Source organism: Dermacentor albipictus, unplaced genomic scaffold (genome assembly GCF_038994185.2).
Source record: "Dermacentor albipictus isolate Rhodes 1998 colony unplaced genomic scaffold, USDA_Dalb.pri_finalv2 scaffold_23, whole genome shotgun sequence".
Classification (NCBI taxonomy): Eukaryota; Metazoa; Arthropoda; class Arachnida; order Ixodida; family Ixodidae; genus Dermacentor; species Dermacentor albipictus.
This window is the reverse complement of record NW_027225577.1, coordinates 3455416-3599594: the sequence shown is the minus strand read 5'-3', so window position 1 is coordinate 3599594 and position 144179 is coordinate 3455416. Positions and strand designations below refer to the sequence as shown.

The 144179-nt window shown below is 47.1% G+C and overlaps 1 protein-coding gene across 1 annotated transcript; it reads left to right on the top strand.

Annotated features, from left to right (window-relative positions):
- Positions 1 to 35460: 35460 nt before the first annotated feature.
- On the top strand, positions 35461 to 123176 carry LOC139052437 (uncharacterized). Its single transcript, XM_070529536.1, has 5 exons — positions 35461 to 36080; positions 69378 to 69518; positions 77649 to 77792; positions 91747 to 92066; positions 120855 to 123176. Exons 1-5 carry the CDS (start codon positions 35594 to 35596, stop codon positions 121161 to 121163), a joined length of 1401 nt encoding a protein of 466 aa, XP_070385637.1. The 5' UTR covers positions 35461 to 35593; the 3' UTR covers positions 121164 to 123176.
- The last annotated feature ends 21003 nt before the right edge of the window (positions 123177 to 144179 follow it).

Genomic DNA, 144179 nt, shown 5'->3' with positions numbered 1-144179 from the left:
TTGAGCTACCGCGGCGGCGTTTCCCCATCCACTTTCATGGGTATTTATGTGTACTAGTAGAGCCCTGGGAGTGTTAGCCAGCGCCCCTACTCACAGACCTTGGCGGCGGACGTGGAACGTCTTTTTTTGCCGCAGGCGTCACGAGAACGTGATCTTCTCGGGTGAAGGCAACTGGTCAATAAACCCACATATGCTACCTCTAGGCATCAATGTTGCCGGATTCGAGACCCTCGTTATGTGATAAACGAGAAGAAAGGGGGTTAACCGAGGGACCCGATAAATATTAGTCATATAATGAGAAGCCAACAAACACTGACACCAAGTACAACATAGGGGAAATTGCATGTGCTTAATAAATGAAATAAAGTAATGATAAATAAATGGAAATTAAAGTGGATGAAAAAACAACTTGCCGCAGGTGGGAACCGAACCCACAACCTTCGCATGTCGCGTGCGATGCTCTACCAATTGAGCTACCGCGGCGGCGTTTCCCCATCCACTTTCATGGGTATTTATGTGTACTAGTAGAGCCCTGGGAGTGTTAGCCAGCGCCCCTACTCACAGACCTTGGCGGCGGACGTGGAACGTCTTTTTTTGCCGCAGGCGTCACGAGAACGTGATCTTCTCGGGTGAAGGCAACTGGTCAATAAACCCACATATGCTACCTCTAGGCATCAATGTTGCCGGATTCGAGACCCTCGTTATGTGATAAACGAGAAGAAAGGGGGTTAACCGAGGGACCCGATAAATATTAGTCATATAATGAGAAGCCAACAAACACTGACACCAAGTACAACATAGGGGAAATTGCATGTGCTTAATAAATGAAATAAAGTAATGATAAATAAATGGAAATTAAAGTGGATGAAAAAACAACTTGCCGCAGGTGGGAACCGAACCCACAACCTTCGCATGTCGCGTGCGATGCTCTACCAATTGAGCTACCGCGGCGGCGTTTCCCCATCCACTTTCATGGGTATTTATGTGTACTAGTAGAGCCCTGGGAGTGTTAGCCAGCGCCCCTACTCACAGACCTTGGCGGCGGACGTGGAACGTCTTTTTTTGCCGCAGGCGTCACGAGAACGTGATCTTCTCGGGTGAAGGCAACTGGTCAATAAACCCACATATGCTACCTCTAGGCATCAATGTTGCCGGATTCGAGACCCTCGTTATGTGATAAACGAGAAGAAAGGGGGTTAACCGAGGGACCCGATAAATATTAGTCATATAATGAGAAGCCAACAAACACTGACACCAAGTACAACATAGGGGAAATTGCATGTGCTTAATAAATGAAATAAAGTAATGATAAATAAATGGAAATTAAAGTGGATGAAAAAACAACTTGCCGCAGGTGGGAACCGAACCCACAACCTTCGCATGTCGCGTGCGATGCTCTACCAATTGAGCTACCGCGGCGGCGTTTCCCCATCCACTTTCATGGGTATTTATGTGTACTAGTAGAGCCCTGGGAGTGTTAGCCAGCGCCCCTACTCACAGACCTTGGCGGCGGACGTGGAACGTCTTTTTTTGCCGCAGGCGTCACGAGAACGTGATCTTCTCGGGTGAAGGCAACTGGTCAATAAACCCACATATGCTACCTCTAGGCATCAATGTTGCCGGATTCGAGACCCTCGTTATGTGATAAACGAGAAGAAAGGGGGTTAACCGAGGGACCCGATAAATATTAGTCATATAATGAGAAGCCAACAAACACTGACACCAAGTACAACATAGGGGAAATTGCATGTGCTTAATAAATGAAATAAAGTAATGATAAATAAATGGAAATTAAAGTGGATGAAAAAACAACTTGCCGCAGGTGGGAACCGAACCCACAACCTTCGCATGTCGCGTGCGATGCTCTACCAATTGAGCTACCGCGGCGGCGTTTCCCCATCCACTTTCATGGGTATTTATGTGTACTAGTAGAGCCCTGGGAGTGTTAGCCAGCGCCCCTACTCACAGACCTTGGCGGCGGACGTGGAACGTCTTTTTTTGCCGCAGGCGTCACGAGAACGTGATCTTCTCGGGTGAAGGCAACTGGTCAATAAACCCACATATGCTACCTCTAGGCATCAATGTTGCCGGATTCGAGACCCTCGTTATGTGATAAACGAGAAGAAAGGGGGTTAACCGAGGGACCCGATAAATATTAGTCATATAATGAGAAGCCAACAAACACTGACACCAAGTACAACATAGGGGAAATTGCATGTGCTTAATAAATGAAATAAAGTAATGATAAATAAATGGAAATTAAAGTGGATGAAAAAACAACTTGCCGCAGGTGGGAACCGAACCCACAACCTTCGCATGTCGCGTGCGATGCTCTACCAATTGAGCTACCGCGGCGGCGTTTCCCCATCCACTTTCATGGGTATTTATGTGTACTAGTAGAGCCCTGGGAGTGTTAGCCAGCGCCCCTACTCACAGACCTTGGCGGCGGACGTGGAACGTCTTTTTTTGCCGCAGGCGTCACGAGAACGTGATCTTCTCGGGTGAAGGCAACTGGTCAATAAACCCACATATGCTACCTCTAGGCATCAATGTTGCCGGATTCGAGACCCTCGTTATGTGATAAACGAGAAGAAAGGGGGTTAACCGAGGGACCCGATAAATATTAGTCATATAATGAGAAGCCAACAAACACTGACACCAAGTACAACATAGGGGAAATTGCATGTGCTTAATAAATGAAATAAAGTAATGATAAATAAATGGAAATTAAAGTGGATGAAAAAACAACTTGCCGCAGGTGGGAACCGAACCCACAACCTTCGCATGTCGCGTGCGATGCTCTACCAATTGAGCTACCGCGGCGGCGTTTCCCCATCCACTTTCATGGGTATTTATGTGTACTAGTAGAGCCCTGGGAGTGTTAGCCAGCGCCCCTACTCACAGACCTTGGCGGCGGACGTGGAACGTCTTTTTTTGCCGCAGGCGTCACGAGAACGTGATCTTCTCGGGTGAAGGCAACTGGTCAATAAACCCACATATGCTACCTCTAGGCATCAATGTTGCCGGATTCGAGACCCTCGTTATGTGATAAACGAGAAGAAAGGGGGTTAACCGAGGGACCCGATAAATATTAGTCATATAATGAGAAGCCAACAAACACTGACACCAAGTACAACATAGGGGAAATTGCATGTGCTTAATAAATGAAATAAAGTAATGATAAATAAATGGAAATTAAAGTGGATGAAAAAACAACTTGCCGCAGGTGGGAACCGAACCCACAACCTTCGCATGTCGCGTGCGATGCTCTACCAATTGAGCTACCGCGGCGGCGTTTCCCCATCCACTTTCATGGGTATTTATGTGTACTAGTAGAGCCCTGGGAGTGTTAGCCAGCGCCCCTACTCACAGACCTTGGCGGCGGACGTGGAACGTCTTTTTTTGCCGCAGGCGTCACGAGAACGTGATCTTCTCGGGTGAAGGCAACTGGTCAATAAACCCACATATGCTACCTCTAGGCATCAATGTTGCCGGATTCGAGACCCTCGTTATGTGATAAACGAGAAGAAAGGGGGTTAACCGAGGGACCCGATAAATATTAGTCATATAATGAGAAGCCAACAAACACTGACACCAAGTACAACATAGGGGAAATTGCATGTGCTTAATAAATGAAATAAAGTAATGATAAATAAATGGAAATTAAAGTGGATGAAAAAACAACTTGCCGCAGGTGGGAACCGAACCCACAACCTTCGCATGTCGCGTGCGATGCTCTACCAATTGAGCTACCGCGGCGGCGTTTCCCCATCCACTTTCATGGGTATTTATGTGTACTAGTAGAGCCCTGGGAGTGTTAGCCAGCGCCCCTACTCACAGACCTTGGCGGCGGACGTGGAACGTCTTTTTTTGCCGCAGGCGTCACGAGAACGTGATCTTCTCGGGTGAAGGCAACTGGTCAATAAACCCACATATGCTACCTCTAGGCATCAATGTTGCCGGATTCGAGACCCTCGTTATGTGATAAACGAGAAGAAAGGGGGTTAACCGAGGGACCCGATAAATATTAGTCATATAATGAGAAGCCAACAAACACTGACACCAAGTACAACATAGGGGAAATTGCATGTGCTTAATAAATGAAATAAAGTAATGATAAATAAATGGAAATTAAAGTGGATGAAAAAACAACTTGCCGCAGGTGGGAACCGAACCCACAACCTTCGCATGTCGCGTGCGATGCTCTACCAATTGAGCTACCGCGGCGGCGTTTCCCCATCCACTTTCATGGGTATTTATGTGTACTAGTAGAGCCCTGGGAGTGTTAGCCAGCGCCCCTACTCACAGACCTTGGCGGCGGACGTGGAACGTCTTTTTTTGCCGCAGGCGTCACGAGAACGTGATCTTCTCGGGTGAAGGCAACTGGTCAATAAACCCACATATGCTACCTCTAGGCATCAATGTTGCCGGATTCGAGACCCTCGTTATGTGATAAACGAGAAGAAAGGGGGTTAACCGAGGGACCCGATAAATATTAGTCATATAATGAGAAGCCAACAAACACTGACACCAAGTACAACATAGGGGAAATTGCATGTGCTTAATAAATGAAATAAAGTAATGATAAATAAATGGAAATTAAAGTGGATGAAAAAACAACTTGCCGCAGGTGGGAACCGAACCCACAACCTTCGCATGTCGCGTGCGATGCTCTACCAATTGAGCTACCGCGGCGGCGTTTCCCCATCCACTTTCATGGGTATTTATGTGTACTAGTAGAGCCCTGGGAGTGTTAGCCAGCGCCCCTACTCACAGACCTTGGCGGCGGACGTGGAACGTCTTTTTTTGCCGCAGGCGTCACGAGAACGTGATCTTCTCGGGTGAAGGCAACTGGTCAATAAACCCACATATGCTACCTCTAGGCATCAATGTTGCCGGATTCGAGACCCTCGTTATGTGATAAACGAGAAGAAAGGGGGTTAACCGAGGGACCCGATAAATATTAGTCATATAATGAGAAGCCAACAAACACTGACACCAAGTACAACATAGGGGAAATTGCATGTGCTTAATAAATGAAATAAAGTAATGATAAATAAATGGAAATTAAAGTGGATGAAAAAACAACTTGCCGCAGGTGGGAACCGAACCCACAACCTTCGCATGTCGCGTGCGATGCTCTACCAATTGAGCTACCGCGGCGGCGTTTCCCCATCCACTTTCATGGGTATTTATGTGTACTAGTAGAGCCCTGGGAGTGTTAGCCAGCGCCCCTACTCACAGACCTTGGCGGCGGACGTGGAACGTCTTTTTTTGCCGCAGGCGTCACGAGAACGTGATCTTCTCGGGTGAAGGCAACTGGTCAATAAACCCACATATGCTACCTCTAGGCATCAATGTTGCCGGATTCGAGACCCTCGTTATGTGATAAACGAGAAGAAAGGGGGTTAACCGAGGGACCCGATAAATATTAGTCATATAATGAGAAGCCAACAAACACTGACACCAAGTACAACATAGGGGAAATTGCATGTGCTTAATAAATGAAATAAAGTAATGATAAATAAATGGAAATTAAAGTGGATGAAAAAACAACTTGCCGCAGGTGGGAACCGAACCCACAACCTTCGCATGTCGCGTGCGATGCTCTACCAATTGAGCTACCGCGGCGGCGTTTCCCCATCCACTTTCATGGGTATTTATGTGTACTAGTAGAGCCCTGGGAGTGTTAGCCAGCGCCCCTACTCACAGACCTTGGCGGCGGACGTGGAACGTCTTTTTTTGCCGCAGGCGTCACGAGAACGTGATCTTCTCGGGTGAAGGCAACTGGTCAATAAACCCACATATGCTACCTCTAGGCATCAATGTTGCCGGATTCGAGACCCTCGTTATGTGATAAACGAGAAGAAAGGGGGTTAACCGAGGGACCCGATAAATATTAGTCATATAATGAGAAGCCAACAAACACTGACACCAAGTACAACATAGGGGAAATTGCATGTGCTTAATAAATGAAATAAAGTAATGATAAATAAATGGAAATTAAAGTGGATGAAAAAACAACTTGCCGCAGGTGGGAACCGAACCCACAACCTTCGCATGTCGCGTGCGATGCTCTACCAATTGAGCTACCGCGGCGGCGTTTCCCCATCCACTTTCATGGGTATTTATGTGTACTAGTAGAGCCCTGGGAGTGTTAGCCAGCGCCCCTACTCACAGACCTTGGCGGCGGACGTGGAACGTCTTTTTTTGCCGCAGGCGTCACGAGAACGTGATCTTCTCGGGTGAAGGCAACTGGTCAATAAACCCACATATGCTACCTCTAGGCATCAATGTTGCCGGATTCGAGACCCTCGTTATGTGATAAACGAGAAGAAAGGGGGTTAACCGAGGGACCCGATAAATATTAGTCATATAATGAGAAGCCAACAAACACTGACACCAAGTACAACATAGGGGAAATTGCATGTGCTTAATAAATGAAATAAAGTAATGATAAATAAATGGAAATTAAAGTGGATGAAAAAACAACTTGCCGCAGGTGGGAACCGAACCCACAACCTTCGCATGTCGCGTGCGATGCTCTACCAATTGAGCTACCGCGGCGGCGTTTCCCCATCCACTTTCATGGGTATTTATGTGTACTAGTAGAGCCCTGGGAGTGTTAGCCAGCGCCCCTACTCACAGACCTTGGCGGCGGACGTGGAACGTCTTTTTTTGCCGCAGGCGTCACGAGAACGTGATCTTCTCGGGTGAAGGCAACTGGTCAATAAACCCACATATGCTACCTCTAGGCATCAATGTTGCCGGATTCGAGACCCTCGTTATGTGATAAACGAGAAGAAAGGGGGTTAACCGAGGGACCCGATAAATATTAGTCATATAATGAGAAGCCAACAAACACTGACACCAAGTACAACATAGGGGAAATTGCATGTGCTTAATAAATGAAATAAAGTAATGATAAATAAATGGAAATTAAAGTGGATGAAAAAACAACTTGCCGCAGGTGGGAACCGAACCCACAACCTTCGCATGTCGCGTGCGATGCTCTACCAATTGAGCTACCGCGGCGGCGTTTCCCCATCCACTTTCATGGGTATTTATGTGTACTAGTAGAGCCCTGGGAGTGTTAGCCAGCGCCCCTACTCACAGACCTTGGCGGCGGACGTGGAACGTCTTTTTTTGCCGCAGGCGTCACGAGAACGTGATCTTCTCGGGTGAAGGCAACTGGTCAATAAACCCACATATGCTACCTCTAGGCATCAATGTTGCCGGATTCGAGACCCTCGTTATGTGATAAACGAGAAGAAAGGGGGTTAACCGAGGGACCCGATAAATATTAGTCATATAATGAGAAGCCAACAAACACTGACACCAAGTACAACATAGGGGAAATTGCATGTGCTTAATAAATGAAATAAAGTAATGATAAATAAATGGAAATTAAAGTGGATGAAAAAACAACTTGCCGCAGGTGGGAACCGAACCCACAACCTTCGCATGTCGCGTGCGATGCTCTACCAATTGAGCTACCGCGGCGGCGTTTCCCCATCCACTTTCATGGGTATTTATGTGTACTAGTAGAGCCCTGGGAGTGTTAGCCAGCGCCCCTACTCACAGACCTTGGCGGCGGACGTGGAACGTCTTTTTTTGCCGCAGGCGTCACGAGAACGTGATCTTCTCGGGTGAAGGCAACTGGTCAATAAACCCACATATGCTACCTCTAGGCATCAATGTTGCCGGATTCGAGACCCTCGTTATGTGATAAACGAGAAGAAAGGGGGTTAACCGAGGGACCCGATAAATATTAGTCATATAATGAGAAGCCAACAAACACTGACACCAAGTACAACATAGGGGAAATTGCATGTGCTTAATAAATGAAATAAAGTAATGATAAATAAATGGAAATTAAAGTGGATGAAAAAACAACTTGCCGCAGGTGGGAACCGAACCCACAACCTTCGCATGTCGCGTGCGATGCTCTACCAATTGAGCTACCGCGGCGGCGTTTCCCCATCCACTTTCATGGGTATTTATGTGTACTAGTAGAGCCCTGGGAGTGTTAGCCAGCGCCCCTACTCACAGACCTTGGCGGCGGACGTGGAACGTCTTTTTTTGCCGCAGGCGTCACGAGAACGTGATGTTCTCGGGTGAAGGCAACTGGTCAATAAACCCACATATGCTACCTCTAGGCATCAATGTTGCCGGATTCGAGACCCTCGTTATGTGATAAACGAGAAGAAAGGGGGTTAACCGAGGGACCCGATAAATATTAGTCATATAATGAGAAGCCAACAAACACTGACACCAAGTACAACATAGGGGAAATTGCATGTGCTTAATAAATGAAATAAAGTAATGATAAATAAATGGAAATTAAAGTGGATGAAAAAACAACTTGCCGCAGGTGGGAACCGAACCCACAACCTTCGCATGTCGCGTGCGATGCTCTACCAATTGAGCTACCGCGGCGGCGTTTCCCCATCCACTTTCATGGGTATTTATGTGTACTAGTAGAGCCCTGGGAGTGTTAGCCAGCGCCCCTACTCACAGACCTTGGCGGCGGACGTGGAACGTCTTTTTTTGCCGCAGGCGTCACGAGAACGTGATCTTCTCGGGTGAAGGCAACTGGTCAATAAACCCACATATGCTACCTCTAGGCATCAATGTTGCCGGATTCGAGACCCTCGTTATGTGATAAACGAGAAGAAAGGGGGTTAACCGAGGGACCCGATAAATATTAGTCATATAATGAGAAGCCAACAAACACTGACACCAAGTACAACATAGGGGAAATTGCATGTGCTTAATAAATGAAATAAAGTAATGATAAATAAATGGAAATTAAAGTGGATGAAAAAACAACTTGCCGCAGGTGGGAACCGAACCCACAATCTTCGCATGTCGCGCGCGATGCTCTACCAATTGAGCTACCGCGGCGGCGTTTCCCCATCCACTTTCATGGGTATTTATGTGTACTAGTAGAGCCCTGGGAGTGTTAGCCAGCGCCCCTACTCACAGACCTTGGCGGCGGACGTGGAACGTCTTTTTTTGCCGCAGGCGTCACGAGAACGTGATCTTCTCGGGTGAAGGCAACTGGTCAATAAACCCACATATGCTACCTCTAGGCATCAATGTTGCCGGATTCGAGACCCTCGTTATGTGATAAACGAGAAGAAAGGGGGTTAACCGAGGGACCCGATAAATATTAGTCATATAATGAGAAGCCAACAAACACTGACACCAAGTACAACATAGGGGAAATTGCATGTGCTTAATAAATGAAATAAAGTAATGATAAATAAATGGAAATGATAAAAATGGAAGGGTTCGGTTCCCACCTGCGGCAAGTTGTTTTTTCATCCACTTTAATTTCCATTTATTTATCATTACTTTATTTCATTTATTAAGCACATGCAATTTCCCCTATGTTGTACTTGGTGTCAGTGTTTGTTGGCTTCTCATTATATGACTAATATTTATCGGGTCCCTCGGTTAACCCCCTTTCTTCTCGTTTATCACATAACGAGGGTCTCGAATCCGGCAACATTGATGCCTAGAGGTAGCATATGTGGGTTTATTGACCAGTTGCCTTCACCCGAGAAGATCACGTTCTCGTGACGCCTGCGGCAAAAAAAGACGTTCCACGTCCGCCGCCAAGGTCTGTGAGTAGGGGCGCTGGCTAACACTCCCAGGGCTCTACTAGTACACATAAATACCCATGAAAGTGGATGGGGAAACGCCGCCGCGGTAGCTCAATTGGTAGAGCATCGCACGCGACATGCGAAGGTTGTGGGTTCGGTTCCCACCTGCGGCAAGTTGTTTTTTCATCCACTTTAATTTCCATTTATTTATCATTACTTTATTTCATTTATTAAGCACATGCAATTTCCCCTATGTTGTACTTGGTGTCAGTGTTTGTTGGCTTCTCATTATATGACTAATATTTATCGGGTCCCTCGGTTAACCCCCTTTCTTCTCGTTTATCACATAACGAGGGTCTCGAATCCGGCAACATTGATGCCTAGAGGTAGCATATGTGGGTTTATTGACCAGTTGCCTTCACCCGAGAAGATCACGTTCTCGTGACGCCTGCGGCAAAAAAAGACGTTCCACGTCCGCCGCCAAGGTCTGTGAGTAGGGGCGCTGGCTAACACTCCCAGGGCTCTACTAGTACACATAAATACCCATGAAAGTGGATGGGGAAACGCCGCCGCGGTAGCTCAATTGGTAGAGCATCGCACGCGACATGCGAAGGTTGTGGGTTCGGTTCCCACCTGCGGCAAGTTGTTTTTTCATCCACTTTAATTTCCATTTATTTATCATTACTTTATTTCATTTATTAAGCACATGCAATTTCCCCTATGTTGTACTTGGTGTCAGTGTTTGTTGGCTTCTCATTATATGACTAATATTTATCGGGTCCCTCGGTTAACCCCCTTTCTTCTCGTTTATATATATATATATATATATATATATATATATATATATATATATATATATATATATATATATATATACAAACAAGAGGTGCATTTGCCCTGCTTAGGTGGTCGACTTTGCGTGAGTGTCAGCGCCACATTGCCTTTTACATGACCTTTGGCAAAATAATCGACTTTATTTTTTTATTTTTTTCCTGCGAACAGCTGTAAATGCCGCACTCCGTAGAAACTACTTATACTAAGCAATAATTATCATCAAGAACGAAAGAACTGTCTAGCTTAACTGCAATTTTCGAGACATACAAGCAGCCGTTTCTTCTTCGCGGCAAGCACTTGGGATGTGGACGTCATCATGGCGACGGTAAAAATAAATGCAGAAATGCGAACAAAAAAAAAATAGCGGTTTCCCTCTAAAGGCGAATCAAAGTACTAGACAACTGCTTGCAGTAATACTGCAAGTAGTTGCAGTAGTTTTATTAGCCGTAAAAATTGCAGTAAGCATTCGCTTACTGATTAAATTATGAAAAGTGGTTCCACGCACGCGCTGGCAAGTGTAAACATGACTCACTCGATGACCGCATGCACTCGCTGTCACAACGCTGGAGTGATGAAGGTGTCGACAGCGGCGAGCGAACGCTTCGTCCTGCCTCTCGCTTCAACGCGGCTGCGAAACTTGAAGTACATCATGGACCGTTTGTTGAAAATTAGTACTCTTCGCGAAGATCAGAAAATGATCAACATATCGTAGCACTTTGAGCAAAGTTGCTCCGGTACTAACATTTTCCTAGGTAGGGTTGATAGAAATGCGAAATTTGAGATCGCGCCACCTGCAGCACTAGGTGCGCGGAAATACAGGGCACATGAAGCCACCAGCCATCCAGGCTCGTCCCAGCTTTGCACCCGCCGCACATTGCCTGCGAGATAGGGTGCGAGTGCCGCACTACAAGCAGCCACGGCCGGGCTAGAGGAGAAGACGCGAGCTTGCTTGCCACCTCTAGCGCACGCTTGATCGCGATTTTCAACATTGGGCTTAGGGGAAGACGGCACGCATAGAACCAGCGTCCTCCTCGGCTCACCTTCACTTGCTTTCGCCTCGCACCTGCAGCATGCAGCGCAGGGCGGAATAATCTTATCTCGCTTGGACTTTACGCGGGACATCACAGCGATGGCGAAAACTTTGCCCCTAGTGCCCATATAGTTGCTATCCCTATATAGAGACGATATTCCTGGTGGCTTCTCTCAAAATCGGCACCAACTTCTCTATGCAAATACCGACAAAGTGTGATCGTTATGTGCTACCATATCTCCTGGTGCACCCGCTGCGGTTTCTCCCAGCATGCACAATCCCACATTCCACTCCAAGGTACGCATTCGTCCAGATTCTGATTTACATAAAACTTTAAATTATTGATTCAGTCTCTCGCTTGTCCACCGACAGTTTAAAGCAACCTCGTGGTTATACGATAAGCTGTACCACGCGTTCACCTCACCTTTACTTAGTACACCGCTCACATGCAATATTTCCTGTAGTCGGTAGCCCAACATAAGAATACTCTAGCATATGTACCAATGTACATCTCTAAAAGAATTTGTGTGGATGCGTCACGCTAATAGGTTCGCTTATTTCTGTGATGTCAGGGCGGAGTGAACGTCTTTGAACATCGGCACCTCTCGTGATGTGTTTTGCGGTGCGTAGGCACAAATCTCAGTTGCAGTGTGGTTGTGTGCGCAAAGCTACTCCCTATATTTCTTTGATTGTCACTCAAATCAGTATGCCATAGCGTAGGAAGAATGTTGAAAGCCCCATGAGTGACCGCTGCGAAGGATGTTTCTTTGCAAGCATTTTAGTTATGTTAGAAAGCCAGCTTCGCAGTTACAAGCCATAATGAAGCAGCGATTGGTGGAAACGCTGCACAATGCAATGCGCTGATGTACATAACATAGATTTGGAAGCATGTAGCAGCCAAAGATCCCATCAGTGTGACTCAATGCAACACATGCGACCCGCGAATTACGAGGAGGAAATAAGACCACGAACGCCATTTCTTCATTTCTCGAGTCGACAAGGCTCATACTTACCAGGATTGTGCCTTGACTCTTAATATCTGAGCCGATGCCGAGATTATTGGTCATTTACATGTCACTGTTCCAAATAATAGGTCCTGCAGTACAGTAAACGCCCAATAATAGGGGGTTCTGGTCCAGCACTTCCATCAGCTCATTCAGCTACTTCCATAAACATCCTACGGCTTCTATATGAAGAGTCGCGCCTATACGTTGCCGCAATAGGCGAACGGCAGCCGATTTGGCGAGAGGCTTCAAAGGCGGCCCTCTCGAATGAGCTGTCTCAATGGAGATTATATACACCTTCAGTCCCCGCTCTCGACAACGAGTGCGCGACTGCCGGGAGGGCTCCATGTATAGACGGGCGGCCCGGAACGCATAGGCACGCAAGCACCGCGCCTATACAGCCGCTCGGCGTCAAGGCATCATGGTACTCGCATCAGGCGCTCAGATTGCCGGGTAAGGGCGGAAGAGGAGGATGATGAAAGGGAGGATGAGATGGGAGGGTGGGTAGATGGTGAGAAAGGGATGAGCTCCGATCCGTGCGAGCGGTGCTCGCAGGAGAGAAGGAACGAGAGGGCCTGTGCGCACTGTGAAGCCACTCCAGCATCGCCGGGCCCTTTCCTCCGCACGTGCAGCGGACGTGCAGACAGCGGCAATTAGGGAAGCGGCGCGCGCGCTGCTCGGCATCGTCGAGTCAACGACGCGAGATCGTCGGTGGGCAAAGACGAGGGAGAGAGGGTTTCGTTGAAAGAAGATTGCCGGTGCCGAGAGTGCTTAGGGAGTTGGATGCGAAGCCTCTGTACAGCGCAGAAAAAGGAACGGGCGAGAATATTAAAGAAAAGATGAGGCTGGAGAGTGCACGCCAAATACAAATATCGCTTGCAGATGGCGATTTATAAGCGGCGCTAGTGTCGCACGTTCGACGGATTTCACGCGGGCCGCCAAGATGGAAATGAAGAGGGAGATCTGCAAGGGAGAAGGGTGTGGCCCGGGTAGGAGTAAAAGGTCCCTCGTCGAAGGAAGCAGTGGCGCACGCGCTCTTCAGTGATCGTAGCGGTAAATTAGGAATAGGCAACGAATAAAAGTAACGTCATCAGCGGAAAGGATACGAGGGAAGAAAGGGTAGGCAGTGACAACTTCGCGGGAAAAGGGGGAACTTCGCAACGCAGGAAGGCTATATAAGGTAGCGGGTTCGAGAGATGGCGTCCACGGAGGTTCCTTCCAGGCTGAGAAGGAAACAGGGAACGCCGGAGGGGAGGCGCGCACGGGAAAAGGGGAGAGGCCGCGGGAAGGAAGGAAAAGCGAGGGGAGAGGGAAGTAAGGTGGAAAGGGCAGGAGGAAAAGGAGTCGCGAGGGGAGCTGTTCCAGTCGCCTTGTTTCCTGGTAATTAGGCTCCCCTCTCAATCAAGGCTCAAATAAAACGGCGCTGCCTCGTCGCCGCCAGCTGCCGCTGACGCCTGGCCGCTGCAGGGGAAATGAATAAGCTCCTGACGGCCGCTGCGTTATTCGCGCGCCGCCAGGCCTTCGCCTCCCCCCCACCGCCATCCCGGGCCGCCGCGAGCTGCCGCCGTCTCCCCAGGTCTTCCCCCGACGACGACGAGGAAACGCGAGCTGCATGCGCGGGTGCCGGATGGAGCTGCGGCAGCGGAAGGGACCCCGACGGCGCATGCGCGCGCATCGCAGTCGGCGGGGACACGCGGTGGTTATATGCACATAGTCATTCGCCTTAACGAGGGGGCTGCGCCGCATTGATATAATCGCGCGCCGGGAGCCGCCGACGCTTGGAAATGCGGAAGGCGCGACCCGCAGCACTTACCTTAACCGTGTCGGCGACGCACTCTTCAACTACAGTCGCCTTCGTTAGATTAGATTTTTCTGTCCTCGTTGCTTGTCGGGTTCGCGTGATTCGTTGCTCGCGACGAGGATGTGCCACTACACGCGACGCAACTATGGATTGTGAACGGTGATAACCCACGAAAAAACGTTAGCAAGAATTGATGTAATGAAAAGTTTGTCACTTGAACATTCTTGTGTTTCAGATATATAATAATAATAATAATATTATAATAATAATATAATGATATGAAAAGGGAACTACAACTTGGTCATACACCCTGTCTCCAGCCGCTACCAGCTAGAGCTACCAGAAATTATCACCCCGACAAGATAACCCCTATTTTCGCGCGTACAAATTGCTTTAAATATTCTTTCTTTCCTAGAACAATAAATGATTGGAACTCTCTGCCGACCGATGTATTCCTGTCCAATAACATATTACATGCCATTGAAAAACTGCATTTCAAATAAACGTGTGACCGCATGAGTACTTTAATGCGTCTTAGCATGAAAAAAACAACAACCTGTGTAAACTGTGTAAATTGTTATTGTAAATATTTCTTTCCTTTCAATTCAATCCCTTGCATTGTATGCTTGTAGAATGTGTTTTTCTGTATTTATATCATCCTTCAATGTACCTCATATGATTCAATGTATTTCATATTTCATATGCACTTCTTTTCTTTGAACGCATTTAGTTACATTACTGTATGAACATATTCCCTCCTGCTGCCTGGGTCAACAGTTGGCCTGCAGTATTCTGTAAATAAATAAAATAAAAGTAAATAAATAAATAATATATATGTATATGTATGTATATATATATATATATATATATATATATATATATATATATATATATATATATAATATGCATATAATGTCCTAAAACTCAGTTGTTAGTAGCGCCACGTCCCCGTTCGCGCTACACTGCGTACGTCCGAAATGTTCCGACGACCACGTCTGAATGATCAACCCAGCGTACTGTGCATATCCTGGAGCGAGGCGGCACTTGGACTCGATCTCAGCCAATCGTCAGATGCTGACAGCGTGCACGCACCCTGCAATAGAAGTTGGAAGAGTGTGCGACGCAGTCTATGGTGCTAATCACGTGGTGCCCGCTTTCTGTACATCTAGTCTATGTTGACTAACGTGATATTTTGTTGCTACGACGATTTATTTATTTATTTATTTATTTATTTATTTATTTATTTATTTATTTATTTATTTATTTATTTATTTATTTGTTTATAAGACTCTCAAGGGCCGAGAGCATTACAGAGGGGAGGGTTGAAACGGGAAGCATAACAATTAAATACGAAAAATAAACAGTTTAGCATATTAGTAATTCCTAATTATGCAATGTTAAGTACTGTCCTGCCTAATAGTTCGCAAGTACGACAACTAATGTAAACAAAATAGCATCTTGATAATTCCTGTTATTACAATGTTAACTTTTGTTGTCCTTAGTCATTTGCACCCGCCGTGGTTGCTCAGTGGCTATGGTGTTATGAGCGGTATGAGCCGTCGAATAGAAGATGAAGAAGCGAGAGAACCGGGAGACAGGAGAAGAGAAGAAGGAAGTGAGAATAAAAGGTAGACAAGATGGACGCCAGTTCCACAGCAATGCTTTACGTCTACTGTGTCCTTTAAGTAGGAACGCTACATTATTTTGGCGCAGCCGACAGGATACTCCAACATGTGGGTGAGATTTTTCCTTGAGGAGACCTCCGCGGACAAGATCATCTTTTCGAGATACCAAGCTGAAGATGAACCTGCGGTGGAACTACCTCGCGAACTCAACTCGGCAGAACTCATGAACCTGGTTTTAGAGAAGGCTTCCATGGACCCTGATGAACTACGTCGGAAGGGTGCTGTGAACGTGAACTTGCCTCTGGTGATCTTCAACGAATTAGTTCTTCAACCGATGCGTCGAAAGAACTCTGGATCACAGTCGTCGACGGAAGAGGTGAGCCTCGTTTTGAAAGCACTTCGGCTACAACAAGAACAGATTTCGCAACAAAACCAGCTGGTGACATCGCTTATAAGCTCTTTAAACGCTGAGAAGCCAGTGACTAAATTTGTAGAACCCGATACATTCGATGGCATGTCATCAAGTCCAGAAGGTTGGCTTGAATTCTATGAATATGCCGCTGGGAAGAACAACTGGCACTCTAATGAGGACAAGCTTACTAACATGCGTAGTTACTTAAGCGGTGTTGCACGGAAGTGGTATGATTTGCACATTATTGAAGAGGCTGGCAACTCTTGGAATCAGTGGAAAGAAAAATTCTTGACGACATTCCGAAGCAACCCAGTGCAAAGGTGGGACGCCGCGCTTAATTTCAAATTCAAGCAAGGCTCCCTCGTCGAGTATTTCTTTGACAAATGCCGCCTTTTAAAGCTGGCCGAGCCTATGCTTCCTCCGTCTGCCATAGTAGCACTAATATTGCACGGACTGCACGCGCAAGTCCTAAAGCAAGTGCAAATACGGTCACCTAAAACTATGGACGGGCTCCTGGAGTGCCTTCACGACATATCATTTACTTCAGAAGAAAATATAAACGCTAGCTCAAGCGGTCACTTCGCACGGTCCGGCGCGGATTGGTCAAGCCGTAATCAGCGAGAACCGCGCCGCCTTGCAGGCGGCACAGAGAACTTGGGTTGGCGCGCTCCCAGAGGTCGGGTGCATAACGTCGACAGCGACCCTGTTCCCCTACTTTCGGACGCTGAAGAGGCTCCGACGACAAAAAACTGATAAACAAGGGTGATCAGTCCGACCCGATGACCACAACTGAGACTGTTTATTTAACTTGCTCTAGCCTACTTCACATCCCTGTCAAAGTGGGAAACAGACATATGATGGCTTTGGTTGCTGGCTTTGGGCTGCTGAGCACGAGGTCGTGGGATCGAATCCCGGCCATGGCGGCCGCATTTCGATGGAGGCGAAATGCGAAAACACCCGTGTACTTCGATTTAGGCGCACGTTAAAGAACCCCAGGTGGTCGAAATTTCCGGAGTCCTCCGCTACGGCGTGACTCATAATCAGAAAGTGGTTTTGGCACGGACAACCCCATAATTTAATTTAATTTAATTTTTTAATTTAGTCGTTTGCAAGTACGGCAAGTAAACGAACATGTTCATCATCATCGTCGTTGTCGTCGTCGTCATCAGCAGCAGCATCAGCGGCATCAATATCATCATCATCCTATTTTATGTCCACTGCAGGACCAAGGCCTCTCTCTGCGATCTCCAATTACCCCTGTCCTGCGCTAACCGATTCCAACTAGCGCCCGCGAATTTCCTAATTTCATCGCTCCACCTGGTCTTTCGTCGTCCTCGATTGCGTTTTCCGTCTCTTGGTACCCATTCTGTAACCCTAATGGTCCAGCGGTTATCTTACCTGCGCATTACATGACCTGCCCAGCTCCATTTTTTTCTTTTGATGTCGATTAGAATAGCGGCTATAACCGTTTGCTCTCTGATCCAAACCACTCTCTTTCTGTCTCTTAAAGTTATGCCTAGCATTCTTCGTTCCATCGCTCTTTGCGCGGTCCATAACTCGTTCTCAAGCTTCTTTGTCAGTCTCCAAGTCTCTGCCCCCCCATGTCAGCACCGGTAAAATGCAATGATTGTACACCTTCCTTTTCAGTGATAATGGCAAGTTTTCAGTCAGCAGATGACAGCAGCTGCCGTATGGGACCAACCCATTTTTATTCTTCTATGAATTTCCTTCTCATGTTCAGGGTTCCTTGTGATGAATTGACCTAAGTAAACGTACTCCTTCACAGTCTCTCCAAGCTGACTGGCAATCCTGAACTCTTCAATAGTCAGGCAAGCCGGGCAACATGTTAATAATTCCTAATTATACAATGTTAGCCAATGCTTTACGAAAGAGTTTGTGCTCGACGATAGACACAATATCGCGGGGAAGGTGGTTCCACAGCCGTGATGATGTGGGAAAAAAAGATTGACTGAAAGTGTTATTGCTGCTTGTTTGAAGTCCAACCTTATGGCGATGATCGATGCGGCTTATCAGGTAATGAGGCTGAAGAATGAAGTTTCTGTGAAGGAAGGAATGGTAATAAAATTTGTGAAACAGTGTCAAACGTGCTACTGCTCTGCGAGGTGCAAGTGATGGAAGAGATAGATTGTCTTTCATTGATGGGATGCTAACGGTGCGTTTATAATTTGAAGATATGTGTCGGACTGAATTATTTTGAACAAGCTCAAGTGAAGCAATAAGGTTTTCATGGTACGGATTCCACACAGCTGCAGCGTATTCTAATTTAGGACGCACTAATGAATGGTAAAGAAATATGTTTAAGGATGATGGTGCCTTGGAAAACTGGTGACGTAAGTAACCAAGCATGCTATTAGCTTTACTTATTATGTACTCAGTGTGAAGGTTCCAGGTTAGATTTCCAGTTATATGAACTCCTAAGTTCGTTCGAGGAGTCTCCACCCAGTGTCAGGATTGGGGGCTCAATCCCATCGTCCGTGGTCCTTTGCCAAGATTGGAGTACGGCATGAATTCGAAGGTAGCTGGCCCATGCCGTCGTCCAACTTATTTACGCTGAGATCGTTGATGAAGTGAAGAACTGCTTCTCATCGAGAACTAGGAAAAGGGGTTTATTTACAGAAATTAACTCAGTCTAACATGACTGCTTGAGAAAAAGAGTAACAGTCCAACATGACTGCATGAGAGAAGTGACTCAGTCTAACATGACTGCTCAAGAGAAGTGTCCTCAGCATTCGCACAACCACAGTTTTTATACACTCGATCCGCCGGTCCTACGACGCGGCGACTGTTCGTTTACTCATCACCAACTCGCCGCGGCTCTGCAGATCAGTTTACAGACACAAAGGCAACCGCGCTCTGATGCCCGACGACGGCGTTGGCGGGGTGCCGAAGCGTGAGACGCACCAAAATACGTTGTCCCCACGGCAGCTTGTCCATGCGTGTCAAATCAGCTCCGCGTTGGGGAACTCCGGAATCATTGTTCACACACGCCGAACTAGTTCCGTCACAATGTCGATGGGGCGGGTGGAAGGCGGCGGATTCCAGCGCAAAGGCCGCTTCTTTGAACGCCTCCCAGCTGCAGCGACGGAGAGGGAGAGGTGCGCGTCGTGTCGCCCTGTCGTAACTGTGTGGCAATCTTGTTTCGCAGCTCGCCATTCTTGACACCAGGGAACAGCGTAAAGGCTATTGCCAATTGAGGAGCCTACAGGGAACAGAAGACAATTGCCGTGATATCATGTATCCACCAGATTTCGCACAGCCTGAAGAAGATATGGCGCCGAGGAAACTCCAACATTGTTACTTCAACCACAAACACGTTGGGCACGCTTTGTGAAGCTACTAATCCCATTAAGACAATAAGAAGCAGGTCTCCGACAAGACGCATAGGGATAAGTTCGTCGCATGCACTGCCGGGGTCGTTTATCGCCCTCCGCTATCTTGTGGGAAATACTACATAGGTCAGACGGGAAGATTCATTAATGAGCGTTTTGAGAGAGCACAGAAATGAAGTGAAAAGTGTATCGGATGATGGTTTTCTAGCATTTCACTGCAAAACGTATGCTTTTCTACTCCCTTTTAGAAGACACCGTTATCCGTATATACGCAGAGGTAGATGAGAAACTTAAGATTAATTACAGAAACCGAGCGCATCCTCTCTGCCGCTCACCAATGTATCAGACAACTTTCATTGTCATTGTCCGTCAATGAACTTTATCATTCGTGCATGCCTTGAGACGTGATTACATTTGCAGTGCACTACCTGGGTTTCCGTCTTTTTTATAAATTTTTTTCGTGCTTTCTTGTAGTAAAGCATAAGGGCACTGTGCGCGAGGTCTTGTGTGCCTATAAGTACAACCGATTCCGAAATAAAATTACTTTCGACGCTTGTGAAATCACTTGCTTTGTTGGCCTATTTTATCAGGCTATCGTCATTTAATAAGCAATGAATTCAATGAAAGAATTCCGAGTTTTCACTTGGCAAACAACGATTCGATTATGAGGCACGCCGTAGTGGGGGACTGCGGATTAATTTTGGCCTGCAGGGCACCTTTAACGTGCCCCCAAGTGCACAGGACACGGACTTTTTTCTCTCTTTCTCTCTTTTTCTTTCCCCGCCCCCGTCGAAATGCGGCCGCCGCGGCTGGGATTTGATCCCGTGATCTCGTGCTTAGCCGCGCACCGCCATAGCCGCTAAGCCACCGCGGCGGGTGTCTTTTTTTTTCTTTTTTGCATTATTATTATTGTTGTTAAGCAAGAAGAACATCGAACGTATTTGAGGACTGTGGACACCAACCTTTCCTATTATGACCGAAATGCGTGACACTTGATATACAGCTGAAAATATTGCAAATCCTTTTGACCTTCCAATCAATCAATCAATCAATTGATTGATTGATTGATTGATTGATTGATTGATTGATTGATTGATTGATTGATTGATTGATTGATTGATTGATTGATTGATTGATTGATTGATTGATTGATTGATTGATTTGCAGTTGCAAACTTTCGCGCGTTTTCCGGCTTTTGTTGTCGGGTCACTTCACGCGTCATTGGATTCAAAGGTCCCAACATCAGTGAGTCGTTACGCGGCATAAAGGTATGTTTTCTTGGTGTCTAACCTTCGTGCATAGTAGCCATGTATTGTGTGACTCTAGTTTAAATCTTCAGGATTCATATGAACGATACTTCTCTTGGGTAAAGACCATATGCGACTGGCCGTCGCCATGCGGACATTGTCTGGCCGTCGCCATGCTAATCACTGTCATCATTGGCGGGCGCCCAAATGCAGGCCAAATGACTGCATTGTGCGCTTATTTCAAGAAACTAAAGAAGACATATAACACATATCAAGCAGCAAAAACAGTCATACTCGCCGTCAAATGAGAAGGAGGAAATAAACAGAGATGGCAGGGATGTTAACCAGAAATGCGTGTGGTTGGCTATACCCTGCATTGGGGTATGGGAAAGAGTCTTTGTGGGAAGGTGCATGCTCTGGGAAGGGAGTCACTATCACTGGACAAAATTTGGGGGGTAGACGGCCATAAAGAGAGATGGCGGACGGTTAAGCTTCGCCTGTAAAAGTGGAATGCGATAGCATTCGAAGACCGCTGACTGCTTTTCATGCTTCCGTACAACTGCAGCTTATGTAACCGTAAAGTTTTCCGGGAAACGCTGGCGGCGAACGCTATGCACGAAGGCGAGCTTTCTCGTAGACACGCGGCCTTCGTGCATAGTACAGTTTAGTACTATGCACGAAGTACAGTTTCCGCAAGAAACTGCATAGTACAGTTTCTTGCGCGGGTCGATCTCCAGTTATTGTTTCGCACTTTTAATATTTCAGTCTGCGAAGAGCTAACATAAAAGATATGCGCTGTCGATGTTTTTTATTATTATTGCACTTCTTTATCGGCTGTCGTTCTCAAAATTCTGAGGAATAACTTTGTAAAGAATGAAAAACAAGGTATGACCACATTTGGTGGCATAAGAGTGGTTGGGTATGCGTGGTTCGGAATATGGTTCGAAGTTTTTTTTTTGCCAAAGTGGCGTCCGACGCTGCACACCGGATTTTCTGCAACGTAAGGCCCTTAACATTATCGCGTTAAAGACGCAACACACAGCAGCAGGCGCATTAGTACAGTTTCTTGAAGAACCAGTATGCAAAAGCTACAAAATGTCATTATCTTAGCCTTGATCATGATAAGACATACTATTTGTGTCAGTAATTAATTTTTTTCAGCATTTGCACGTATAAATGTTTCTAAAATATGTTTCTTATTGGTTTATTGTGGCCCCTGTGTGCGTGTTCGCGATAGCTGTGCTTGAAACACGCCTCCAACGATGGACTTCATTTAACAGTTTGTAAGATTGTTGTATTTTGTGAAGCGCTCAGTGGCATTTCTTTCGGTGTATTCCCGTTGCATGTGCGTGTGTGACCTTTAGAAATGTTACCACTGCGTTCTTCTTTTTTATTTATTCTTCACTCTATTCTTTGTTTGAAACATCGGTTGGGACACATCTATGAATTAGGAGAAAAGGGGTAGCTGGCGCCATCTACAGGCACGATCATCTCCATCAGCACAGATTATGATGATGATGATGACGATTATGTTTATCATGATGACGACGATTATTGTTGTTGTTGTTGTTGTTGTTGTTGTTGTTGTTGTTGTTGTTTAACCACCCTTACCTCACAAATATTTTGTGGAATCGGAGATCTAGTTTCAAGGCTGCTGAGCCCGAGTTCTCGCTTTCGTAAACGTGTTTACCACAACATTTACAAACAAAATTCACGATAGCAACACGCTACCTAGCTGAAGTCTGTAAATATAGAGCGGTCTTACCCTGACCTTTCCTTCTTTTTCTTCTCCCTCTCTTCCTCTCTCTTTATTGCGCATAATTTTTAGCATTTCCAAAGTGGAAAAACTAAGCCAGTAAATGAGGCTCTTCATGGGCGCGTAGCATTTCTTTTTTCTTTTTTTGTCACTTCGGTCACATTTTCTCATGCAATTACCTTTGTCGAAATATGCAAACTGTGACCTCTGCGGAGGCTAACGGGCTGAGAGACTTTTTTTTTTAATTTTCATCTTACGAAAGACGCTCCGAAATGGACTCCTGAATGACCATGGATCGTACGATGATGAAAGAACATGCAATGACGGCGCCCGGCGACTCCTGTGTACGCCGAGAATGTGTTCCACATGCGATATGCATTTGGTTGCCGTTCTTTTTCTTCATAACTACAAGGAAACGAAACCTCAAGCGGACGATTCCCACGTGCGTACATGCAGCCGACTATACCTTTTGCTAAGGACACAACCAAAGGTGCACAAAACCAAAGATCGCCTCTTACTATGACGAAGGGATGAAAGGCAGAAATATAACTAGGTTTGCAGAACGCAATAACCTTCTATTACCTAAAATCAGATCTAACTATGGTAAATTTACACTTCGTTTCCATGGTATTTCACTTTGGAATCGCATCCCTGTTAATATTAAGTCATCTCTTTCATTGCAGTTTTTTAAACACAATATGAAAAGAATACTGTTAGCAGAAGCATCTTTTCATTTGTCATAAAAACATTTTCATATTTCTTACATTTTCTTTACATTACTTCTTTTATTGTATCGTTGGGCTTCATATTTCTGTAAAACACTTTGTATTTTTCTTTGTTGGTAATATGCAGAAGAGCCAAATTTTTGTTAGATTACTAGATATTGCTGCTTATGATTATTTATTGTGATATTACTGTATAACGCTGTTTTTACTATATATCTAATTGTCTTCTATTTATTTGCACTTGTTCCCGAAGAATTGTATTTTTTAACGCGTTTTTTTTCTTTTGTTTTGTCAGTTTGTTCGCCCTCTACTTGCTGCTCTAATACTCTTATGCACCCACTAATGATAAGAGGTCCCCCTGGCAGTTTGTCACTCTGGGACCTCCTGATGCTGTATATAATATGTAAGCCCGTTTTTTCTACATGTCATAACAATAAACTTGAACTTGAACTTGAACTTGAACTTGAACTTGAATACATCGTGCGTGCGTGCGTACGTCGGTTTTCCTACTTTGCTTGCAGGGGTGGCAATTCACGTGCTACCACCGCAAGTTAACGGCTGATTAATGTTAGCGCGTTGAGACTTTTTATTGGTTTAAACACTCAGTTACCGTGCCACTGCTCCACGCCTTTCTTGCGGTGATTGCTTAGGATGCATGTTCTTCTCAACCAATACCACCACTTAAACGTAATTGCATCCCTGTCTCCACCGCAGGAAACGAGCGCGTCGGCACCTTTCATAACCATTTACTCGGCCTCAGGGTACGAGAAGAACAGAGGTTATTAGCGGTTTAACAACAGACGCCGCTGCGTGCTACATGACGTCATTCACTCATTCTCGAGCGTCGCGTCTCACCGGGACGTTTGTCTTATTTGTGTTTTTTTACAAGTAGTTTGCATCATTTGCATCACTGGACTAACACGTGTGACGAGCACCTCACTCAGGTGCTACAGCAAAATTATGCAAAAGATAAAGAAGGTTTCAGAATACCACATCGTCTCCAACTGTTCGTCGCATGTTTCATTCTCTCTCTCTCTCCCTCCCTTCTTTCTTTCTTTGTCACTTGTGATGTGTTTCTTTTTTTTTCCCCACGCCTTTCCTTTTTCTTTTCTTTTTTTATTTTGCGAGCCTGTCTTGTTTTCATTGCAGGCCTCATTCACCTTGTCACCTCACTTCGAGTGACGTGAGCACCCGATCTCGGCGCCTCGCGGGCATCCGAGTTCAGAGCCGCCTGAACGAACGCGTCGGAGACATGCGTGCAGCAGGCAACCTTTCCCGGTTATGCGCGTTCCCCCTCCCCGCATCCGCTGCCGCGTTCGCTGCTCTTTCTCGCCGTGCCATCGCGCGCGCACAGCCGTGGACCACCACTGGGCCGCCAATTCATTGACGCCTCGGTGGATCGCGGATATCGGGCCGAGTTCTTCCAACATACACTACATGTCTTCTTATGCACCTCACCTTCATCGCGCGTTTTTCTTCTGTTTTTCAATACCCCGACAGGCTTTCCAAGCCAAACTTCCCCTCAGCTATCCACCCTCCATCTACTATATCACGCCGCCCTCACTTCTGCATCTTTCTCTTCGTTTTAATCCACTGTCTATAATTGCAATTTCTTATTTTTACTGTTTAGGGGCTTCTCAACTTCCCAGAGGGCGGCGTTACTTCCAAGTTGATGCGCACCACAAAAAGGTGCTATGACACCAACGCCCCAGAAAGTAAACAACATTAAAAGTGAAGCTTAATATTTAAAGGAGCTCGGCCTCACGGCGGCAGTGCTGACGTGTATTGGCCTCGGGCATGAGAGCCAAGCTTTGGGCAGCGAGCAAGAAAAAGGAAAAGTGCATGAATCGACACGAGTCGGTAGCGCAGCAAAAAGTTTGCTTATGTTTGTTGATCAACGCGTGCAGAGGGCAGAAATCGGACGCCCTTATGAAGGCACTAGAACTTCATACTCTGCAGGTAATTTACTGACCCTTCTAGCAGAGACGAAAGCGGCTGCATTGGAAGCGTTTGCATAACGTTGTGTAACTTGAAACGTTTGTCCAACTTTATGTGCACAGTAAGAAACACAGGTCACATGTAAGCAGACACCATTTAGTTTCTTGTTATACAATATAAAACACCACTTTTCCCAGCTAGCAGAAGTGGACAGGATTCTATCACGAATGAAAGCCTCAGCTCCTAGAAAAATAAAGCGGAGAAGTCACCTATATCAAAGATATTTTACTGAGCTCTCCTAGCTGTTTTTTTACCTTCCTCGACATCCAGAATTATATATAGTGGTAAATCTCTGGGCTTAATTGTGGGCTCTACCGTTGGTATAAACGATCGCCTTGTTCCAGCTTTGCGACTCAGCGTTGAAACACTTCAACGAACGGTGTTGTACGTGAAGGAAGAAAGCCCCAATCGGGGTCATTGTTGCAGTTGGCACAATTGTAATACCATGTTGTACTTCTGAGATATAAAGTTGTAAACTTGATAGTATCATGGCACTTGTTCCGCAAGTTCACGAAAGTGCCTCGTCGATGAATTAATGTTGCCAACTACCAGATAAATTGCAGTAGGGTCGTCTATCTTCATCGCAAATTGTATATCGCCGTATATAGCGTTTTTCTATCTTATATATTCATATTCCTATCCTACCTTCTGGCCCTTTCCTCTCAACGCCGACAGATGTCTGTATGATAATCTATAAGCATTGTCTTCGATACAGCTGAAGGGCATTACATTTTCTATGTTTGCCTGTTTTCTTAGCCAGTTAAGAATGATGCTTCCCACGACGCCGTCACCAAGCAGTCTATCGTCGCCATGATAAAGCTGTCACCTTAAGAGGGAGCTTTAGCTCATAGGTTCTCCCTATTCCCCTCCTCACGTGTAGGGTAGCAAACTGGACTCAGTCTACTTAACCTCCCGGCCTTTCCTTCTTCCCTTCCCTCTCTCTCTCTCCCACATGGTGACGGAGAAATAATTTTCCTCGGCTGCCACTATACCGAATTTTATTAGGTTTGTTGCATGTACAAAAAAAGTTAAAATATTTTAACTGCATGAAGCTGACACATTTTTATATAATTCGTCAATGTTTCTATAAAGATCGTTCAAAATAAAAAAATTTCACGAATCATACTATCAAGTTTACAACTTTATAACTCAGAAGTACAACATGGTATCACAATTGTGCCAACTGCACCTAATAAAAATGCATGTAAACGAGGTAAAATTTATTTATTATAAACCACTCTGAAGTACGCAAGTAATATGTGACTATGACATTTGCAAAACCCTTCTAAGCATCGTAACAAATTCACGTAAGCTGTAATTTATTATACAAAATTTGTCTGCATTCAGCTGCTCTAACGGATGCACATTACAGAACTGCGGTAGTTGTGTATTTGTAAACTTCGGGCTTCGATTTATCTTATTTTCTAACTTGCCGATTTCCGCCAACTCTTGTAAAAAAATTACCGGCAGTACATCTAAATTATGCTTGCTATACATTCACTATAATTCCATTTTCTCTCTCGAATTGAGTAAAGTTAATTATAATCGTTCCATCGGTTGCCTCATAAAAGCATTTCAACGCTTTAGGTGTATTTCAATAGGCATAGGTGTTAGCCTTTTCACTTGCTATAGTATATGGCTCCCCGTAACAGGCAACCGCCTAAGAAAGCAAGCACTGAGAGTAGACGGTATGCGATGCACATATTATAGACACCTTTTGATTGTTTATAGACCACATTAACTTTTGTATTGTTGCTGTATGTTTCGTTATTTATTGTTATTTGATAACTGTGGGCAACACGAGATGCAGGTATCGTTGCCAAAACGGCTACCAAAAATCGCGCTTCCAAAGAAGAGAGAGAGAAGTCATAAGGGAAAGGCAGAGAGGTTAACCAGGCTGAGCCCGGTGGGCTACGTTTCACTCGGGAAGCGGAAAACAATATGTTATACTAGAGAGGTGAATTTTGTCGCGCGTACTTTTTTTTTTTCTTTTCGAACCTCTTCTTTCTTTAATTTTCTTTTTTTTTTCATATAATTACTCTTCACAACAAAGCCGAAAACCACGGAAACGGAGTTTCGCGTACTCCTGTGGAGCTTGCCCGACGTCCTCTGAGCGAGCAGCTCTGCCATCGAAAGGTCGGCACTCTATTTTGCTTTTTTACGTGCGCGCCACACGACTCACACGTTGTCATTCCCTGTTTGTGTACGCGAGTGCAAACCGTCGCAGGCGGTCTTCATCGAAAGACGATGCTGGCGCAGCCGCCGCTGTATAACATCCGCGCCACCGGCCGTATATTGTGAGACGAGCCTTTGCGCGCGAATGCAACAAGGTATCCATTCACGTGGAGACAAAAACACATCCTTTGCCCGCAGGGGGCCTTGGACACCCGGTCTATATGGATGTTTACGTGTAAACGTCTCGCCGCAGCCTCCAGGAAGGTATCGCAATTGCAAGTGCTCGCGCTTTCTCCCCAACAACAGGCGTCGCGATTACGCGCGCGGTTTGTTTTGAAACAAGACGCATGCGTGTCGCCATCGCAAGCCAAGCTCCGGATTCAAACTGCGGCGGTGGCGCGGCGCTGTTTATCGACTGGCACGCCGCGTGCGAAGGCCGTGGGAAAGCTCCTGCGTCCCAGGCCCAACGGGCGGGCGCAAGGGGAAACGTACGCGTTGCGAAAACAGAATCGAAACGCTCACAAAGGTGGTCTAACGCATAGTAACAAAAATAGAGCAAGCCGTTATTTCCACGTCTCAAAGAACTGCGCAGCAGTTCGCGAGATGTATTATAACCTATTCACGGAGTGAAATTAAATTATGGGGTTTTACGTGCCAAAACCACTTTCTGATTATGAGGCACGCCGTAGTGGGGGACTGCGGAAATTTCGATCACCTGGAGTTCTTTAACGTGCACCTAAATCTAAGTACACGGGCGTTTTCGCCCCCATCGAGATGCGGCCGCCGTGGCCGGGATTCGATCCCGCAGCCTCGTGCTCAGCAGCCCAACACCATATATCCACTGAGCAACCACGGCGGGTACGGAGTGAAATCACCAGACTGCACTGTGTTCGTTTGATCGAAAGAAACGTCCTGAAACGATTAAAGCTTTCAGGAGCATTCCCGAACTACCTAGTGGATAACATTAATACCTAACGACCGTTCGCACATTCAGCGATCTTTTTTTTTTAATTTTACAATTAGAGGATGAGCAAATAATGGCTGCATTCTCGTCTTCTCTTTTGGAGGCGCGACACAGAGCGCCTATACTCTGTTCGCTTGGTGTCCCGAGAGAACTAAATGAGGAATCGAGTTTCAGTACACGTGGGAAAGAGGGAGGGGAGGGGGGCATGCGACGAGTGATGTACGATCAGATTTTGAAATCCTTAAATAATTCCGGGGTCTGACGTGCCGTCACCACGATCTGATTCTCAGGCACGCAGTATAGATATAGTGAGTGACTGCGGATCAATTTCGAAATAATCTGAGATTCTTTAGCGTGCATCCGATGCATGGTATGCATTAGCGTCCTTGCATTCCACCCCGAAAGAAATGCGGCCGGCGCAGCAGCCTGGGAGCTCGTTACTCAGCAGCGCGACGTCATAGCCACTGAGCTACCGCTGAAGACATAGTTTAAATAGCGTACGTCGGGCCTTTCTAAAAAATACCCATACAAGAATTCGACATATAGTCGTTATATGCTTTTTTTTTCTCTCCCAGCGTCCTGGTAGACCGGAATGTTGCACCGAGTTCAAGCCCCATAGAAGTATGTGCTAAAAGGTAAACTACAGAGAAAAAATTATACGCGAGTAAGCTACCGCTGTACAATACCACAAAAAGAAAAAGAAAGGTGAACGCCATTTTACAAGGAGGGGAGCCTTGACTATAAAATAATTTGCACCCTTAAAAGTGAAAAAGGTTTTAAATGTCTCTATAACTCACACCCTCAGTTATAGACAAGGGTGTCAATTATATAAATCGCACCCTTAGGGTGTGATTTATATAATTGACACCCTAAGTGTATGAGTTATATACACATTTACACATTTACACACATAACAAACTAGACTCAGTCTGGTTAACCTCCCTGCCTTTCCTTCTTCCCTGCTCTCTCTCTCTCTCTCTACACACATTTACATGCTTTTTAACATTTAAGAGTGTAAATTATGTTACAGTGCTGACGAAAAAGCGAAAAAACAAAAGAGTGGTAGCGCCGCCACCTTGAAGTTCTCGCACCAGCTCGCCATGACGTCGCATATTTTTTTATGGTGTTCGCTAAGGCATATCTAATTATTTCATGCCAAAGATGGACTACATTGTGTTTTAAAGGAGCGAAATATTGAAGTGCGCAAGATTCTAGAACATTTACGGCATCATAATGACCCAAATGGCAACAAAAAGAAAGAAAAGAAAATAAAGGAAACACACCTGCCGCGGTGGCTTAGCGGCTATGGTGTTTCGTTGCTAAGCAAGAGGTCGCGGGAGCAAATCCCGGCCGCGGTGGCTACATTTCGATGGGGGTAAAATGCAAGAACGCCCGTGTCCCATGCTTTGGGAACACGTTAAAGATCCCCTGGTGGTCAAAATTAATCCGGAGTCTCCCATTACGGCGTGCTTCACAATCAAATCGTGGTTTTGGCACGTGATACCCGAGAATTCAATTAATCAAAAAAGGGACAATTTAAAATGTCTGACGTCACACTGGCGTATGTACCGACGCCGAGGTTCCGGCATGAAATTCGAAAAATTGAACGTTGGCCTTCAATCTCTATTATAATAATCAACGTCTTACCACGAAAATCCGCAAAATAGCTTTGAGAGGGTAATTTATTGCTTTAAACTGGTATAGTGTTTCCCTTTGGGGTCGGACGGCATAGACAAAGAGCCATTTCAAATGAAGTTTCATTCATTCATTCATTCATTCATTCATTCATTCATTCATTCATTCATTCATTCATTCATTCGTAGCACTTGTCCCTTTAAGGGCGATAAGCAACCGCAGTTTGAAGGACAAGAAGAAAAAAGAGAGGAAAGGGCAGGGAGGTTAGCCAGTGGAAATACCGGCTGGCTACCCTGTGCTGGGGAAAGGGTTTAAGGGAATAAAAGGTGAAAGAAGGAATAATAAATAAAGAGAGGAGAAATGCACACAACTTTAAATTGATGGCATAACTACGGGATTTGCAGGCGCTGAGCACTCGTTTCTTTCTTCGTTTTTTTTTTCGCTATTCGTCAGGCGTCATACGAAACGGGTCAAACGTTTTGCTGCTGTTTTAGGTGTACTGAACGGGGCACCAAATTTATATTAGATATACGGGCCATGATATGCGTGCCGGCAAAGCTTAGGATATGTGGGTTACCTGTGCAGCGTCTTTGCAGTGAATCAATTATGCATGTGATCCAAAACGTCATGAGTATATTTTACGAAACACCTGAAAGCTTTGTCAGCTATCCTGACAGAATTGCAAATCGCATTGGATTAAACTGTATTGAGAATAAGGGTCATGTTATGAGTGATATGCGTGCCAAGTTTAACGTGTGCTCGTTAAATGTAACCTGTAACACCTATATTAGTATATATCGTGGAATTATGGAACACATGATCGATGATAGTGAGTGGAATAATGACTGCATTTGCAGTAAGTCACCCAAGGATTCAAATTCGTTATCTAGCCGTTGTCCGAAATGCTTCCCCGTTTCCTCAGACAAGCAAACGTGGCCCTTAATTTAATCTTGCCCGGAACAGCAACGCTGTTATGTGTAGGTTTCGTGCTGGTAAAATCTCTGAAGTATGCGCGATAAGTAAGAGCATTTGCGGTGAGTTACGTTTGGAAGCGCTCCAAAGCGTTATGTGTGTTTTTTACGGACTGCGTGTTATGTTAGCCTGGGAGAACAAGATGTGGCCCGATCTAGTTAAGAGGGGGGGTGGGGGCACATTATGGCTTCCATGTGTGCAAAGTATAAAAAGAGTGGGATATTCACGGCCTTTGCAGCAAATTACTTATTGCACCGCTCGAAAGCGTTATGCAGACGGAAGCAAATCCCGGCCGTCATTTGCTTATGTTCTCGCTGTGTCCTGGAGAAACGAAATGTGACGCCCAGTATAAATTTTCGGGCCAAGTTCGAAATGTTGAAAATGTGCGGAATAATAATGGCCATGGAAGATTGTTAACACAGCTGATCGAAAAAGGCTGCTTCACTGGACATTGGCACTCTTCAAGGTCAGAGTCTTCTGTGTGTGCGTGCGCGTGAATATGTGTGCGTGTGCATGCCTGTTTGTGCATGTGTATGTGCGTGCGTACGTGTGCGCGCGCACTGTATGCATGCAAGGCTTCCTAGTGCAGGTAATGAAGGAGAAAGAAAGAAGACACAAGTATTAAGTGCATTTATTTATTACGAAACGCTTATTACCGACTATAGTATGTCTATGTTTCTGTTTCCTTTATTTCTGGCTCTGTGTGCTGTACGCGAAAATGCGCATTGTAAACTGCGAAATGGCATGACTCCAGGGGCGTAGCCCGGGGGGGTCTTATTTCAGCCCCTCCCGAAATTATTTCGTGTTGTCATGCACCGCCGGCCGAACCAACACCCGGCGCCAGAAATCATTCTGGATTTTGTCTAGAATGTCTTTTTCACGCTCTAAAAGATATTTTGGCGTGAACACAGCGAACTCGGGCTAGATTTCGTGACAGCGCCCATGCATCTGCAGCCAACGATGGTGGCTCAGTCTTGTTTGCGCAAGAGAGAACAACGGGGAGGAAGCGCGCTGCCTTCCGTCGCGCGCGATACATCGGAGGGAGTGGAAGGAGGGGGGTCTAGGATTCTGTGATCTGTGAATGTGTGATTGCGCAACATGTTTATTTGCCTTGTCGGACGCATTATATGCAGTGACCTTTTCTTAGATATGTAGATTTATTAGAGGCTTATACGTATATTTAAATATCCTGTTGCGAGGTTTTGTGTGCAAATGCAGTGAACTTTGTTTCCAATAACACTTTTATTGCCATTTATCAAGCTGTATTTTCACATTTGTATATTCCATTGTATCTTCGCATTTCTAATGTACGAGGGTTATTCAAATGAAAGTAAGCCAACGCACCCCTCTCAATAATGGTTCGGTTCATTATCTGCGAGGCATGCGCGTAGCACTTAGAAAAGTGACACGCAGGTGTGAGGATAAATGTTCTATAATGCTCTCATACACTGGGTTGAACATGGTTGCGTGATATAATGGGCGCTGGAAAAGTTGAAGAGCGTGGGGTCGTGAGGTTTTTTGACAGCTGAAGGTGCTTCCCAAAAAGAGTTTAGTCGCCGTATACGCCTGCCGTGTACGTTCAACCTTGCATTTCATTGGCCACTGTGAAGCATTGGAGCCAGCGGTTCAAAGAAGGACTTGAAAGTTGCAAAGACGACCCAGGACCGGGCCAAAGCCACCGTGAAATCGCCCCCAGGACAATTGCAAAGGTTAATGAGCTGATTAGACAAGAACGGAGTATAAGCATCGATGAACTGGCAGAGCGTGTGAACATCAGTCACGGTTTGGTTCACGCCATAATTCATGAAAATCTCGGTTATCGGCTCTTGTGTGCGCAATGGATGCCCAAGATTTTAACCACCGCCAGAAGACGGAGAATTTTGGCACTGCCTTGACTCATTTGATCTGGTATGACAATGAGGGTCTCATTTACAATGACGATGTCTGCAATTGCGACGGGGGACGAATCATGGTGCCACTACTACGAGCCTGAAACACGACGGCAAAGCTTACAGTGTAAACATTCGAATTCACCACCCACAAAGAAAGCAATGGCCGTCATTTCCGCCGGAAAGGTCTTGTTCACTTCTTTTCCATCTTGAGGGGCCATTACTGATCGAATATGCTGAACCCGAAGAGGCTATCAATCGTTTACGATATTGTGATACGCCAGATCGGCTGCGTGTCACGATCAAGAACAAACGACGCTGAAAATTGACGAATGGAGTCATCTTGCTCCGTGACGATGGCGTCCCACGTCGTTGATGTGGTTAACACAAAACTGGCCAAGTTCAAGTGGGAAACGCCGCAACATCCGCCATACAGTCCAGACCTGTCGCCTTGCGACTTCCACATCTTGGGGGAATTGAAAGAAACAGCTCAAGAGAACCAGATTCGTCGTACGATGACGCGAAAGAATCAGTTAAAGACATGTTGAAGCAGAGCAACCCAAGGAGTCTTATCAGAGGTGAATCACGCGACTCTTTAGTCGATGGGGCAAATGTATAAATTCTCATGTAGACTACTTTTAAATAAAGCATTCCGTTTGTCATATATATATATATATATATATATATATATATATATATATATATATATATATATATATATATATATGCTTTCTGTTGCGACTAAAATTTCGCTGCAATTACTCACAATACACGACCGGTGACAGCTGCTCCTGCGCAATACATTGTAATAAAGGACAGCGTCTTTGAGATTTTTCCGTGGCCGTTGCGTATGTGCAAAAATGTATACAAGGCTTTTGAATGACAAAGTTTCAGCACAATATTTGTCCTCAACTTCTTCATTTCATGGCTTTTACATATTTCATATCAGCGGCATGCACTGCTTTCCTAGTTTCGAACTGATATAGTTCTAAAGTCCATGCGATGTTTTCTTTCTTTATTAAATATACAAAAAACATGGAAGCATAGATATCAGTTATTCGGGCACAATTCTTGGGACATGCGAGTATATTATTCTATGAAAAAAAAAAACATATTTTACTTGTCTAGACAGTGCGTAGCTTTCAAGTATTCGTTTGCAGCATCTTTTGCAATTGCAAAGCAGTTATTATTCATGTATTTGATCCCTCGACAAATTCTATAAGGAGGAGGCCGAGCTTCAATGTGAGCCCCCCACGAACGAAATTGCTGGCTACGCCAGTGCATGGCTCATATGTTATTAACTGCACGCCTTCTCTTTTAGGAACAGTTGGGGGTAGACCCAACCCCTGTGGTGCACCTCAGGACTTACCACTTTACTTTTCCATAGAAGGGAAAGAATTAAGCTGAAGTAGTACAAGCAGGAAGCAGGAATTATAAGGCGTCGAAACAATAGCGACCAATATTATACTGCACCGCTGCAGAGATAAGGAAGAAGCACAAGTGACACGCGGAAATGTTCCACTTTATTTTCGGTATCGGCAACCCAGTGAACAAAAAAATGACTAATTTGTTTAGCTAGCCCATTTATGACGCAGCCAGAAAGGTAAGCTACTGGATTTATTGACAGTCGTGTCGCAGGTCTACGATGGTATGCAATGTTCTTTCGAAGTGTTTACCAACCTATAGCAACGATATAGGAGTGTTTATACAATCGCGGTGTTGTTTATGTCACGGGCACTGAAGGAAGTCAATTAGTCTACTGAATAGCACCAATTTCAAACTGGTGACTCTATATATCGTACGAGAGAGACCGCATGTACCGGTCGAGAAAGCATCATTGCCGCCAATGCTAACTCAGGACATGCGTATACGGTACGTTTTACTGTGCCGAGAACTTTCAGCCTCTTCCAAAGACATAGCGCGACGCCCCCGCGACACCGCCAGGAATCTGCATCGCCCGCATAGTTAGTCGCCCACTACTCTTTAATTACCGCGGAGTCTGCCGCGGTGAAAGAGCGTCGGTTTTCCCCGCCACCATTCCGCCAGTGAGCACGAGGCAAACATTGCGAGCGGACTCCGCATCACATCACCCGGCGCCGCTTCCTCTCCGCATAAACCTGCGCTAGCTCGTGAAAGCGCAATCGGCCTCACCTCAGAGACCGCCGCCGCGTACTACCTCACTCGCCCACACCACGCTTCGCGCGCGTATGCTCTCGAGAGAAAATCGGCCGATCGAATGATCTCGGCTGGAGCCTGTAGCGAGCGAAGAGCTGCCACCCTTCTGCGATCCGGCCGGATCAGAGGGAGGAATGGAGGGAGCGGGGGCTCCTGCCGCGGCCGGCTCGGCCGCGGTGCTCGGAGCGGCAGCGGTAGCGCGTAGCGGCGGCGAGGTCCGCTGCGGTGGGCGGCCCCCGCATAATGCGAGCGGGCCGGGCCGGCGGGCCAATGGGAACGGCGGCCCCCGTCGGGCGCCCGGTTCCCCCATGCATTGATCCGGGAACCGCGCGGGGCGAACCGACTCGTGTATAATTCATAGCGGGGAGCGGGGACGCGCACGGCGCTCCGATGTACCCGACGGCCGCCGGGCCGCTCACGCTCACGCACCGGCCGAACAGTTCCTTCCTCGTGGACAACCTGCTGGCGCGGGGCGTCGAGGCGTCGTCCCCTCCGGCCTCCGGTGTCGTGGTCGGCTCGCTAGTGTCGCACCACCAGCAGCAAGTCGCGGCAGCCGCGGCCGTCGCTCACCAACACCAGCAACTGCAGCAGCACCTCCAGCACCAGCTTCAGCAGCAGCTTCAACAGCAGCAGCAACAGCAGCAGGAGCAACACCAGCAGCAACTGGACTGCTGTTCCTCGTCGGGAGGCATGACGCCCCGGGACGACGACGACGAACTGCGCACCCCGCCCCCGCCGCCGCTCAAGTTCGGTGTGACGGCCATCCTGGCCGACCACGGAGCCGCAGCGGTGCACGGCCGGGACAAGGAGCGCTTCTTCGGGGGAGCAGCGAGGAGCGCGGCAGCCGCGTCTCTGCTCGCCGCGGCCGCGGCCACAGGTGGGTTGCTGCCGCTTCTGACGCTGCCTCCCGTTGGGGAATCGGCGCGGGTGGGAAGAACCACGTTGCAGGCTGTCTGCTCCTCGTGGATCTCGTTCGGCACACTGGTGACAGCTGCGCAATAGCGCGTCGCGCACCGGTTTACACTGCGCTCGTGTTGGCACAACGACTGGGAAATCTTTCGGGGGGCGTTTGTGGAATGTCGCTAGCGCTGCTGAATGCTTAGCTGGAGCACCATTCTGGCGGTCGCAAGTGCCTTGGTTGCCATCGACATCGAGCCGGTAGTTCGTTGTTGACGAACTCGTCTGTGGTGCAGTACGCCTTTTGAACCGGTCTGCACGTCGAAGTGAAGTGGAGAGGGAAGTCCTGCGCACGTAATGCAGTTCTGACGCCCCCTCGAGTCACTCTTTACGTGAGGATCACTCTGGCAAGTTTTAAAGAAAAGATGGAGGATTCTGCATCACTGTGTTCAGTGCAGCTGTGAAAAGAAATGGCCGAGGATCGACACACGTGCGCCTCACCAAGAAGCGTCAAAAAAACATGTTCCGTTGTATGGGGTAGAAATGTCACTGCACTGAAATAACTTTTTTTTTTTGCCGTTACCACAATCGACAAATGTACGACGTTGCAATGAAAAGTTGCAGGCTCTTGCGCCTCCTCCCCAGATGGAAAAAGCAAGCAGCAGTCATAGTCATCTACTTCCAGCGACAACTGCAGGCGTCATCCGCGCGCCTTCGCCTCCGTCCGTCACGGCCACGTGACTTTTCATCCCGATATACCGCGTGCCATTTGCCGTGCCACTCAAACGTAATGCTCCAGACAGTTGTTATAGAGTATGCACGGGCATAAATCAATGTGATAAAAGCGTAATATTCATAAGCTTCGTATAAACACATCATCCTTATGATTTCACATCAACGCGGAGTCACGATCCCGTTTATCGTGTGACCGAATTTACCTTCCATGCAAAGTCCTAACAATCACCTGCTCTATTTAACATATTCCCTTAATGTGAAAACATTTCTACATAACTACTGGCTGTAAACATTCAAATAGGACACCACCATACGGCAATGAAAGGCAAAAAATAAATAAAATAAGAAACTTCGTTCCTGAGTTGACGGCTATCATGCAATGTCATGCAAAACAGGGAATCTGAAATTCTTTTCGAATGTCATTTCTTCCTCGTTTTTTCTGAGTTTGTAAGTAGCGTAGCACCCAAATGATCACATGTTTATTTTGCTGGCACTAAAGTTCATGAAAAACAAAAGAAGCAGACATTAAAATGAAACCGGCGTGCATTGAACATAGCCTGATTTGCTCCTTGTTAAAGTTACAAAGGGGAAGGCTAGTGCGTCTTATATTATGCTTGAAACCTACATATTCTTGGTTCTTTCTGACGTTTAATCAATGGTATACAAGATAACACAATCACATACAGCATTCTTTCATGATGTTTCATCAATGGTATACAAGATAACACAATCACGTACAGCATTATACATTCACATAAGTGGATGTATAACAACACTTTACCATTTGGTTATTTTTGTCAATACACTTCAACCATGTACACTTATATTCAACCTCATACAACTATACAACATTTGTATCGCCCTCTATGTAAATGTTTCTTTAAATAGATTTGCATTTGCTATCTTGTAGCTCCTCTCTGATATGACAAGAGCTTCCCGCTTCGTACTGAAGACCTAGCTATACATAAGTGATAGTACGTGCCTCTGTAGTTGCGACAGAAGTTTAACATCGAATAACATTCCCAATTAACAGAGGACAATAGAGTTAATAGACGTTAGGATTTATCCAGTTCATCAACAGCATAGATGATTATCTTTTTTTTTCTTATGAATAAAACAATAGGCGCATTTCACGCAAAGCTAAAATGCGAAGGTTCTCTTGATATACCTGAGCTCTGACCGACTGCGTTGTGTAATTGCGCAGTTGTACGATCCTTGCGATTGTTTTCAGGCATTCATTGCCTGAAATACATGCGATTGTTTTCCAGGCATTTCGTGCACCCGCAACTCTCGTTCAATGGGACGTCTAAAGCATAACACTACCGCTGCGGTACACACACGTATATAATACTGCGACAAATTATGCATGATCTGCATCTGGCAGCCATTTCTGAGGCAAATTAGGGTTCCACACTTTCCATTGATGTTGCTTCCTTGCTGGGCAATGCTCAGTGAATGACAACGCTTGTTTTCTTTCTTTTTTTTCTTTTTTGTACGCCGACACACTTATGATTGTATAATTGAAGGTCACTACGATATTGAGGTATCGAAATGTAATGCAACCGAAGAATGAGAATGAACCCGGTTTGCAAGTGCCACACAGCAGCGGTGGTTGCATGTATCTTATCGGACGAGCCATCTTAGCAACCAAATCACTAATATTGTGCTTCGGAATGCTTTCGATATTCAGCCTCTTTTTTACCTCAATGGCGTAGACCGGCACAAGCGGTCTCTTCTTAAGCAACCGTGAACTTGGCGAGGTGTTTGCTTAACTCCCGTTCAGTGTGATGTGGGCTGCTTCAGCTCATTGCATATACCTGCGACACAAGAACTATATTCTCTCGCACTCTTCATTTTCGTCCTTTTATACCTCCCGTCCCTGTGTAGGGTAGTAAACGAGACGGGCCTCCCCACCTTTCCTTTTGTCTCTAGCTATGACAACAACAACAATCAATCAATCAATTAGTCAATCAATCAATCAATCACTCATTTATTTACCGTGCCCAGGAACAACCTAATGTTTGAGCGCTGGCGCACACGCATAATAATAATAATAATAATAATAATAATAATAATAATAATAATAATAATAATAATAATAATAATAATAATAATAATAATAATAATAATAATAATAATGTTTATTGCCACACAATATACAAAAGAACACAAGCAGGCCGGTCTAAGCCTTAGTTGGCTTGTAGGACCGTGCCAATGAATATGATAGACAAGGCAAAAGATGTACAAAAATGATAATAATAATAATAATAATAATAATAATAATAATAATAATAATAATAATAATAATAATCGGTCTTCTCTAAACGCAGGTAAGCCTGTTTGTTCCTGTTTCATTTCGCTCAATAAAAGTTAATGTCTATTTGAAAAAGACAATATCACGGCATATGCTTCGCAGCTGCCGTAGTCAATAATCCCACGATAGTATATCTCAATATACGTGTACTTATTCTGGAATAAATGACAACTTGTAGTGTTGCTCAATATGTTTGTAGGCCATATTTCTTTGTTATGACGACATATCATCAATATTTCACCTTTATGAACTTTGCCTCCTCTACGTGGATTTATCGTTGTACATTCCATGGCGGTCAAAGCTTCCACACATAAAACTGAATGTTACGTAATATTCATTATGTACTGATAAGATGAGTGTTGCTACGAGCTCAAGAGCAAATACAGTACCATTATGACTCATAATTACGTGGTATATGCCAAAAAAGGGTGACAAGAAATTCTAATGTCAATTTGCAGCTACATGTTCGTTCGTAGGCTTTGTCCTTACACAAGTGAAAATGCTTGCGTGAAGGCTCCTGACACGTATCATTTGATGAGCATGCTGCACCTCTGTTGCGCCCTACCTCTGTGTCAGTATTTCTTATATTTTTTTTCTGTACATTATATGCTCGTAACACTCATTCCAGCCAAATACTTTTTCGATCACCATTTGTCCCCCTACGTACTCCTTCCCTCCGTGCAGGGTAGACAACCGAAACTACCCCTGGGTAACCTCCCTACCTTTCTATGCATCCTTTGTCTCTCTCCAAAAGACGTGTAAGAGGTTATCTGTCGCAATGTTCTTAGACATAAAGGGAGCCTACGACAACGTTCTTCATGACGCCATACTTGAAGCATTGGAATCGGTGGGCCTAGGCGGTCCATTATATCGTTGTACTCGCAGTTATTTACATAGGCGGTCTCTCTTTCTTAACACTGAAGCTGGCCCAACCTCGCAATACTATACGCACCATGGAGTTCCACAAGGCGGTGTCTTGAGTCCCACACTTTTCAACCTTGTACTCATTGGTCTCGTGGAACGACTTCCGAGCACAGTTAAAATATCAATGTATGCCGATGACATCTGCGCCTGGGCATCTGGTGTGACACGGCCGCAAGTACGCGCCAGGCTTCAAAAAGCTGCCACGTCAACATCGGCATACTTAAATGAACAAGGCCTCAAGATCTCGCCAGAAAAATGCGCATTGGTCGCGTTTAGCCGAAAGCCAATGAGATCATACGATGTCTCTATCGACGGCCAAAGCATACCTTATGTCAGGACGCACCGATTCTTAGGCGTAATAATTGATCGTGACCTCTGCTGGAGTCCTCATGTGGCCTACCTAAAGAAGCGCCTGACAGATATCTCTAATGTGTTTAAGTTTCTTGGAGGAAATGTCTGGGGTACTTCAGTACATGCAATGATGCAGCTGTACAGGACGCTCTTTCTTGGGTACTTGCGATACAGCTTGCCTGTGCTGACCAACACCTGCAGAAGTAATATCCGCACACTCGAGAGCGTCCAGGCCCAGGCACTTAGAGTGTGTCTTGGATTGCCGCGGTGTTCGTCAACGGCTGAAACAATTGCCATTGCACACGATTTCCCAGCCAAGACCCATATAGTCATGGAAGCGCTCAGAGCACACGTAAGACACCTTGCTCGAGCCCCTGCCCATCATCTAGCCTCACTGCCAGAGGATCGACCACGTGCTTCCTTTTGCGAAACAGTCCTGCCTTATCGTGCATACCTTCCATCAGGTTATACAGCTCCAGCGAAAGTTCCGTTTCCACCATGGTGTTTGGCTAGAGCAAATGTTCGACTAATGGTACCAGGAATACGATCAAAGGCCCAACTCTCGTCTCCAGCACTCAAGCAGCTTTCACTGCTCTTGCTGTATGAGACTTACAACGAGCATCATCATCTTTATACTGACGCTTCCACCACGGTGAATGGGTCTGCAGGATCGGTGATCTTTCCTGCAAAACCTTCCACAATTAAGATTCGACTATCTCACCAGACTACATCGACTGCCACGGAGCTTGCTGCTATTCGTTGTGCACTTCGTGTAATTTCTGAAGAACTACCCAGGAAATGGAGCGTGTTCACTGACTCCAAGGCTGCTCTTCATTGTTTGGTTTCTGCCCTACGCCGAGGACCCCACGAACAACTAGTTATGGAAATCAGACTGCTGCTTCACCACCTCGTCGAGCAAGGACACGACATCACGTTGCAGTGGATTCCAAGCCACTGTGGCATAATGGGCAATGAACTTGCCGACGCAGCAGCACGATCTGCACACGAGGAGGGCTTACAAGACTCCATTCCACTCTCAAGAACAGACGCTGCAACGAAAATTCGTGTGCTTGCAAATGAAGCCATCAAAACTTTATGGAACACACCCAGCCTAAAGCATACACGTCTACACCGACTGGACCCATCCCTTCGACTTCGACCCCCGCCTAGACTCTCTCGACTCGAAACAGCTGTACTTTACCGACTGTGGCTTGGTGTCGCCTATACAAGATCCTTCGCCTTCCGAGTCGGTATGGATGACAGCGCGGCTTGCAGACACTGCGGCGGCGAAGAGACTATCGAACACGTGCTTTGCCACTGTCCTCGATACAGCGCGCACCGGCTGTCACTAGCGACCGCGTTGGCGCGCCTTGACGACAGGCCACTTTCAGAACAGTCAGTTTTGGAATGCCGACGTGAACTGTCGTCGCAGCAAAAGTCGGTCAAGGCTCTGTTGACTTTTCTACGTGACAGTGGCCTATTAGAAAGACTCTAATGACCCCATTTCGTCCCTTCTCATATTTTTTTTTTCTCATGCTTTCATTTTTGTCACGCTCTTCTTTCCGTCTTTATTTCCCCTTTCCCTTCCCCTAGTGCAGGGTAGCAAACCGGACGTTTTAAGTCTGGTTAACCTCCCTGCCTTCCTTTCATTTGCATCTCTCTCTCTTGTCTCTCTCTGTATCTCACTCTCTCTCTCGGTACGTCGTATAAAAAATGCCACTGTCAGAACCTGCACAGCATCTGCGTGGTATACTCTCCTCACATCATGGACCACTTTCACGTCCTGCAGCATTATTCCACCTTAGCCGCAAAAGTTTGACTCTTTCTCTCTATACGTCCAAGTATCTGGCTGGGATATGCTCAGTACGTGATTATGCTTGACTCTTCATGTACAGGTCAGAGCCTTCGCATATCTCTACGCAGAAACAACTTGTGCATCGGGGGCCATAGTCATCCCCACTCACGTGACTCTCCAGCACCTTATTTTCTCTAAATCTCACGGTGCACTAATCTTTTTTCTCACTGTTCAGGGTTATGTCAGTGCTCCTTGTGGTGATACTGTAGTTTGCCTCCTATGCATGACATCACTGTCATCATCGTTTTCGTATTCATAGTAATTTTCTTCAGTCTAAGCCAGCAAGGAAACAAGGGGGTCTATAAGTGCTTTTAATTTATTTATTTTATCATCTTTTCTTCTTTTTACCAGTGATCCCTGTACTGCGACATTGCCACCGACTCTATTGCCTACAAATTTCCAAGCTCATGGGAAATCTGATTCTACGGGGCTGGTTACTTCTTTTCATCTTCAGCTGTGTCAATAATTATTACTGTTCCGTTATTATTATTACCAGTAGTAGTATTGTTATGTACGCTTGGGCACCACAACGCCCTTCGTTATCACACTCTTTTCCATTTGCTGGCCGCCAGCGCAATAAAATGTCCAGCATCATTATTGACCGAAATTAGCTCTTACGACCAGTTCTAATGTATAAGAGCTGTCTGTGAATACGGGATACGTGTCATCTCTCCTGCATATGTAAGCTCAACAAGTACTCAGGTTTTACATGCCGGACCCAGCATATGATTATGAGGCACGCCGTAGTGGAGGACTCCAGACTAATTTGGACCACCTGGAGGTTCTTTCAACATGCAACCAATCCACGGTACACGGGCGCTCTTGCAATTGGCCCTCACCGAAATACGGCTGACGTGACCGGGATTTGATCCCGCGCTCTCGGGCTTATTGCAGTGCAACGTCAAAGCCACTATACTCATGTCACCACGCGGCTTAGCTGTAACTTCTCTCGCGTCACATATGTGCAGAACCTAATCGCCTCAGCCTCTTCTGTAAACTGTGCTTCTCTTCTATCTCTGAAATTTTCTCCCTTCCTTTAATTTACTGGCTGCGCTGCCCTGTGGCTTCGTTTAAGGTTATTGCCCCTCCGTTTGGGTCGTTATTGGCGATCCGCCCGGCTTTTGCAAATGTTGACTATGCCATACAATGGCTCAGAGGCTAGGACGTTCTGGTGCTGTTCGGGTGTTTACCAGTTTGATCCTACACCGATGCATGATCGCCGCAGAGCATGTTCACTAAAACTTCAACGCGCTTAAGCGATTATACCCTTAGTCAACATTATGCCAGAATGCGTTACTCGGCGCCTCATGTGAGTCACATGCAGTTTTTGGGCTTAAAAATCCACCACTGCGGCCTATATTATCCTCATTAGTTGATAGCTGCAGAAAATGAAGCCACGCCACCTACAGGATCGAGGCTGGTTATATTTGGTTGGCCAAGTATATGTTGATATGATCGAGGGGCTGGCTTGTCTAGAATATGCGACAACGATTGCAATATATATGCGCAGTTGTGACTGTTGGAACTTTGTACATCGTTGCCTTCGTTGTCCGGCTCTGGCCGCTCATACACGGTATACGTAGCACTATACGCAGCCGACTATACACGCATACAATACGTGGTGGGTATATAGCACTGCACGCCGCAGACGAACCCAACTACAACGAACTCAGATAAAGTGTATTATTCTCTATATCGTATAAAGGGTACTTACTGACCGATAATCGGCGTAAAATAAACGCTCGCTGTGACTGGACGTTTGCATGTCGCTGATACAGGCGCTCTATATTTTATAGCAAGCTACGCCTGAGCTACGTAATACTCTATACCTCCGCTATTTCTCCCTTACTGCAATTTTTTTCGCTCATTTTTTTTTGGTCCTAGAAGCTTATTATTGATGCTTTCGACAGCTGGGCCTGTAATTTTCCCACGAGAACATAATTTACGAAGAAAAAGAAATTATAACGAACTGGACAGTGGATATGCCGAACTTTGGGCGTCCGCTGCCAGCGCCAAAAAGACGATTGCATTCCACGAACGCAGCGTTCAGGGAAGTTGTTATAGAGAGTTTTAGAATATGGTGTTCAAGCCACAGCTAAGCTTTAGCAAGAAGGGAGGTGGACTGGACTAGTCTGTTTTTCATACTGATAAGTGGTGCAGCGCGAAACAAGACAGAATGACGAGAAACCGTCAGGGGACATTAGCCTAGGGTGCGATCTTGTACGCGTTCCAAAATAGAACGGAAGCGGTTCGTTCCACCGAGCCAAATACGATTCGTCAATACGAACCGTGCCGAACGCAATGACATCAATTGTGACTGGATATCTGCTGTCAATCATTCCGTGTGGTCTGCTATCGGACGAACGGAACGGAACATACCGCCTATTTCGTGACGTAAAGAACGAACCGCCTCCGTTCTGTTTTGGAACGCGTACAAGATCGCACCCTAGTAAACCCTTCGCGCTCTTTTGGGCTCTTTTCTCGTTCTTTTCTATGTGCACGTGGTGGTTTCCCGACCCCAAATTGGGCGTCCTAATCTAAAACTATCTATTCTTTTTACAGCGGAAGTATTGTTCGCGTAGGATGTGGTGTGCCGGTCAACTGTGCCGGCATTCAGGGAAGCTCTTGCGTATGTCGAGAACGCCTGCCTTATATTGACTCTGAGAAGCAGTACAAGGCACAGAGAAAGTTTAGTGCCCCCTGCGCGCAGTTTCGCTTTCATCAAATGGGTTTCTTGCTTGCGTCTTTTTCCCCTATGTCAGTATAATATATCCGTATATTCAATGAATGCATCACAAAACATCCTTTCAGTTCTTTACAGGCGAGTTTGGGTATATCGAATTACCTTGTATGTGTCGACTATTTTGATCCCGTAAGCTTGTTTGTTATAACAGTGTTTGATCGTACCACATAACACTCTATCAAAAACAGAGCAGCTACATGAATGAAAGTTTAGAGTCCTCCTCCTCTGGCACTTGTGTCGGCGCTAAGGACCGTGCTTGGGGCTGTGCCAAGTGTTAGCGGCTGACGCTGTGGTGTGCAGAGAAACGTGAATCAACGACGCATCCATTCGCGTGGCTATCTTCAGCTGTATACAGCTCCCGCTACAAGGGCGCATCAGTGTAAAGCAGGACATATAGCCGGACGTATACAGAGAAATTCATGCCTTTATATCCGTGCAAGCAACAATCTGGCGTATTCAACTGCAGCTGTATATAACGAAATCTATTTGGCCTATAGGATTCACGTCACAGTATACCTTATTGCGCGCACATTAGGCCGCACGCTGCGTGTGACACTCGTAGTTCCTGTCGATACGACAGCGTGCTATGAAGTTCTAGACTCTGAAGGTAAAGACTATAGAAGTGGTCAGTGTGTTTTCAAACGCATACTCTTGAAATCAATGTTTCGCAGCATAACTGTAATGTGCGACTTGTACATTTGTTTCATCGCGCTCCTTGTGATAAGGAAGGAGTGCAATGCTCTCCAACTGGAAGAGCACGCAGTGAGTTTCACTCCATTTCAAACTGCAAATCGGACTAACAACGAATGGAGTTTAGTAAGCAAGACGTATATATTAAACAACGCATGTTCATTGACATACTTGCTGAATACACCTTATACGGGTAATGGCTGCGGGGTAATCGTTGGTGTGATTTTTATTTTTTTATTTTTTATTTTTCTTGCTTTTCAACATTCAAGGTTTCGTTTGCCCCTGCCTACGGATATCGTAGCCCTCAACAGCATCTCTATTCCGCAGTGACTTGGACTTAACTTCGCACCACACATGTCTCGCATTGAGGCGATGGAGAAACCACTCGCTCATCTTTGAGCTCGGAGTAATTCGGAGGCATTTCAAGTGCGAGTGCATGCCAGTGTTAATCATGCAAGCGTTATCAAAGAAACGCGTGCGCTTTTGTCAACATAATATGCGTTACGTATAAGTTCAAAACAACCCCTGAGAGCCGCCGGAGTGTATCAGCGTCTACATGGCGTCATACAGCTATGCCGCGGTGGGGGTCACCGTTTAAATTCCCTGCCCCAACGGCCGCATTTCAGTGTGATCAGAATGCAGTGCTCAGTATACACTTGTACTCAGCGCTCGCGAAGCGAGTACTGGGTGTATACATTAAAGAAACTTCAGGCCATGAAACATAAGCCCAAAGCCCCCCTTGCGGAGTGTCTCTATAGAGTCCTAGTACTTCGCTGAGCTTTACACACTATCAATCGATTAAATCAAGTAGAAGTGCAGGCAGTAAGGAGCAATCTGTAGCAAGCCACACAAATGAAGTTTCTCCGCTCATCAATTGTGTTGATTATAAGGTTCCAGGCATCACAAATGAGGCGCGCTTATACGTACGTACGCCATGGAGCGCAAATAAGGAGGGAGAAAAAAAAAAGAAACGCAGTCAACTGGCGGTGTCCAGTGTGCTTGTTACATCACATAAACACGCATTCATGGAACTGAATATCTCGGTATATCTATGAAAACGTCAATACTCGACAACGGCGTCATTAATTTCCTCGGTAATTTATACGAGCCCACGCCTCGCCACGACCTCGAGCGACGTCCCGGTTCGGTGCACGCTTCCAAGCGGCGCTCACGCCCATAGCACACCTCAGCCTCGCCACTAGCCACATATTCGGTTCGATACCTCAAGGCATTTTGTCTGCAAGGACGCTTCGGTATTTTTTTTTCTTGCTCCTGATTATTATTTTTTTCAGAGGGTGCGGTTGTCGCAGATATGTGATCTTACATTTATTGTCATTAGCCTAATGAACCGTTTTTCTCGCGCCGACATAATGCGACACTGTAAGAGGTACGCTTGCAGAAGCACCCGGAACTACATGATACATGAAAGGTATATAGTCACGCTTTTTTTTTCCTTTTTCCGAAGGGGCAGTCAGCTTGGTAGAAGTGACAGTCATAATTTATCTGTTGTTATATATAGTAGAGGCTATCTTTCTTAATGCTGCTGAATGTATTAATGAAATCATAGTTTTCTCATCTGGCAGTCCTTGACGCCGCCTGACTACAACAGCTACACGTATATGGTCAAGTCAAGTGGACATGTCACTTTGCGTTTTGTGCTTCACATTGCGTAGTTTGGGGCATAGTTCGAGCTTGTATGGGACCCCATCCAACGATAAGGGAACTGCTGCAGCTGGCAGGTATAGTGAAACGAAGGTAGGACCATATCGTTGCCCTTGCCGTGTTGTCCGCCAACGCTGAGTCGCGGTTGTAACGACGGAGTAAGACAGGCATTGGCCTTGTCGAGCTACTATCAATGCGAGTGAAGCACTGTGAGCAGTGTGGATTTTTTTTTTCGTTACGTATACGGTTGAGCCCGAAAGCGCCGAAAGCGTTCATGCGTTTGAACTTGACAGTTCTCCCTTTTCTATTTACTTGTTCAACTTCGCGCTTTGTTGGATTACGTCGTCCGATATGTGTTTTCGCTTTCTTTTCCTTTTTGTTTCTACTACAATTATTACTTCTATTCGTCATTTCGTCTAATTCACGTCCAGTATAGCACCTTATGTAACAGTGAAATGGAGCTGCAGGAATCAGATGTTTCCATGTCCCCCAGCTAAACCTATCTATGCCTATAGACAAGACTGCCCAATCGGCTGAAACAGGCGTCAAATCAGTGTCTTGCTGGAGCAAGCTTCGTAGCGCAGCACGTAGGTGGTGGTAAGATTGAGTGCTATAGCAGCCGCGCAACCCAGCGCCTGTGACCTTTTGCAACGCCCACAGCACCGCGAGTATTCGACGCGACAATGTGCCCTGTGGCACCTTTTTTTTTTCTTTGTTTTTCTCGAGCTGCAGACGACGAATTGACACACTTTGGCGAAGCGCGTTCAACGCAATCGCCACCGGGTTTCGCGATGCCGGCATGCATGGTCCAACTGGCCGACGGGCACAGTTCGTTCTCGCGCGCGAGTTGTTGTATTCTTTTTTTTTTGTTAATTCCTGCTCTATTCATATGTAACCTTTAGTAGAGAAAGAAAGTGAAGAGAGCACGTTTCAAAGACGCGACGAAAGGAGGAGACGAGCTGTGGAAGTGAGCGCTGTTATAGGCGGGAAGCACCAGGACCTTGTACTATACACAGGTATTCTTTTTTTTTTTACGCAATACATATTTTCTTATAAAGCAGCAATGACTGTGAGACACATATCGTCTTCGCATACGAGCTCTGAGGCGAACAGGAAACACTTTTCCGTGGCTTAAGTTACTTTGAAAATGCTAATTAACAAGAATTTATTATATTTTTCTTATTAGTGCCTTAAAAGCGATTGTTTAAATGGCGAAATGGAAGGTAGTCCCATCTTATTGCACCATAACTTTTTAAACATTTGCAAAAACACACCTAATTCGAGATATTTATCATCGAATTTCAACCGCAAATCCAGGCAATAACGAAACCGAGAGCCGGGGGTGAGCAGAAAACGCGGCCCCGGTATCGCACCAGACTGTAACGCCCCGTGACGACAAGTGCGAAGAAGTTTGAAACCGAACGTCTCAAGCGAGTCGCGGCACTTATACTGATACGGCACGCTTTGCCTGGCAAGCATGCGCTGCTGTGCGTGAAGTCAGGATTTGCCGCGACATGCGATCATTCAAACTTCGCCCCGCACTTCTTTATAGGGCGTTGCAGTCTGACCCGAGGGGGGACGAGCTCGGTCTCGACATTGCCTGCATTTGGCCTTCAATTCGATCACGAACATATCGTACTACGTGAGATTCTCGTGAATTTCTAAAAAAAAAATGGTATGCCATAAATCGTGACGCCGTGCAAGCTTTCCATTTAAGCAACTGCCCGCAACTTAATAATAGATAAGTTAATTAACAATCTCTTTAATTAATATCTTCAGAGTAACTTAAACAGCGTTAAAGTATTCCCCCCTCGTCGTAGAGCTTGTGTGCGAACAGGACAGGTGTCTCACGGTTATAGCTTTTTTTATGAAAAATCTGTATTGTCTAAAGAAAGTCAATCCGCATACAGGGTGATCGTGTTTAAGTTTTACGGCATCTTTAAATATCGCTTGCAACAGATAGCATAATTCTTGTACATGAGCTGGATTCTTCGAAGAGGCGGACATTATTACCATGAGAACTCGAAAGACATATTCAACTAACTAACAAAAATGCGCTAAATAACTTCTCATTTAATTACTTTGTGGCACATATAGCAATTTACGAATTGTAGCCAGTGGGTTTGCAAGGCCTATCCACTTGAATTTCAAGGATTGCGCCAGTTTCGAGATTTAATTTCCGAAACTGTGGAACGAAACACATGAGCGCTCCAGTTACTTTTTTGTTGCGTACTGTGTCTGGCGCCGTCCGTGAAAGGAATGCGCATCGGTTGGTGGCAGAAGACAGTCAGTTAATTTTTTACAAAGGGCGCAGGCGAAAGCCGCATGTGTTTGACGGGGCAAACTCTCGGTCCCCGTCCGGTAGCCGAGATGCTGGTGGCAGCGGAGGATTCTCGGAACTCGAGTTTGGGTGGTGTTTCGTCCAGCCGAGAAGCGGTGGTGCGTCGCTCGTACAATCTTGTGTGCTTCAATGCACAAAAGAGCATTTTTTAAGGACGTAAGTAGAACAACAGTGCATTTTTACGGCATGTTTGATGGCACATATTTGCAAACTGGCGTCATTGCGGAAATTCATTCCAATCAGAATGGCGGCAGCTTAATGTATCGGCGGAGCACTTGCTTGGACTTGACATAGGAGTATTTCAAGGCGCTTTGCTGCGCCTTCCCCCAGTTTAGGGTGGCAAATCGGACGCTCGTCTGGTTGACCTCCCAGTCTTTCCTCTCTCTCTCTCTCTCTCTCTCTCTCTCTCTCTCTCTCTCTCTCTCTCTCTCTCTCTCTCTCTCTCTCTCTCTCTCTCTCTCTCTATCTATCTATCTATCTATCTATCTATCTATCTATCTATCTATCTATCTATCTATCTATCTATCTATCTATCTATCTATCTATCTATCTATCTATCTCTCCCTCTCTCTCTCTCTCGCTAGCTCTCTCATTCTAAGTGGATATGCCTTGCAAACTCACTGCTACAACTCATATGCGCCTTAAAGTAATTAATTGAACATATGTAGTTAGTGGATTTTCGGTGATTCGTTAACGTGTGTTTCGATTTCTCGTGCAAGTAATGTACACCTCCCTGAATCATCCAACTCGAATACTAAAATTATGCTATAGGCAACGAACTATTCTTAAAAAATTCCATAAAACATAAAAGTGATCATCCTGAATATATTTCGACGCGAAAAAATCATTACGAGGTAGGCTACTCGGCGCTCCTGTTTATATCCATCGGTAGTCATCCACACTTTTTATAAATTTAACCTACTTTATTTAGGTGCTTCTTGAATAAATTTGACTCTGCAAACAGATATATTCTTTATCTCACATTCATCCCATCACACACAAATGTCCTGGCAAGCTTGTTTTCTGTCTATTTTTTATTATTATTTCTAATCTTTTAGCGTCATTCCTTATTTAAGTGATTGTTACCTCTGAACAGTACTGTAATCTCTATAAAAAGTAATGTTTTCGGCTCTCGAATTCCTCAGTTTTTCATGCTTGCTTATTTACTTGCTCTTAGCGATGTGGCTGACACTGCAGAATTAGTCTGAATTACCGCATATCATGCGGTGTATATCACTGTGGTACACTAGGAATAGGTGGCCTTCTTTATTTATTAGTCGTTTTCTACATCGTCCGGCACTGACAAGACAATCTTATGCTCAAGTCTAGAGCATATTACTCGTTGTACTGTCCGTCAATACTTATAGAGGGCGCGTTCCAATATGTGTCTTCACACCACCAAATGCACCGAGCACAGGGGTCTCCCGACTTCCTAACCGTCAATCTGGTTAAGCCAGGATATTTTTCACGTTCTGCATTTTAGTGAATTAGTTATGAAGAATACTTTTGAATTATCTGTATAATGTAAACATCTGGCAAATGAAGCAAGAGAAACTAATGACGATAGTATTCGCGCACTGATTATTACCATGTCAGTTGAACGGTTCCACGAAACGCTCTTATTCAAACATTGCATTCGCGCCCGTAATTGACACTTTCTGTGTTGGTAATGTCACGCATGCTCTAAACTACCTTTAACTCATATAGGTGGCAGCTAAGAAAGCAGGCGGCACATTCTCTGACAACATCGTGCGGCGTTTGTGTTAGACTCTTGCACAGAAGTGTTGCTCGAGACGTGTTCGTCAAGCACGTAACAAAAGTTCGTTGTGTTATTTCAAGCAAACCGTCAGTAAGTGTTTGACAGCACACACACACTCGTTCTTCCTATATAACTCTGTAACCGGTGACTGTGCGCTCGTGTAAAGAAAACACATGGAACTCCACACAAAGGCTGAACACAGCCGACGGCGAACGCGACAACAGGTGCTTCGGCACTTTTTCTCGGTTTACGATTTCTCGCGTGCCCTTCCTCTTTAACCTCGGGGTCTTTAAGAACAACAAAACCCTCCCGGAATTCCAAGGCGAGGGAGTAGGAGGATGGGGGGGGGGGGGGGGGGGGGGGGGACACGCAACAACACGACGCGACTGACGACAAGCCGGACAATGGGGCACAAACTGTAGACAAGGAAAAGAAAGCTCTGGACTGGCGAGAAAGTGAAAAGAACGTGAGCGGTATGAAGAAAAAGAAGAGATAGTCGAGTGGATGGCAGGGGACCAAGATTGACGTCCGGACACCGATAAAGAACGACTGGATCGGGACTTAAACAAAGCTTCCCGAGTGACCGGAGCGGAGAAGGCCAGATGGGACACCGGTCACCGCCAGAAGCTTCGAGGGAAAGGAGAGGGGAGCGAAGGCACAGCGAGGCAGGGAATTTCGGGAGGTGCTAAAAGTAAACGATGCGAAAGGAATCAGGGAAGGAAATGTGAAAACTTACGTAAAGGAAACGCCCGCGAAAGAAAGGGAAGAAAAAAAGATCGAATCGTGTATTGTGGGAATGCGAAGGCTGCTGGAAGCTCGGCGACGACCGTTGAAGGAGAAAAGGTGGCGGAGGGAGACGTGGGGAGAGAGGATCTGTTGACTCTCCGTGGGGCTGCGAACAACGGTCCGGCTTGGCTCGACTTCTTGTCCGCGACATGCAGCTCCGGAGTGGTGACTTATAGCTACACGCCGTCGACGTCGAGAGTTCTCGAGAAACTTCTTCCTCGGCCATGCTGCAGACAGAAGGACTCCGGGCAATAGGACTCTATAGTTGGCGACGAACGCTACAGCGGTGTGCCGACTTTTGACAGCTCACTTCGACTTTAGTTTGTTTGGATCCCAACGGGGGTCAAGCTGTGCTTTGTTTTTGTTTGTTTTTTTTTTGTTTTTACGGTTTCGTGGTTCGCGACGCCGATTGTGTGCGAGAGCAATCCAGTTTAATTTTTGTGTCTTATCTAGGCTCAAGCGGACCTGCAGTGGTCTTAGAAAACGAATAAAATAGAATGTCGTTTTTATATAGATTGTGTTTATAGGCAAGAAAATAATAATACCGTTGGAAAAGCATGGCAAATGCTTACTCTCACTGATCAACTGCTGCGTATAAAATACAATGATACGTAGAATGACGCGCAGCGAAAATACACTCTACAAGTGCATGGAATCATGATTGTATCTGGCTGCCCAATGCGCCATATGATATGCTCACATTAAACCAATAACTCATGCCTTTGCGTATGGAGACATCGCGCATCTTACTAAATAGACGGATCTCGCAGTGGTTCTTGCTATGCTTCCGGTGTCGCAAAGGCTGTGAGCAGTTGTACAATTATGAGCAATTGTACGAACGGTTTTTACGAACACTTTGTCGAGCGGCAGATTCGAAAGTGCAGACGTCTCCTCTTATCGAGAACTCGCTTGCCACAACGCAAAGAGCAAAAAAGAACGACTCATAAATTACTCTCTTTAGCATGTGCTCCAAAACACCATCAAAATGATTCAGTTACAGCAACGTCCAGAGTGCTGATAACAAAGAAGCTTTATTCAGGTTAGATTACTGCTAAACTAAGCAGAAAATCGCGAAAATTGCTGCCTTTATAGAATCTGCAGAGAGAGAGAGATAAGATAATGCAGAGAAAGGCAGGGAGGTTAACCAGAGGTAGTTCCGGTTGGCTACCCTGCGCAGGGGGACGGGTTAAAGGGGATAAAAAGAGAAACATAGCGGAAGAGGAAGATAGAAAGAAAGAGAGACAAGCACGAACAAAGCGCGTACAGTAAAGAGCGGTAGGGGGCGGCATTCTTAGAGTCTGTCGTGAAGCCCCGTAGACCGCAGGAACCTTAATAACGCGAGTAAGGCCTTCAACGCGGATGTTTTTTCGGAGCATTGACCTAAAGCTTTTAGTTCTGATAGTGGACGATTGTCCAACTGGTCCAGTACTCTGCACATCACTGAAAGTGGTCAACGAGTCGTCATTCCGCTTTCGCGAACAGACGCCGCGGCTGGGCTGCGATTGATGTCCCGTGACTGTACTTTGCCCCTGTGGGACTCAAATGTTTTCACCATGTGTCGGTTGCGTTCGTTGTCTCCGGACATACGGATGCACCTCCCGCCTGGGTTACCACGACGTGAACAGACCATGCTCTACCGTCTGTGGCTCGGCGTTGCCTTTACTAACTCATATGCTTTCCTCATTGGAATGGCCAACAGCCCCACGTGTGACACATGCAACATCGACGAGACGCTCGCACATATTATCTGTGTCTGCCCGCGTTATAGTGCTCAGAGACAAGTGATGTGCAGAATCTGCAGAAAGCATGCGCATGCGTATTGAGGTCAGCCTATTCGCAAGAATATTTTTTTCCGGTGTTACCAGAGGGCCATCTATTCACAAGTATTCTTGGTTCTCGTAACGTACACTAACCGTGTTTAGTGACTGCTGCCGAACAAACTGCCGTCTCGATCAGGCCAGTTGCTGTAACGTCACACTAATTTAAGTTCCGTGACCACGCGCAACCAACTCCTCTGCTTTCATTAATGCTCTGTGACAACAAGATGATCGAGAAAATAAAAATAAGATACCACTCTGTACTGTATGAGATCTGTGTAAGCCTGAAACTCTCATTTTCCTTTAACATTGAATACCGTAAAAGCAGGCCCACAGCGTACGAGTTCGAGCTAATTGGTGTTGCATGAGTGCTCTTTTCGCTTGGGTCGTGTCTTTGTCTCTTATAGCAAAAAACTTGCCATGGGTAAAGATGAACATTTTACTTATCCGTATCATTACAGGGGGTACTTCATTTCTTTATTAAATAAAACGAAGGATACATGAGCACTCGCTAGCAAAAGACCTTTCGCAAAAAGAAATATGCAAATTTGAGGTACCCGATGTCCACTTTTCTTTTTTTTTTCGTGTTTTCTTTTGGTGTAGGCTTCGGTAACAAAACCACTCGATGACAAATGGCAAGCGGAGAAAGAATGGTTAGAAAAGTGAAGACCAACCAGGCACTTGTACAATTTGCTACCTTAAGCGAGGTGACTGGGGAACGATTGTAGATGGCATATCTATACTCAGTGAGCTTTAAAAATAAACTGGAATAAAGATGATGCTTTGTTTATTTCCTACTCTCACGCAAGCATGTAGCACGACTTTTATCTGATGCCATTAAATCTCTTCAATGTCGGTCTCATCTTGTGCGCCATCGAGTTGGTGTGACGCCTGCGAACGCCGCTGACGGCGCTCATCGCGCAAGTGTTCTGAGACGCCTTCTGATTTTCCAGGGTGCTGTTTCTTCTGCCCAGCGGGAGTTGCCTTGCGCGCTGCATGCGTCGCGCCAACATGTCGCAGCCGCGTATATATCAATCACCGCCCGAGCAGTTCAACCCGAGCGCTAAACCTTGCTATGGTTGTCGATGCTGCAAACTTAAGGCAATACTGTCAATGTTTTCTTTTAAATAAAGCTTCAAATGCGTAATCCTACGTTTACATTGTAACCGGCATACCACGACAAGCAGCCGACACTATGTCATTCCATTACTACTCTTCCTGGTGGTAATGGGATGTGTCAAGGTTCATCCAATTAGAGGGCCTTCTGGAGTCACAGGGTGCCACAGCACGTACGTGGAGATCTACTTTCCCGTCGTATCCTGTGTCCTGAGCGCGTATAGTTTTCGTTTCGTTCGTGCAGCTTAGTCGTCAAACCAGTGAAGGAAGTTGATGCTCTGTTCCTGCGTCCCCTGTTTCTTGTCGTTCTACTTGTTCATCGCATGCGTCTGTCGGTATACGGCGCACAAAAATGCTCTCAAAGCTGCGAACGTCTATGTACTCTTATCACTATTCCCATCGAGATAGATACTCGAGCGCACGTGGCAAATCTCTTACGCTCCGTCAACATCGGCATAAGCAGCCACGGTATGTGTTCATTGTGTCTTGCGTGTATTGACAGGAAATAATGAAACATAAAAAAATAAAACACTTGGCATTAGGTGACTGTTAAAAGACAAACGCGTTTCAAGCTACTTATTTCAAACTATTTCATGTCGTGGCCTTGGTTTGAAACGGGTAACTGCGGGTGAGCGAAGCTCTCTGCACTTTCATGGGCTCTTGACAAAATACCTGCGTACGCTTCAGTTAGATTCCTCTGGAGCTGCATCGACATTCGCTAATTTTGAAGTCCGTGTAAAAGCGATCGCAACAGAGTGAATCTAAGGTTTAGAAGCACTTGCAACTTGCGCGTTGTAAATTTATTGATGCAAGATTCTCAAGTCAGAGGATGCCCTCAAGTGTGGTACGAAAACCGAGCCACTCTGGTATACATAGGCTTAAGTGCGGTTGCTGGCACATGCAACGACATACTACTCGACATTACATTTAACGCGAAAGCCCGCAAGAAATTATGAACCATTACTGTGAAATACGACCCGTAAGGTATTAACCTCGATCACCGACCACTATTTAGGCATATTTCCTATCGTCGATGCCATTAGCGAACACGACATGTAGCTTAATCGGAGCACTTCTTCTCGTGTAAATAACCTGGTCCTTACGCATTTTGATATTAGGTACATTTGACCTTATGAAAAGAAGAAAGAAAAAAATTGTGGAAAAGAGGTACCACGTAATTTTGGAAATACGCTAATCATTGGATCGGCACGCGGCCCTATTCGTGTCCCGTTTTATGCAGTAAGCATTTAGTGCATAAATCCACGCTAAACTGCTGCCGCTATATGTACCACGGCTGACGTTATTCGTTTCAGCAATGTCGCATAATTTCGACGGCAATAACCGTCGACTCTGATGGTTCATCGTCACAGGCCATTAACCACGCATATCAATACGTTCGAGCACGTAATAGCAAGTGATAACATGCTATATATACTTAACGACTGGTGACGTTATGAGCGAAGTTTGGCAGGCCGGTTATTGCTGGGGGCTAATGAGCTCTGAACGTCATGTTATTAGTATTCAGACTGAATGCAAATTTACCGCGGGCTCGACTTTTTTTTATATACGTTCTTCCGAGTGCAATGATGTATAAGGAATGCGGAACCTGGGTCGAATATTATTAGCATTCCGCGGTCAGTTGGACCGCGGAATGCTAATACTTTTTGCGACAGATGTTTGCATGGAACAACGTTGATCCCATATAGAATTTCAAATGAGTGAAATACGTGCACAGAAAAAAAAAAGGCACGATCAGTTTCAAGAAACCTTCCGCTTCATGTCGAGCAGACTCGAGAGCTGTGCATCAACTTTACAGCAATGAAGAACTTTTCACTCTTTAAGGGCTACGTTCTTGAACCGCGGTCCGATCCAGAAGGGCATTATCTGCTTCGCTGAATATTTTCGTTTTGCGCAACTTAGCATCACAGTATCGTATAGTGTGTGTGCGTGTAAACGTTTCTTTTTTTTTTCTTTTTTTTTCGACCGCGCTCTCAAGTGTGACATTGCGACTGTCGCCATTTTTTTATCATTATTTATTTTTATTTTGCTAATCGGTACTATCTTTTAGCTGTTACTCATAACGCCTTAGCACGTTTGAAGTGAAATGGAATATTAGGAGGGAGCAAGTGTTTGCAACCTCCTCCTGCTGATACCCTAATTAAATCTCGTCTTCGTGGAAAAAAATAATACACCCAAAGCCTGTGCTCACAAACGAACGCGCGTCAACTTACAAGAGTGCAGGCGTAGTGCGATGTATTAAAGACAAGCTTGAAGAATAATGCACATCTGTCACACATGTTTCGAATGCACATGGTGTGCAAGCGTCGTGTATTAGATCCCATACAACTAACGTTGACATGTATAGAATCTTGTTGAATGTCATCCTACGCAGCGCGCAGGTTCACGCTGTATCTTTGTTTACTCCGCCACGAAGGTGAAAACTTTATTCTCGTGCAATTTTGATGCTTATGCGGCACACGGCTCAACGAACTATACCGACATTCAAACTCCAACTCAGGCGAACGCACCGTGTGAAACGGCTACGCCACGATACTACGAGGACAAAGCCGATGTGTGACGATTGCCAAGGGAAGAGTGGTTATGGCAAGTGTGTTTGCATAGAAGTACGACAGATATGTTGCTGCGTGAAGGACTGTTTAACTTTTTAGGTATGCAGTGACACGTACCCATTCTGGAGTATTGGCCAAAAGTAGGCACACAACTAGTAGCACGTATACGAATGGCTTAATCAAAGAAAAAGAAGTCAATCACAGGGTATACGTTGTCCGTGTCAACGTGCTTTAGATAGACCCATGAGCCTACCTACATGTTTGGATTTTCTGTAGTATCCTCTCTTCTCTTTCTGGCTTTTTTGTTTTCTTTCTTAACGCATGACAAAAGGGGCGCAGCATTTTCTGTCTTCATATAGGGGGTAAAAAGGTCCGGTTGCTGGTAATACCAATAGACGCACACACACACTTCGTATATACATATCCATACATGTATTTGCCGAAATGCGGACTGACTCAGTGGCTGCAGCCACGTTAAATCAGGCAAAGAAAGCTTCGCTCTAAAAGAAAAAAAGAAAGAAAGTACTTGGCCGCTTTTGCAAAACAGGACATATACTACTCGTTTGCCAGCCATCTGAATGCGAAAACAAGGAACAGAAAACGCACGTACCAAGAAGACAAAGAAAGAATTGAAAGCATAAGATAAAGAATTGTTTTACCTTCATGTTACGAAGAATTAACTATGAAACAGGGGGAACACTTCTCGTCAGAAATCAGCGGACCAGAAAGTAACGCACAAGAAGAAAGACGTACGTCGTTATTTGTGACGCGCAGCAAGTACTCCGCAAGGAAGTGCTAATTTACCTCGCGTTACCCGAGGCGTCGCGAGAAGTGGACACGTAGCGAGTAATGTCGCTGACAAAATTGCACACTTTACACGCAGGAGAGTACACCGAGAGCCTTCGCAGGTGCTAAGTACGAACAGAGTGGAAAATAAAAGGAAAAGACCGCGAGGGGCGTTTTTATTTCTCCCGGTTCTTTCTTTTCCGCCTTTGCTTTCTGCAACGAGGCAGTCTGGAGTTGTCATGTCGCTCGTATCCAGACGTTTCTCATATCGAGAAGCATTCAACACAACGCCTTTCTTTTGTTTCTTCATTTGGGTCTTTACCTTCTCTTTTCATTCTTTTTTTTTTCGCGCATCTAAGATTAAGTCCCCCGCAAACGAGTCCACCCTTATTAAATTACCCCGCGTGCCGACGCGGCGATGTTTCCGGACGCTGGTCTTGCCCGCAAAGCTCGCCTTGTCCAGGGTTCCCGTCGCCAACCGAGCGCACCCCTGCCGCACGGTTGAAGTCCCAGCACGCTGAATCCCTGCAGCCGCAGCACTAATTCTACTAATGCGCCCAAAGCACCGGCCGCCGGGCCTCTCATCTTCACGCATGCGCCTGTATGGCATAGCCAAGATTCCCGAGCAAAGCCGCTGAATGCAGTGCGCACGCGTCCAAAGGCAGCGCGGGCTTACAGAGGTATAACGTGCACAGCACGGACACACTCCACACACCTCCTTGCCATACTCCTCCGCCACCCCACCCCCACTTCTTGAGATGCAGACGTACAACGACCGCACGCTCTCCAAAGCCTAACGTTTAACGCTCGCAGCAACGCACGCGCGCGCGCTCACCAAAAAAAAAATACGCGAGAAACACGAAGAACCCACTAATCGCGCAGACATGCAGCGGCGGCGACGGCGTAACGCACGCACGCGCTCGCATACACGGGCTGTCGGCTCGCGGAGGTCGGGCAACCAATTAAATGCTAATTACGTTGCGCGACGTCTTAATTGTGGGGCCCCGGTGGTGGAGGGGGAGAGAGAGCGAGAGCAAGTCATCCATCGCAAGCTCGCGAGCCAGCGCCGCCTGCTCGCCGGACGACGTCGTCCCCTGGCTGCGCCGCGGCGCGAGCCTTCCTCGCTGGACTAAGAAGAGGCCAGGTGCCTCGGCGAGAAAAGCCGAAAACAACGTATGCTGCAAGGGGGGGGGGGGGGGGGGGGGGGCGCCGGTGTGCGACTCCGACGCCCCTCGGAAGCGGTGGAGGATCTGTCTGCCACTGCGAGTCCTTCGTGTACTCGCTCGCCGCTGACGACTCCGGGGAGGCACCGTTGCCACCTTGATGTTTCTTCCCTGCTGCGGGTACCCTTCCCGTGTGCGCCCAACTTCGCACTGCTGGTTGCGAGAAAAAGAGAAATAGAAATTACTTACCCTTGGTCGTATCCCAACACAGGCCGAAGAGGCAGTGATTCAAATAAACATTTTCAATCAATGTGAGACTGCATGGTCTGATGTCACTGCCGGGTTATTTACTACCTATTTAGAAAGAGCGAAAGAGAGAGAGAGAGATACATACGAGCTCATTGCCGCAATTTTTACTCCTCTGAGCGTTAAATTCTCGTCCCCCCTCCCTCCCCTTTAAAAGAACCGTATGCCTATACCTATATACTGTGCCGAGCAGAGCATATGTCGCCTTGAAGAAGACAAATCCACTTGTCGAAGCGTTAGCTCCCGCTTTTACCTTGTCCTCGTCTAGCTCATCGTCTTGAATTTCCATCTCCCGCACTCCCCGTGTCGATCCCTCACAGAAACTCGTGCCATGAACTCCCCTCGTCCATGACACTCTTTGATTATGCACCGACTAAATAAACGCATATGATAAACACTGCAGATGGGTTCTGTTTTCTCTCTATGTTTTTTTTTTGTTTCTTTGTCTTTATACTTGCGGTTTACTATATCGCTTTCTTGTTCTGTGCTTCTCACTTTATTCTGCCTTGATCAGCAAGTACAATGCTGAGATGAAGTGGTCGTTAATTAGAGAATAGGCCCGCGCGCCCGTCAAACGGGTTGCTTCGCCAAGAGCCAGTTTTCGTGTAATCAATCGCAAAGCTGAAGCCACATATCGCGACTAAAGCGGCATATCAGGGAGGACTCATCGCAAGCCGAGCGAATTCTGCAAGGGCGTAATTTGCAATCAATCTTTACCTTCGCTCGCTTTTCCGCCAGTTCAGCTCGGCCGCAGGTAGTCTTTTGACTTCGATCATCGTCTCGTGTACTTCGTACGCAACTGGCGTTGCGCCATCCTTTCAAACAACGCGCCAAACGGGGGCGGTGATATGTGGCTTCATCACCTCAGCTGTGAATGTTCGCATAAGCAAGGGGTGCGCAAACTTCTTGAACGATTCTATTTCACGCCAGTACTTTTGTCTAATCAGCGTCATTCTTCTCGGTGTTTGCGTTCATATTTAGCAGCGAACACTTTAACTTACTGATGCGATTAAGCAACTCATATATATGCCTGATTATAGCCATCTGTTTGTCTCCCTCTTTGTAGGTAAAATTATTTCAAGGTACTATCGGCTATAGAAGTTTGGCTAGCCTGCATGGCGTAAGTGAAATGACTTCAACATCCTTGAAATCCGGAAGGCAGCCAGGAATTCAGACTTGCAGCGTGCACTAATGTGTGTGACCAGAACTCTAGTATAGCCTTGATAACTCCGGCCTAACCTTCAATTGAGAATGAGCAACTACTGAGCTTTCTCTATAATCCACTACACCCTATCATGCAGCTATACTGAATGCTGGACTTGCCGTCAATGTTTAGGAGAAATGCAGGGCATCATGTTTCTGTGTCTGTAAGCGTCTATTTTTGTATAAGTGTCTCTAGTAGCCTGTAGTCTATGATCGTGTTGCATTTAAATGATGTTTAAAAGTGGCCCGAAAACACGTTTAGCAGCAGCAATACACAAAAACTACGTTTTTGTGTGTGTGTGTTTACAAGAGCACGTATACCAACGTCTTGCAATCCCCCTTTTCCCAGTTATTAAGGTGATAGCGGTAAGGGCCCCATTTCGCAGAAAATTCGGCGTCGGCTGTGTTTAGAAAAAGTTTATTTCGACAAGAGACGACACGAACACTGAGTCATAATCACGGAACAATTCCACCGGGACGATAACATGTAAGAAACGAAACACAGCACGTTTTCAACGTAAGTAGTGTCCGGGTCCTCACGCACCAACATATTAACACGTATACCCACGGAGAGGCACAGTTACACATACACTAAATGCCACATGTACAAAATGATTTTCAATATATACAAATGACGATGTGATAGACTTCCTGCATCCGGCGTCTACCACTGGACGTCGCTTCGGCGAAGATAATTTTGAACCACGCATATCCAACAACGCCAGCCCTACATGTGGTGCAAGGAAATTAGTTAACTGATTAAATTTATCAAGGTAAAACACGTACAAAAATCGTAAAATTCGACTTACACACAACTAGCAGACATGACAGCGTCGGTCTGTAATTTTAATATAGAAGAAAACATAATTATGTTAAGCCAAAACTAAAAAGAGAAACCACAAACCCCTTTTTCAGCACTTCTACCTATCCTGGAGCGGCCATGGCCTCCCAGATTTGCGCGCGCAAATCTCAAAGGCCATAACGTGGCACGCCCGGTTCCTTGCAACATCTCCAGCTGGCGCTCACCTCCGCCTCATCGCGGCTCACGTAAGAGGCCGCGCTTCAACCAGAAAGCTCGCCTTCGTGCATAGCACACGCCTTCAGCGTTTCCCGGTAAACATTACGGTTACATAAGCTGCAGTTGCCAGGAAGCGTGAGAAGCACTCGGGGATCTATGAATGCTATCGCGCTCCACTCTTAAAGGCGAAGCTTAAGCGTCCTCCAAATTTTTTCATCGATCATAGGAACGCACTCTGCATGGTACGTATGGCGACTTCTTCAATGTCGGCTGACGGGGTCGAATGGCATTTCAGCGCAAGTTCGTTAAATCGTTTATAGTTTTGCAGCACAACCTGTATACAGCATATATAGATGCTCTCGGTACTCATCTCCTGATCGTTGCACACGGGGGCAGTCCTTGAACAGCCTTGCCATGGCGTCGTTGCTCGGTGGCCAATGCATCTGGCAACGACATTCTTGTCGACCATGAGGCGGCTGGAGTCATCCGCACAGCTGAAGAACCTCTAAGCAGCTTTTCCAAAGCGAATCTATACCAACTCGCTCAGTTCGCTACTGTTTGCTACTATTCGCTGCAGTTCGCTCCAGTTCGCTACTTTTGGCGAGAATGTGATTAATAACTTCAAGGTTGTTTTGCTGCATAAGTGGGACATCAGATTTCAATCAACGCACTATAAAAATACCCTCAAGTAGATGCGGCTGCAGGCGCAGTATTTGTTTCGACTTATTTTTTCCGGCGCCAGCGCAACGCCTCAAGACGACGGGCCGTGTTACGCTATCCCACACACGCAACGAGGCGGACAGAATGTGCAGTGCTGGTTCGCGAATATTCATGCGTGTGTGACCGATCGCCACACCTGCTGGGAGGGGCGATAATGCATACGCTTCGAGCTACACGTGCACGCTTGCGTCATGGCGACTTCGGCATCCACATGCCAGCAGTTTATCAACTTTTTTTTTTTCTAGACTGAGCGGACCCTCGCTTAAGCTGTCCAGAAAATTTTAGTACCGCCCGTTAAGCGAACGTTACTGGCAGCTCAAGCAATACGGTAAGGCAACTTCAACGAAATATGTATCGTACTTCTCGTTGGATGCTTTGTCCACGTGCACCAAACGACGTGACGGAGAGTTGTGCAGTTTCTCCGCCAATAACGGTAAATATTGGCGTACGCGATTCTGACAGGTGCTCCTTCAAACACAATACTACCACAGTTCTTGACGTCTTCACGGGAGCAGCAGTCTTGGTGCTAAATCACTGTTTACTTCTCTGTATACGCAAAGTTTGGTAGCGTTCTTCCAGGAGCGACTGTGTGCAACTTATCAGCTAGTGTAAAGGCTTTGACAGCAACTAACCTTCCTTTTGCAATCTTGTTGATTTTTTTTTTACCAGAAAGTACCCCGCCACCCAAGAGCCTTTCTAATTTCGATAAATTAATATGTTATCTTAAAATGGGGCTACTAGCGCCGCTTTCTGAGCGTATACCTTTTCTGACGCCATTCCTGACGTCATAAGAAGCAACTTGCCGGTCTGTTTCTGTTTCTCGTGCGGTGTATTTTGTGGCTCTCAAATCAAGCTGCGTAATTGTGGCAGTTGAACTATATTAGGTGTGAAAATAGGCGAAGACAAATAACAAACAATCACATACTTGATGCATGCGCGGTTACAATATCGCCGGAGTTGCCCTTCAAGTTCATCATGCCTTCAACAAGCCAGTGGAAACTATCGGCGCTGTTTGGTGGGTTTTGGCCGGTAGCATAGCGAGTCGGTGTAGCTTCATCTCACGTAACACAGCGCTAACAGAGAGATGGTCGAGAACGAAAGAAGCAAAGGGAGAACTGCATGTCTCGTTGCTTCTTTTAGTCAAGTCCGTGTTTCTGTTCACGCTCTTGTTACTTAACTTGAAACTATTGGTCCGAAGTTTTTCTTACTATTCGCGCCCGGTGTGAGTGCGTATACGTCCGCCCATGAGTGTTCACACGGTCTCAATATACTTACGAAATGCTAAACTGCGAAATAGCAGGAATACTTCGCGGCCCACACTCGAGTGTGAAATTCTCCCCTCGATCGCGATGCATATTGTGATTGCGCGCCACTGGCCACATGTTCCTCAAGTAAGCAGCGGAACGATTTCGCAGCTTAGAATTCTGAAAGGTTTCTTAAAGGACAAGTTAACCGACGGGCTGGCGTCGCGGATTTGGCGTTGCGCTGCTATATCCAAAGGGCGTGGGATCAAATCCCTGGGCACGGCGGCCGCATTTAGATGGGGACGAAATGCGAGAGTACCAGTGTGCCGTGCATTGGATTCATGTTAAAGAACCCCAAATCTTCAAAATTGATCCAAAGTCCACCACTACGCCGCGCCTCATAATTATGTCGTAGTTTTGGCACGTAATTAAAGCCCCAGATTATAAGAAACAGGGTCAAGTTTGAGTTTCAGGTTACGCGCACCGGTGAACAGAACTGCGTCAAGAAACTCCATTCTTTTGCAGCATAGTTGCGCAAGATTACAAACCTTCGGGTGCATTCCAAGACCAGAGCTACACGTACCCTCTCAATTTCTATCAACAAACAATGAACGAAAGCGCCGTTATCTGGGGTCAAAATTGTTCCCTTTTTGATTGCGGCCTATCATGGGATATCTGCATGGTCTGAAGCGATGATATCATACGCCTCCATACACTCTGTTTGGCCCGCACACAGCATATTAAAAGCAAGTGGTGACTGCACTGTACGCCATAGCTTGCATGGTAGCGGGGTCACGAATTGTCACGCACCGCAGACGTACACTACGAGTAAACACAATCAAGTTGGGGGAAAACCACGTAACGTCTGCCTATAATTGAAAGAATTAAATGGGGGAGCCAAGGTATGAGAGGTGAAACTCCACGCGATGCTAACAGCGTCAAGTGTAGATTAGCGTACGAAAAGAGGCCGATCTGAACCGGCATGCAACAGTTTTCTGAAAAGCACATACGGGAGTCGGGTCATCGTTGACACCTCCAAGAAAGCAACGTTGCCGTGAGAATGCGTCCGTGTCCACCGGAAGACGATGCAGAAAGGGCGTTGTGTACCTGTTCTCCGTTTTTTAATCGCCTCTGCATTGTTCTTGAGTACCGCAATGACGTATGTTTCTTTATTAACAGCCAGCTAGCATCATCTCTTACAGAAAAGTATATCGCAAGGTAATGAGTATTGCGGGTACGAAAGGAAATGCTTTTAAAATTAAAATTGAGAATGTTGGGCATGGTGGAGTCAAACCGAAACTTGTCCAAGCTGCAGTCGAAGGCAGCCAGAGGTGTGTGAGTTGTCGAAGGCATCAGAGGAAAGCTTTTCGGCAGTTTGAACTATAAGCTTTGTATGTGCACTCCATAGCGCAATAAAACAACGACACTGCAGTTTTTTTTTTTCATGAGATCGAAATACCTTTATTAGGAACCTAGGGCCAATTAATATTACCCCGAACCCCGGGTTCTTACCTCTCACGTGCGAAGGCGCAGAGTAAAAGACTTTCGTGTGAGTTGTGAACATTCTTTCCTGTGGCAACATTTATCTATTTATTTCACTTTAGTTCATTCTTGAAACAAGTAATGCCAGGAAAACAACACGAACAAAATTCCTTACTGCTTCGACGAGTGATAACTGCCGATGCTTCCAGTTCATGTGCGCTTTTCGTCGAACCAACAGTCATTAAAACGCATCATTGCCTGTAACGACGCAAATCAGCTGTGAAATGCGTGCAATTTACGAGCAGTTTACGCCTCTCTACTCTCGCCTTCTGTAAGCAAAAGGGAAAAAAAGAAAAACAAGGGATTTCGCTCCCACGCTTTTCTAGCGAGTGTTTCATCGTTGAGTTGTTCTTTTAGGGTCTCGCCTATCTTTGAGTCCATCTTTTACGCTCTCCGCAGAGACGTCGACGCGATAGACCCCGACTGGGACCTTTAAACCACAGCGACCGCCTTTTTTATCACTCTGGGAAATCCGGGTCGCGTGCCACGAATGCCCATCGTCGCTACATTGGCTGCAGTGGCACGCGGCCGCCATAAAAACGCCGCGGCTAACCATCCCCGTCCCTTCGTCCCCGGCAGGTCTTCGTGCTGTTCCCATGAAGCACATTCGCTTGCTTATAAAAGCGCGGTGAGAACACGCGTTCGCAACCATCGACGACCCAGAATCGGTAACTGAAAAACAGTCAGAGTGAATGAGTGAGGGATGTAGTGAGAGGGAGAGAGAGGATAGGAGAGGGAAGGGCCAGATGGACAAGGCTGAGAGAAGATTCGGTGCCGCGTTTGGTGATCCCCAAGCCACGGGTCGGTTCTCTCCCGTTACCATCCCTCTCTCTCACCTCCCGCTTTCTCCTATTATCGCTCTATTTTATCGAACGCTCATTTCTCCACTTCTCTTTTTGTACATCGTACCCGTCACTCCTCGGCACCCAAGCGAGGCACTCGGAGCGGGCGCGACACCGGATCGCTGTGGGAACCGCCCACATTGTGCGCGAACGCGCGTGCGCGTGTGTCCCCTCTCCCCCACTGCCATGGCTGACACAAACGACAGAGAGAGAGTGTGTTTGCTGTAGGACCGAAAGGGGGGCTGCGGGGTGTGAAGGTATAAGGGTTGTAGGAGTAGTAAAAAGAGGGAAAGAAAGGGAACAGCCACCGAACATGGGCGAGGGAGACAAACAGTGGCAGGCTGAACGGGAGCGTAAGGCCATGCGCGAAGCGTGAGCATTGGGGGAGGGTGTATGTAGAGGAGACTGGCAGTCCAGCGCTACAAGCCACGCGCGTCATTTGTCAGCAAATAGACGTTTAATGGGGCGCGCGCGCGCTCTCCTGCGCTGGGCCCGGAGAACAACGCATCGCAGCAGCGCGCCCAGAAATCGCGCCGGCGCCGCGTCCGCTTCCCCGCACAACACTCGACCCCCTCCCTCAGAACCGTGGCGCAGTATGCGGAAGTTTAGCACCCGACACTGGAAAAGCAGCGATTCCTCGCTCCCACTCTCCCTATATTTCCCTCTCCTGTCCCCCTTTTCCTTCTCTCTTCTTTTTATTTTCCTTCTTTCGCGCCGTTATCGCGTCATCGCCAGCGGCCGTTTCGTGTTTCCCTTCGACACGTTCGCTCGCCAAGCTTTAGCGCGCCGTTTAGCGCGCCAGATAACAAAACAATGGAGCGGCAGGACGTGGCATCTTTTGCTCTACTGAGCGATAGCGATAGGGGGCACACGTGGTGTTCGCCTGTCTTGCACGGCGCTCGGCGCCCCTCTCGGTTTATTCTGTAGCCTTGTGTCCACCGCTGCGTTTCGTCGCTTTAGGATATCTATCTGAACTCCTTGTTCAGACATCCCCCGCCCCCTCCGACCACGCCAGCTTGCTTCTGCCGCTCCGTTGTCTCTCCTGCTTAGTAATATTTCCTGTACGGACAAGTAGACGTCGCTCGTTTCGCTCGTTCTTACGGCTCTGTCGGACGTTCCCATAGCCCCTCAGCGCTTGTCAACAGGCCCATAAAGACTCGGGTGTTACGAGAATGAGGCTGACACTTGCCCATCTCTCTCTCTCTCTCTCGCCCGCTCGTGTTTCTTTTTCGCACGCATCACCCTGACGATTCACTTCCCCTTACTCTTTAGTTCCATCCGTCTCTGATAGGCTATTGCGCCATGTTGGCAATATCCCCGTAGGCGCCTAACGCTTAGTCGCATGTGTCTAGTTCAACTTGCTTTTCACTGTTGTGTGACACTAGCACGACGCGAATGCGCATCTGGCGTGACATAATACATTGACTATATATCCAAGCCAATGCACTAATCATCATCATCATAATCATCATCAGCGTATTTTATGTGCACTGCAGGGCGAAGGCCTCTCCCTGCGATCTCCAATTAGCTCGATCTTGCGCCCACCGATTTCAACAAGCGCACACGAATTTCCTAATTTCATCGCTCCACCTAGTCTTCTGCCGTCCTCGACTGCGTTTCCCTTCTCTTGGTATTCATACTGTAACCCTATTGGTCCAGCGGTTGTCTAACCTGAGCATTACATCACCTGCCCAGCTCCATTTTTTTCTCTTAATGTCAATTAGAATATCGGCTATACCCATTTGCTCTCTGATCCAAACCACTCTCTTTCTGTCTCTTAGCGCTATGCCTAGCATTCTTCGTTCCATCGCTCTTTGCGCAGTCCTTAATTTTTTCTCAAGCTTCTTTGTAAGTCTCCAAGTCTCTTCCCCCTATGTCAGCACCAGTAAAATGCACTGATTGTACACCTTCCTTTTCAATGTTAAGGGCAAGCTTCCACTCAGGAGCTGCCAATGTCTGCCGCATGCAATCCAACGCATTTTTATTCTTCTGTGAATTTCCTTCTCATGATCAGGATTTCCTGCGATTATTTGACCTAGGTAAACATACTCCTTCACCGACTTTAGAGGCTGACTAGCGATCTTGAACTCTTACTTCTTTGTCCAGTTATTTATTATTATCTTTCTATTCTGCATAGTAATCTTCAACTCCACTCTTATGCTCTCTTTGTTAAGGCCCTCTATCATTTGTTGCAACTCCTCTGCAGTGTTGCTGAATAGAACAATGTCATCTGCAAATCGAAGGTTGCTTAGATATTCGCCGTCGATCCTTACTCCTAAGCCTTCTCAGTTTAATAGCTTGAATACTTCTTCCAAGCACGCAGTGAATAGCATTGGAGAGACTGTGTCTCCTTGTCTGACCCTTTTCTTTATAGGTATCTTCCTACTTTTTTTGTGTTTGTGTAGAATTAAGGTGGCTGTAGAATCTCTGTAGATATTTTCCAAGGTAAACAGTCGTCACTCCGTGATTACATAATGCCTCTATGACTGCTGGTATCTTTACTGAATCTTATGTCTTTTCTTAATGGTATATATATATATATATATATATATATATATATATATATATATATATATATATATATATATATATGTGTGTGTGTGTGTGTGTGTGTGTGTGTGTGTGTGTGTGTGTGTGTGTGTGTGTGTGTGTGTGTGTGTTTCGTACAGTGTAACTCAACTCCAATGACAGTTAAAGAAAGTTGTTCTGCTTCACAACGGTGTGTAGACGCCACTGCGCGAACCTGCATTCTCATATCACAGTTGCTGTTTCCTCTTCTGCCACTCGCAGGGGGAAAACCCGACCTTCGGGACCTCTTCGAGCAACTGAGGACGAACTCTGGCTTCCTTCCCCGGTGTTTTGTGACCGAAAGGCCAAAGTATCCCCCCTGCAAGGACGAGAAGGTACCCGGCGGCATCCCCTGCGTACCAGGTGTGTGGTCCTCAACTCTTCGTCCTCTCTGTAGACAAAGGCCGGTTTGGCGTAAGCCGCATATACGTAGCGTATCTGCTATCCGAATATTGGCCATGGCGTGCACCACGCATATAGGCGTATCCGTTTTATTCCGTTTACCGCACTGCATTCCGGGCTGAAATTTCTTACCGATAATAGCGTTACGTCATGGTGCGCGTATCGGTTGCGATAACACTGTGGTCGATGCACGCCGTAAGTCACATAGGCGCCGACGAACGGGTCAGGCTCGGCCTGAGAGGCGAATGAAAAGTTTTGCATTTGGTTCCGCTGTTCCAAGGCGCCCCAGCATGACTGATGGGGCGCATCACTAATCCGCGACGGTGGTTTAACACGATATATGCGCATGATCGTGCATTAGGGCGTATTCAGCGGAGTAAAATTGTGCCATAAGTTACACATATTCCAAAACCGAAGAGCTACAGAAAGAGTCACGTGACGACCGGTATATGGAGTTTTCACTCAAGAGGTTACATTTTGAACAAGTTTCCTGATGACCTGCACCGGCACGAAAGCACTGTAGTGTTTCGGTAACAACGCCGGCAGACATCTTATATGCGTCTGCACGCAAACTCAAGGATAATGGGAAAAAAATAAAATAAACGGAGTTGCATGGCCGACGCTCCGCTGGTGGCAGCTGCAGTGATTACTTCGACAAAGATACAGTCGCAGGTAACGTTTCTATAACTTCGCACATCAATCGATATTTACAGCCATGGGTAATACCATTACTCGTAGGGACTTCCATGTTCACGGGGCTAAATGGACGAAGGATCGGTCAATTGTTGTGAAGTTTAAACCGTACGACACATCCCTGAAATATTGCTCACAGTACATATAGAGTTATATAGACGCACCAATTCTCACAGTCGCCCCAAACGAGCGAATATAATATAGGCGAGTGCAGGGGCCAGATGGCGAAGGAATAAAAAGCCTCTTTACGGGCGTCTCCCCTGAAATTTAATTATCTCTGGATCTGAAGCCTTTATCGTTAGGAAGCCGCGAGGACATCGAATCTTTGCCCTGCGTACATATTTATTGACTCCTGCAGGGTGGTGACCGTGCGAATCTTAAGTGATAGAGAATTTTCACGCACCCGGGTCTTCGCTCGACGTTTAATTAAGGGAAGCCGCAGTTTAACGAATTACGGCGAGGACGACCGATCGGCTTCCTATAGCGCTTCTCTCATTACCCCTTCACCTACGCTGATATTTCCTTTTCGTACGGTGTCGTCGCAGCCGTACTTAATATATTTCGGCACTATTCCTTCTTGGAATTCATTACAAGCAAGTAATTAATGAGTGGCTCCGTTAGGGAGATATTTCGCTGCAGCTGTGATGCGAGACATTTGGTCTCCTATACCTTTTTTTAACGTATAGCAAGCCCGCTGTAATCACTGGCAAATGGAGCTCTCAAAGCACTTGCGGTGATTACGAGGACAAATCATGTCTATTAATGTACTCGAGATACGACGGAGACTAATATGTCTCTTTGGAAGTTCAGCGCAATAACGAGCCAACCGCAGACACAGAAATAAAATGAGGAGAATATAAAGAACTAAACCGTGGTTTATTTATTTTACTTTTATTTTTATCTTTACCAGGACCCCGCAAACGTGTCAAAGCCAAAGGCTTCGAAGGTAGCAAAGCCATTTGGAGCCTTTCGTCCCTTGTCCAGTTCATCTTTATTGATTGTTGAGAAGGAGAAATATATTATTTTAATGAGTAGATAGAAATGTGTCTATACGCAGCAAAGACACCCCACACCGGCTCTCTCGCTTTAACATTTTCAAGCGTAAAGAAAAACATGTAAGTAAAAGATTTGGCGCCGGGTGGAGCGTTGGAATAAGGGCCAAATTTATATTGACTCGCGCACTTGTTTATCCTTTTCTGGTGACCGCTTTTCAATGTCTAACAAATGTCGCTCAGCGCGGGATGCACCCTGATGTATTGGAAGTCTCTCGAATGTTATCGATGTTTCTACCCGTTTTCTGTTGTCATCGAAGCCTTTGTAATCTCATTGCATGTGCGACGCAACTTATGTAGAATTTCCTGGAAGACACGCGGGCACCAGCGATTACTTTGGAACCTTCGATTACTCATGTGTGAAAGCCGACGCGCTTGACCGGCAGATCAGATTTCGACGATCGCCGACTGTGTTCGCCGCTATCGTTGTGTTTTAAATGCAGCCTGTTTTTGTGGGCACAGGTTCGCCCAATAAAAGTTGGTTTCGTCATTCACAGTATTGCTACTGTGTTCTTTGCCGTCACTACTGCGTGACAATATTTATTCAAACTGTCATCTTTCTGTTGCTTAACCTTTCGGCGCCCAAACATAGATTTACGTCAAGGCGAACTGGAAGAAATTATACTCCTTTATTTCTGACCGTGAGGAGTGCCTTTGTAAAAAAAAGATAACTGCGCAATGTTATGTGAGTGAAAATATAATTAATATAGTTTCAATCAATTAGTAATTGAATGGTTAACTATTCACAGCTGCAACTTCACTTGTCGCCGTTTACTATATATGTGATGAAAATCCGGGATAGAGTGGGGTTACTGAAGGGCCGGTTATATCCCAGTATCATCGATTAGCTGCCTGCTGGTTCAGCGGCTGTGGCATTCGTCGCGATCGCGATGTAGCAGGTTCGATCTCTCTGGCTATGGAGGATGCATGTCCATTCTGGGGAGAGAATATAAAATCAGTTTGATTTAGGAACGCGATAAGGAAATTCAAGCGGTATAAAATACTAACCCGGATCCCTTTATTACTACGACAGTAACCGTGTCACTTGCGACGGACCTGTGATCCCTGTGGTGCCTTGGTACGCGCGGCGTTATCGATTTAACGTAATCAACAATAGCCCAACACTGAGAAAGAAGAAAAAAAGAACAATTGGAAAGGGAAATTCAACCAAGACACAAGCGTACACACCACTGACCTACGCCCTTGTAGCGGAATTAAGTGCATTACAAACCCAAAGCAGCACAAATTTTGAAGAAATTTCATTCGGAATCATAGGACGCAGATAGAGGGTGCACATATTTAATGGCTACAGAGGAAATATATGATTATCAAACTTTCCTTCCCACCATTTAATTAATAACAAGTCAGGCGCATTAACTTCGCATGTAACACGCCATTCGACGTAGAACCGCAAGCGATAGCGAAAGGAATAAGAGAAAAGATTGAGACGATGGTCAGGCCAACCCTTTCGTACAGCTGTCATTTGTGAAATGTGTCTCATTATTATTGTGACAATGCGGAAATGGGGAAGGTATTACGTAAACAGACGTACATTTTCAGGCAACTCACAAACTGCGGGAAAGGTACATAAACAGCGCTGGTGCCAAAACTGATGGTGGGATTTCCATCCAGATCTTCTTTGCAAAGAGAGAGAGAGAGAGAAGAGGAAATGCAGGGAGGTAAAGCAGGTTGCATCTGGTTCGCTACCCTACACTTGGGAAGGGGGAAGTAGACAGTTAGTTGCGCTTTCACCGCCACGTCTGATTGCTCGGTAGCGATATGATGCGTGGTTCCCACACGAGTTCTATGGTAGATTAAAGAGCAACACTATATAATGGTGTATTTCGTTCTTTCCGTCTTCATTCTTTTTTTTCTTGCGTCATTTATGTCTTACCAAACCACCACTTAGGGTAAGAGTACGATTGCTGCCCTCCTTTTGTCTGTAATACGGCCGCGCTAGCACGTCTGCGTAAGCCCTAACTGTCTATTTATTCCTGCCACAACGTTGCACGTTATTCCAGTCTGATAGCTCCAGCATGCATAACAAAAAGATAAGTGTATAGGTTCTACATGCAGTCGTAATACAGCATCTATAGGTTATAACGTCGGCTTGTATATCTGGTTATTTCCTTCTCGGAATTCGACTTTTTCTTGAGAAAATAACGCCGTCGTTAAAAGCAATGCCGGCAGGTGTTGCACAAATTAATTAAAAGACAGGATGTGGAAAGGCCGAATCGTGCAGGTAGAACCTTTGCAGATTAGAGCGCCTCCCATTTGAAAAAAAATCGAGGGGGTTCATCGTAGACGCGTAATGGTACGATATATATATAGATGCGCCGTAAGGGAAGCTTGCATCGAATGGCGTATACTCTCCCATTCGGAAGATGAAAACAAAAAAAAAGGAAAATCTAACGATAATGCCAACACGAAGAGGAAATCGTAAAACACGAACTGTGGTACGAAAATTGCTGTGCGCACCGAAGCACCGTTTTCATCGTGGCGTGATAAATGACTTTTTAATCTCTCAAAAGTGCCGCGTAGGCGGCCCGCAAATTCGAGAAAGATTCAGTCCGCAGAAAGAAGACGAAGAAAAGAAAAAAAAAAGAACGCGCAGCGAAAGTAAGACAAGACTATCAAGAAAGTCAAAAAGCAAATCCAGCGCGCAGTCCACTAATGTTTAAGGTTAATTCTCCGTGAGAACCGCAAACTTTGACACTCGCATTCCTTGACTGCGTAGGCAGGCGCTTTAAGCGCTGTGGACGGAGGTGCGGGCCAACGAAAAACGTGTGCCACCGCCTACAACCGCAAATGACGTGCGTTTGAGAAAACTTTTTTATACTTGCCCCTTCCGTCCACAGGCGCGCTGTCCCTTTGGTCGTTCCGGTTTAAATAATGCTGCCTCGACAATATTTAGCTCTCTTACTCTTTCTTTTTCCTCCCATTACCCTTCACTTGCCTAATGGGCCGGTAGACCTGGTATGTGTAATCGACATGTCCGAGTAAAGAAATATGAACTCTGCGAGGCAAAATTAATATTTAAAAAAAAAGTAGCGCGGTTACTATAAGCGGATGGCTCGTAACACGGTAGGTCGCGATGCGTTTCGGCGAAAGGAAAAACGCGTAGAACACGTTTTCTTGGAGCTCATTAGAAATTCCTGATCGTGAGAAATTGCCTTTAGAGTGTCGAGATCGCGAGACTCAAATTTTGTGCGTCGTCAAGCCTTCTGGTTTCGTGGTGTCCGGGCCATTTATGAAAACGCCGGGTAATGACGACCTCGCAATATCCTCCGCCTTTCTATATATGCTCGTAGGTCGGCGCGTGGACGCCCGGCTAACCGTAAGGAATTAATTTAGCCCGGGCGTTGGTGCAAGTCGTTCGCCTGACCTGTAGGCTATCATTACTCGATCACGGCCAATTCGCACTGCACCAGTGGCCCTGAACAGTAAATGGTGCGCCTTGGATGCAATTGACTTGGGCAGTTTGCGGACGTTAAAAACCCACATTTTTAACCGGAGGAAATCAATCAGTCGGGTGTGTGCGGCCGTACATGCATCTGATTATACATGTAATTGTACTTAAAGCGTATCCAACCCGTTACATTATTATTTTGATCGCGACATTGGTTACGGAAACTCCAAGCCTCGCCAGAGGCTGCGTGCAGTATTACGCTCTTTGTAAAAAGAAAGTTCCGCAGAAAATATATGCACATCTGCGTAACATTTGCACTGATTGTATTGCGCTTTGGTTGACACTCAAAAAATGGTCGCGCAGCCGCTATATCTATGGGATATTGCGATTCGACATTGTGTTCGACTATTGTGGTGGGCTATCGTGCTGGAGCTGTTGTGCTTGGTTGTTGCGATGGGCTGTCGCGTGCAGGTGCTTGAGGCTTGGGACAAGCTGGCACAAGACATCAGTTCGGCCCCCACTGAAACGACGCTCGCCACGGTCTTCTCGGTGAATGGGCAAAAGTGCCGCGAAAAATCATTGGAGCGAGCGCTTGAGCGACCTCGAGCGTAATTTCTTTGATACGCAGCCGAATTTGAGAGCACGCTCTATTTCCCAATTAAAAATAAAGTGAAATAAAATTTTAAAAAACATTATGCTTTCTTCTTTTCTGTATTGGGTAGAAACACTAACGCGGAGACTCGAATTATTTCTCAGTACTCCGCTCAGTGAAAAAAAAAAGGAAGAAAGCTTGAGAAACACACTGTCTAGCATTCTGTGCGAGAACAAAAAATCGAGCGATTTCGGCAATGTGAGCGAGCCGTTCCAATACATCGTCCATGTAGAGACCCTGTATTCTAAACCACACCACTGCTGCTTTTTTGTTATTATTATTGTTATTATTATGCGGCGCCTTCGATCGTAATAGTGCTGGACACAGCGACAATTTATATTGATCGCAGCGCTTTCTCGACAACGCCTGTTTTTCAATGAAGAACATGTCAGTTGGTCAAAAGAAAGAAATTAGGTCCAGAGAATAAAGTGTGAAACTAACACCGCTTTTATGTCCTCTGAACCATGAACAACGACTTTCGCAATAGAAGTTGTTTATCGGTATGAATCAATGCCTTCCTATGTGTCTATACACTTCCTTAATACGCCCGACAGTCGCCTCCACGGTTTGACGTCAAAGACAGTTTGAAAGTGATTCTGATAGAGACTAGATGTACCAGGTGCACCAGATGTACTCATCGAGTTTCCTTTTGTTGTTTGTACAGGATAAATTGATCGTTTATTTTTATATTCTTTATTTTTCGCTACTGTTCGTGTATGAGGAAGGTGTGACTTATTTGTCCACCCGCAAAACAATTTCCCGCATAGAAGGTAATCGACTGGAAGCAGTTGCGTCGCGGGGGGAGGGGGTGCTCCTTTGTCACGAATAAAACGATAAGACTGTGACGACCAAATGTACGCGCCCAATATTATCAGGAGGGGACCAGACGTCTAAGTTCACCACTAGGGAACGCAGGCGCTAAGGTTGATCGAAAGCTTCGACTTGTCGGAGAGATAGGGCGGCAGACACCAATCAAGTTGTATACGGCAAATCCAATCGTACAGCGCAAACATCTGTCCTCAAAGAAAGAGAGAAAGAGCGATGAGAAAGACAGCAAGAAGAAAAGTAGAGCGCCCAGTCATACGAGCGTCGTCGTTTGCTACGCTGCTTGGGGAAGCGAGTTTAGCAGAAGAGGAGATATAAAGAGGAGAGATGGGAAAATTGAATATGTAAAGTTTTTTTTTTTTTCTGGATATAGTCTCCATGGTTTCTTCGGTACTAAACTGTGATCTACGGCAAGAAAAATTAAATAAGAAGCTGCAGCCACCAGAGCCATTTCACAGCAATTGCCATTTCCTTTAATCTGCGGTTTCCAAACAATGCCGCTCCATTACAAATTGGTTAAAAAAATTAAATTATAGGGTTTTACGTGCCAAAACCACTTTCTGATTATGAGGCACGGCGTAGCGGAGGACTCCGGAAATTTCGACCACCTGGGGTTCTTTAACGTGCATCTATATCTAAGTACACGAGTGTTCCCGCATTTCGCCCCCATCGAAATGCGGTCACCGTGACCGGGATTCGATCCCGCGACCTCGTGCTCAGCAGCCCAACACCATAGCCACTGAGCAACCACGGCGGGTACAAATTTGTTTCAGTCACCAGCGAAAACACTTGGGAAAAAGAAAACACTCTGACAAAAACTTTCATGTTCATATGCACGCACCCAGCTCCATAACATGCACCTAGGTTCGTGGTACTCCTATGAGTTCCGTGGCGAATGTTTGGCGCGAATTTCTATGCTTGTCATGGACGTTTACCGGTTTCTATAATTAAAATGGTACTGAGCAAAATCCAGTGAAAGGCCTTAATTACCACACAATTCCTTACACCTGCTGCCGTATGTAATACGCTGTCGAAAAAAAAAAAGCTTTCTTATCATTAGTGTTACGTTTCAACGTTTAATCTTGTAGTGTACAACGTACCGTATACATGCATGCTACGCTGAGTTTTAAACCTCAAAAATTCAGATTTAAGCACAGGAAGCTTAAAGCATGACTCATAGCGTTTTTGACACTCTGGAGGGGGATTTCAGTTGCGGATTGCTCTTCAAACCAGTTACTAATTAACTCGTTATACTATAGTAATTAGGTTTTAGCTGATATAGCATTTCACTTTCTTTTAACATATGTAGTTTCAATGGCCGGAAATACAAGTTGACAAGTTTCAACCTTTCTTGGTGTGCAACTATGTTTGGGCGTTGCTCGGTTAATAAGAACAATACTTCGCCGAAAAGCGTCGTGACGGGGCACGCATGCTCAACCACGCGCGGTGTCCGTGCGCAGTGTCTTGCAGCGGCGCGGCAGCAGCGGCGGCGGCAGCCGTGCAACTGGCCGGCTCCTACCCCGTCGTGGCGAAGCCTATTCCGCGAGGATTCTTCGAGTCCCCCCTGCAGTCGCTCGTCGCCTGCAGGTCGTCCTACCTGGCCGGTGAGTTTCGCGCGGCATTATGTGTCTCGTATGCTTGGATTCGATGCTGCAGCTGTTTGCTCGAGAGACGAGTCTATACTCTCTTGCGCTGGCCCTTCGATCAGCATCCCCGCTCCCAAGCTTCTTGCCACATACATGGACAGGGGCTTTGGACCCTGTCCCATATACTGTGCACTGTCGCGGAGTAGTGACGTACGGCTCATATATAGGGACTACAGTGGAAAGGGAGAACGAAATGAGCGTGAACTATTTTAATGCGCGACAATTTTCAGCCAGAAGGCGAAGGAAAATCGACATCGGCTACAACCGTCGGCGGTCACCGAATCGAACCATACAGCTCAAGAGATCATTCGTCGCACCTTTCATGCTTTACTCGGTGGTTCTGTAAGGTTCGAATATGTAATATATGCGTACGCTATTCGTATTCGGCGTATACAATCTGATTGCACAAGGCCTGTGTTGGGTATGGAACTTGCGACAGCATTCACGAAGATTCGATAGAGCCCAAAAGTAAAATTATAACAGTTATAATTGTGTCACAGCCAAAAAGTTGAACAACGCATCCGTCGCCACGCATATACAGGCTTGCGGTGGCGATATCCAGGGGTGGCTTGATGTTTTAATAACGTTTTGTAACGAAATTAATCACGAATTTAAGAATGTGTTCTATAGAATGTGCTCTTAAATTTGTGATTAATTTCGTGATTGTGATTTTCGTCATTAAATGTTCGTGCAAGCAGCCCCAGTTCGCCATCATCGTCTGAGCTTGGATGCGTTCTTCTCAACTGAGACTACTGCGAACGATGACTCAGCACATGGTAGTGCGAGCAAGATTTCCCCACTCTGTAAGCGAGTCCCAATGAGGGCAAATGTGCCCGTGTGTCGATGCTTCGGCATACGCTAGAGAATTCGACCCTTAGTACTGATTACAAGCAATCTAACGGCATCATCGAAAAAATCGCACCGGCGCGCACCAGGGCGCGCAGTCCACTGGTGCGATTTCTCGAGCATGCCATGATTTATAGATGGCGTCTCCCTTAGTTATTGCATAGCTTCGACACTCTTCGTTTTCGCTTTAAATCCACACCCAATTGTACAAGCACGTGTGGTTTGTTGCCTGGGACATTGAATAAATTTAACAAAAGCCGTGAACAAATCTGTACAGTTTACCAATCCCATTCGCCGATAATAGGCCTCTTTTATTCTGTCCAGCTGTTTTGATGTGCGCGCGCGTTCATTGAATCCCGGACGGTTCCAGTGTGGGAGCCATTTCATTCGTTGTAGAACCTGCGATAGCGTAGGAATGCATTGAAGTGGTCGAATGCAGATCGGGTATTGTGTTCTGATAGAATCATAGAGTGCACCAATATCTCGTCGACTCCTCCTCGTTCACTCATGGCGCAGAAACTAAAGAAAACAAAAAGTCAGACAAAGGATACTTAGAAGGGATCTGTCAGTGATGGTAAGGGTTTCGTTATTAAAATCCTTACCGCTCAGTTTCAGAGTGGAGGCGGACGGTTAAACGATCATTGTTCCAACAATGTGAACGCAGTATAGAACGCGCAAGAGACGGTCTTGGTGTTTCTTTCACGCTGAGCGAGAACTTTTTTTTTTTCAGAGAATAAAGCGAGGTATGAGCGCCGGCAGCAACAAAAACTATACAGAAAAGCCCGATGAGTCGGCCATTCTGTTGGCGCGCGCCAGAATGTAACAGATTAATCTAGCTGTGACGACAGATTAATGGCCCGACGTACGCTCTTAGCGCGCAGCGTGCTCAAGGAACGATGCGCCGTCCAGCCATGCATGCATAACACTGCGCCCCCATAGGCTGCATCTACACCTCGATCACCTGTGCTCGCGCCGCGCGAGTCATGAAAGCGCCAGGTACACGGCGCCTTGTCTAAGGGCGGCCGTATCGCGTAACGCTCGTTATTAATGACTCCGTCCCGCCAGCTATAGCGCGCACGCATCTCATCATTCTCTCGTGATCACTCAATCATCCCTGGTTCCCTGACCCAAGAGCGCCGGTCGTGTTCGGCCGCGGTCCCCATGCAGCGGGAAAGCGCGCGCCCCGCGTGCGAGAATTCGTGACCAACTTAGCCCGCTTAGAGCTCAGGATCTCTAACCGAGATACGCGTCTATATGCTTCGAGACGCGTTGCATTCGGTAACAATCCGTGCTTCCTCGTTGTAAGGCAACGTGACGGACCTGATTTTATCGCAGGCATGCGGCAACGCGGGAAAATTTAAAAGAAAAGTAAAACTTAGTATAACAGCTTGCGAGAAGGGTGGAACGCCGAAACAATGCCGCAGCTCTTTAGCGAGACAATAGCTGGACGCCACTGCCTGAGAGTCCGATCCCGTAGTGGCCACTGTATACTGTATAACATATGCAGGGTTTGTCCGAAATGTAATGTCAGTGATTATATTGTGAAGCGACTGCACGTCTCAGCGCGTATAGGACCAGTTGGGATTGGTGGAGGGGGATGTTAGCTTATGCCCGCGCAGTCGCTCAGTCGACCGCGGCCATCTGGGAAGTAAAGACAGGCTTTCCCGTGACACTAATCTTCATTTCCCGTGCAAGCAGTAATGCAGCGCTCGTTGGAACAAAGGATTACCATCAAATTTTGCGTGAAACTCGACAAGACCGAAGTGGAAAATTCTCCTATGATAAAGATGATGTTTGCTAAAAATTGTTCGTTGGAACGTTGTCTACCGGTGGCACAAGGCCTTTATAGAAGGCCTTGACGAGGTCAGCAATGAAGCCCGTGCTGGGCAACCATCAGCGGCCATCACCGACAAAAATGTGACGCGTGTGAGAGATTTTTCGGACTCAGACCGTCGTTTGAGTGTCCTTTTAGTTGCACAGACACTAAACATTCCAAGCAGTCCCGTTAACGACATTTTGACGAATAAGTTGCAGATGCGAAAAGTGCGCGCGAAGATCGTGCCCAAAGTGTTAACGGAAGACCAAAAATCGCGCTGAGTCGAAACGTTCCAGGAACTTTGGTACTTGTGTGAATGTTACCCCCACTTTTTAGACAATGTCATCGCAGGTGACGACTCTGGGGGGTTTGAATTCGACCCCGAAACAAAAAGGTAAAGTGCCGAGTGGCACATCTCGGCGTACCCCTCGCCCAAAAAAAGGCCAGAATGAGCAAGTCAAAGGTCGAGACCATGGTCATTCTGTTCTTTGACATCAGGGTGCTCATCCACCGTGAGTTGGTACCACGTGATACAACCGCAAACGCCAAATGTTATGTGAAAGTGCGCAAAAGACTCAAACGAAGAGTTAATCGCGCCCAGCCTGACATTGGGGGCGACTAGAAACTTCACCGTCACAATGCGTCAGCCCACACCGCCTTCCTCGTGACGCGCTTCCTGGCCAATTCAAAGGTGCCAGCGGTTCCCCAGCCACCCTACTGTCCTGAAGTGACTCTCCCAGTCTTATTTTTGTTCTCGCGCTTGAAAATTCCCATGAGAGGGCATCATTCCGGGACAGTCGACTAAGTCAAAGAGGTTTGCACCAAGGCTCTAAAGGACATTCCGTAAGAGGCCTACCGTGATGCCTTCGATGCCTGGAAATCTCGCTGGAAGCGATGTATCAATGGAGGAGGAGCCTATATTGAAACATCCTAATGCGTTGTGCCGATCTGACTAATATTTTTTTTTAATCGGCTCATTGACATTACTTTTCTAACATACCCTGTACACGAGTAAAGAACAGATGCAGAAGCGGCGAACAATCAGCGATTTTCCTAACTCCCTGTCCAAGAAATTTGCACTGACGTTATGCATATATTTTCCTCAGGGCATATATGAATGGGTGGAAAGGCAGGGATAAGCATATGAGTCAGATGTCTGCATAGACCTCACAGTCTGAGCAACAAACCAGACTCATCAGCGAATGCCAGAAGCTAGTCGTACGCGTCACGCTTATCGAGTCCGCCCGCTGGTCGGATCCAGACCTCGTAATTCATAAATAAATATGTGCTGGTACCTTCAAACGGTATGCTCGTAATTTACATACATCTATCAGTCAACACACACTTCCTGCGTCCTCTCACTAACAACGTATATAGCGTAGCATCCACTGCAGTACCTCGCCGCTGTATAGTTACGGTCACTTGTTGACGTCATGAAGTTTCCGCTGTCCGTGCTTTTGAAGCTCAATCGACAACTATAGGGTCGTGAAAGTAACGCCACACATATATAGCCTACATATAGCCCTACCACAAGTGTCGCTCGTCACGTTTGCTTTCACTGGTTTAACCCATTCGGTGCGCACTATAAAGTGACGTTCCGGAAGCGTTGTCACGAAACCACCCTGCAGTAGTGAAAAGCTAGCAAGTATGAACGGAAACAAGCGATAGACGTTTCACACTTGACGCGCGCGCTACAATGCCGCGTTACACGGCCCATTGCATGGTCTATGCCCGCGCTGAACAACCGTGCGAGCACTGCGGAATAGAACGAAAGCAAACATTCTGAGGTCTCCACGTCGTAACAACCGGCCATTGAACGTCTACTGCAAGGACATTCGGGGCACGAAAGCGCGAACTGAAATAAAATGCGAACGAATCTATGGAGAGAGAGAAGCCTCGTGCAGAGCAATATTTCCCTTCCTTCCACCGGGCTCCGCTTCACTTCCTCTCCCTCTGGCAATCGCCCGATTCTTTCCCCTCCATTGTTTCTTCAAACATGGCCCCTTTGGCACCTTCAGCCCAACGCGAGACGAAACAACGCCGCCGCCCGTTTTGTTTCCGCTGCCAGCAGCCCCCCCCCCCCCTCCCACCACCTCTTCCTCAATCCTCTCTCCTCCTCATCGTCTCTACGTTTGGTCCCTGCTGCGCGCTGTGTATACAAACGAACGAACCGACGACTATATGGCGACCAGGGGCGAGAGAGACTCGTGCGAGCGCGCCGACGAGTAGACAAATGACGCGTGAAAGCCTTCTTTCATTTGTTTCCCCTCGTTTGTCGACGGCATCGGACTCGCGGGCGTCGAACGTCGCATAGCGCGCGCGTTCGGGCGAGTGTGCGCGAGATCGCCACGTTCGCGGCGCAAAACAAGCGTGCGCCAAAACGCGTTTCCGAGCGAGCGAACGGCGCTGCGGATATCGCTCAGCTATATACAGCGTTCTCGCTCTACGAACGGAGCCGCGAGGCGGATGAATTTATGGGCAGTTTTGGGGGAGCGCCAGCGGCACCCGTATAGCCTCCGCCGCTGTTATGCGGCAGCTTCTGTGGCACAGTTTCGGAGCATTTTGTCTCGCCTACATACGGTGCTAACAAACAACAAAGCGTGCGGCCGGTGCTAACCTTTATGGTGGTGGCTATTTATTTTTCTTTTCGGCTTTGTTATTGGCCCGTTAACGAAAGCTCGCGCGGGACCCGGCGCCGTTCTAAGCTGAAAATCGGGGCGGAAGTGTGTATAGTTATACGATGGTGTGATGGGGCCACGACCTCGCGAGAATTTCTGCCGCGGACTCGTGTACTATACAGCGATACATCATCGTCTGTTTTGAACGACTGTCAGAGAAACAGCTCGAGAGAAAAAAAAACTGGTAGATTCGTATTCACGAGGCGTGAGTCGACATTTTGGCGAGCTTCAAGCACGCGCCTTCTTTCGGACGCGAAAGGCAGAGCGATGGAAGGCAAAAACGAAGGCGTTGCCAGAACTCTATACTGACAGAGGGGCGAGACCCGTAACAGCACCGCCCTCTTTCTGCGGAATTCCGTTTGACTGTCGGGAAAATGGTTTTGTTTTTCGCGCGTCTCCGAAGCGGAACGCCCGAGGCCCCTCGCGCGTGTTCAATGGGGCCAGAAGAAAAGTGCGCGCTAACGTCCGTTGGCCTTCCACTTCCCTCAGTCTTTGAACTGCAGATGATTCGATGGGTGATGCGAGAATAGAAAACAAATCGTAAGTTTTTCATTCGAAAGAAACGCGTGCGCGGGGGCTATGCGCTAGCCATGTATGTGGGTTAATGGGCGGGGCTTGCTGCAAGAGGGTAGAACAAAAAAAACATAAACAAAAACCCAAGGACGTCGTAAACAGTGGCGACGCCCTCGTTTCGTCGCCGCATGATTACATGGCGCTAACTCCCACCTCTCGTGCTTCACACGTCGCGAGAGGCGTTTACGAGGACACGATGTTGTTGCTCGCCTTTCTTCGGGTCATTTATCTGGCCCGCAAACAAAGATACCGCGCTTAACATTTACGCTGAACGAGTGCTGCTTGCTCCCATCGCTAACTTCGTTGCTTGCTGCTGGCTTCTCGTCTTTTCCGTTTACTTCACTAGCGGCAAATATTTATGCGCATGCGTATTACGCGGCAAGTGTCCGGGCTTGCCATTTCGAAGGAATAAACCTCCGCAGTAAGCAGTAAACAGAATACTACGCTAACGGTGAGCACGATCGACGGTTGTCGAATGAAGTCACTGTTCAAGCCATGCATATGCTATATGCACGTGTGCCGCCGTGTATTCTAGAGCTCACATATATTGGACATGGTACAGTACTATTTGCGCCAGCACTGGTTGTTGGCCTAGTGGGTATGCTTTCTGTGGGACACAACTGCCACTCAAAGGACACACATAAATCACAGGCACGAAAGAAAACAATCGCGTTTTTTTACTGTTTGCACCGTGCGCGCAATTTCGTTAGGCATGCTTGTCTCGCTGTCAAATGGGGAGAGAGCGTTCACGAAGTTTTTAATATAGGAAGCTCGTCTTGCACCTAGTGATAACTTAGCCCCAGCTTTATTCAGTAAACAGCCCCCGAGATAGCCACCTGTCGCGAAACAAGACAATCTGGGCGCGGTAGCTACAACAACTATTATTATTATTATTATTATTATTATTATTATTATTATTATTATTATTATTATTATTATTATTATTATTATTATTATTATTATTATTATTATTATTATATAAGAACAGCAAATGCTACTGTACCACTCATGTGTCGAATACCATTAGACACTGACTACGCAAGATCCTTTCTTAATTTTTTTTTCCTGTCACAAGGATGTCACATTGGGTTCCGTATTGCTATTTCTTCGCTCGCTTCGAGGCAGTAAATGGTCAGATTTAGCGTCGGTTCATCGTGTCTCTGACCAGCTCGAGCTCGTGCACATGTGGAGCGAGTTCTGATATGAAGATGCTGCATACCAAGCAGCAAAGGTCTATTGATTTATATCTATACTGTCTTATATCTGTTCAGCACTTACAGCGCTTGTCATGAGAATGGGCACGTAGTATGCAATAAAAAATTGAACTGGACAATCTATCGCCAATCGTATTGCTACACAGATGATTGTGCGAAGCGTTTAGAATGCGACCTGCTGGATCTCTTGCGCCTCAATAATAGCTCTGGCCAAGAGCGCCTCTCGCATCTAAGTATATCTGCAATATGTGTGGCAGTTGCAGGTTTCCGATCAAATTATTAAAGCATTTTCTCTTCAACTTATGGCTTTTTACATAACGCTTCTTGTAGGTTCATCCGAAAGCTTTGAATCAATACTTTGCAGCGCATGACAACGGTATAAAATGCGGTCAAAGCAGTAAGGTATTGGGCGCGATGACTTACCGTAGCGCCACCTACCGGCAGCGCCTGGGTGACGTTTAAGGCTGGATAAAGTGCCGGAACGTCTGCGACTCGGGCCGTCACGCGTGATTCCTTCAGCAGTTCTTAAGGTTGGCGACGCCAGGTTCGTCACGTTATGGTAGCGTGAAAGCGTCCATTTTATGCGAAACTAACAGTTTCAGGATGATGAGATGCTGCGGGCTCGCTGCAATGTGCAGGGTAACGCACCGCCACCAGCGGCGAGACGCGGATGTGGTGCATTGTGGGTGACGAGGCTGCCGCGGAATGCAGCATGTCGCATCTCGCGCCGGCTGAAGCCGGGGAACGTCGACGGATACATCGGCCGCGCCTCGCGTCGTATAGAGTGCTGCGCTTTCACTGGCGTGGCGTCGCCGTGCCGAGTGGGCACGCGCGTCAACGCTACGTCGGAGTATGAAGTGGCCTTTAGGCGCCCGTTCCAGCGTTGAGCGTCGGCGTTGCAATGCCTCGTAACCGAGTGAACGCGGAGCGCAGGGGAAGGTGAAAGAAGTGCGCGCGAGGAGGAAAGTGAAGGAGGAGGCTAGTGAGAGCATGAGGCGGGAGCGGTGGAGAAGCGGAGGGGAGACGGCCCTGCTCATGCGCTGAGTTGTCGGCGGCAATGGCATCGTCAACCGCGTAGGCGATCTCATCAGCGCTTCCGAGGGGGGCCAGAGTGCGTGAGGGGGGGATGACTCCGCTGCTGAGGTCACTCGTACCAGCGCGTGTGACGGGGATCATTGCTCCTGCAAGGGTCGATGGCGAGCGGCTACGATTAAGGCTCGATGTGACGCTCCCTTGGGTGTTGTCGCCGCTGACACTGGTGGCACGATTTCCCCGCGACGAAGGGCCGCCGCTCTCGTCGTCGGTGCAACGAAAGCGTGAGAGGAAAAGCGCAGTGCCGCGCAAGACGGACTGTGCGGGCTCCGATACGCCGCCGGAGCAGTGCGCGTCGTCTGTATGGAAACAAAGCGCTGCATCAGATGCCTGGCGGCAGCTGCGACTCGCTCCCACGCGTCACCCACGCCGTGCCACTCCCGATTAGCGAGGCGGTCGCACCACACTTCGCTCCGTTTGCTATGTGCCGCACGAGACAGATTGTCCGCGCCAGCTACGCTATTCATAGCGTTCTCTTCGTAATAAAAAATCATTAGTCATTCCACTCTGAAACCTTTGTTCAAAATTTCTTCGCATTACGAGAGGGATGAGCCATTGTATATTTTGCTTGCTTATGGGGGCATGCGCCATTGGTGATGGTTGTAGCTATTGTTGACGCAGAGCAAAAATGCACGCAAGCCTATACTATGAACATCTTTGCTGTAAAACCGTGTACCTATATAATCATAATACAATATATTGACACGTGACGTGCAAACACGTATAGAACTGCACTCAAATTTCGCATTAGGAATAATTCGTAATGGTCGGCGAAAGTTTTTGTCGTGCTACCGCGGAAGTTGGGTTAGTTGTAGCAGTTTTACGCATAAGTTCTTGTTCTTTTATTTGAATTTAATGTTTTATCCGCAGTTTTAAAATATCCGGTCCTTCTCCGTGCCAATTTTGGACAGCTTTTGCTCTAGTTACTATCACAGAAATAGAGAGCCTGGTAGCATCTACAGAAGCTCAACGGTCGTTAAACCCCGTGGCAAATATTAAAGCTCCCATATACATGCAGAAATAATGATTTGCATTCCCAATAGAAGCGAGATATATGCGTCTAATGCAACCAAGCATGCAAGCATGCACGTGGCACAGGGGCATATCTCGTAAATCTACACCGTCTAGTTGGTGTGAATATGTGCAGGGAACTTTCCGTAGATGTTCGGAGTTTACAGGTACAATTTATTAATTTTAATTAACATCATCTGATTTTTCTTTCGGACAACTCGCGCACGCGCGCGTATTGGATCGTTCGGTGCGATCAGATTATCTTTTGCCCTCTACATACTATGAAATGCAGCCCCAATCTGTGCATAACTTTACTCTGCAAGTATCTTCCTCAGCTTAAGAGCAACATCGTTGGATAAAACTATGCAGAGACATTCTTAGGCTTTATCAGCAAGCCCCTCTATTGATTTCTTGCGTAAGAAGCGTAACGTGCCTCGCAGTTGTGGCTCGTTCGCCTGCACCTCAGTGCAGCCTAACATAGACAGTGAAACTTGCTGTAATAACCTGTTTTTATGGCAGCCGACGCCCCGAAAGAACAAAAAAAAACTCGAAACTACTTTCATGTTTTTGTGCTGTACGGTAAATTTGACGTAAGATAAGCACTTTTCTTGTGTCATGTAGTAATGGGGCTGTTGTGGCGGATAGCCGAGGTTCGTTCCCACCACCGGACACTTGAATTCATTTTTACTGAAGAGATCCGAAACGGGGCGAGGCCGGAACCCGGCTACCTATATATACCGCAAAGTGTTGGGGTATAGTCAAGGAATACTTCCGAGCATCTTGGCGTGTGGCCGCCATTTGTGTAGTCGTGATTATGGTGCCGTAATCATAGCTACATTGATCTATGTGTTTGCGAATGACCATTTGTTATGCATTTTACACAAACTGTATACAATAATATTTTAGTTACAGCATATTGAACGCCTACAGTTACCACTAGAGGTCTTTCTCTTTCTTTCTTTCTGTCTTTTTTTTTTTGTCTTCACAAATGCGAGCTTTCAACCAGGCTGATATTGTCATTGAGATGAGCTAATGCATCCAGAACATCGCAACGTCCCCCGTTATTACGACCACTAGACAAACCAGCGTAAGTGTGCAAAAGTTCACATGATGGAGTCTGCCTTTGACTGATATTATCCATTATAGATTGATATAGACTGATATATAGACTGATTATAGACTGATATATTCATTATAGATTGGAAAAGTTGACAAAAAGAAGATTATGTCGCAGGTACCTACGCAATATTGAATTGTGAAATGAATGAAGGATTTTGATGGATTAAGGCTTTTTGTGCGTGCGTGCGTGTGTGTGTGTTTGTGTGTGTGCTTGTGTGTGTGTGTGTTATTGAGTTTCTCTTTCTGAAATCATTTGCATCATTTGTATATTTGTATTGTAATTGTGTACATTTTATTTATTTTATTTCATTTTTGTTTTACATTTCATACACTGCTTGCACGCATTGATTGTCCTACGAAGATGACCTTCCTGTTACGGTTCCAGTTGATACTGACAGTATAAATAAATAAATAAATAAATAAATAAATAAATAAATAAATAAATAAATAAATACCTTTGAAAAGGAAATTAAATTGTAGTGTCTTGCTTGCCAAAACCGCATTATGATTATGATGCACATCGTAGGGCACTGCGGTGTAAATTTGACTACCTGGCGTTCTTTAACGCGCACCCAATGTATATATGTTACACGGGTGCTTTTGCACATCGCCCCCATCAAAAGGTGACCGCCGCGGTCGGCATTCGATCCCGCGCCCTCAGGCTTAGAAGCGCAACAACATATGCACTGCAACACCACGACGGGGAAAAATAAATCCTTTCAGCTATTAATCATTTCGCAACCAAATGCAGGGCTCGTGACTTGCAATTTTAAATGAGGCAGAATAGGATAAGATGTAGCACATTCCTCCTGACCTATAACCTATAGACTTTCATATAGTGTTCACAAGCGTTTTACATACACATCGCATATAGTGACTTCATTCAATTTTATATACAGAATTGCGACGTTTGATACGACACCGATATGCGACACAAGCGATCTGAAACGTTCATTGTGTCTAAAGTTGCTATAAAATGTTCTCGTAGTAACATGAGTTTGAGCATAGCTTCTCGAAAAAAAAACATAGTCATGGGGAAACCACATATGAGGGACAATGGGGGTGATGCGACGAGGGTTTCAGCCGCGTCCTCCCAGAATCGACGGCTCCTAAAGTGACCAGTGGGCTCGGTGTTGAATAGTTGCGTTTCGCCGCTTTTAGTTAGTATAAAGGTCTCCATTGATCGCTTGTGCGCGGTTTGTCGTCGAACGTGTTCCTTTTTACAGAATCGCTACAAAAGAGTCTGAGCACGGAATCTTTTGCGCCCATCGCCTTAAGCATAATCCGCAGCTAAAGCATTTCAAGTTGTCCAAGCATTATCTGTTTGCATTAAACCTTGCTTTACTATTTAGCACGTCGGGAGCCGCCGCGTGTACATACTATTTGCCGTTTTTATGGCGTGCGTCCGAGCTATCCGAGACAGCAAGGGGATTTCTGATGCGTGCCTTCATACCGCGGTCATTGTTGCGGTGATGAGTGCACGTGCACTTAGTTGCGCCCACAGAGGTAACGCAGCACATGTATATGACGTGCGCTGACGTCATGAAAGCGCGGGCTCGTGCAGCTATGTCGTTCGTTGCTCGGGGACCTTGCGGTTGACGAGCGGCACGTTTCAAACCAACGGCCGCGCTCCAGTTCAAGCGTTGAAGCGCCGGGACAACCGCGAGTAACTCAGTGGCTCGCTATATACACCGTCTCAAACTCGCTCTTTGCTACAGCATGCTTGGTCGGTGGCGCGCGAAACAGTTTCCAACATCACTTGAAGCAGCTTAACTGGGGCAAGTTGGTTCGCAGTGGACACCGAGACAGAGAGAGAGAAAGATGAATGAAAGGCGTAGAACTATGGGTGAACTCGGTTGGCTATCTGTATGCAGTTGAGAAGGCGAAAGTGGTGGAAAAGAATAAGAGAAAGCCACGAGTCAGTGTACACTGTATAGTGACCGACGTATTGTAAATATCAGCCCCATCGTACAGACGGTCGCTCAGTCCGGTTGACTTCAGAAACTGCAGAAGGACTCTTGCGGCCTCCAGCGCCTCTGGCGCGAATTACCGTGGTCCCAAAATACTGCTAAACGAGAGAGGTATCCTGTCTATCTGGTTTACAGCAATGTAGAGGGCAAGTCTTTCATCTCTGAAGGACGGGTAGCAGCGCAGGAGGTGTACTACATAGCTTCAGACGGAACCTATATATATAGACAAAGATGGAGATAGCGAGAGAGAAACATTTATTTCGGCCCCCGTATCTGGGACTTCTGTGGGGGGGGGGGGGGGGGAGGAGGGGTGAGAGGTGGGAGGTGGCGGGAAACGGAGTGATGCTGTGACGTGGATAGCGTCGGCTCTTGATTGGGCTTCGTCCGCGTCATCTGACAAGGACGGAGCCAGAGAAACGCTATACCGTCTCGTGTCAGTGTGTATGTTCCTCTGTCTCCGTCCTTGTCTAGTGCATGCTGCAAAAGGTTATATGCCATCTCGATCCACCGAGTGCACATCCTTCATTATTGAGCTTTCAGCCTTATCTAGCCGAATGTTTTCCAAGTATAACACCGCAAAATTTAACCACACGCCTGCTATGATATCCCTTCGGAAATAAACTCGTCCCTCCCATCGCGCTCATAAAAAAAAAAAGTTAAGGCCCCTATTCAGGAAAAGCTCCTGTGCAAGTATTGTTCGTAAGACAAAATTCCAGCCAGTCATGATGCTGGACACATTAATACCGTAGGCAAACGGTCAATGGCGAAGAGCACCATGCACTTACGAACAGGAAGCTTGGTGAATTCAGCCCCAGAGCCCGCAGTCACAGAAAAGTCAATCGTAATGTTTCACATATATTAGCCAATGTGTCTGTAGCCAATGGCAAATAACAGCTCTCACAAACGAGAAGCGTCGTGAATTCGGCCCCTGGTTCTTCCGACGTATCTTTAAGAAATGGAGTGTGTATGTTTTAAGTTCTTCTGTAACTACCAGGTCAGCTCTAATAAATTTCAAGACTACGTTTATCGCAAACTTGAGCAAAAGCCTTTTTTAAAACCACGATAGTTTCCTGAGTTAACCTCGCCAAAGTACTTGGTTCGCGCCAGAATAACTTATCCCCTATACCGGATAACCAGCATTAGAGGTGAGGAACCTCACCGATGCGTCATTATGTGCGCCTTACACGTCATTAACACTTAATTATCCCGGATTCCCTACGCAATACGGCAGGGGGGGGGGAGGATGTTGCACATGTTCTTCAGTCAACGCAAGTAATTTACGACGCATGTGCTGACTAACGGCTAAACATCGAGAAAGGTGGAAGCCGCGCCAGCCTGAACTGTTCCTATATGCTCTCCTTGTTCAACGAGTAGTGCCTTACAGCTTTAACAAATCGCTAAGCCAGCTGTTCTCTAAAGACCGTTCTTGAAAATAAATTCCCGACAACGAAAGACCCTTTCTTACCAGCCCAGATTTGCGCTACGTCAACTGTTTTCCTCAGCCCCAACGGTGAACGCTTGTGATTTGTCGATGTCAGAATTGACATCAACTGCTGAATTGTTCCTTTCTTTCTTTCGTTTTTCATCGCGCAGGTCTCGGACCCGCTGGCCTGAGCGGCGGCGAACAGTTCGGTCTCGGCCCCGGCCGGAGTCCTCTGCAAGGAGGAGCGGGAGGTCCCGGTGGTCCTCCGGGCACCGGAGCCGGCGGCCCCCTGCACCATGGCTTCCCGTTGCCGGCCACCTTCCCGTGGGCTGCAACGGCCAGGGGCAAACCCAGGCGCGGAATGATGCGGCGGGCCGTCTTCTCGGACGCGCAGAGGCAAGGGCTCGAGAAACGCTTCCAAATACAGAAGTACATCAGCAAGCCGGACCGCAAGAAGCTCGCCGAGAAACTGGGCCTCAAGGACTCCCAGGTGAGCTGCTTTCCGCGCGAGCGCGGTGTGTTATAGGCTACTTGACAGGCAGCGCAGGAGTGCCGTCATCTCGAGCTGTTCAGCGCTGTCACGTTCCGTATGTAACAACATACGCAGTACTGCGGTCGGTTTGTTTGCGTGAAATTGGTTTACAGAGGCGTTCGGTGTTTCACGATCACGTCGATTTGATTTCACTGCGCAGAAAAGTGAAACATTGTTCGCGTAACAGGGCCCGATATGGCGGTGCCTATGAACTGAATCTTCTATAATATCGCCTATAATCAGAGCTGCGTTTTATGACCACGTGTGACGCGGTTCGTCAGAATTCTCATTGTGTTGTACGTATATGGTGTATACACGGGCGCGCGCAGCTACCCGAATGCCGTCCAGTGCAGACGAGATGCCCGTGTAGAATTCGTACTCGCAACGCAATTGGCTGCTGGTAGAATGTTCGATGCGTCATTGCTGTCGATAGCATGAGAATCCCTCACTTCTACTAATACTGTCGCGATGAAAGGCTTGATACACTGGGAAAATAGCTTTAATGGCTTTGCACTGTCGCCATCACGTCCATCACGTTGCCGTGTTATTTTTTTCTTTGTTTGTTTTTGGCTCACCGATCGTCGTATTCGTCTTTCAATCCATCATGCAGTCCCTCTCAACCAATAACATGACAGCTGGCATGCATGAGAGTTGTTGCTTGATAGCATGTGGCGCTATCAAGTGGTTCCCTCATCTGATTGGCCGCCTTGAGTAGGCGGCAGGTCCTCCTAAAAAACAATGTCGCTCACAAATAGTTTCGAGACACCCGGCCATACTTTATTAGATTGTACCTACATTATGCCAGTAAACTTATCACCCCTTCGTTGGGAAAAGTGCCTTCTTGGAATCCTCGACAAATTTGTCCTGCGCAGCCTGACGAATCTGGCAGTCTGACAACTTTCGCGTGTACCGTCGAATTCTCCGCCTAACTTGTTTAGACGCTTTGCGGTCTTTACGCCTAATTGCAGCCCAATCACTCTGCATCGCCACCTTTTCCTTAGCTTCCTTCGCCGGCGCAATATTCATGCCTGCTTGTACTCTCTCCGAAACAGACCGCACGGAGCTCGCGCATCCGCTTCGGCCACCATCTGCTCCTCCCGCATGCGATCACTGGGCGGGCGCGCAAAATGCCTGCTCTTTCTCTCACTCTACAGCCGCGAGTCCGCCAGCAAACGGTCTACACAAGCAGCACGCAAAGTCGCTCGCAAGGCGGTGGCGGGACCCTATATACCTCGCCGCGAAGCGCGCGAAACGAGAGCTCGCGCACGACTCCCACACGGCAACCACACCGCCGCCGCCACCACGCACGGAAGTTCAAGGCAAGGCCACGCACTATGCATGCCGTCCGTTGCATTGGAAGCGAGCTGTAAGGCTCGCACCGCCGCCAAGCACAGGAGTCGGGTGGGGGCGCATTTTATTACGCCTCGGCCGCCTGCCTTCTCCCGAGCGGTGCAGGCACCCTCCCACCTTGTTCCCAGCTCGCCCGCCGCGCCGCTAAGGACGATGATGGCGATGATGGTCATCGTGCGCAGCGGGCATGATCTCCGCGCGCGCCGCATCTGCCGGGTGATGTAACTCTATTCCGCGGTGGGTGGGGCAGCTCGCGTCCCTCGCGATAGATGGCGTGCCGGCGCCCGACACCGGCAGGCAGCGGCGCGCAACACAGGTGGGTGCGGATACAGCGGGAGGAGGCGTAGAGCTATACGGGGCACTAAAATATTAATAAACGTGTAAGGGAGGCAGAGGAGGTAAAACAGTAATGAAGACGTCAGAAAGAAACACAGGCAAGCGAAGTGAGGCGTAAAATGAGAGCGAGAGAGAGAGAGAGAGAGGAACGAGCTTGCTGCTGTTTCCAGATGACGAAAATAAGGGGAGAGTGTTAAGAGCAGGAGCCGCGTGCCTAATAAAAACTGAGTACAGAAAGGGGGTCATGTAGCTAACGTAGGCAACATAGGCATAGTTCCATCTCTTGCGCATGACACAGAAAACGCAGGGAGGGATGGGGGGGGGGGGGGGGGGGGAGATGATGCACTGTAAATTGTGCTCTTATGCACTACACACTAACCGATGGTTGCGGGAGATTGAAAACAACAATGACGTGTATGCTCGCCGGCGAGGCGCAGTGCACGGACGGTGTATAATCTCGGAGTTCTCAGACGCCCCGGCTATACATAACCCGGGCGCTCGATGAAGACATTAAAGTCGGGTAACACCTCCGCCATAATTCATGCGGAAAAGCTCGGTCGCGCGCGAGTACGCGTCAGAGAGAGAGAGATGGCCGACCCCTTTCGCTCATCCTTCTTTCTTTCTTTCTTCCTTCTCTCGCTCATCCTTCTGGTTTATTTTCTTTTTACACCTTCCGCTACGTTTCCGCTAGGGCTACACTACGCGTTCTGAGCAACGCACAAGGAACATAGACGCGCGAGGCGCCCCGTAACGATAGCCCCTCGTATCTCACCGTACTCCAAGCGCTGCCCAATTCCTCAAGCTCAGAAGACAAAGAAGAAACCCCCCCCCAAAAAAGAAAGATGGAGTGCGACCAAAGTACCAGAGCGCGCAAGACCACGTCGCCTTCACGAGGAAGCAAGGCACTGCAGCGCTAGGCGGCCTCAAGAACTTCTGCTTGCGGACCAAGAGGGAAGTAAGCAGGCAGGCGTGAAGGTGGTGCGGGGGAAAGGGGGCTTGGCCGCGCACGATCGCCTTCCTCCTCAACGACGCTACATAACCGAAACCTGCCGCGGCGAAGCGCCGCTTGCCCCGAGCTCTCTCGATCCACACCCCTCGGTCCGCTGCGGCGGCGTTACAGATGCCCCGGAGAAGCCCATAAATATCCGCGATAAGGCCATCCGTCGCTTCACGGGGGCGTCGTCGAAAGCCGCCCACTTTCGCGGCGGCCGCGACGGCGGCTCCGTTGTTTCTCCACGGCGCAACAGCAGCGGCCAGCAGCGCCGCAGAGAATGCGTGCGGCGGCGGCTCGACGCATTAACGAGAGAGCATCCATCCGTAAGGGGGAAGGGGGGGTTGCTGTGGCGCGCACACATCCATCCATGTATACGCTTATATACAGCGCGTGCACGCGCGTTCGCACGCACGCCCGAGACAGTGTAGGGTATATCTAGCCAGTGGGTCGCCCCGCCGTCTTGTGTTCCGATCACTCTTGGCGCGTCTTAATCTATCGTCCTCGTCCTTTCTTAGAGCCGCCCTCTCCTCCTCCTCACCGCTCGGGCTTGTTATTAATGTAGTTGTTTATAGCCCGCTTCCTCACTCTTGTACTCATCTCTCCAACCCCCACCACCCCACCTTTAGAATTTTTACAGCTTCTTCATCTGGTCGAGACGACCCTGTCCGGACAAGAGCATGATCACGCCCAGAGGGCGTTTGTTCCGCAGCTGCATAGCGATGTGCGTACTATATACTGTAGTTCGATCTTCATCGTATTTTCTTTCCCTTCCGGTCTTATTTATGCGCCATCTGAAACCTGGCTGTGGCGTTGCCTCTCGTCCTTTCTTTCCATCGTGGGTCGCTTTATACGTGTCGAACGGTTCCTAAATGGGCTGTCCATCGATGTCGCAAACACGCCAGCCGGACCACTTAACGCCGCCGCAACGCGTGCATCTGGCGCTCTGTCGACGGTTATTGTACACAACACGAATGACAGATTGTAAGCATCCGAGGAAATTCAGGCGCATATGCTTTCGTCGAAAGCACCGTTCCTTCATCTTATTATCTTTTCGTCAGCCATCCTATGCGCCGCGGTTTTTGTTACTATCATGAATGTACACAGACTTGTCGAGTTTGCAGTTACGCGAGCGTCTGCAGGGATATCTGAGACTGGTCACAACATTTCATATTGATATGACACCTGTTCCTGGCTGCGCGACTATGCGTCTTCTGTATGCGCCTTCTGGACGTCACCTGACAACATGTTTGCTGCTGTTTCTGTATGCCGTGGTCTGCGCATACCTTGGAACGCTGTCTCCGAGCAGAAACTGCGAAGTATATTTCAAATCAAGTCATGCTATTCCAAATATATTTTTCGCTCTGTATAAGGGGTGCAGTTCTGAAACTGCTCTCTGCGAACCGCTACAGGGGTCCACGGGAGCTGTGGTGAGCACTTGCCATTGACGATCGGAATCTATTGAATGCGGTTATGGTCCGACGAGGTATTTGGTCTATGTGAACGTGTTATTTGCGCGTTGATTTTGATCTATTCGTATATGAGATGCAAGGTTGTGGTCTCGCAAGACTCGTGGCGACGTCTTTCTTGAACACAACCTGATATGGTCACCCTCTCACTCCATACGCAGCATTAGTTCCAGCTTATGCTGTAGACGGCCAGACAGAAATAAGACGCCCAGGACGTCGCTTTTGTAGTATAAATACAGCATTACAAGGAAGGATATTTCTTCAATCCTCAAGGTGGAGGAAGTTGCATAAAAGGGAAGGTTGGCATCCACTGGAACGTTGTGCGGGGTTCCGAAGCTTCATGCTTCACAGCAAGACTTTCTTTCTAAGTAATGCATGTGGATTTCTTTCGCAGCTTCGTGCTGGGAGTAGGTGCCAACTGTACGTATTTCATAACGTGGTTTTAATTGTCGGCGTGTGCTTTTTTATGACAAGATAAATAGGAAAAAATTCGAGACTTTAAGGCGCCTGATGAACTGCATCGCGGAAATCAGACGTAAGGCAAGGTTCAGTGAGGGAAGTGCAAATGCTATTTGGTTTCTACATGCCATGATCACCGCTGTCTACGCTCCGGCGGTGTTGGTGGTACCGGGGAGGCAGCGCAAGAGGGTGTTATCGAAAGACATTGGCTCTTGTATAACGCTGCGTGAAATCCGCCACGTGGGCCTCAGTGAGCCCCTCTTCGTGCCTGCCTTTTGTGCCGCCAGTGCTGAGGCCCGGTCCACTGGTTCTCTGTCATTGCGTCTCCTGCCGATCACGAAAGTATTCTTGACGATACTTATTGATAATACTTATATAGTACGCAAACATCCAGCGTTGTGTGGAGTCTGCGTATCCTCATTGTTTCCCGTCTCTATCGCGCTGGCAAGATGAATCATTAAAGTAATAACCGACAAAAATGTTTTGCAAGGTCTTAAGTGTAATCGCTGGGAATGCATGTTATCCAAGAATTTATTAAGCGGTGCAAAAAGAAATAGTAAGCGCAACGCATAAATGTGTTTTCAGTGTCATCTGTCCATCAAGAGCGTGTAAACGGGGACGTCGGATCAACCAGATCATGGAGATCGCGTTATGCTTTAGTTCTCAAGGTGGAGAGCACCCAGTGGTCGCGACATCGTGTGGAATTGACAGCATAATCAATAAACGCCTGTCCAAAGCGTCAAGGAGTTGGTGACGCGTGAGCCTGTGAAACGTGCCAAGGTCGCTGCTCTGGGAAGAATCGAGTCATGCGATACCTGTCAAAGTGCGGCGTCAATTGCCCTTTTTCGGTCGCGGACACGTTACCCCGCAGCAGTGTCGATGATTTACTATAATACACCGGCGATTACTGGCACAAGTTTCCGATCACCTGGACACAAGCGATTTCCATCCCTCCTGGATTTTCGTGTTCGAAGCCTGTAAAAATTAGTAAGTCAGAAGAAAATGGAAAAAAGAAACGAAAACGCTATTTGGTCGTGACAGCCATCAAAGCCCAGCGCGTCAGCTCGTTCCTTTGTCTCCCCGCCTTTCGGATGTCTCAATTCAGCGCTTGCCACCCGAACAACGAAGAGGGGAACTTCGATCGAGACAGGGTGCGTGACCCTGAGAAGAGAGCCCGTCCCGTGGCCCATATCAACTCTCCTTCTCTTCCGCCCGGTCTGTCCTCTCGCTAATGCGCCTTTCCGGCGGGAGCAGGCTTAATTAAAAACGCGACAACTGGAAACAAAGTCGGGGCGTGGTTTTTAAGGAGTCGAAAGACAATCTTGCCATCACTCTTTCAACCCCCACCTCCCCTCCCCGTTCTCAGCGGTCTTTACAGACTATTCCTTTCTTCCTTCAGCAGGCTGTTCTTGTTCACGCTTATTATGCCGTAGTTCGTTATTTTTGCGTGTTGTTTTCTACTTTTGCTTTTAATGCTATTTGTAATTTTTTCCCTCACGCTCCTGGTTCCTAACATAGCTTAGCATTTGTTTGAGGGGCACTCCGAGCCGACCGCCTTTGCAACAGTCCACCCCCTCCCCCTCCGTTCGTTCTTTCTGCGCGCTTTATTTCTCACCTCGGTCACGTGTTCGCATGCCTGCAGAAGCTCTTGCGTGCACACCACACGGGATCATTTTTTCCCACTTCGCTTTCGCGTATATCCAGTTCGCATACGGTGCAGCTGACCGAAAAGGGCAGTGGAGTTCTGCATGCATGGCTTACAAAGTCTTTGGCGCAGGAGGGTAAGCACGAGGGATGCAGTGTGTGCGGGCGAGGGCCGTAAAGGTTACAAGAGAATGGTTAAGTGCAAGCGAAAGAAAGAAAGAAAAGAAGGCAAGCGGCGAACCAGGGATGAATCCTGCGAATCGCCATTATCGTCTTTATTGCGGGGCGTCGCTGATGCCGTTGAGAGATCGACGGCTGCGGCGGCGCGGTGTTCCGGGAGGACTATTTATTAGTTCTCGCGTTTCGCTTAATTGCCTCTTCCCGCTCCCACTATACAGCGTCGCACGCAGCGAGCTTGGTAGCAGCTCCGAGCACCGGCGAGCGTGCGCACGCACTTGCCGAACACACACGCCTCCGCGCGGCTCTCGATAGCACGAGGCGGGCCGAAGCTTCGAAGATTCACGGGGCGAAGACGCTCGCCTATAACTTTGGTCCTTCGCCCCTCGTTGTGTGTGCCGCGTTTCCTCGTGGTTCTCTCTACTAATATGTGCAGGAACTTCTTGAAGTGAACACTTCCTGTAAGGCCTATGCAGCCGTGGAAGGCAGTAGTACCAACATAGGATTCACACATAACGATGCGGGCTGCATTTGTGACATTTGGCTGAATAATGCTAAACACGTATTGCGCAATGACATGCTTTGAAAAAGGAGTTCATGCTTGTATGCCCTGCGTAAATTCATAAAGAAACATTCGTCACAGCGGTCTTCTCTGCAGTAAGACGCGTTCTGGGGGGAAGCCCGCTGGTGTGGGCGTGTGTGTGCCCGTATGGCGAGGCACACTAAGTTTGTTGCCGTTTTCTTGTTTGTTTATTTGCTGGCTTGTTTCTTTCTTCTTTTAATTCCCGCATATATTTGGTGTATTGTTGTCGTGTCACCTAAAAGTGGTGACACGTAACGCTGCAGAGAGAGGGTGACTCAATGAGGCCAGCTTGTCCGTGATTATCAAGGATGGGAAAAGTTCATAATGAAGGAGCAAACGGCCTCTCTAGACAGAATTTCTCGTTGCCATAACCATAAAAACCCAAACATTAGATGTTTGGTAACATATACATCTATTCCCGCGTTGGCAAGCTCGGTGCCAGATATCGCACATTTTGACTGCCAATATGCTACACTTGAGGGCTACATAAGTACTAGACTTACTGCACGTCGCCGGCATAGAGTACCTTCTGTTCATAAGTGTCCGTCCGTCCTCCATATCGGCCGGTTCACCTTCGACTTCGGAGGCTTCGTCGTGCAGCATCTCGGCCTAAGCGCAGTAAGCGCATGTCGTGAAACCCACCAAGCGATGAACCATTTTTGGCCAACGCCGCGGCTCCCACCTAGAGGCCGGGTGCATCAGGGACCGACACACTTCGGCGCTGACAGACTGAAACCGGAAAACAAAACAACTCCCACTGCAGGCCACAGACGATCGCGCGCTCCCGTGCACCAGCACCGTTTCGCGGCGGCATCGCGCTAGCGCCGCACTTAAGCGCCGCGTACGATTACACGAGTCTATGGCTCGTTGCCACCGTTTAACATTATGATAAACTTCCACTTGCGTGCGCCCGCACGCACAGACACTCGCGCACGCGTCGACGGCGTCCGACCATCGATCGACGCGCGTTCGTGCGCGCGTGGTCTTTTATTGGTGGCTATAGGGACTGCGCGTACGCGATCCGCTCGCTGCATCGTAACCCGCCCGTTAGCTGGCTCGCTCTCGGGACTCTTCGGCAACAACAACGAAAACAAGCGACGCGCTGACCGCGCGGCGCATAATGCATGCAAACCATAGCAGGCTGCGATAGAGCCATCAGAGGCCCGCGTCGGAACGAAACGAGAAAGCGCTTCGCCGTGATTTAGCCCGCGCCAATGAGCATTAATGCGTTAACCTGGAGCCCCGGAAAATTTCGCCCCTAGTGGGATCTCCTCGTTCTCTGTGTACCCAACCCTTCTCCTCGCTCGGAAAGCGACGCCCATTACCATTCGACTCTCGTTTAATCTGTTACACTACTCGCCGAAGTCGTAAATAAAGTCGCACTGATTTGCACCGCCCGAGCTATACTTCTACGCGCAAAGAGGTGCTCCCGCGCGCGCGCGCGCGGGAGCTCCGCAGGTTCTCCACACGTTCCCTTCTTATCCAATCCGCCCTCGTCGTTATTTATAGAGCCTCCGCATACCTGCGCGCGCCCCGGATCACCATGTATGCAAGTTCGTGCTCAATACGAACAGCACCGTGCACCGAAAGCTCAGATGAACGGTAATAAAGACGAGCGCTCGGGGCACTTTCAAAACCGCGCGCCGGAGTGAGTGCCGCGGGAAAGGCGCAAGTTGTAACGAACTGGCGTGTCTGTATAGGCGATATACTATATAGTATATGTATGCAGGTGTCTCTATTTCTCTTTTCTTTTTTTTTTCTTCTTTTCTTCTTTCTTTTCCAACACCAAGTGTTGCTGATCGGCGGCATGCCTTAAACGTTGCGCGCTTTTAATTACCCGCCGCCGTGTATATGTATATACGCGAAACGCCAGCCGGTCGGTCAGGCCTGGCGCGAAGGCCTCCTTTCCTCTCCGCCCTGACTGCTCTTCTCTCGTTCGCAACGCCGCCGGTTCACGCCCACTGCCATATATTTCTCTCGTCGGTTGAAATCTTACACGCTCGGGAACGCCTCATCACCTCTCCATTTTTTTTTTTCGTCGTGCCCACTCACACACGCACGCTCACGCGCTCCATACGTCAGCAGCGGCTATGGGCACAGCTTGTTTCTTCGCTGCTGTAGCTCGTCTCTGGCTGTTTCAGCTGATAGATATACATTTCCCCGGCGCTTATAACTTATTTCGCTATCCTCGGGTGTCACGTGCGCCTCGTATATAAAGCTATATATACGCCGCTGAGTATAGCATGAAAGGTTAAACCCGAAGGTGGGTAATGCCTTCCTGAACAGTCCATAAAATCTCGATCGCACTCTGCACGTATGCAGCCTAATTTTCTTGCGTCACGTTGCCCCAACCGATTACACTTACGTCGTCCCCTGTTGAGCAACGCACACCATTTCACCAGACCATCGCTGCGGTACCCTCGAAATCTCGCGCGCTGTGTTAAGGGAGACTCGCGTCATTCCTTTTTTTTTTTCACTTCTTTCCTTTTCTTTTTTTTTTTTACTGTGCGCGAAACCAGTTGAGAAAATTTTGTTTGCCCAGTGTCTAGTATTCTGTGCGCGAAGAAGCACGAACGTGCCCTGAGGATAGTGTCACCGTGTACGTTTCGGTCGTGATATTGTGGATGTTCTCTCTCTTTCACTGGGGCAACCTTGACCGGAACATCCTGGTCCAGAATAACCCTTATCAGCAGAAGCATCGGCATTTCTTCTTTTCTTTCCCAGTTTTTCTTTTACTTATTTAGATCGCCCATTTGTTGTGTGTTTTACGCTGTGAGTAACATCATCTCGCTACCAGGCGTTCCCGTACCGCGTGCTTGGTTGACTGTTATAGCCATCCTCGTAATTACAACTGACAAACCGCCGCCGGCAAGGCTCTTCGAAGCATGTAAATCTCGAGCTTCGTTTCTTTACTGCGAGCAAAATGCATATTTATGGGATCTCTGACAGGCATCAAAACCTAGAGTCCTTAACTACGTTCTTGGCTTACAACAGCGGCGTCCAGTGAGTGCTTGTTGGGGCAGGGTCTTGATCTTCTTGAGCACCGTTTTCTATAAACGTTTTCATGAATAAACTCACTTTCCAAAAAAAATTATGTCTTCTCATTCTACGTTTTATACCTGCCTTTACTAGCCACACCCTCCAGCAGCGGAGCAGCGTATACCACTCTTCTTTGAGGCAAGGCAGCAGGATTCTGGCATCCTTCGCATCACACCTAAAACAGTCCGTGAACTAAGTGCGCATGTTATCTTTGTTTGTTATGGGTGTGCCTTCCGAATTCTGAGCACACATTGGCCATTGCTTATGCGCTGAGCGCTATATGAATTTTCGCAGAGGTTATCGCTCTACAACACGCGCTTGTTTCTTAATGTCACCGCTGTCCATCCCTTCTGTGCAGCTCGAAATAAGAGACAATGCCGATTCTGTTTTTCAGAGGTTTGCCGTTTCTCACAGATGCATAGTGAAGGTATAATCATTTCAGTGTAAGAAGCCCGTGCAATAACTTCGCTGCTAGCCTCGTGCTACCACAATTAAGAAACTGCGGCTGAGAGCAATTTTTTTTTCGTCGCGGTAATGTTTGTAGCCACACTTGTAAACCGAGTAAGTGTCAGCTGACTTGACGCTGTCTTCTTCTGTCATCCTCTATTAACGTTATCTCAACAGATCTTCAACCGTTAGATGAATAGTGGAACCAGTCACTTCACTTGTGGCTGACCGCCTCGACCTAAATGGGGCCCAACAGGTTTCCACAAGGAGGTTTCGAGATACCTTGCTGCGAGATTGGATGGCGCGATAAAGGATACCCCCCGAAGCACACTCACTGCGCGTATACAGAGTGACGCAACACGGTTGGGAGCACGCTTCGACCTTTCGCATGCATGCACCCTCAAGCGCGCTGTTGCGGCATGCGCGCAAACTGGCATTTATAGCGCGGCCGGCCCGAACAAGGCGTCATCATTACAGCAATATGAACCCGCGAAAGCAGTAAAGAAAGAAAGAATGGAAGGGAGCCCGCGAAATGAGACACACTAATGTTACCTCAGCTGTGAGCTCGATTACGGCCCCTTTATTATAGTTCTTTCTCTCTTCAGCATCTCGGAAAGTATCAGCCCCTAATGGCGATCATTTCATATTTATCACCGATACGTAATGATGATTAAGTGTCCTCGGCGGCGCGATTTTGACGCCGAGGCGTTTGCTTCTGGCACGCGTTAGCGGCCACTTTGCTGGCAGGCGAAAATTTCGCGCGCCTCGTCTGCAGGGTGTCGTAAGAGCTGAAATCCTGTTGAGTGACAAACTGTGCCCCGCGCGGCCCTCTAATTAGCGCGAAATGGTTTCGCTAAATGCGGCGTCACGGAAACGGCTCCCCCGGGAGTGAATAAAGTCCGTCGCAAGAGGCCGTCCTGCCTTGTGCGCAAACAATCGATTAACGTATCGTAGTTTATTCTGTGGTGAAGCGACTAATAGTCAATTGTTGAATTCCTAAAGGAAGCTCTGCTTTGTACTTCGCTTCCTACTTCACTTCGCTTCCATCATGCGGATCACGTCGCTAGAGGATTGTATATTTCGAGTTGCTGGCTTACCCGCCGTGGTTGCTCAGTGGCTATGGTGTTAGGCTGCTGAGCACGAGGTCGCGGGATCGAATCCCGGCCACGGCGGCCGCATTTCGATGGGGGCGAAATGCGAAAACACCCGTGTATTTAGATTTAGGTGCACGTTAAAGAACCCCAGGTGGTCAAAATTTCCGGAGTCCCCCACTACGGCGTGCCTCATAATCAGAAAGTGGTTTTGGCACGTAAAACCCCATATATTATTATTATTATTATTAGTTGCTGGCTTGTGTAGGAGCAGCGCGGTTCATCGTTCACTATGCGATGCCAGGAACGTTCCATGGCGCATCAGCATCTGTCCACGCGAAGTATAGTCAGCCATGTCTATCTGTGTTTCCCTCTCTCTCTACACCTTCATCTATAAAATTTTACAGCAGATTGTTGTGTTTGTTGCAGGTGAGCAAATTCCATCCGATTTCTGTTCATAACTGAAACTTAAAATCTGCGAACTCTTGCTTTAAGATGTTTCCGTCATGCGCAGGTTACGCCACCGTGCATTTTGAATAATCTTGACTCTACTTGTGCTCTAAACAGCAATCACCTCGCTTTCTGTACCTTGCGCCCTTCATGCCAAGGAGCTGTTGCATTCTGCCCACATCGGAATGCGGCTACCGCACTTCGAAAACGAACCCGATATCACGTCACAGCGACACAGCCGCTAAGCTACAGAGGCTCGTGATTGTGTGTTCCGAAGCACATATACGCTGCTTATCGAAATTAGGTCCACTGTGTTATAAGCGGGATGTGGTTTGCTTATCTCAGTGCCCAGACGTTAAAATACCCAAATGGCTATTGTATATATATATATATATATATATATATATATATATATATGAAGATGTGGATTTACATGAACATTACAGTACGTATAACAAGTTCTATTGCATATTGTGGCTACGATTATTGCACTGGGAACCTGAAACTACACAAGTTTTGTTTACATGCGGTGTAGAATCCGTATCGTTCAAACATGACTGTATTAGAGAAATGGTACAAGAACTTTCTTAACACTCGGTTACCTTATTTTTATAATTTTACTTAGTCCACTTATTCTGTGCAATAATCGATCTTTATTTTTGATGCATATATATATATATATATATATATATATATATATATATATATATATATATATATATATATATATATATATATATATATATATGTCCGGAATTTTATTGCCGGTGCGAAAACGCTAGATTTTGTTTCGCCAAATCGCAACGACATATGAAAAGCACGACTGGAAAGGATCAATGCCATCTCTGCTATAGATAAATATTGCTTCTATATGAACGTCGGTGCAATGCGTACGACTAAAAAGCGACTCGACGTCACGCGGGCTGTTTCGCTACGACACGCTACAATGAAAGCTGATCGGTCTGAACACACCAACCAACTACCGCCGCAAGTCACCGCGAGACATCTTTTATTTACCTCGCGCGTGAGCGCCGGCGTCAAACCAACAAAATTTGGCTCGAGGTAGCCGAAATAAGAAAATAAAATGGGGGGGGGGGGGGAGGGGGGAGGACGCTTCATTATGCACAGTGAGGAGTCTTTCGTCCACCCAGCGATCACAGATAACAGTGTCTCGAGCGATACGCGCCCGCGAGGCAATCATTGCGCGTTGCCCAAACCTAACCAACCATTGCCGCAGCAGCTGCAACCTTTCGACGCGCTCATACTATAGCTGCGTCGCCCGAACCTCACGTACGCTCTGCTGAGCAGTCCGCGGCAGCCATGAATTAAACGCTTATACCGGCGTCTCTTCCTATCTGCATACTGTGTGTACAGCGAGCCGCGACACGAGCTTCTCGACGCGAGACGCCATCGACGTTTCCCTTTATATGGTGTTTTGCGGCGCTCTGTATATGCGGTACCGCCGCCATCAACAGCTTGCGTCGCGTTGATGTGCCTTGCGTAACAAGTATATATAATCTAGCTCGCCGTGTGTGTATATAACCGAAGAATGAAGAGCGCCCGAATTTCTCTTCGAAGGGAGCGATCGAGCGTGCTCGGGCGTTCCCTCCGCGTCACTCCGCGGCGAGATCCGGCCGTGGAAGAAAAGCCTTCGTCATCGCCCCGACTCTCGCATTCTCTCGATCGCTTCCCGAGCTCATTACAACGCGCTTGGTTAAGCTTCGCATGGCGAAAGCGGGGCGTCAGCTGCTTCGAGGTGAAATCCGGCCCTTGAGACGATTATTGCGGGCCTCCTCCTTTCATCGCCCCTATTTGGGGCGCTTCGCGCGGAAAGGAGACGCGTGGGCTTTTGTTCTTCTTTTCTTTTCTTTTCTTGCGAGGTTCAGTTTCCGAAAATTTTCGCGCCTTGTGAAGAGGTTAATTATGAAGTTTACAGATTTAGTGCCTTGGTATCGAGAGCGATTTCAATAACGGCACTGCTTTGATGCATTCCTTCGCGGATGGCATGGACGTATAGTGCCAAGTAACTAGTATTCACAATACTGTTAGTTTGTTTGTTAACTTGCGGGCGACAACTCGTGCCTTATCATCCCTTGTACCAGCTTTCGTCCTCTTTTACTCCCTGCGTCTGCGTCCGAATTTTTTGCTCAAGCGTTTTGCTCAAATATCACCTGCAGACGTTTCTCAGCTATTGCAGCAATAAAACGTGGTATTTGGGTTCAGATTTCTCATGTTGTATATGACAAATGAAAAGAGTTCTGAGATCATGGAGATACTGTAACTGTGTCGTAAAATGAACATATATTTACCCATAATATATCGGCGTACAATATCTATTTTCTTCATCGTATCTGAGTGGTTTACAAACCCTATGTGTACATATATTACTTAGCCTCTACAATGACACATGTAACATTTGTATTGATTGTAGTAATACCCTTTGCCACATATTAATTGTTTGCACATGTCGTTGCATCACTGTTTTCAGAAATGTTTGCTCTAAGTAAGTATAGGTTGAAGAAAGCGTTTCTTTGCCACCCAGCCGCGCACGCAAGCGGTAAAAGTTTACGCGATAGGAGGTTAAATTTATATGGGCTTTTCTGACAATTAACACATTCGTACTCCTTATCTATGCACATTCGTACTCCTTATCTATACTCCTTATCATGTCACGTTGAGCCGAATTTCTCCCTTGTTATGCCGACGTCTCCTAATTGGTTGAAGCAGCAGGGCTCGTGGCATGTGGATAATTTTGGACAGACCCAAGCGGTAATAGAAACAATTGAAGCAATTAGCGTGCCTTAACCTGCAATGAAAAATACTTCATTTACAAATGCTGTTGCAGCAACTGAAAGAGACGATGAAATTTAATAACAAGAATGGCTCATTGGCCTAAGCAGGGGTACGAGTCAGTGGTGGGGATCATGAAACAAATCAAGAAACAAAAAAATATATAAAATAAAGAACACGATAATAACCTTCAGATGAAGCTGAACTCATGCACAATTTTCCCATGGAAAGTTTATAACTCGCAGGATATCGGCCTGAGGTGGTGGCGTAGAGCACCAGAGTTGGGTAAATATTTTATCGGGAAGTATCGGTTAGTTAGCATCGTGAGTTCGCGGTTCAAGATAGCCATCCACAGATATAGTGCCGTCCGGAAAGGGCACGCTGAAAGCTTCATCATAATAACACTTCGAGTAAAGAGAAGCCTTTACATTTGAAATAGTATAAGCCACGATTATTTGCCGCCTCTCACAATACTAATCGTTGTTCCTTATCGTGTCGTTGTTTGGGAAAGATTAAGCCGGCTTTAGTGAGAGACGCCCGACATTGTAGACCAGAACAGTTAATTGTCATTGGTCACGTTCATATAGACGAATACATCCGGCCGATATAGCCACACACGTCCATAGACGCCTATATGGAAGGACAAATAATGTGGTAATTAACGACGCTAAATGTGGGAAAACATAACAACAGCGCAGTGTTGAGACAAATGTTTGTTCCCAGCTTGCTCCCTCTGTGAGGGACGCAGTTAGCCGCCGTCACGTGATTCTACCTAGTACGCCACGCCCACATCATGCACCGGCCTTTCCGGTGATGGTTCTTGGGGTTAAAAACGTCTGTAGCAAAAAGCAGTCACGCAGCTGTTGCAAACGTCCAAATAAGTTCGCATGGCTATCACCACCATCATCAACAGCAGCCTTCTTTGTCTAATTCAGGACTAAGGCCTTTCCCAATGAAAACACGGCTACAGTCGTCACTAAATGCTAGAAATATTTCCGCTTCATATTTGAACACTCTACTCCACCTTGAATATTCTTGGATCGCCCGACAACCGCTTTGCCCGCGGAAGCGTGAGGGAATGCTCGTCATTTCGTGCGAAACGCTCGAAAGGCCAAGAGTCGATATCGGCGCGCATTTTCTCGGTGATCTCGGCGATATTGCCGCGTTAAATGCGTTTCCGCTCCGGGGCACATTCTGGTGTACGTGGCTGAGATCGGAAGGACCATTTCCGTTATGCAAAAGCCTAGCTTTATGATTATGAGCCCGATAAATGTGCTATAGGTAGCGGTATTCTCCGTTCGCGTTTGTACTATATATATATATATATATATATATATATATATATATATATATATATATATATATATATATATATATATATATATATATATATATATATATATATATATCGCCTCCGAAGAGACCTAATTTCCATATTTCACGGGGAATAATGCGAGCGCCGTCGCGATTTCCTGTTCCACGCATCTGCATGTTCGTGTACGTAATGCGTTTCGATGGTAATAATAATGCGGGTTACGGTGCAGTGTTCCGAAAACGTTTTGCGCGATGTATGAAAGAAATTATAGTTTAGGACTCCGGAGATATCTTGCATGCAGCACTTTCCTTAAGGTCCTCCGTTAGGCGTGTTTCATGAGCAGCCGATGAAGGCTTGCTTCATGGAACGCCCGAAATTTGTTTTGCGCTTAACAATGGCATTTGTTCGGACGTCTGTCACTAAGCGGTCGCTGTATGCTGTCAACGGCAGGGAGTAATCGAAAATGCGATTTTAAAGGCCACGTGATATTGTGCTTTTCTGTACGCTCAGTTAATAGAAGGTTTATCGCGGTGGGCGGACATCAAACGTATTTGTTCTCTAAGTTATCACTCTAGGCGCTCCGACCTTTCCTTTAGCTACGTTAAACCAGCTGATGCCTCTTTTAGAGATGCCTGCTTCTCCCTCCTATTCCAAAAACCCGCATACCTGATACGCCCTGTGTGCATAATTCTATACGATCATGTTGAATCTCGTATGAAAGCGAGCAAATTCACGTAAATAACCATGTGACCATATAGGATTATGGTAATCAGCAGACAGTTTCAGTAGGTTTTCAATCCTAGGTTTCAGTTGCATTATTTATGTGCAGAATAATGCAAAAGGGAGGAAGATGAGGCGGAAAAATGAGAGCGAATGACGAGGACATTAGTTGTAGACTGAATGGTTATATATACCATGTGCTATGATAAGTGCGTAAAGGTAATTGAAGGTAACAGAAGGAAAGATGAGCTAAAATAGAAAAAAAAAGGGGGGGGGGGGCAGGGGGCTTTGAACACACGCGCGATGTAGCACACGACAACTTTCTATAAGTCAGTTAGTCTACATGTCCTCACGAAGCGCAGAAACGCGTTAAACACATTCTGTGCTCGATTTTTATGAATGCCCTCTTCCCTTGTCGGAAAAGACAATCCTGTGACACTGGTACAGACTGTCATCCTCAGCCGGAGAAAAAAAAAGAAAAGCTGGCAAAACCAAAGGGACTGCGGAGATTTTCTTGAAGTTAACGCGGAAGAGTCTACGGCTGATATGGTTAGAGTGCGAAGAAGGGTAGCTAAGCATCCAATGCTACTTTAAACCACTGCATAAACTATCGTTCCTTAGTATATTTCTTATTATTTTGTGTCTGTTTGTTTCTGACAAAAGGGTAAGATTTCTAAAAAAAGTTATGCACCATTATAGTTTTTAAAGGTTTTTGTTTAACGACAATTTAATGAAAGATGTCCCCAGTATTTAACGCCGAGCAAGGGCGCAAGGCAGACAATAAAGCATGGAGATAAAAAAGGAATACTGCCAAATGTGTAATAGAGACAACCATTGCCCACTCCATAATACATATATTGTGTGTTTCTATGGAGCCTTTTAGTAATGTTTAAAAACAGCTGCTTTCTTTGTACTCACCGATGATTGTCAAACTACCGACCACTACGCCAGCCGTGAAGTTCCACAAGGTGGTGTTTTGAGCCCGGTTTTGTTTAATGTGACTTACATTGGGCTGGCAGAATTCCTGCCACAGTCGGTCAGTCTGTCAGTTTACGCTGATGACATCTGCGCCTATGCTTCAGGAGTGACTCCTCTCCAGGTTCACGCAAGGTTGCAAAAGGCTGCGACAATGACGTCTACTTATCTTCAGAGACAAGGCTTCGGAATTTCAACGGAAAAGTGTGCATTAGTCGCCTTCACGCGAATGTCGATGACTGGATACCCGGTGTCTATCAATGGCCAGCCTATCTTGTACAATAGAACCCATAGATTTTTATGGATCATTTTCAACCGCCACCTTTCCTGTAGCCCCCACGTATTCTACCTAAAGAAGAGACTCCTCTCAATCAGTCACCTTTTCTAAGCCGTTGCTGGATAATCGTGAGGACCATCGGTGCGTTCTATGCTTCAACTATACAAGGCGCTCTTCATGGGTTTCTTGCGTCACAGCACTCCGATGCTGTCAAGCGCCCGGAAGACAAATCTCAGTGCTTAAGTGCATGCAAGTTGAAGCGCTTCTGGGTCACGTCTGGGTCTAACACGATGCACTTAAACAGCCACAACAATTGCCATCGCCAGGGAACACCCCATCAGTATGTGTATCGTCATAGACACCCTTAGACATCATCTCCGTCACCTTTACCGACACCAGTCTGAACGCCTTGCTTCTCTCACGGAAAGTAGACCAGAGGCAACCTTTTCGGGCATTGTACCCTTGTACCGATCCTTTCTTCCATCCGATTTCACCCCTGCAGCAAGATCACCTTGTCCTTTGGGATGACTCCGGCAGCCACAAGTGCGGCTTTCCATTTCAGGAGTTGAAAGAAGTCCGACTTGCCAACTTGTGCCCTGAATCAAGCCGCTCTATATCTACTGCATGATTCATACTCCAAACGAGTTCACATTTATACAGATGGCGACTCTTCGACTTTAACCAGCTCTACTGGTGCGGTAGTCATTCCGTCGATGTCAATCTGCAAGAAGTTCAACGTCAGCCCCGTCGCAACATTGACAGGATCGGAACTTTCCGCCCTCTGTAGTTCAGTGCTATGTGGATGGATGGATGGACGGATGGACGGACGGACGGACGGACGGACGGACGGACGGACGGACGGACGGACGGACGGACGGACGGACGGACGGACGGACGGACGGACGGACGGACGGACGGATGGATGGATGGATGGATGGAAAAACTTTATTGACAGTCCTGAGATACGCGATTATTGCGCTAGATGTGCAGCAACAGTCACCAAATGACTGGGCTCTATTCTGTGACTCAAAGGCAGCCCTGCAATCACTCTTATCAGCTTTGCGCCACAGCCCACATGAACAATTGGTAGCAGAGATACGATTACGCTACCATCAAGCGGTGGACAGAGGCCACAACAATGTTTTTTTCAGTAGCTATCTGGGCACTGCAACATTACTCGCAATGAAAGTGCCGATAAAACTGCCCGTGAGGCACATGATGAATGTGAAATGACGAATGTGAATGTGATGAATGTGAAACCGCGATACCATTGTCGAGAACGGATGCAGCGCAGCACCTCAGTGGTCTTGCCCATATTGTTACTCTAAGAAAATGGAACACACCGGAGTTCACCAACCAGCACCTATATGCCATGGACCAGCATATGACATTACAACTTTTGCCTGGACATAACCGACCGGAAGAAACGCTTGTGCCGCCTGCAAATAGGAGTTTCTTTCACAAATACCTACTCATTTCTAATTGGAATGGCAGACAGTCCCAGTTGTAAGACATCTGGTATCGAAGAAACGACCAAACAGCTCCTGTGTAACTGCCCGACGTACGAAAACGGGAGGAGTGCCCTTCGGACAGCATTGGGATGGCACTTAATACGATGATGATGATGATGATGATGATGATGATGATGATGATGATGAAAAACATTATTTATCCCTCTTTGAAGGGAAGGGGGCACGGAATAGATGGTGGGGGGAGGAGCTACTTGAAATAGTCCTCCTCTATCCTCTCAGCCCACTCCAGAATGGCCTCATGAATGTTGGGCCTCGACCGGCGCAAGGCAGCCTCCCACTGCTCCTCACTAGATATTAATTGCTTGAGGAAAGGGGGAAGGGGGTGCTTAGGCACCCCCACATGATGTGGGTTAAGTCTGATTTGGGCGAGACAGAATTTACAAGAGGGAGAAAGGTAGATGGAGGGATGAATGTGGTGAAGGAGGTAAGGGGGCGAAAAGGTGTGAGTCTGCAGCTGTCGCCACAGAACTTCACACCTGCGCGGGAATTTGCCCATGAGTGGCGGAGAGGTTAAACGGTCTAATCGGTAGTGTGTGCAGATGTCGTGGTAGGTAATAAGCCGATCGCGCGTTGTAAACGGCGCCTCCTCCGTGGCGAGGTCCGACGCATCTGATGCCTGAGCCCGGACTGTAAATCCTCGGGCACTGGCATGAGCCGCCTCGTTTCCAGCAAGGCCCGCATGTGCGGGAGTCCAGATTAATGCCGCAGTTTGACGGAAAGGATGGGCCACAGAGGAGAAGATTTTGGGCCCGTGGCCTCGAGCGTATGCTATGAGCAAGGCCGCAAAGGCGCTGGTGGGTTTCTTGAAATGCACCAGCCCGTGTGACCACCTGTGAGTGACTCTGCGATGAACGCTTGTGCGTGTAACAGTGGACACTCTGAACTCCTTTCTTCCTTCTCTTTCACTTCCCTTTCTCCCTTCCCCAGTGCAGGGTAGCCTGCCGTGCTCAGCCTGGTTAACCTCCCTGGCTTTCTCATATAACTCTCTCTCTCTCTCGCTCTCTCTCTCTCTTTCTTTAAACATAGCCGTTTTAAAATAAACGGACAGTTCTTTCGGGGACATGCCATGCGCTGTGGCAACCATGGAAGGAGGGCTAATACGCTGTAATTTACCGCTAATCAGCGAAAATTAACAATTGACCTATAAACTTTCAATTTCAGCGGTGGGACCGTTACAATGAGCAATTACGATGAGTCCGCTGCAATTAAGGGCGTAAAGCCTAATTATTGGGGAATTACTGACTAATTACGTTGTATCACCCGCTACCCTTTGGTCACCACACCTAACGCCATGTTTCCGAAGGAACCGTCCTTTCATTTAAAAAAGGCTGTTTTTCAATATTGCTACATGTCTTCGTAGGAACACCCGGTAAATGCATGTCTCCGAGCAGTCAGCGCTGCCCGTCATCAAGCTGGTTCTATTTACCAGTGAACCGAACAATTTTAGTCCTGATTGTTTACATCCTCAAAGCTATGTTAAGAGGAAGCTTAAGCTCGGATTCAACTCAGATACCACCTATTCAAATGCACGTAATACGCAGAACCACTTTTCTGAGATAACCACTGGTCCGATTTTAGTGAAATTTATTGCATTTGAGTGAGAAAGTTAAGTTCTAATGACTATTGACGTGAACTTTTGATTTAGAGCCTTAATTGTTTAAAAGTAATTTTCGAAAATTAGTGAGCTTCAAAAAAATTGAAGCACAATGTTTACAAATTCGTAGCTTTGCACCAAGAAATCGCAGATCTGTGAACTGCATCCGTTAGAGCATCGAAAGTGGACAAATTTGAAATATCAATTTATATCTTACGTCAACTTGTTGCATTGTTTAAAAGGGTTCTGCAAACCTTCTACTCACCTATAGTTACTCTGTTCGAGAGCTACGCATAATATACATCAATTTTGTCCGCTGAGGGTGTACCATTAGGTACAATTTACAGAGCTGTGATATCGTTTTTCATTGCGGAGTTACACAGTTGAAAATTTGATAGTATCGCTTTCTGAAAATTTGTGATTTCCAACAATTCTTACTAAGACATTTACGGCATAAATCGAAAATTTTCTATCAACGGTCACTATATTTTGATTCTTTTTCTTTTAAATGCAATAAACCTAATCAAGTTCGGTGCAATTGTTGCCGAGAAAAACGATTTCTCCTTTCCCATGTATGTAGAGGAACCCCCGAGCTAAGGCTTCACCTTAACTGCGGGGGGGCTTTTGAGTAGCCCAGCTCTTCGAATTATTCCTTCAGGGCCCTTATAGAGGAGAAGTCAGTTCTATTCACCCGTGTGTCACTCGGGCCGAGAGGCTTAGGTGCACGGTGTTGCCTATTCTTTCCAAGCACCATCGCGCGTCCTTTCCCATCCGATGACCGAGGAAGCCTGCAAGACAGCAAGACAGGCAAGCCAGAAGGGGCCACTTGGCGCCCGGCGGTAAAAAGAAACAGTGCGCGTATGTCGGGAAGGAGAAGGATTCCGGCGAGAAAGAGCCAATAACCTGACGACAGCGGTGTGGCCCCTCGTGTTCTCGGCTAGCAGGCGCGCGAACTCGAGCGGGGAGAAAGGCTGGCGTCACCGGCGTCGCCTGCGTCGCGCAGTCGTCCCAGTACGTCGGGTTGCGCTAACGCCTCTCGCTCGGCTCGGCTCGGCTCGGCGTGGCCGCGGCATCGCGAGAATTGCCTCGGCTGCATGAATAATTCACCGGCGGTCGCCCCCTTAACCGGCGCCCGGCCACCCCCACGTGCCCCCCCCTCTTCCATTGAGTGCGTCATATACACACGCGCGGCCACGCTGGCTGACTGTCGTGCGCCGTCGCTTGCGAGCGACCGACAAAGCGAGAGAGGAACGAATCAACGACTTCGGGCCAGCCGCCGTCGACGTTGTCGTCGCTTACGAGGGCGCATTCAAGCGGGAGCCCGGCGGCTGCCTGCCTGCCGCAGGAAACACCCAACCGAGCGAGAGCAGCCTCGCGTCTTGAACCTGGCGCCCGAAAGAGGCAAAAGCAAAAAAAAAGCAACAACAACAACTACGCGGTTAGCCAGGCAAACGAAAGCGCTGCGCCCACTACCTCTCTCTCTCTCTCTCTCTCTCTCTCCTGCCCGCGTCCTCGTCTGCTAGATGCAGCTTCCTTCTGCCCGGCGTCTCTGCCTGCATACGAGGGGCGAGAGAAAAAGCAGCAGCGGCGACGCACGTGGCGCATAAACGAAAACAAGAGCGTGCTGCGAAGCAGAAGACCCCAGTGGCAGAGGGACCGACCGCACATACTATACTCTTGCCGTGCCGTTTTCGTAGTCCGCTTCATAAAGAGAGTCGCCTTTTGTGTGCCTTGTTTATTTCTCGATGTGCAATGCGCCTGCCGCTGATGTGCCTGCGACGCCGTCACGCTTTCTTTTTTTTTTTTCCTTTTCTTCTTTTCCGGGCATCTAAACGCGGCGCTGAGCTACTTGGCGAGTTGACTCCGATATGAAATTCGGAAAAGGCGCCCTCAGTCGCGGCGAGAGAATCGGGACCTCGTATTTGGCGTGCGTGTGTGTGCGTGCGCGCGCGAAGGCGCGAATGCGCGTTGCTCTCGAAGATGTGGCAGCGGCGGCACCGCGAGCGAGTTTTGTGTTTGGGCTTTATCTCCGGGGCGCGGCATGTATTATTCATGGTTAGGTATGAGGAGCTTTGGGAGCTCGGCCCTTGGAAAGCACGCGGTCGTTCTTCGCTGTTCCTTTTGAGGATGCTTCGCGGCGTGTCAGCGGAGGCGTGCGAAAAAGCCAACGCGTTAGAACGAAGGATGCATTGCATTTGTGATGTGTAGCTATTGCGTTGCAGAGAAGAAATAGATGTATCGACAGAAAAGTTACATCGACAATCCATTTATTCGTATCAGAAAAAATCTAGTGAAATACGAAAAATAAGTAAGCTGGCTGCTTCCAAAGACTTGTTTTAAGTATTCCGAGTGGAGCAAGTGCATTCAGTATTAAAGCCACGACTTAATTTTGGTGCTCTTAGCCCCATTGTATTTATCATTGTTCAGCGAATGTTGTCACAGAAATTACAACACTTTCAGAAACTAGAAGGTTTGAACTCTTGTCTTGATGAACGTCTGCGCAGATGGCTTTAGCGAAATTGCCGAAGAACGTCAGAAATTCGTGACGGGCTTTGGGTGTTGTTACGTGCTTCGCCGCTTTTTCTGGGACAATTTCCCCTTTGTAGGCATTGCGCAACGGTCTCTAGAACGCGTAGAACCGCCAGGCTTTTCTAAAGGTTGACTTTTTCTAACCCTAACGTGACGCTCGCTCCGAAGATAGACGCTGACTTGGTCCCGGCCATCTACTCATACGCACTTATTCAGGACATCTACTCATACGCAACAACACAGATCTCAGGTGACAGCTATATACAGATGTGAGATCAACTTCTCATACCTAGCAAGGAGGTGTGTCTTACGCACCAGTTTGCGGTACTGCAGTGCATAAAAAAAAGAAAAAAATAATTGACAGTGCACGTATAATACCGTATCGCGACGACCAGGCCTTCTTTTGGGCAACAGCAGGAAACGTAAAGTGCGCGGGACACGCCAGCACTTTTTCAATGGGATTGTTCATGGGGTTACGCCGAATCATACTGTGCAAACAAAATATCTCCAAATTCCAGTGATTCGCATTCACCTGACTCAGTTACTGCGAACAGCATGTCATTACCCCCTATCCCGACTCCCCAGTATGTTATATCGTGGTCGTTGTTATTCTTTAAGTGATTATTAGACTTTCAGTGCTCTAGCAGAGAAAGCTCACAAAGTTTGGAGATGTGCTTTAGTTGTGTAGTTGCACAGCTGTAAACTTAATCCTTAAAGTTTGTTTCCTGATCGGCAAACTTTCAGATTTTTGTAGTACGTCCATAAAGATATTGTACATTCGGCAGTCACCATAATTTCAGTACTTATCAGCAAAAGAACTTGTTGTACACAGTTTGGTGTTAACCCAATGAGGCCGTGGCCAGTCTAACGTAAGGACTTATTTGGCTCGATGTTTTCTTTTTTTTCTTTCCTATCACCCACTCTTCACGGCCAGCCGATCTCGATGATAACGTGCGCGGAGACGGTTCAATACGGTTCAATAATAACGGTTCAATACTCAGATCGTTGCGTGAGTGGCAAACTTTATTCACGCATATACATATACAGTTTTCTTTGCAGAAGTTCTAAGACGATACTGCGGAACGACGATACAGCGGAACGACTTTCAGAGACGGGATGAACTTTCCAGGAATTCAATACAATTCTGTTTCATTCTCCTCATTGAGGAATGCTTCGAGGAATGAAAGCGACTTTCTGTTGCTTGACCATGTCCGGTGGGTATATCAGCCCCTTAACAATTAGACGAGCGCAGATACTCTCTGTTAGCTCTGCCCAAAATTCCGTAAGCAGGAAATCGTACTTACGCTGTTAAGGTAAATAAATACCTGGGATACTATGAAGGAAGGCCCGAGTTTTGCAAAGTTGGGGATCTCCGCGAGCTCTGGCGACACTCTCAGATAAATGAGCTAATAGTATCAAGACACAAAACTCAACTCTTAATACGTCTCCAGTTTCATTGGCTTATCCTGATTCATTCTTAGGTTATCATCACTTGGGCATTACTATAGTGCCTAGAATATACGAGCATATTGTAGGCACTATAGCATTACCTCATGGGCAGCTGAGAACGGAGAAGTCACGTGGACAAGCTGTGCGCGCCTTCTGTCATTTATTTATTGTTTCACCCAGTGCATTACCTGTCCAAGTAACTTGTAGGGAAAAAAAATGGCACCATTTAACGTATTCAATAGAAAAGAAAGGGTTGGCGTGAGATTGCACCCCGTCTGCACTGTTGGCATTCGATCGACGGTGGATAGACAGATTACGTCCGAAAGAGGAGACACGCCCATCTTGAGCCCCAGAAAGACGTGGAAAGCGGCTTGCGTGTATATATGGGCGGGACAGTCCCAGTATTGCGATATAGTCTTGATAACAATAAGCAGCGCCGGCATGTAACACCGCCCAGCCTTCTGTGTTTGAAACGAGGAAGCGGCGTGCGTAGGATTTACTCGTGTTGGCATGCCCGACTTTATCTCGACATTTTATCGTTTGCTGCTATCGCGTGCTGCGCGCCATCTTTGTTCACTCACTGCCGTCGAGCAAGCAATGCAGGCGAGCGAGAAATTCGGGGCATCCTGCGTTACACCCCTGAGCACAATGAAACGGAATTACCACGGTTAACGGAATGTTCACGATTAGGTTTACTGTGTCACTTTCCGCCCGGCGAATTTTCGGCGTACTTTTTCAGCCTCTTTCCAACCATCAGAATGGAAACGAAGAACGAAACTTCGGTGAGAGTCCGAGAACTGACCGGAAATAGCGGCATAATGCATAACACGCAGCGTATAGCCGCTGGTGTACTCGAAAGGGTTGATGGAATAGGGGGAAAATTGAGATCACGAAGGAAGGAGGCCAGTGGGGGGAGGTATAGGGTTGCCGTGATGACGGCCTAATTGCCGTCGCCACCACATTGCCGTCGGAACGGCGTCGCTCGCGTGCATGTGAGCGCGCTTTTTCCGGCAAAAGGCGACTGCGCAACCGCGCCACGCCTGGGCGGTTTCTTCCCGCACGTGGCGAGAGGGAAAAGGGAGCGGAGGCCACATCGACGACGGAACGGGAAGGAGGGGAAGAAGGAGAAGAAAAAAACGGGACGCGAGCAGGGGGAAGGGTCCTCGCGGGAGCCCCGCGCGTCTGTGCGCTCGCGTTGCGTTCCGACATATTAATTCGCTAAAGGCGCGCATTACGGCGTCGGCGGAGGCTCATTTCGGAAGGAGGTCCGCTTAATTAACGAGTTCGCGCGGTCCGCGAACACGCCGTCGCAGCGGCAGCCGCCGGGGGATGATGACGACGGCTGCAGCCGCGGGGCCTGGCTTTGAGTGTCTCGTGCCCTCCTTCTCCCCCTACTCTTCGCTTTCTCTCTCTCCCTCGCTCTCTCCCCCGACTATATTTACTCGTTCACTGTTCCTAACTTCTGCCTATGCGCAACGAACGTGGCGCATGTACTTGCATTATAGTTCACACTCATCCGACTTTTCGGCCGATATCTTGTAACATCGTTATAATGTTCAACGTCCCGAGGCAGTTCGCGGGATATAAGTGACGCCATAGTGAGTGGGGGGGGGGGGGGGGGGGAGATTGTTCTGTATCAGTTTTAACCACCTGGGGGTTCTTGAACGGGCACCGGAAGCACTGCACACGAGCCTCTTTGCCTCTATCGGAATTCGGCCACCCCAACCGAGAACCGAACCCGCGACATAGGGCTCAGCAGTACGCCATGTTTCTGACATTGCGATTCACAGAGCTCCGTGCACACGTGTGCTACAGGGTATGCGTGCCTGTGTGCCTTGTCTCTCGCGTTGACGCTCTGATATAGCACGAAGAGTGGCATTGCGCAACAATCCGGAAGTTGTGGTGGGTTCTGTATGCTTCACGAAATGATGTTTATCGAGCATAAAGTTGAACGACGCTGGCGGCAGGAATGAGGAGACGAGGAGAGAGAGAGAAATTATACAAAAGAAGGGGAAGCAAAAGCAGCCCCTCTATAAAGCTGATTATCAAGGCGTACGTGTAAGAATATCCTCTGTAATTAATACAGTGGGAAAACGAGCCAGCCTTATTACCACTAATATTGCTCTAACTTCCCACTTTGAGTGAAAATTCACCGTTCTTTTTTTTTTCAAGCGAGTGAAGTGGAAATATAGTTAAACTGCAATGTGTTTCCGAAAAATAGCGGGGCAAAGCAAGTTCTTTCGCCTTGAAATGATCGCATAATTAAATTCTCAATTTGTTTTTGTTTTTTGCCCCAGTGACAGCTTTCTCCTTCAGGCACTCTGAAGTCATTCGTGACTTGCCCTTGTACCACCCATAGCTCTGTACAATCAATCGCTCGGTGCAATCCCTAATTTTTTCCAACAGTAAAAGGCAAATAAAGTCACTAGAGTGAAAGAAACTGCCGGCTCGATTCGGCTATGGCTGTATCCAACCGTGCCGGCTTTATTCTGCTGGATATAAAGCATAAGTCTAGATGATGACATATGAATAGATTTGAATAAAGCAGCGCTACTATATGCTGGCTTTACGACGCGATGATTTTTTAAGAGAATTTCTTCCTTATTTACTTCGCTCGGGTTTGACATATCTGAGATCCGGCTATCTTGTAACCTCTTCCAGAAAAAAAACGGTCGGTTAGGTCACTTTTAGATGTCCTATGAACATGAACATTGTACTAAACGATACGTCTCCAGGCCGAGAACACGTAGCAATAGTCAAGAATTAAGGATATAATCAAAAAGGAGTAAAATTGGCCGTAAACACTCGTAGAGTGTGTGATATTTTACTACTAGCACCACCTACAGCATATGCGCTAACTTACAAGCGCGTGCGCGATATCCCGGATGTTCACGTACGCGCCACGCTTTCGCCGTACGCGTCGAGTTTGCGTGCTTTTGAAGGCAAGTTCTTGTTTGCTACTTCAAACTGGTGTGGCATGTCTGAAATTTGGCTATATTGTCGCCACTTCCAGAAAGAAAAAAATAAGAACGTGTCAGCCAAGTATTGACGCTCAAGAAGGCGATGTCGACATAGTTGCGCGTGAAATACGGTACGAATAAGATACGAAATGGGTGAATAATGAACATGAAAAAGGGACGCAATAGAGAGATATAATCGACGTTTTCTCATCGAATCACTTGAACCACCATGTACGGTGACCTTGTCTTATTTGGTGTCGACACTTTGTAGACCCTTTCTTTTTCTTTTCTTGGGGAAACTCAGCGTAGCCGGGACATATACGAACACGGTTCTATCAAAATACAAGAAGTTGAAACAGGGACAAGGTCTCTCTTGCCTAGCTTTATTTCTTGAACCCTTGTTTGGAGCTGGAGATAGCGCTATCAGTACCGGCGTTGCTACCCTCGTCTACGTCTCGCGCTATCCCTGCTGTACATTCAACGCTAGTACGTTTTCATTGTGCTGAATCTATCCTTTTTCTCTTTCGCACTTTGTTTAACCGATCTCTTTCCTCTATTCCCTCTCACAGGTGAAGATCTGGTTCCAGAACAGGCGCATGAAGTGGCGCAACTCCAAGGAGCGCGAGCTGCTCTCCAGCGGAGGCTCCCGGGAGCAGACCCTGCCGACGAAGAGCAACCCGAACCCGGACCTGAGCGACGTGTCCTCCTCCACGGCGGCCGCGGGCTCCACCAACGGTCACGGCGCTCACCCCCACCAGCCGGTGACGGCCGCCGCTAGCCTCGCCGAACACCTCATGAGGGCCTCGCGGGACGAAGACGACGACCGGCGCTCCGTGGACGTGGACAGCGACGAAGACGTCGAGATCAAGGTCCTCTGAGCGGGGGACACGTGACGCGAGCGGTTGTCCCCCTGCGTTGTCGCCGCTGTGCCGGCGCACATACCGAACTGAAATATGAGCCGTGTACAGTGACTTGTTATGAACTGCCTTGCAATCTTCCTTCGTGACATTGAACGGTGGCAAGGCCCTCCCTGGCTCGGAAGCACAGCCAGCGCCGTCGAGAGAAAGGTGTCGAGATGCCCTCCCACAAAACCTTGTTGCACACTGGACACGTACGGGAGAAAAAGGCGACTCGTGTACCGTCGCAAGTCAAGAGACCTCTCATCAGAAACGCGGGTTCCTCTGTGACGTGTGACTCAAAGCCGGACTCGGAAATGGCACAGCGTCACTCCGTGCGATATAGATGCCCTTTGGTGTAGAAAGAACTGTCTGAACCGGTGCCGACAGAGACGCTAGCCCCGTATCTGGAAGGACTCCTTAGGAAGAGCCGATTCCTGTAGGTCTTACCACGCACTTTAGCTGGGCAGCCTGAATTCTCAATACACGTGTGCAGTGGCTAACATCGGTGCAACTTCAACTGGTCTAGAGGCCGCTACTTGAGCGCTGCTTTGAAGGCTGCCAGATCTACCTGAACTAAGTAATCAACAGCGATTTAATTAAACCTGAACCATGAGTGTGTCGCCAGACTATGAACAAAACCGAGAAATAACGTGCGTAAAATTACTTTTGCTCGGTTTTATGAACGAGTCATTAGTTTGTGCGCAAGGTTTATCCACTGTACAGTCGGCGGCCATCGCGCGAGTAAAGACTTAGCTAGTTCAGTAATGTTTGGTGCAGTTAGCATTCGGTGCACAGCAGATGATTCTTGCAATCTACATGAAATTGGTTAAGGGTTGGCCACATAACCGCGTTATCCGTGGAAGAATTTTGAAGATCTCCCGAGTAATGTGCTCTGGGTACGTGGCGCCTACAACGTCTGTGCGGTCGTCAGGAAGAGTATAGCGTTCATCAAATGATTTGACATGGAGGCGGCTTGACGGTATTTATGTATACAAAAGAGCTTATGTTTAGCTTTGGCTTTACTGCACGAAAGAGCAGCCAACAGCAAACAAACTATTGATGAGCTGCGTCTGGTTGCGTGCGTCAGACACTCGATGCCAAACTTGGTGACCTCCAGTGGCGTATCGATGCACCCCCCCCCCTCCCAACGTTGCCAACGTTGCCAGAAGTATACAATCCGTGAGGCCGTTCAACATGCCGCAATTTGGCGGTAGTGAAAATAGCACCCCATCCTTGCCGGCTGCGTCTTCAGCCGCTTTGACGAGTGATGTGGGTTCTTATATTTCTCGTGCCACCTAAAATGCTGAATATCACCTTTAAGCTAAACTTCCAGTCGTTACCAAGGCATTTGGAAAATATAGAGCGGATATCACAGTGCAAGAAGTGTTTTTACCTAGTCCATATTTTACTAAAGCTCGTTTACTTCATCTGAGCACACTGAAAGCAGGGAAGTCAATGCGTTTTCATTACATTTTTTTTCGCTTTTTGATTCTTTCGTGTAGCCCAGAACTTGAAGAGAACCTAAGAAAACTGGAATATTAAAGTCATGCTAATCCTTCCAAACGCAATATTCCAGACGAACATTGCATTTTCTAGTGGCAATGACGCTATGCGTTAACGGCATCGGGAAGCCGGTAAAAACATCCCCCATTTCTTTCTTTCTTTCATAAGAAACTCGAAATTCCTCTCGAGCTTCACCAGATCAAAACTGCTTAAAGGATGCCCACACTCCACTACGCTATCGTTGCGAAGTACTACTGCAAGTTTAACCACGAGTACGCGGAGTTTGCTTGGTCACTTCGACCATTGTGCGGTGAGGTCGGTTAACCAGAGGCTCAAAAAGAAGACGAAGAAGAGAGCATGCCAATGTGACGCAGAAAAAAAACTCTTTGACTTAAAGGACGGTCAAGAAAGAAACGTGATCCCAGTGACAAATGTGAGGTGCTTCTGTAAGCCATGTTCCTCTCTTGTTGAGAGATTGCATCTGCACGACTTGTACAATAAACCCGTGAAGTTTGTATGATTGTCATTTCTTCCTATTGCTGCCGTGCTGTTTGCATGCGAACTTTGCTCTGTGTACGACAGGACAACACAACCTTGTCGGAAGACAAAAAAGACTATGCCTACGCTGTCACGTATATCTGAAAAATCCGTCAATATTCCTATGCATTTTAGTAGAGCTAACAAAGAAGGAAACGCATTGCCATCTGTAATGAACTTTTTCGATCCAGAACCTTTTTTTTTTCCATTTAGCGAATTGAGATGCTAGAGACACTGAGAACGACAACGTTCGCGCTCAGAGGAAAAAGTGAAGGCTGAATACGTTAATACCGATACATGGAGTTCTGCACTAGATGTCCTTGTCACGTCTCATCAATTACAGTGTTTACTCAACAGTCATGTGGTCCTTCAGCATAGAAATCATCAGTTTATTTCTAATAAAATTGGCGTCTGAGTAAAAACTAACATACCTCCAAACCTCTTCTTCCAATGAAATACACAGTACCCACATGCATATTTCCATAATGTCATAGGAGATTGCTTGGCACGTATGTTATGGCTCATACGTCATTTTTCATAGCGGAGTGGCATCAAAAGTTAAAGAAGTCCTCATGACGTGTGTTTCACACGACTAAAATAGCTATTGATTACGTGTGGTCGTGCGGTGGTATATCTGCATTGTATGAACACTTAGCGCTACTTCGCACAATTTTGCAATAGTTCCACTCTGTACTTAGTATATAATGGTTCTTAGTTCAATTCTTAATCCTTTAGAGACCTTCAAACAGCCATAAGTTTTTGCAACGTTATTCTTAATGCCCTCTCATGCGTATAGGCGGTCATGAAGTAGAAGTTCAAAACTTCTCAGTCCAAGACAGCGGTAAGGGCATCCGGTATTTTGAAACTTCGAACTGACGTATTGCAAGCGCGAAAGCACCGCATTAAGGTTGCTCTCGCTTTCTTTTTTTTTTCGCTTAAAGTCAACTTTGTAGCAGAGGAGAAGGCCATTGGTTGGTGCTGCGGCCTCACATCATCATTTAGAAGTTAACCATTATTGGAAACAAAACGGATAAATGTCCATGTTCACGTTAAGCAAGCTTTTAAACGCTAATCAACTCACTGAAGCCTCTGCGGGTTAACTTGTTTTTAGCACTTCAGCTTGCGTCAAGACAGAATTTATTATTTATGTGCCAGGCAATTTAGAACATACGCATTGTCAGAAACAAAAACGAAAGTGCGAATCTGAAAGAAAAGAACACTTTAAGTAAGTGCACCGACAAGAGCTGAAAGGGCGCGACATAAAGACCGGACAATTGAGAGTCAACGTGTCATTTCATATTCCACAAACTCCTGAGCTCCGTCCACGTCTGACCGAGCCTAAATCCTCTAGGGTAAGAAAAAGATGTTTAAAAGCAGCGACACTTGAAGCCACGTCACGTTCCCAGGAACAGGGAAGATCTCGGTGCACTAGGTGAAAACAAATGCGGCAAAGGGGGAAGATTTTCAAAGATACCGACACTACCGCGGGTTGAGAAGGCGGAAGATAAAATCTTGCCGACAGCTTAAGAAAAAAAGATAGAAGAAAGAAGAGGAAGAACTTTGGAAGGGAGCAGAACGCGAGGACGTTGGGGAGCGACAAATGGAGAGGTAAGAATATTCTCTTCTGAGGAACCCAATGCAAGGAGGGCACAAGAAGAAAAAAAAAAAGGAAATGGCGCGAACGCAGCGACAGTCGAGAGAAAGGAAAGAAACAGGAGATAAACAATCATGATCCTGACCGTAGTGAGTGCAGAGAGAAACGACGGGGGGGGGGGGGGGGGGGGACGAGAAACAAAAGAATAAGCAGCAAATGGACGTTACTCCCACAAGAACGGCGACGACACCTCAGATTAAAGGCAAAGGCGAGGAAAGCATAAGGAGAGATGAAGACAGAGAGAGAGAGATACGCATAAGGAGAAGCCCCTTTCTCCCCCAGCACAGGTTGGGGAGAAGAGAGGGGAGGCGTTAATACGAAGACGAGGTCAGAACGCGGGGCTGTTGAGAGCTGTCACCGACAGCAGCAGCAGCAGTAGCACGTCTGCCCCATCCCCTTCTTTCTTTTCTTTTCACTTCGCCGCGCTACTCTGATCTTGAGGCTTTCTTCTTTCTTTCTCGTGTCTTTCTTTCTTGTTTCTCTCTCTTTCCAGTATCCCTTCCTTCGACCCCTGTTTCCTCCCTGTCGCCCTTTTCTCCCTTCAGCGGTGAGGCGCTGGCGCGAGGCGCATACGTGCGCGCGCGTCGACGTCGACCGAGCATAGCGCAAACAAGCCGCGCGTCTTCCCTGCGGCATCACGTTCCGCAATTTTTTTTTTCATTCCCGTTTCTTCATTTTTCCGCTACCAGAGACGCGAGACCTGTGACGATGAGAAAAAAAAGAAGTGAGAAGCATATCGTGGTTCGATGGGTCAGAAGGAACAAAAAGCGCGGCCTCGGGGAGTGCAGAAAAGAACGGATGGAAAAGAAAAAAAAATGCACACACGCAACATCGAAGCCGGAGCGATCGGGGAGACATCTACAAAGATTCGGGAAACGAAGTAATGCGGAGAAGACATAAGGCGCGATCGACGGCGGCAGAAAGAAGAGAAACGCTTGAGACTTCGGAGAGGGCGCAACCGGAGCGAATAGGAAACAAATCCAACGACCGGAGCCGCGACTGAGGAGAAAAGCGAGGTCGCGGGGAGGGCGAGAACAAGACGCGCGAGGCGATCTCCGAGGCATAACGGGAAGAAGAGGATGACAACGAAAGGCGGCGGCACCGGGAGGCGCGTCCTCGAAAAGGGGAAGCTTCGGCGTGGCGTGCCGCTGCGGTGGTGCGGGCCGGTTAGCGCTTCTTTCCTACGGGGGGAGAACAAAGGCCCGGCGGCACCATCGATGCGCGAGTGCGTTTGCGTCTTATTTGTGGCGGCCGCGAAAGTGCGTTCCGCCCGGTCGCGCGCATTCCGAGCGTCATCACATATTGCGCTCACTGTCGCGTTCTTTTTTTTTCCCCTTTCGCGCAACCTTCTCCTGGACTTCTATAAGCGGCGGAGCTGATTTTCTCGCTTCTGCATCCATTCCGCTTCGCACCTTTTGATGGCGCTTTTTCTTCCCGTGCTCCAATTGATTTCGTTTTTTTCTTTTTCCTCATAGAAGTGCCATGCTGCCGCGAGCATCTCTAGCTGTCTACGAGAAAAGAAACGAGAAAAAAAAATAAAGATGATAGTTTGCGAGGAAGTATAGAAGGGAAGTCTGCGAGATGTGCGGGAAGGAAGGAGGGGGGCGGGGGTTCCGCAGCAGTCAAAGAGAAACGGGAACACCACGTGAGGCTAACTGACATAAATGCGCTGAAAGGAAGTGCACGAGGTTCAATAAGGCTCTAAGTGAATCTAGCAGCGGTAGATAAGGGAACACCCATGCGCTGAAGTTGGCGTGAACGTAGTGAAAAGAAATATCACTTGTGCAGCAAGGGTTGGGGTGGAGAAGCACGCGCGCATGATTACCGGCCTAAACGTGCTTGAGCGGTCTGAAAACATAAAGGATTTCACCTACAACTGTCGGAAATATCAAACCGTAGAAAGATCCGCTTGGAAAAAGCGAAGGCAATGCAATGCTTGTACTGGCCTCTGATCCCTATACGCGTTTCCTTAAAATCCTTATTGTTTTTGATGTATTAATGGATTGCTTAATTATTCCATCCATGCTTTCTTTTTCTGCTACCCTTATAATGTACTATGCAGATTCAGTGCAATTATTTCTGCACGTTGCCTTTTAAAAGCTTGAAAAAGGGGGTACCAGCGAAACCCAAGGGACGCGCATACAAGGAGAAGGCGCTAGACACGGAAGGACGCTGGACTTTCAACTGTAGTTCATCATGCACCAACTGGCCCAATAGCTTGCGCTAATGCTTTTAAAAGTGACATTGCGTTTCGCCTCACTGCGCGTGTTTTCCCCGACAGAGTCCCAAATGTAAGGAAAGCCATTCTGAACCCAACAAGGCTCATAAGAAACCCAACAAAAGGTAGCCGGAAATTTAACAGAGGCCATCCATTCAATTGACGTACAACAAAGGCTTGTACACCAAACAAACGGGTAAAGCGAAAAGTGCCCTCTGGCAGCAGTGGGTTGCCAACCCTGCACCAAAAGCGCCCAGAGGCAGCTGACTGCCCGATGCAGCTTTCGAACCAGGCCGCCGAGTCTCGCGGGGTGCTTAGTGACTCAGCACCTGCAGTTTAGTGCACCTGCTCCCGCTGCCACTGCGTCCCATGCAGAGACGTGGAAAAACACGCCAGTTATTATATGCACCTCAACTTCATCTTTAATATAGTAGAACGGCGGAAGCGACAAATAATAAAACTACTTACGTGTACACTTGTCAGTGCACCTTTCGTTGGATGACCAGCGTGCTACAGGTCGGTTCGTGTATAGTTCAGTCCGTCAGCGCGAAGTGCAATGCAAGTGCTAGATGCTCTCAATTCAGTACTTGCAACTCTTGAGTAAGCATCATGGCTCACCCGCATCATTATATTCGCACTGAAGTCAGAACGGCTGGGGTTTAGCTTAAAATTATACTGCCACGTACTGCAACGTACTGCTGACGCCCACCGGATCATTGGTCTTCGCTGGTACCTTCAACGTGCATCGCCTGCTATGAACGTATCGACGGAGCACTTGCTTTGACTAGACTGATTTCCAAGCACTTTGCTGCGTGCACAGACAGTGTTCCCTCTATCCCGCTTTCCTCTTTCTGTTCCCCCTTTCCCTTCCCCCCGTGTAGGGTAGCGAACTGGACGCTCGTCTGGTTGACCTCCCTGCCTTTCCTCTCCTTGCTCTCTCTCTCTCTCTCTCTCTCTCTCTCTCTCTCTCTCTCTCTCTCTCTCTCTCGATCAGCTTTTTCTATTACTGCAAATGCGCCATTACCTTGGCACACTGGCATGTGTATGAGCGCATGTATGCATGCACGTACTCTGCAATTACATGCAAGGCAAGTACTTTGCAACAACCACGTTTCTTGCTCCCTTCAGAAAGAATGCGAGGACACAGCTGAGCGAGCAAGCGTGGAGCAGATAATACGACTGGCACCCCGTGTCTGTCTGCAACCTTCTTAATGAAGACGCCGATAAAGCCGCTCGGACAGCTCTTGAAGACATACAGGTAGAGGCCATACCACTTTCACGGTCCGACGCAGCCAGCAGACTTCAAGTGCTTGCACGGGAGATCACGCTCTCTCTATGGTGCACACCAAGCAGCCAGACCAACCGCAGCAATCATCAACACGACCTGCCCTCATTGATGCATCTCTGTATGCCAACTGGACTCCGCCGAAGTGAAGCCACCCTGCTTTATCGCTTATGGCTAGGGGTGGCCTTCACGAAATCCTACTTGTTTCGCATTGGAATGGCCGGCAAATCTCTCTGCAATGCCTGTCTTTGCGAGGAGACGCTGGAACACATTCTGTGCGACTGTCCTGAATATAATGTTCAGAGACAGTCCATGGCGGCCGTTCTAGCGCACCTGGACAATAGACCATTGTCAGTTGCAACCATTTTCACATATCGCCGACAGAAGACATCGCAGCTGAAGGCGACGAAGGGACTACTTCGGTTTATGAAGGATACGGGCTTGGACAAGCGGCTGTGACGGTGATGTCGCGTACCGCGCAAGAGGCACGGACTGTAACTGACGATGGGTTTGCTGTGTTATGTGCTCTCTCTCTCCTCCCTTCTTTCATCCCCCCATCCCGCTCTCATGTGTAGGGTAGCAAACCGGTTAGGCTAAACTGGTTAACCTCCCTGCCTTCCTTCTCCACTTTTTCCTTCCTTCCTTCCTTTAAGTTGTGGGTTACCCGGTGTATATAAGGTAAGACTTCCAGCCTCACCGTTCTCTGCGCTTGCTCAGCCCTTCTCCTGTGTTCATGCCAAGCCGTACAGAAAATGTGCTACCGGAGTCGTGTATGTGTTTCCGCTGTCTTGCGGTAAGACTTATGTCGGCCAGACTGGGCGACGCGAAAATGAGCGTGCGCGGGAACATGAGCTGTCACTGAAAGGTAAAGACGAAACACATTTGCCTAACCACTGCAATTCACATCCGTGTGAGCCACGACTGGACAAGATACAGATTCTTGGAAGAAGCAGGGACACTACGGCACGTGAATTGTTAGAAGCGTTTCATGTTAAAGAGCGCGGTTCGTCTTCTATTAGCGACAAATCAGTTTTACTCTTGCATGCAGAAAGAAGGCTTTTTGATGGCCGGCTGTGATTAGGGTGTTGCGCAATCGAAGCTGTTTTGTACGTTGCGCATTAGCCTGTGTGGAAAGACACAGACAAGAGATGCTATTTACATGCTATTTACACTGGAGCCAGGCTGACACTCGCTCGTGCCAAGGGCACCGACCAACTTCTTCGTCGTTCTCGCGGCGGCTCGTCTCTTGAGCATCGCCCAATCATATTGTAATAATATATTGCATGTTGTACAATACAGAATAAACAGTCTAAAGTTGGCGCTCCCCTTGTTCCCTTCCATCCTTCCTTGTTTACACCAGAGATCATATTTATGGATCTACTCAGCAGTACATACATACATACATACATACATACATACATACATACATACATACATACATACATACATACATACATACATACATACATACATACATACATACATACATACATACATACATACATACATACATACATACATACATACATACATACATACATACATACATACATACATACATACATACATACATACATACATACATACATACATACATACATACATACATACATACATACATACATACATACATACATACATACATACATACATACATACCGCATGCTTAAAGGCCAACTTCAAGTAAATCTAGGAAAAAAGTAAGAAGCCTTGTTTAACATAGCGTATACACACAAGAGCCTTCGGGCAAATTTTGACGTTTCGAATAAGAGCGGGGGCGCCGCGAAAATGCTGCTACTACTGCTCGCCGGGAGTGACGCATGACCTAGAAGGCGCGGCTACTCGGAATGGAATCCCAGAATAGGCGGCACATGCGGCTTCACGCGGGAGCGCTGAAAAATCTCGGAGGTGGCGTGCTGGGACCAACTTCATAGCAACAACCACCAGGCGCATGCGTCTTCTGCTGAGATGCTGCTTAAAAGGCTGGTAAGAAAGAGCCTACACAATTACCAGGTCTGCGGATTTGCCAAGATTGCTTCAGTGGTATATACTACTCATTTACAACAAATTTAGGCGAAGTAAAATTTTCTTGCAGTTGGCCTTTAGATATCCGACGAATCGAGTGGTAGAAAAGATGTTCATGTAAATGTTGTACGCAAAGTAATGTTGATAACTAATAAAGGTATAAGAACAACAAGAAACAAAAAGTGACAAGCTCAATTATTGTCATCTGAACTTAACAACTAAAAAAGAACACAGAAAAAATAATTCTGGTTCACAATGACGACAAGAAAAAAACTAGCACCGGTGGCACTGCGTCTCACACGGAATATTAAGTACTAGTGCATCACATCTCTTCCTTGTAATTCATCGCGAGGTCCCAAAGTACGCTCGTTCTTTTTGTTGCTGTTGTTATCATCAACCAACCGAACAACGCGCCAACTAGACAACAAAAGGACTTCATGTTTGTAAGGCGAATAGGGGAACAAAACATAATACAAGTTATATGAAAAATTATATAATTTTTTATATGAAGTTGCAAGCAAAATATTAAAAAATTCAGCCACCATAGGGATCGTGGTTCTCGACATTGATCGCCTGCCTTTTCCATGTTGCTTCGAAAATTTGCCAGGGAATGTGGCTCTGGTATAAAGTTACGGTATAACCTTCGCAGCTTAGGTGAAAGCATATTACAGCAGCACGTCAACGGCAATCATATATAAGCGTAAGGTTTCTGAAGCAGGCGCCTTGTCGGCTATGCCTATAGTACGTAACGTGCCGTGAAGAAAAAAATATATAGATAGATATATACATGGAAACCCTTGAGCTCGGGCGCGCGGCCCGCCTTCTATGCCTTCAATGCTCGAGTCAAGCGCACCTGACACGAAACTGGGATGGGAGTGAGGCGGAGACGGTAGTCACTCAGTGCCTGAAAAAAATAAAGGAAGGCGGAATAGAGAATAACAAGCGAAAAAGAAAGGAAATCTAGACGGTGTACCAAAATGGAGGGCTTTTAAATCAAACGCCTCGCTTCACGCAGACGGTATGGTCGTCCGGGGCGCGTCACAAAAAGCGGCTTCGCTTCAGGGCACTCAAGGTGCGGGGAGGTGTTTGCGACCGTAGGCAATAATACGGGCAGCCTTTTGAAAAGTGAAGGGAGTAGAGAAGCTGGTATGTTTTTCGCCTTTTCTCAATCTTTTGTAGATTACATATTTTTTTGAAAATTCCTTCTTATTCCTGTCGCTTGAGAATCGTCGCGAGCTCCTCGAGCCTGTTTCCTGGTGCTCTATAACCAACGTTCCCGTCAACAAATACTCCTCCGCGTCGTTATTCGTTTTTTTTTTCTTTTCTTTTTCTTTGTCTACCTCCCTCCCGAAAGGTGTTTTCGCGTCTGTTTCGAAGAATTGACGCCTCTCGCGTTCCCATCGAGGGAGTCATGACAGACGGGTGAATCAAAATGTCTTCAATATTGAAATATCGCATTAAATGATGTCGCAAGAGTGGATCTCTTCCGTATCAGTGCTCGCTGTCTCTTCTCTCCTGCGATCGAAAAAGAAAGAACGCCAGCAAAACTTGGTCAATCATTCGTTTGTGCCAGATTGGCTAGGTTGAGTAAGTATTTGTCTAGTTTCTCCGTTCCACCATTGGGCGCTCAGAGAAGGCGCTCCAAAGCTAGGGTGCATCATGGTTCTAAGTGTGCTAGCCGCCGTCATGACGTGGGCTTTCGAGCTATGAGCGAGAACCCATTTGTTTGCTCCTAATCAAGTAGCCGAAACAACTTTCACAGATGCTTCCAGGCTTTAGTTCTTCGCACCGGTACTGTTAAATTTAAGTCCGGGACATCCATTCGTTGAACGAGTGATTAGTTGGATGATCATCTGGGTAATCAGTCCATTTAGTTCAATAAGCGATACATTTTTTCTAACTCAATCCAGGGAGAGCGAATCGACTCGTACGTGTAACGGTTGGATTGGTAGATGGTTTTATTAGTTAACTCACTCGTTACATAAATGACACGCCTCGTTATATCATAAAACCATCAAACAAACGCTCCGCATTACACATGAAATAACCGCATCGACCGAAGACGCAGGAATGCGGTGAGGTGGGCATCAGACTGCGGACTAACAGAGCGCTCAGTGACATCTCTCGCCGTGCAAAGTGAATTCAACACTACGCTCCCACTCAATGTGCGCTCTTTTAACCGCAGGGTTAAAGCAATACTCCCGTGACTCTTCCGGTGAAAAAGAAAGGGATAAAGCAACATAATCGACACGAAACAAAACGAAACAAAAAGGCGCCGAAGCCCCCTTGGAGCACAGCAGGCGTTGACACGAGCGTCGGCTTTCCGCCCGCGCATACTTCTCCCCTGCTTCTGCTGCTGCCGCCACTCGCTATAAGCAACACCCCCCTCCCTCGCCTCGGTTGACGTCTCCCCCATACAGCACCACCATCACTCCCAACCTTCATCCACAACGAGATACTGCTGCCTGCGATTCCTGGGCTAACAACCCGCGCGCGCGCGCCAGACCATCGGCTTCTTTTTATTTATTTTTTCCCGCCATACCGCATGAGCGCGTCGCTTCCGCCGCGTCTCGCCGAGCGTACGAGGGTTTCCAAAGTTGTAAAGAACACGCAAATCAGACGCGAACCGCCCTGCTATTCTTTTTTTCTTTTTGGTGTTGTTAATATTTCAGGTGTTTTTATCGTTGTGTTTCCCGGCGGGTCGGAGCAAAAATCATAGGGAAACCAGGGGTGGAGGACTAGTTGTGAGTACAGTATGCGCAAATTCAGTTGCGAAGCTGCGGCGACGGGAGTCGAGCGACTCGATCTCTTCTCTTATTTCCCTCGCCTCTCCGCCGCCGTCAGTGCCGACGAGTGCGAACTTCCAAGCGAAGGAAAGGGTGGGGAGGACAGGAGGGGGGGGGTGCATTTTGTTCCGCGCTGTGCCCCCTTCTAGCGCTCACACGCACAGACTTCGGGTCCCTCTCCCCTCCATCGTGCCAGGATCCCGGTTTGATTGCTTTCAATTATCCGGCAGCTGTAAACGGCAGGACCTCCCTCCCTGCTTCCACTGCGCACCCGTGGCCTGTCCCGAACACAGCGGCCTCCGACGCCGCTGGCTGCTGCTGCTGCGACGTCATCGTCGCTGCTCGTGCACGCGCGCGCACTCACGGAGAAGAGGAGCGCCGGTCCGCCCCTTACACCGCAATCACACGCGCCACGCGAGATGGAAAGAAAGAGGGAGAGTCGCCGAGTGCATGTATATCGACAGGGCATCGACAACGCGACGCCGGACCGTGAGATGCGCGCGCGACGCAGACGCGTAGCGAAGACTATACCGTATTACTCCGGAACAGAAGGGAGACTCGGGTTCCTCGGTGCATCTCTGGCGAACGAGAAGCAGCGCACGCACACTTAAACTGGGTCATAGGCCGAGACTACAGCCCAGAGATGAACTTACAGCTTTATCGAAAAAGCGCGCGATATACACAGGGTGTCCCACATAGCTTGAGCCCTGAATTTAAAAATGAAAGGCGCGTCGGAAACGAATTGAACAACACGCATACTATTCGCCATAGCCTATATTAACTCAGCCATTTTTTCCCCATAAATCGACAACTGATTAAGCTTAATTACCCAACCTTTTAATTTTTGGCTGAGGACCTCAAGTATGATACGCAGATTTGTAGAGCACCTTCAGAAACCACCGATCGAGTTGTTTACTTAACGATACGTCTCACGTAGTCCCCTTTTCCCATTTTTTTTTCTTTTTCTCTCTCTCACGTATCGCATCCCTTTTCGCCTCGTCGCCGGGTACAGGGGTAGCCAATCGGAGATAATCTCTCTCTCTCTCTCTTCAATATTCAATATGAACTGTGCATCAAAACCATGTGGAACGCTATTCTGTATAACGTTGCACATTTTGGGGCAGGATACCTCACTACAGATGCTAGCCTCAGGATTCCTACCACGTGAGGTGCCATGAGGATTCACTGGCCTGAACTGCCGTAATCAGGTCAACAGCCATCATGTTTTATGAAGCTAGTTTAAAGCCTCACTGCCAGGCTTGGCGGATGATTCAAGCAGCCTACTATTATGGCTTAACAATTTCGATAAAGTAGCATGCCTAAATCTATCTCAGAAAGCTTCGAATCAGCTGACAAGCATTACATTTCTGTCCACAAATAACGCTGGAGTTAATGAGTTCTTATTCGTAAACAATAAAACGGGGGTGCTGTATATGAAAACACATGAATAAAAAATAAAATGAATAAGAATAAAATAAAGATAGTCTGGGCTTAGTTTTAAGTGGTCCCGCTGTCCTCATTAATTACCTTCAAGAAATAAAGCGACTCATTATCAAATTCTAGGCAGGCGCAATATCAAACGGCTGCAAAAGAAGAAAAGGAAGAAAAACTGGCTCGCGCCTACCCTACGCACGGCATCCAGCATCGTGCTCGCAATTGACTTTCCTAATGGCACGATGGTCGCAATCCTTAATAACGTCTTTCCGACAATGGGGGCTCGAAAGTTCGATAACCACCTCTTGACTGCTGTGAAATCTTTAACAAGCTCGTCCCCGCTCAACCATTCTCAGTGTGTGCGGAAGAAAAATAGTAAAAGAACAAACTGGGACCACATGTCCCCGAGTAAAGCAAGAATATAGAAATAAGTGAACCAAAACGGAAAACGACGGAGATATAACCAATGGATGGGCACAGGTCCCTAGCAAATAAATGGAAAAACGCACGGGCAAACAAACAAAAAACGAAACTATGGGCACGGAGCCCTCGCCTGAGGCAAGTCGGGGATGAAAGGAAGGCGAGCTTGCGGCCGCGAGCCGGAGGGAGAATTCAAAACGGTCGCACTGCTGCCGCTGCGGACGGTCGCGGCGGCCCCGGCGGAGACTATTTAAACCGTTTTAATAACAATGGGGTTCTTTTTCCTCTCAATCGCCCTCCCTCTTCCCCTGCCTCTTCCCTCCTCTCCCGATTTTTCCCTCGCCGCCAATTATCGGGAAGGAGCGGGACGTCGAGTGCAGTGCTCCCGCTGATCGCTTCCTAATGGCCCGCGTTCTCTAAAAGGACGATCCACCGCCGTTCGTTGCGGGCGCGCTGCTCTACGAAAGAAAAAAATATAGCGCCGTCGTTATGTCGCACACCCGCCTGGCTTCTTTTCATCTTTCCAGAGGAGAACGTCCCCTCCGGACTCCTTTATTTAGCGACCGCATTCGGTGTGACGTGCGTGGCCAGCGGCCCGCTGTGGTCGCAGTTACTATTTTGCTCAACGAGCCGAACGAGTTAAAGCGCGCGAGCGCGTTATCCAGTTTCGCGTTGTCGACAGGTTTCGCCACAGAGGCGCACGGGCACTGTCTCTCCCTCCCGCGATCGCGCCCGCCCTCTCTCCCTCCCTCCTAAGTCCTCCCCCTCTCTCTCTCCGTATATATATATATATATATATATATATATATATATATATATATATATATATATATATATATATATATATATATATATATATATAACGTTGCTGTCTGTATCTTGTCCGCATGTTCACCCAAATTAGCCCTCCCCCGCGACTCTACATTCACCGTCGCTTTCACGAGGGTGTCCATGATAAACACCATTCAAGGAGAGGTGCTAACGACGTAAATTTGTCTTCCATTTTCTTGGCGGTACGATCACCTTCGTTAGCGGTCGTTACCTGATGTCAAAGGTGGATGAAAATGGAGGAAGTTTGCGTGATTTCGTTCTGGGAACGTTAACGGGATAGGTTACTTTTTTGCAATGCGACATTCCTAACGGTGAAACGGACCTTCAATTTATCAGGCAGTGTTGCGATCAAGGAAAAGTGGTAGTGGCTGTATTAGGGCTTTTACCATCGGCTAAGCAGCTGAGTGTGAAATTTGAGCCCCAGAACGATACAACGAATGTTTGAGAACGCTTTCAGCAACCACATTTTTTTTCGACGCCGCGCTTTGGCGTCATTTACCGCTATACACGAAGAGACGTGGTCACTGTTTTTTTTTTACAGTGCAGCAGATCTACAACTTTCCTATTTATGGTACACAGCAATAGCTTTCTTTAATTACTGGACCCATGGTCTAAAGACATTACCCCACATAATTTCAATGATGAATTATTTATCCATGGTCATCTCCATGGCTTGGTGTGCAGTGTACACGCTCCATTATGTACTATCGAAGACGTTACCCATAATACCGTATCACTTTTTCTGTGGTATGTCGCAGAAATCACATGCGCGTCTATGTGAGCCTAAGGCGCGGCGTCAGTGCGTCACGTGTTAGGGTAACACGCGACTCTGTTTAGAGTTCGTTCCGTCCGCTCACTTGCTTACTTTCTAGTTAGGTTAGTTAGTTAGTTAGTTAGTTAGTTAGTTAGTTAGTTAGTTAGTTAGTTAGTTAGTTAGTTAGTTAGTTAGTTAGTTAGTTAGTTAGTTAGTTAGTTAGTTAGTTAGTTAGTTAGTTAAATCTTCTGTCCATTCGCTTGTTGGTAATGAGGCACAAAATAATAACAGTAAATCAGGTTATAGTGGTGGATTTTCCTCTTAAAGCAACCAAACTTGTGTTCTCGAGCTTCGCGCCCGAGCTTTGGCGCCGAGACATCGAGGGGACATCACAAGCTTTACATCAGCTTCGCTTATTAGGGCCATTCTCTTTTTCAGGAAAAGACCACAAACGTTCCAAGTAAATTTCTCATTTATTTTTGATCGCACTGCATTATTATTTCTATGAACGAATGGTTACAAAGGCTCAAGTTGACGCTGCCCGAAATGTGTGAAGTAACGAGGAGTTTTCGCCAGAATTTCAAGCTGGCTTCGACACCCGTCTTTCTCCTTCGTAGCCCTTTAGTCATAACACGACTCTGCTTGTGGTAAGGCCAGTCTATTCGTAATTACATAAACGTAATCCACTGATATACGTCATCCACCATTTGTTTCTTGTTTTTGTTTGTTCATTTCAATCAACATTTTTTCGGGTAATCTTATCCCTTAGTGCCTATAGAAATAAAATGAAGCAGCAGGAAGCACATTCTTCCAAACTCCTCAGCCGATCCTATAGCTAAATCTATCTATCTATCTATCTATCTATCTATCTATCTATCTATCTATCTATCTATCTATCTATCTATCTATCTATCTATCTATCTATCTATCTATCTATGTATCTGTCTATATATATATATATATATATATACATATATATATATATATATATATATATATATATATATATATATATATATATATATATATATATATATATATATCGGTAAAGAGAAGTATAAAGTAGCGGTATTTCCGTAGGTAGGTAGGGCCTACCTACCTACCTATACCTACCTACGGACATACCTCAACTTAATACTTCTCTTTAACGTCTCATATCATTTTTGTACCTTCATCGGGTAGCGCTTTACGTGGTTTTGAGTGTTAAACATACGCGACGTCGACGTTGTTAATTGCTGCACTGAAAGCACTTCTTTCTTTTTCTAGTCAAGGAGGTATCACGGTCTCTTCATGATTCAAGTGCCTCGATTTGCGAATATACAGCAGCACAGCTTCGACCCGTGAGCCGAGCAAGAATAGAAGGGAACTTAACTGCGCAGAACCAATTTCTTTTTCTTTATTTTTAACTTTCCTCTTGCCTTCCAACTTATACTCTTCCGAAACGAAGTGGTGGCAAAAGGGGATTAAAATATGCGCGAAGTCAAAACTCTCTTGCCTCCCTCTTTTCACCGGCTCTCGCTTCGTACATCTTTTATACGTCGCGCAGAAAGTCAATCTTTTACGGCATAAGGTACAGTCTTCGAAAGACGGGAAGGCCAACGCGTAAAGATGAAGCAAAGGGGACACAGAAGTGCCGCGAAATAAAATGAAAACATGGGGAGGTAATAACCGAAGCAACGTTATACTCTTATACTCGTCATAAGTCACCGCAAAACCTCCCGTTTTTCCGCGCACGCTCGGCTGCACTCAAACCGGTTTCACTCGCTTAAGGTCTGAATGTCCCCCTCGTTTTTTGTTTTGTTTTATTCTCCTCCTTCTTCTTCTTCGCTTCCCCTTCGTCCCCTCTCAGGCGAAGTCGACATAAATATTCTCGCAGTAGAACTCGCTCGGCGACCGCGTGTGCTTAAGGCAAGCCGAGGTTGATGAGTTGCCGACGAAAACGTAGAAATCAGTAATGGCATAGTATGAGGGCGGAAGGATACGAGAGGCGTACACCTGGGCGGAGAAACGGGAATAGAAGAATAAATTTAAAAAACGTACCAGAGGCAAAGAGACGAATGCAAGCACAGAAATCAGCGGAAAGAGACCGACCATGCCCGAGCGGCATAATTTAATCCTCAGCGGTGAAATATGAGCTAATGCTACTCTTTCAAGGTTTCCATTTCGCTCTTGGCAACAGCAGCAGCCGTATAGTAGCAGGTATAGCAGCAGCGGTGGATTGCGGGTCCTTTCATAACCTCCAAAATCAGTGTACCTCCTACAGTCCAGATTCAATTTGCAAGGACTTATTCCGATCTCTCTCTCTCTCTCTGCAATCTAGCTCTTGTTGCCTGTGTCTCCAGCCTGCCGTAGTTGCAGTTTAACCATGCTGATTTGTTTTGCTCGCCTCACATCCTCTTTTTTTCTTGGCCGTTCCCTCGTCTCATTTTACCAAATTGTGCTCCAATCGACGAACATGCGAGCAAGCTAGCGTGTATGCAAGATTGCGTAACATCTCTTTCACGCATTGCAATTTGCCGTATTCCGGGTTTATTTACATTTGCGCGCAATTTCGATATTGCTCAGGACTCTCGGGCAGACCAACGCATAAGTAATTTCTTCGTTGTTCTTCGCGCTCCCTGCATGCATTCGCTTAGGCACAGAGGCGAGAAAATAACTCCCTGCTCAAAACAGAAAGGGGTACCTTTGGGGCGACCTCAAGCAAATTATGCCGCTCTCATTGCGGTTCTCGTTGTTGCCTTATTCTAACTTCCAGGTATTTGAGGCTGCGTAAGAACGTGGAAGTGAGAGGCCTGATTTTATTCCTCAGTATGAGCAACTGGTTATGCTCAAAAGACACTGGCGCTATTCGAGCGTTTCACTCGCTTTCATTTCCAAGTTTGTTTATTCATTCAGCCAACAGTCTAGCAAGCGGGGTCAGCAGCTGTTTGTCATCTGTAGCACGCGAATGCAGACGTAACGCGACGTAGCAATAGTCAGAGATATTAACGTATCATCATCAGCGGCAGCAGCAGCCTATTTTTATGTTCCCTCCAGGACAATGACCTCTCCCTATGCTTTGAAAGTATTAGAAAATATTAGAGCACCGTCCCGACCGATCATCGGCTCAGAAGGCAGTGAAGGCACTTTTGTGTTTTCTCAGAACTTCTGGTTTGCTCGAGCGACTTTAACTGAAGTGCTGTCCGTACACGTACCTACACCTTCTCTCTCCCTACTTTCTCTTCCCCTTCGCCCTTCCCCCAGTGTAGGGTAGCCAACCAGTCTGTTGACTGGTTAACATCCCTGCCTTCCTATATTCTTCTCTCTCTCTCTCTCTCTCTCTCTCTCTCTCTCTCTCTTGAAAGTATCCCTGTCTTGCGCTAGCTGATCCCAACTTGTGCCTGCAAACTTCATAATTTCATCACACCACCTAATTTTCTGCCGTCCTCGACTGCGCTTATCTTCCCTTGGCAACCATTCTGTAACCCTAATGGTCAACCGGTTGCCTGCCCTACGCATTACATGACCTGTCCAGCTGCGTTTTTTTCTCGCAATTTCAGTTAGAATGTCGGCTATTCCCGTTTACTCTCCGATTTACACCGCTCTCTTCCTGTCTCTTTATACGTAACATTTTTTGTTCCATCGCTCGTTGCGCGCACCTTAACTTGTTCTCGAGTTTCTTTGTTAATCTACAAGTTCACGCCCCTTATTAACGTATACCAGACACTTATATTATGGGCAGCCCCTCTTGGGCTCCCCCTGAAATACGTCCCCCACCCTTCGCATCAAATGAAACTATTCGCCCATGTTCACAAGTGAAAGAGGAATACAAGTACAAGCCGTGATGTGCCGATGTCTCTCCTGCACCATATATGCACCTGCTCATGTGCTAAGGAACAAATTTCACCAAGATATTGTTATAGGCAGGCATAAACATTATCGCTGACGTCGGACTGAAAGCCTCCATAAGTTCCATTACTGAGTCTAAATAAAGTGTTTATCTCTCTCTGTCTCAGTCAGACTCGGCCAAGAGAGTCTAGCGTCAGCTTCGCGGTTTCTTCCTCCCCTCCATCCAAGCAGTGAAAGTTTCGTTTTGGATCTACGCAGAGCAGCCGAGTTGGGAGTGAACTGCGAAGTATCACGTGTGCACGGTCGGCATGGCAGAAATACCGGGCCAATTATTGCTTAGTTGTGTAGAGAAGCGCTACAGGTGAGCCTCGTACACTTTCTATATGTGGACTAACTCTGAACCTTTCTCGAGCGCCACTTTGCAAACCACCGGACAAGTACAGTATACAGAATTAGCAATTTGTCCTACCAAGGCATGTCGATACGAGTAACCTTAAATCTGCGTAGCCCGCCTCTGAATTTCACGTCAAATATATGAGAGAGAAAGAGAGAGAACATTTATTTCAACCATCGAGGTCGTTGCTCTAGACGTCGAGTGGGTGGTGTGCTCATTCCAGGACTCCACCGGCCATGGCTGCTCCTTGCTGAACGAGGGCTTCTTCGCCCGCCAGGGTATCGCCTGTCAGCAGTACTCTCCACCGCTCAAATGACGTGCTAGGCGTATTTAAGTGTTAAGGTTTGCACCCGAACCCCCACGAGATGTAGAAGAGTGTGACATTCTACTTATTGGTTTCTTATGTGTTTTAGGTATAATTATTTTATGTCGGTTTCATATTGTGCTTGTATATATAAAAAGTATATATAAAAAACTTTTTTCGTATTCACATTACCCTGTTGGACCTAAACTGTTCGTACTTAGAAAGTTGTACAATGATTCTTGTATTTAATGCACGCATGTTTGTAGTGTATGCTGTGTATATGTAATCCACGCTATTGATATGTGTGTATACTATATTTTGTGATATGCTACCTCACCGTTGAGCAATGTATGGGTGACAGGGCCTTAGTCAGGCAGATGATGTTCTGTCCTTAGCCTTGCCATCCAAGACCTTCACTGTGTCTAAATCAATGCTGAATTAAAAAAAAAAGCAGGGCGCGTGTCACCGCACGAGGGGCAGATGCCGCGACATGTTAGTTGGTATATATTGATGTATGTGTGTAGGTTTAAGAATGTGTTTGTTTGGCTAAGTCTGAAAGCTACGGCCTCTTCAGTGCCGAGCTTTTTGTCAGGGGGAGGATAAATTCTGCGGTTGAGCCGCTGGACCTCTAGGCGTTCGCCATATTTGGATGGCAGGGACATAAAGGTAAATGGAGGGGATTGATGGGACGATTGGCTTTGCCCAGCTCGGTTAATTAGCGCTCGAGCTAAGACGTTCACCCTTTCCTTCCCCTCCAGTCCCGCGTGGCCCCGAGTCCACGTGATTGGAAGGGATTCTTCCAGCCTCGGGCCTACTATCTGAGAGCCGCCAGCAACGGTGCTCGTCCGTTGGTAAAGTTACGGCAGGCCTGTTGCGAGTCGGTAACGACGTGAGCTTCTCCGTCTTGTTTCTTTATTACTGGCGCCGCGGCTATGGTCTCAGCCGCAGCTGGAGTCTCTGCCCTGACGGAGACCACTGAGGTCAAGGAGTTGCCTCTGCCGTTCACGGTGGCTATACTGTGAAGTCCACGTACGTACGTGCGAAAATATGAGAACGCGGTGCAGGGCGAAGCAATGAATGCGATAGCAACATGTTAGAATATTACCACCACCTCCTCTATATAGTTAGAGGAGGCATTGATGTTACATGAAGTGTAAGGCTCATAGCTGTTGCGGCGGTACGAATTGCAGTAAACGTAAGCTAAGCAAACGCGCGCGGTGTGTCATGTGCTGACACGCGAACAGAGAAAACTCGACGACCGCAAGCAGCATCGGTTGTCCTGTCGGCGCTTGTCGGTCTCGTCGGTGCTACAGGGTCTTGTCGGCGTTGTCGCTTTGAATTGACCTTGCGTTCCTGCAGTGTACTGCGGCACGCTCACGGCGGGTAAAATGTGCGCGCGCGCTTCGCGCTTTTGAACTGCCGTTTTGTCGACGTTGTCGCTCAGCCTAGGCCTCATGTTCCCGCAGCGTCACGTCTTGGCGCCTTCCGGAGCTGAGCTGCAGCTCTGAACTAATGTAGTGGACTTTGCGCGTATGCCGGTCCACCATGCTTCATTGGGATTTGCCTTTCGCTGGAGCTTCTCAGTTAGCCGGCGTTCGTAGAACACGCGAGGGTGTGTGGGCGCGATGCGAAGGTCGCAGTGCTTCGCTGTAGAAACCCCGCACTGGCAGGCGCTATTCTAGCCTCTGTACCTTGGCTACTACGTGTGGGGAAGCGATTGCTGGTCTGCATAGTCTGCGTAGGTTGTTTTACAATTTGTTCTGGCAAGCAAACTTGTCTAGCCTGTGATGTGTTAGGTTACAGCTTCCTCTGATTGGAGCACGAACACGCCTCGATGTCTTTCGCAGCCTGGCGTGCAGATTCTGGTGCAAAGGAAAATCGTACAGATAATCTCAGGAATGTTCTTCAGAAAACATGTGAAAACTAAAGGAAACAGTATAATTATGTGTAATTATTGATGACGGCGAAAAATCGCGTGGTGTGTTCAAAAAATGCGCGAAGTCTCAACGCGCTGGTTTGCGCGCGGGAAATTCTTTACGGTGTCTGTTCCATTGGGTGAGGCATGCGCTCGCGACCTAATGGTTAGAGGATCAACCTGTTGGGCGATGGATCCTCTGTTCGAATCCTGTCGTGCGCAATTTCATTTATCTTTATTTGTTAAGGACAACGTCTTTCTTAGCGACTCACCACCACTTTTCCAAATCGAATGTTTCAAACCTCTTTCGTGGACCGATTCCGGAGGTAGTGTAGCCTACCGCGCTAGTAAAATTACATCACTTTTAGTTTTGATCTTTGACATTGTTTTGCCCTTTTAATATTTCACAGTCTGAGGAGCTTTAAAATAGAAGACATGGGCTCTCAGTGATACGTTTTATGACATTTGTTGGTGGGCTGAACGAGAAGAAAGGTAACCGAGGGACTGGATTTTTATTCATAAGAAAAAAAAAATCCAGTCCCTCGGTTACCTTTCTTCTCGTTCAGATTTTTATTCATAAGAAGAAGAAGAAGAAGTTTGGTTCGGCACAGTCGCACTGCTGTATCGCTCCCTAGTGTTTTTGAATTTTTTCGACGTTTTGTCAAATAGATTTGTCGAAGACGTCGGACGACTCGCCAAGGTACCTTCCCTACCGGAGGCCGGGGGGGCCTTCGCCTCCCGTCGCTTCGATAGGAGCCTGCAGAAGAGCCCGATCTGGTAGCGGCGAGCGCCCCGTCATGACTACGCCTGACCTGACACCGGGGCAGAGGCCACCGACTGACCCTGAGAGCAACCGTGACTGTAAGCGATACAAGGCTACAGAAACAGACGACGAGTCTACGCTTATTGACGCTTGTGACATAGCTGACATCACAGATCTGGACGATGAAGGCTTCAGGCTTGTGCGTCACCGCAAGAAGAGGACCATCGGAATCCCAGTGATTGTTACGCCTGCTACAGAAGGAGCCGACCTGAAAAAAGTAAATCCCATTGTTCTGTCTACGGATATTGAAAAAATTCTTGGCGCATCGCCAGTTAGGAGCCGAT

Excerpts from the sequence above, each read along its gene's own strand:
- LOC139052437 (XM_070529536.1), top strand. The coding sequence starts at position 35,594 with ATGTACCCGACGGCCGCCGGGCCGCTCACGCTCACGCACCGGCCGAAC. Across the intron at positions 36,081-69,377 it reads CGCCGCGGCCGCGGCCACAG|GGGGAAAACCCGACCTTCGG; the intron begins GTGGGTTGCTGC and ends TGCCACTCGCAG. Across the intron at positions 92,067-120,854 it reads TGGGCCTCAAGGACTCCCAG|GTGAAGATCTGGTTCCAGAA; the intron begins GTGAGCTGCTTT and ends TCCCTCTCACAG.